Source organism: Mustela putorius, unplaced genomic scaffold (assembly GCF_011764305.1).
Source record: "Mustela putorius furo isolate JIRA1106 unplaced genomic scaffold, ASM1176430v1.1 tig00000868_pilon_pilon_pilon, whole genome shotgun sequence".
Classification (NCBI taxonomy): Eukaryota; Metazoa; Chordata; class Mammalia; order Carnivora; family Mustelidae; genus Mustela; species Mustela putorius.
In genome coordinates this window covers 1,456,488-1,600,666 of record NW_025421502.1, presented here as the reverse complement: position 1 = coordinate 1,600,666, position 144,179 = coordinate 1,456,488, and the positions used below count along the sequence as shown (strand labels likewise).

The window sequence follows — 144,179 nt, the reverse complement described above, 5'->3', positions numbered from 1 at the left end:
CCCTCTAGCCCTCCCCCTGCTTTCTCTCTTTTCAATAAATATATTGTGTCTTTTTTTTTTTAAGATTTTATTTATTTATTTGTCAGAGAGACAGAGAGAGAGAGAAAGAGAGAGTACAGGCAGAGGGAGAAGCACGCTCCCCACTGAACAGGAAACCCAGTGCAGGACTTGATCCCGGGACCCTGGGATCATGACTGGCAGACGCTTAACTGACTGAGCCACCCAGGCGTCCCTCAAATAAATTTATTTGAAATAAATAAGTCCTAAGAAAGAAAGGGAGGGAGGGAGGAAGGAAGGAAAAAACAAAGGAAAGGAAAGGAAAAAGAAAAGGAAGGGATAGGAAGATGTGGGAGAAGTATTAAAGAAAGCAACTTAGGAGACAACAAACCAAATACAAATTTAAATATATAGTCACTGACTCATTTCTGACTCTAATCTTCATTAGAGTTAATTTTCGTTGTCTTCTGAATGACATTGCAACTTTTTTTTTTTAAAGATTTTATTTATTTATTTGACAGAGAGATCACAAGTAGGCAGAGAGGCAGGCAGAGAGAGAGGGAAGCAGGCTCCCCGCTGAGCAGAGAGCCCGATGTGGGGCTTGATCCCAGGACACTGAGATCACAACCTGAGCTGAAGGCAGAGGCATAACCCACTGAACCACCCAGGTGCCCCAACATTCCAACTTTTCTAATAGGATGGACTTCTCATTTTTTTAAACATTCTTAAATATGGATTCTGATGGCTACTTCTGATTTAGAAAAGCATTAAGAGTAGTCATTCGTTTCCAGTGGTTATAAGTAGCCCATGATAACAAGAGGTTTATTCATTAATTAACTGGAAAATGTAGCTATACCTACATCTTAAAAAGGCAATATATATCAAATGTGTATATAATACAATATATATAAATAATAGGATAAGATATATATGATAATGAATAAATTATAGAGTAACAAAATGTAAAGCCTTTCCAGCTAAGCAAAATAAATAAACATAAATAGTGCTTTTATAGCCATCTTGATTAAAAAAGTATTGCTACTACTGGCCCACCCCAAACTCTAAGTTTACCTATCTTCTAGTCAGCTGTGTTTCAATGCATTTAAAAAGATTCAAGTGAGAATGTGTTTGGTATAGCAAAACCATTTCAATGATAGGAAAAACTAGCCAAATAAGCATCCTAGTGATGGCGTGTTGTCAAAAACCTAGTAAGTTAGGAAATCCAGCTGCTCAGTGGCAGTGGTAGAAGCATCATAGACAATGCGCAGCATTCAGAAGCAGTATGTTTTATTAGTAGGGAAATACCAGGAAATTACACGTTGCTGACTCTAAATGAGTTGGTAAAGACAGAAATAAGTCTATCTTCCTCTTCTCTGTGTTTTTCTCTCCTTCCCTCTTCAGACCAGAGGATGAATAAAAATTAGACAGCAATTGGACTAATTGCAGAAAGAGATGGAGGTAAGCCCCCAAACTCGCTGACTTTCAGACCTCTCCAGAAAGCTCCCATTCATTTTCAGAGTGCAAGAGCTGCTAATTTGGCAAATCAGATGAATCGCCCAGTTTTTGACTGTCCCTCAGCCTTTCTGAGTCTCTCGCCAACTTTTCCTTTGTGGCTTTACCTCCTTCTCTTCTTTCTCTTCAGATGGCGGAGGATCTAAAACCACAAAGACTGCATTTTACCCCTTTTTTCCAGCAAGCGAAATCACAACAAATTGTGGACACAGGGGTTATCAGTAAGGTCAAACTGATGAAAATTCACTGGAGGGTGTGATGGTCCATTTCTGCCATCCTACAGCTATATTATTTCTACTCATCTCATTCTATTTTTTCCTACATACCTAGTTAACAAGAGACAAAATCACCGTCCAAACCAAATAATTTCATTGCCTGATTTTCTCACTCTTGATAGTTGCAGAGGACTCTAAAAGCAATAAATGTGGTGGTGGTGGTGGTGGTATTTGTACAAAGACTAGGCACAATAAACTGGGAAATTTGAAATTTTGAAATTTATGACAGGGTGGTTAAATATGAATAGGGATTTTACTCTGCCAAGTTGAGCAATTGTGAATTCTGTTTTATAGCCATTTACTCTAAGCAACAGATAAAACCAAAAAATATGTCCGAGACATTGCATAAATGAAGGACCTCATTGTATTAAAGACATTTCACTATATTAAAGGGACCTCACTATAATAAAGCACAGATTGACTCTTATTCAAGATGCAAAAATAAAATTCTCCTATTCAAAGAAAGTAACAGATAGGTCTTGGGGTATCCATATTTTATATGGTATCGAGGTATCGATAATAAATGCTATCCAAAAGGAATTTCACAAAGAATTAATTTACATTTCATTTTTCTTCAATATGTAAAACAATGAAGAAATTTTCAGGACATAAAAATAGAAATCCATTTATTTCCTAATTTGCTTGTTTATTCATTGGAACATGATATTTATGAGTCCTATTATGTTATTGGTAGCACCTGGTAGTTTAGATAGCTTGAGGGCTCATCTGAAGCTACCTCCTCACCCTTTCACTATGGAAACTAGATTTCTCTGTGCAAATCAACATAATATGGGAATATATAAACTAATGTCAAAGAGAAAAGTTCTTCCTCAGGCTTGTTACATTTTTTTGAAAGTTTAACAAATTTAAAGATTTGGAGTGCCTATCAAAGGACAGTTGGTTGTAAGTCATGGCATTATAGAAGGACGTGGTCATGAAGGGAAACATCAGTCATTTACATCCAAAAACTGTCCAAAAAAATGGGTTCATGGTCTGAGAACTTGGGTTATCCAGTCTAGTAGTAGTAGATCTATCTTCTGTGGAAAAAGATGCACTGGCCCAATGCTTTTAAGCATTCATTTCAAATAACCAATTTCCCCAAATTTCAAATAACCAAAATTCCCAATCATAAAGAACAATTTGTGATTTTTCTTTCAACATGCAGAAATTCTGTTTGCAATGTCACTATTTCGGTAATTTGCTAACGGGGATGAAATCCACTGGTTGTTGAACTTGATTTTTGGCTTTTAGACTTATCATGGTACATTAATAAAATTGACATTCTGATTTCTCTGTATTTGTCTCATAGACTTACTTCAGTTATTCAGACTGTTTAAGTCTGATCAAGTCTGGAATACCTAAAGTGCCATTTTTAGACTGCTTTGGGGAACACAACTGTCCCAAGAATTGTAAAGAGGTATTTCTAAAATTTAGATTCCATCCTCAAATACATTTGGAACTGGATTCATATTCACAGTTTACTTACTCACTAGCTATATGACCTGCTACAAATTCTTAAACCTTTTATAATACGAAAAGAAATCCTTATTTTATATATTATATATATATATGGATAGAAATATATTATATATCTATATATATTTTGTATATGAATTGGAAAACTATATTTTAAAAAAGGAAAGTACTGAGCCAGTGCATAGCACTTAGTAAGTGTTTAGTAGGTGGTAAATAGTGAGCATAGCAGCAGTTACAGAAAATAGTCCTTAAATTTCTGTACTATTTATGTCATTATGTCATTATATCAGAAGTCATTGAAATTATCATCACATCAGCTTACGTAACATTTTATTCATTTGTACTTACAGTTCCTTATGTAAGCTGGAAACTAATATTAAACTAATTTCTAGAAAATTCTTCTAACAACAGGTTTAAATTCACCATCAAAAGACCTTCAGGCAATTCATCAGAGAAATGAATGATGGTGAATGTGATCTTACAAAGCATATTAATAAATATATGAAAGAAACATGACTCATCGAGAAGAGTAAACATAGCTCTATTGACTAAATTATAACAATCAACCAGATGATAATAAAACATTATGTGAATTCATATAATAGCTTTTATTGGAGCAACTGTACATTTAACCAGTGATGATAAAAGCAAAATATTTACAGAAAATATTGGCGATAGCAAGGATTATAGTTTCTTTTTTTCTTTCTTTCTTTTTTTGAGAATGAGGAGAGAGCACAAATGGGCAGGGCAGAGGGAGACTCTTTTATTTATTTATTTTTTTAAAGATTTTATTTATTTATTTGACAGAGAGAAATCACAAGTAGATGGAGAGGCAGGCAGAGAGAGGAAGGGAAGCAGGCTCCCTGCTGAGCAGAGAGCCTGATGCGGGGCTTGATCCCAGGACCCTGAGATCATGACCTGAGCCTAAGGCAGAGGTTTTAACCCACTGAGCCACCCAGGCGCCCCCAGAGGGAGACTCTTAAGCAGACTCTTCACTGAGAACAGAACCCAGCATGTGGGTCAATCTCCCAACTCTAAGGTCAAGATTCCAAGATTATGACCTGAGCCAAAAACCAAGAGCTGGTTGCACTTAGCCAATTGGGCCACCCAGGTGCTCCAGATTATAGATTCTATAAATTAGAGAAGTTCTAAAACATCCAATCAAAACATTTATTTTAAATTAAAATGCCCCGGGCGCCTGGGTGGCTCAGTGGGTTAAGCCGCTGCCTTCGGCTCAGGTCATGATCTCAGGGTCCTGGGATCGAGTCCCGCATCGGGCTCTCTGCTCAGCGGGGAGCCTGCTTCTCTCTCTCTCTCTGCCTGCCTCTCTGACTACTTGTGATTTCTCTCTGTCAAATAAAAAAAAAAAAAAAAAAAAAAAAAAAATTTTAAATTAAAATGCCCTAATAAAGAGCCCGTTTGGGTCCAAACGATGACTGATCACTCAAGATGTATCAATAGGCCCTATGACTTTTTACATGAATCATAAATACAGTTACACAGTTTAAACAAGAATGTTCAGCACAGAAGAAACTTCCTCACACCTTATGAGATTACCACTCATCTTATTTTTTTAATACCCTCCATTTTTTCACATCGATACGTATAAAGGTAGAGTGTAATGTGTTGAATTGATCTGAATTTTTAACTTTTGTAACTAAAGTTTAAAAACAACAATAAAATGTAACTTTACTTTAAACAAACTCTATAAAAAATGCTTTTTTTTTATCTTGATCTGTATATTCTACAAGTTAGTTAGAAACCGTCAAAACCACCATTTAGTTACAAATGACTGAAGTACCTGAACAAACAATTGTCACACGAAGAAATAAAATTAGCAATCAGGAAAAATTGACAACTGTATTCGATATCAAAAGAACTGAAAATAGAGGAGGCTGGGTGGCTCAGTTGTTAAGTGTCTGCCTTCAGTTTGGGTCATGATCCCCAGGTCCTGGGACTGAGCCCGGAATCAGGCTCCCTGCTCAGTGGGAAGCCTGTTTCTCCCTCTCCAACTCCTCCCCGCTTGTGTTCCCTTTCTTGTTGTTTCTCTCTCTGTCAAATAAATAAATAAAATCTTAAAAAAAAAAAAACAACACTGAAAATAAACATAATAAGATATTAACTTTGTTCATTAAATCAGCAAAAATAATAGAAACTCCTAGGGTAATAATATTCAATGCTGGTGAGGTAGACTAAAAAGAATATTGATTTTGGTGTCTGCCAGTTTGAATCCTAGATCGCTGGATCTTTCTATTGCTATGTGATCTTTAATACATTTTTTGCCTGTCTGAGCTTCTTTTTTCTTATCTTCAAATGTGGGGATAGAAATATTTTCTTCCTAGAGTTGTGGTAAGAAATTAAGAAGGATGATTTCTGTTCTTTTTCTCACGAGTGAATATCAATAGTATGTGCATATAATTGACACTCATTTGATATTTATTAAATGAGTAATTGGATAAACAAGCAAAGAAATAGGAATAGAAGCTATAAGCACAATAGGCAAAGAGATATCCTATAATTGTTTATTCCTTTTTTTTTTTTTTTTGCAGATGTTTCAACAAAACTTTTTATAATGCTGATGTCAACATAAACTGATTCAGTGCTTTTGGAAATTAACATGGAAACTTGTTATACATGACATACAATTTTTCAAATGCAACCATTTTTTTCTAGTAATTTATACTTCACATTTTTCCTAAATAAGATAAATGCTTTATGAAAAACATCTTCAAAATAGTGCTAAGTGTAATAGTGAAAAAATTTAAGCAACTTACAAGTTCATCAAATAAGAACTTGTTGACTAAAAGCTAAAACACACAATCACTAAAATATTTTATAGATCATTTAAAAGATATATGTGAAGATCCTATACCAAAATAGAGAATATATTTTATTGAGTTCTGTTTTCTTTTACCCTGGTAGCACCTTCATCATCTTTCTTCTAAGATTAATCCCTTTCAGGATCCTAGCATGGCTAACAGTTACAACTGAAGATACTTGGATATTTGTTCACAGCAAATGTAAAAGAGAGAGAGTACCTTCCAGAAGTTCTTCCAGAACAGTGAAGAAGAAGTTTCCCCCAAACTCCTTGCCAATCACTGTTAGCATCTCAATATCGTGAATGTTGCCATTGCCTATCTCTGGGCCAAAAACTAAAAATGGGAGTGTGACTAATATTAGAACTGCCAGGCCCACTCTTAGAGCTTTCTAGGAGGCACTTAAGCTTCAAGGCCAAGATGTAGTTAACTAAATAGTGGAAGTCACTTTGGAAGGAGATAGGAGATAATGGATTCTGACTCGTGAATAGCATGTCCACTATAACATCCCCAAAGGGAAAACATTTATATATTTTTAATGTCAGTGCACATATAAGAGAAAAAAGTATTAGCCAAAGAATACTTTCCAGTAACAATTTGTTTTCGGAAGTCATTGCTGCTGGATAGATAGGACTCAAGAAGTTCTAAGATATGCTTGTAAATGGGAATTTTCCTGCCTGGCACATCTCAGGGAGACCGTCAGGACCTCATTAGCTATCCTTCAAGCTGTGCTTTCTTTGCCCTCCTGTTCTGTAAGAGGTGGGTCCATTTTCTCTGAGCAGAGTTTTCTCTCTGATGGCATGGCCTGGACACTCTCAAGCTTTTAAGGGATGGAGTCTTTGAGCAGAAAGCTTACTAGATGATGTTCTTTCTTAAATTGAATTTGCTCCACCAAAAAATGTTCCCTGGCCTCATGTAGCAGCAGTACTGTGTGCTCTTCAAATTTTCAACACTCACCAAGCACGCAGGAGACAAGAACTTTCTCCAGCCTCCCATACATTCTGGCCATAATTAAGTGGACATTAGTTTCCAGGTCATTCAATAATTTTCATAAATCTATTTTAACTTTTTCATTAGTCTGTTCTATAATGGAATAGTTAAAAAACTAAGATCCCCCATTTTATCTAAAATTAAGTTTAAAACAATTGTTTTTAATAGGCAGAAAGGGTGTTAAGGTCTAGAGAATCTAAGAATAAAGTTTTTTGCCCTATATGTATTTCAGTTTTAGAGAAGTTTTACTCCTAGAATATAGGTATAAAGTTTAAATATCATTGATCAAGTCCAATTCAATTATAGTGCTTCTTACATATATCACTCTAAAATATTTTTACATTAAAGCAGAAAGTCCTCAAGTTATATAACTGTATTGTCTATACAACATTTTTTTTTCATGCTGATAGAATGTCTTGTCCTAATCTGTAATTCTGGATCTTGTTTATTCATAACCAATAGAATTAGCATAAACTAATAAATAAGTACCTGAAGTATAGGGCTCCCCCAACTTAATCACTTGAATGATATTCATTTCTAGTGATATAAAATGTCCTACTCTAGGGGTGCCTTGGTGGCTCAGTCATTGGGGGTCTGCCTTCGGCTTGGGTCATGATATCGGGTTCCTGGGACTGAGCCCTACATGGAGCTCCCTACTCAGAGGGAGGCCTGCTTCTCTCCCACTTCTCCTGCTTGTGCTCTCTCTTTCTGGCGGTCTCTCTCTCTGTGTCAAATAAATAAATAAAATCTTTAAAAAAATAAAATGAAAAAATAAAATGTCCTACTCTAGGGAAAAAAAAATGCCTCAAATGGATTTATACTAGGTTGCTATTTGTATCAGTTTATGGTGAAGACTATAGCAAAGTGGTAAAAAAAAAAAAAAAAAAAAAATTCAACAGCTCAGAGATAAATGTTTCCCTCTCACAGGTAGAAGTCCTGGGAGGGTCATTGGATCCCACTGCCTGACCTCACCCCAGAGACCCTGACAAGTGGGACTGCTCTCCTACCCTCCAGGGTATTGTCCTCATCTGCAGGTAAGTCTGGTTATCACCACAGTTTCCCCGAGGGGAAGGAGGAAGAGCAGAAAGGCCACCCAGGTAGTATGATAAGGTATGGCCTGGAGGTGGCACACGGGCTTTCTTTTTGCATTTAATCAGGAGCTTTGAGTCACATGTTTACTCAGGCTACTAGAGCCAGAGAGAAAGAGAAACTCTGCCTGAGGGATCTACTATGCTTTTAGTTCATTGTTCCTTTGAGACAACGGAATAGTAGCTGATACTATTTGTAAATATTGGTATTTCACATTCATTTTGTTATATATCTGAATATGAGGAATCAACCCAACTTGAACTTTGTAACTCTAAAAGAAAAAAAAAAATGAACACTGGATTATTATTTATTAATTTATTGATCTTTTTCTTAGCTGTGAGAGTTTCTTTGAAGAATAAAACTGAGTTCTGAGGAAGGAAAATAAAATTATTTATTAAGAAATAATTCAAAATTTCTTTAAGTTTAAAAATGGAATCCCCTGAGTTTCGTGTGTGTGTGTGTATGTTTTAAGATTTTATTTATTTATTTGACAGATCATAAGTAGGCAAAGAGAAAGGCAGAGAGGTGGGGGAAGTAGACTCCCTGCCGAACAGAAAGCCCAATGCGGGGCTCAATCTCAGGACCTTGAGATCATGACACAAGCCAAAGGTAGGGGTTTAACACACTGAACCACCCAGGCGCCTCAAATAAACTCCCGGGAGTTGTAAGCAGAGCTGAATGAGTAAGTTGTTGTATCGCTCAGATACCCACCACTACTCCTATGGGGACTGTGGATTCAGTCAGGTGCCCTGATAGCTTCAAGGCAAATACTTCGGACTCACAAAGCATTTCAGTTTTCCTGTTCTCCCAACTCATTGCTTTATAAGTCCCCATTCCTCAAATATAATTTAGTTGAGAAATTTAAATTACTGTGTCTGTGAAAAACACATTTTATTGAATTTATAATTCAACGTAAACTCTATCAGATGCTTTTGCTCACTAAAAGGCAAAACAGAAGGAATAAAAAAAGGAAAATATATTGAATGGAAAATTCTGAAGAAAAATTTCATTTGATTTTAAATTTGGTTGGGAAAGGGGATACATGCGTGCAGGAGAGTATTAGTAGAATCAGGGAGGGTGGCAACCACACCTCTGCAAGGTGAATATCTTTTTTTTTCTTTTTAAAGATTTTATTTGAGAGAGAGCGTGAATGAGCGCGCAGGCACGGGCTGGGGGAGGGGCAGAGCGAGAAACAGAGACCTGGAGCCCTACCTGAGCTGGAGCCCAGGACCCTGAAATCATGACCTGAGCCCAAGGCAAATGCTTAATTAACTGAGCCACCCAGGCACCCTGAAGAATTATCTTTTTAAGCAATAGCAAACCGAGATTCAAATACCACTATAGTTAGCTGAAACCTTTTTAAACTTAGAGGAAAACTGTATGTAAATTTAGGGGGAAGACTGATTAATCAGGATTCTCTTGGCATAGATTTTCCAGTTATATAGATAAAGAGATTATCTAAAGGTGTATTGGACCTCTATCAGCAACTCTATCCTTTTTTAATGTGGCCTAAAAGTGTGGAAAAACTAAACACATTATATTTTATTTCCATAGTCCTTCACCTCATTAAGCTTTGCTAACATCATTTCATTGACAAAATATGTTGTTTTATTACAAAATACTAGGAAACAGTTCTTACTTTTGTAGTTCAGAAGGTCAATCAGGATCAAGTTAGTGAACTACCCTTCCAGAGGAAAATTACTGTCCTTCTAAGTCATAAACATGATCAAATCATGAGGAAAGGAAGCTGTAGTCATTCTCTGCTACTAGTGAAATGTTACATTTCACACAGTTCCTATACTGTGAATCTATTTCTCTGTAACTACAATGTAGGTAATTATTTGCTGCTGGTTTTTACGTTTATGATACCATCAAGTCACCGAGCTACTGTTATTAGGCCGCCCAGCTTTCTTTAAGCCGATCAACCACCTTTCACTGTATGATGCTTTTATTGTCCAATTCATTCGGGTGCATTTGTGGCCATACATACAAGCTAGGGGAAGTATGTAAGAACCCACAGTATCTTTTTTTTTTTTTTTTAAGATTTTATTTATTTATTTGACAGAGATCATGAAATGCCAACTGAATATTACCCCCACCTTAAAAGACCACCAGAGACGTGAGTCAAAGCCAAGCAGCAAGGGTCGTTTATTGCAGGTTCGAACCTGGACCTCCGCCGCTCGCTGCCAATAACCCCGAGAGGTCCGGAGCTGGGTCGGTGCAGGGTTTTTATAGACAGATACAAACAAGTTTCGGGTGGGGCTGAGCTGATTGATTGACAGTTTGAACAGGCATACTTGGTGTCAGGTCAGTGGATTGGGTCAGGGGACCCCGCGTGAAAGCAGACAAAGCAATCTTACAGAAGCAGAACTGGCCGGTTAGCCCACGCAGGCGGAAAAAAGCACTATCAGGATATTGAAGGCCTGGTTACTATCAAGTAAAGACAATTGTGAGTCTCCTGGTGGAATGTTACATTCCTGCTATCAAGCATCCTTGTTAATGAGATTTAGGTTTAGAAGAAATTTAACTTTATTTACTTTTCCTTCTACCTCCGCCTCCTTCGGTTTTTCATGGAGGGGAGGGTGACATTAGGGCTATTGATAAAGTAACTTCTTTGTTGTAAATCTCAAGGACATTTGCAAACCAAGGGAGACTCCTACCTTGCTGGACTGTGATCTCTGCAAGTTAACTATCTTTTTATGGCAGTCAGGGGTGCCTGAGGAATGCTACACATATGGAGGGGAGCGGGTGAAGGGGGGGGTGCAAGGCGCCAGCTTTTGCTTTGTCCTCAGCCAGCCTCCTGCTCCTTCAATCACAAGTAGGCAGAGAGGCAGGCTGCAGAGAGAGGAGGAAACAGGCTCCCTGCTGAGCAGAGAGCCCAATGCGGGGCTCAATCCCAGGACCCTGGGATCATGACCTAACCCGAAGGCAGAGGCTTTAACCCACTGAGCCACCCAGGTGCCCCAAGAACCCACAGTATCTTAACTGACCTTCAAAGAGTACATACTCATTTTAACAATCTATTTGGAAAAAGGTATGGTGCAGTGCATTTCCTTTTCCATGGCAAAGGAAAAAGAGGGAAGTTGTTCCCAGTCTGGAATGGCTTCTGAGAATCCAGGGTCTTCCTGACTGTAGGCCACATCATATGTTGTAAGGCCAACTGTCAAGTTCTGCTCAGAACCCCCATATCTTGATTGTGCTCCAAGCTGTTCCCCTGGGAAACACAGATAGTCCTAAGCAAAGTTTCAAAGTAAAATTGGTATGGCATTTTTTTTTTCATTTGTCACTTCTCTCATTCTCTCTTTCATAATATTTTATACCCCAGAAACTAAAAGGAGTAACAAACAAAGGCAGCTAATTTTGATGACTGTGTCATTCACTAGGACATTCTAAAGGCAACTGTGATGAACACAAATCTATTGGTTAGCTCAAAGTAATCAAATTTAGAGGCTAGATTTTAGACAGAAGTACAAGCAGGTAAGGAAACATCCCAGAGAAGGAGTCCTTTTCCTGATCTCTCAAATCCAGCCAGGCGAACAGACCCTGACTTCATCTAGGCATGCATTTGACCTTGTTGGGAGAGTTACTGACTGACTTAAGGTGTGCCTGCTACCTCATATCATTGCTATGTTATCTAATTTAAGCAAGCTGCTGGGACAGAGAAACTCCATTAATCTCTGGAACATCTTCCTGAAGCGGTAGTCAGGGAAAGGATCCTGTTCTCCAAGAGAATTCTTTTGGTAAGTCTATTGAAATATTGACTTAGGGTCATGTTGAAATAGGCAATAGCCAAGGTGGCCAAAGCAATTGCCTGTTTATGGCTTTTATAATTAAGACATGTATTTAAGCAAGGGCTTGAATCTAAGGTGCACGTTTAGGCGCTGCGTACTTAACATCATTCTAAGATCATCACTTCTAAAAATACTGTTGATTAATAGAGCTCTTTTGGATCTTTTAAAGATAATGTTTATCAATGTAGTAGAGCTTAATGAGTAAGAGCTCAACTCTGATTTGGAGTCAGACTGCCTGGCCTCCAAGTTCACGTTCCCATTTACTTTGAGCAAGTTATTTCACTTTTCTATGTCTGTTTCCTAATTGGCGAAATGCTGATAAAAGTAATACGGACCTTGTAGGATGGTGGGATAAAAGGGAGTACTTACCAAGTGTCTATCAATAGAATAAATATTTATTAATCATGGTTGCTATTATTATACTTTATGTAAAACCAACTTTTTGTTAGATTTCTGTAACTAAAACCCCGGGTTTCTGAGGTAATATGTTTATAAAATATGAACTATATCATCATTCCTTTTTTTTTTAAATTTCCTTCCTGTATAGTCATAGTTAGTGCAGATGTACTATTTCAGAAATCTTTCAAGATTCTAATTGCTCTAGGGGCCATTCACCTTTGTGCTTGTCACTCAGTTTTCTGAAATTTTCCACTTTCTCTCTCACCAGCATTCTGCAAAGTTGTGAGATGGGTGAAGTCAGTAGACATCAACTCTAACCCCATTATCTCATATTCCAGCGGTAAGTGTTTCTCCTTGATGTCTTTGTTCTCTATTAAAGTATCCCACCCAAGAACCTTCTGGTTTTGTGTGGACTTTTCATTTTATTCTTTCAGTTATTATAAACATGTAGCTGGTAAGTATTTCTTAGAACCTGGAGCTGTCATGTTCAAAATTTCAACCCCTTTATATTCCAGAGGACCAGTTAAAGCTCCCAAAGAATTGAGACTGTCTCTTAAATTCTCAGATATTTTCTTGCTAGTACTATAATGAAATTAAACTTCAGATTCTGTGGTTTTGTTTGTTTCTCTTTTTAATGCACAACCTGTCTTTTGTTCCTGTCCTTGCAAAGAGTTCTTAGTGGCATTAACAAGTGAGAACTGACAGCATTCCTCTGTTATCTCTCCTAATAGATACAGTATTAGCCTAAAAGAATGCACATTAATTTCAACATCATGGTAGGCAAGAAAATGACAGGTTTGCACGCTAGAAGCATTTCAGGAGCATATATATTATTATATATAGGCACGACTTTTTCTGTCAATGTTGCTAAGCAAATTACTTATAAAGATAAAACATGTTCTTTTAGGTTAATTCTACCTGGCATGATATTTTACACACACTTTACAAAGACTCTGCTAAGACAGACTAGCTTTAACCTGCCATATTTTTTCGCTGTAATTAACTCTTATGAATGATGTTGCTAACAAATACTGTATGTTGAGAACAAATCATTTTATCATTTTAGAGTCACTTAACTTTTACATAAGCTTCTATAAAGACATAGTACCTAGATTCTTATTTCTCTTCACCTAACTTCCTGGCAACAGTAAACAATTACCTGAAAGGGGCAAAAAAAATGGAATGAGAAATATAATCACTTCTCCATTCTTCAGAAAGAACAAGGATTCCAATAAGCATGTATTGAGTGCCTATTTTTCTCTAACACCCATGGGTGGAACTAGTAATACACATTTTAATAAATCATTGATAAATTCTCCTTATTTTGAAGCAGTTTGTAACCTATTAAGAGAAACAGAAAAATCAAAAAGTACAGATAGCCATATGTGGAAAGTACTTTTGTAATCATATAAGAATAGCAGTACATCCAAGGTATCATAAGAATTCAAATGAGGGGTGTTTAATTCAGACCCTAGGTGTTAGAGAAGTTTTCGAGAATGGGTGACTTTCACTAAATTTTTGTGTATGTGTGTTAAAAATTAGCTAGGCAGGAAAAGTGGGATCTCATTCCGGGAGCAGGAAAACAGAACATGAGTAATTGTCCAAGGGGTGGGGGGAAGGGCCCAGTGATTCCAATATCCTTTAGATGCTCTGAAATGGGTTGGGAAATGGAGACAGTAGAATGGGGACCAAAGATTTATCAGGCTTTTGTAGATCCATGGGTTGACTGTATAATAGTGTTTTCACCCATTGCACAAGATGAGCTGAACTGTGGGTCCTTTACTCCGTAATCTGTTCCCACTTCTGCCTTACTAACCTCCGTATCCATGAGCCTGAGTCTCTCCACAGCTCTTCACTTTCTAAAATGCCATCTCTCGTAAAATGTCCTCCTTTGGCCCTATCAGTGGCATTTTGGAATTATCTCAAGCTACAAAAAAAACCATAATCAACTTAGGGGTGAGGTAAATCCCCAAGATTTTTATCATGTTTCTATTCTTTGCACTATGTGTATCTTTATAAATAACACTGTTCTTTCTTGTCATGTTGGAAATGTGAGCCCACTGTGACTAAAGTCATATTTACTACAGACCCCATATTTCGTTGGCTCTCCCTGGATGTTAAATATTAATGGAAGGAGATGAAGCAGTACAAGAACAAGAAAGTAATTCAAATAGATCCCAGCTGGTTCTAGCTGTGTTAGAAACATAAGGGAGAAAAGTGAACACTTCTTTTCAAAATACAAAACTGAAAATATTTCTAGGAGAGCATGGGCTATTTAAAATCATCAGATAGTGGGACGTGTGGGTGGCTCAGTGGGTTAAAGCCTCTGCCTTCAGCTCAGGTCATGATGTCAGGGTCCTGGGATTGAGCCCTACATCTGGCTCTCTGCTCAGCAGGGAGCCTGCTTCCTGGTCTTGCTCTGCCTGCCTCTCTGCCTACTTGTTTTTTTTTTTTTTTTTTAAAGATTTTATTTATTTATTTGTCAGAGAGAGCAAGCACAGGCAGACAGAGTGGCAGGCAGAGGCAGAGGGAGAAGCAGGCTCCCTGCTGAGCAAGGAGCCCGGTGCGGGACTCGATCTACGGACTCCAGGATCACGACCCGAGCCGAAGGCAGCTGTTCAACCAACTGAGCCACCCAGGCGTCCCATGCCTACTTGTGATCTCTGTCTGTCAAAAAATGAATAAAATCTTAAAAAAAAAAAAAGGAGAGAGAGAAACTCTCCCTCTCTGCCTGCCTCTCTGCCTACTTGTGATCTCCGTCTGTCAAATAAGTAAAATCTTTAAAAAAATAATAATAAAATAAAATCATCAGATAGTGGGACACGCCTGGGTGGCTCAGTCGTTAAGCATGTGCCTTAGGCTTGGGTCATGATCCCAGGGTCCTGGGATGGAGTCCCAGGTCCGGCTCCTTGCTCAGCAGACAGCCTGCATCTTCCTCTGCCTGCTCTTCTCCCTCCTTGTGCTCCCTCTCTTGTTCTCTCTCTCTCTGACAAATAAATAAAATCTTTAAAAAAATGATATAAAAAAATTAAGTTCCTTTAAAAATATACAACAAAAAAGTAGTTTCCAGATGTCCTTACATTCATAATTAAAATGTAAAATATGTTTACCATGTAATTTGGATTTTTAAACATTTCTTTATGATCACATTAAAATATGAAGTTTCACTCATTGTTTTAGATAATCATTTAGTCAGTTAATGAATATCATGGTACAGGAAAAAAATATATATATATACATTTTAATTTTAGCTTTTCTGAAGCCCCATTGTTCACTTTCGGCTGCCTTACTGAGAGTCCTTGCACTAAACGCCTCTGGTTGCATTCCGTACGAGACAAAGGCATATTTTAGGGATGTACCTCTTACAAAGAGGTATTGATGGACCAGGAATCAGAGTTTGGACAAATGAACATTTCATTATAACACAGCCTAATTGTTAAAGCTCTTCTTATTGAAAAGAATAAAAATTTCATTAGTCATCACAGTAGCTCAGCACAAACTCCTCCTCCTTTTCCCCACAATGCACAGAAAGAATTGCAAGTTCTAAGCTTAAACATTTGGAACCTTGGGCACTTCCTTACTTTTGCTCCAAATGTACTAAGAAGTATTTCAGTAACAGTGATGAAATAACTTGGTGATACTTGAAGCCAAATTTTATAGATGGAATTGTTTAAACAAGAAAGAAAGAGAAAAAGAAAGAAAGAAAGAAAGAAATCTCAGTGATCTCACACAAATGCAGTTCAAGTTAAGAGCTGCCTGGAGGGCCTGCTCTCCCGTGCTTAGGGCCCTGGGATGATTTTATGGGATTATGAAGAATCCTGAGACTTAAATAAGATAAAGATAAAAATGCTTTATAAATTACAATTTGTAGATACAAGGAAATAAATTTGCATTGGTAATCCTCATCTCCATACAGCTTTTGAGTTTAGTGTCTTTCCAGCTTCTCCAGGAGAGAGATGTGTTGATTATTGTCATAAATGTAAAAACTGACACAAGAGAGGACCAAGACACAGTGAAGACTCACTAATCTAGGAATCAGAAGTCCTGCCATTACTTCGACAGTAGTGTTGGATGTGAAAATGTGAAGGCTAGACTAGATGAGGACCACAAGCGCCTGACACCATTAGCCCCACATTTGAGCAGAAATTGCGAATTAATGATAGAAGGGTTTCTGGCTCAGAGTCTTTGCCAACATAGCACCTCAGTTGAAGTTGGTTCTTTGAGTTTAAGCCTGTGTGGCCCGGGGGGACTAGATAATCTTTTCTTTTTTTCCTTCTAGGTCTAAGAAGCTATAGTTGTCATCTGTGATTGTAGATAAATCAGATTCTCTGCTCAAAGTTTTCCAGTGACTCAAATTTTCATTAAGAGTAAAAGCTAAATTGCTTAAATGAATTACTATTCAATCTCAACCTTTATTGCCTCTCCTCCCTCCTTCCCACCTTTCTCTCTCTCCCCCAGTCAGCTTCAGTACACTGATTCACTGCTCCTTCCTCGAATATACCAGGCATTCCCTCCCCTCAGCAATTTTGCAGTGACTGTTCCATCTGCCTCCAGTACTCTCCTCCTACCTGTCTGTGGGCTCACTCCCTTATATCTTCCCCAAGTCTTTACTAATTTCAACCTTTCACTTGTTTACACAGGAGTTGGCAAACTACAACACACGGGCCAGATCTGGACTCGGGCTGTGTTTGCACAGTCTACAAGGTAAGAATGGAACTTACAGTTTTGGTTGAAAAATATATAAATTAGATTAAAAATTATACTCTGTGACACATGAAAATCACATGAAATTCAAATTTTGATGTTCATAAATAGTTTTATTGAAATGCAGGCACTTTTGTAATAAAATGGCAGAGTTAGTTATAGTAGGGACTTTATGGTCCACAAAGGCTAAAATATGTACCAGTTGGTCTTTTACACAAAAAGTTTGCTGGCCCCTAAGAAAGACATCAGTTTGTTAAAAATTTCTAAAAACACTTGTAATCCTGTTTCTCTCTCTTTCTCTCAACTTTTTTTTTTTTTTTTTAAGATTTTATTCATTTATATGACAGACAGAGATCACAAGTAGGCAGAGGCAGGCAGAGAGAGACCAGGAAGCAGGCTCCCTGCTGAGCAGAGAGCAGGATGCGGGGCTACATGCCAGGACCCTGGGATCATGACCTGAGCCAAAGGCAGAGGCTTTAATCCACTGAGCCGCCCAGGCACCCCTCTCTTTTTTAAAGTAACATTTTTAAAAGTAACATTTATTGGGGTGCCTGGGCGGCTCAGTGGATTAAAGCCTCTGCCTTTGGCTTAGGTCATGATCTCAGAGTCCTAGGATCAAGCCCTGCATCCGGCTCTGAGCAGGGAGGCTGCTTCCTCCTCTCTCTGCTTGCCTCTCTGCCTACCTGTGATCTCTGTCTGTCAAATAAATAAAATCTTAAAAAAAAAAAAGTAACATTTATCACATGATATCATAGTATGCAAATTCTTTGTATATTATGTCCATCCAGGAGAGCAGAAATTCCATAAAGTCCAAGAATTTTGTTCATTTTATTTCTTGATATATTCCCAGTACCCTGAAGAGTGTCTGTACATAGTAGGTATTCAATAAATATATTTTCAGAATGAATGAATTCTATGAAAGATACCTGCCTAAAGTAGAAATAAATTAGATGGGGCGATCAGAGAAAACTTCAGGGCAAGATAATATTTGAGTGTTAAAGGGTACTGTGGACTTAGAACAGAGAACAGTTTTTCCTAGAAATGGTACTAAACAAAGAAAATTTGTGTAGTCAGTGTATTGTAGAGCCCATGAAGTAGAGAAAAGTGGGTTGAGCCCATGTTGCAGATGGCCTGGAATTCTGATAAAGACACGTGAGTTTAATCCTATAAAAGTTGTTTATTTTAGAAAGATTTGGCTGACTATGATATGGCATACAGTATGGGGTAGAGGGGTAACATATATATAAGAAATGCAATATCCCAGGTTCAGATTTCTAAAGGTTTAGCATGATCCCATGACCTTGAGATCATGACCTTAGCCTAAATCAAGAGTCCACACTTAACCAACTGAGCCACTCAGGAGTCCCTGTCATTCCCATTTTAAAGATGAAGCAAGCAGCAAGTGATTATTTGGCATTGGATATAGATATCATTCCCAAAGCCATCGCTGTAATCTAACCGGTCACATTACCAGTTCTTATTGGACTAAAACAATTTTAAATGTACCTAACAGCTCATTTGAATACCATTATCTCCAGCTTTGCTAAATAATTACTAATTCTTCTCACAACAAATAACTAGTATGTAGCATGAATCCATTCTTAATATCAAAACAAATCAAGTTTTGCTGTACACTTAACCTACTATAATTTTTCTTATACTTTAATATGATGTAAAATAGCTTCATAGCTTTTGTGAGTATAAAAAATAGACATTGAAAAAAATAAAATACCCAAAATATGGAGAGGAAAGCACAGCTTAAAATCATATCTTAAATACTCGTAAAATTTTACATAAATGAAATCAAATTATGTATGATTTTTTTCTTTTATTAGACTTAAAGTTATTTTACCATGATTACAAAAAAAAAATTAGGCACTGTCATATATCATTGAGTTTATTATCTCTGTTCAATGTAAAAAATAAATAAGAAATTTTAAAAACATGTAAAAGTATAACAAATTATTTTAAAAATCTAACCGAGTTATGGGGCACCTGAGTTGCTCAGTTGGTTGAGCATCCCACTCTTAGGTTTGGCTCAGGTCCTGATCTCATGGGTGGTGAAATTGAGCCCGGCATCAGGCTCCATGTTCAGCATGGAGTCTGCTTAAAATGCCCACCTTCTTCCCCTCCCACTACTCATAAACACTCTCACTCTCTTAAATAAATAAATCTTTAAAAAAATAAAATGATAATGGCAATCCTTTTCAAAGAATTATTTAATGGAGTTTATATGATAAAATTAAGTACCTATCTAGTGAGTACCTATCATTCTAGGAATGATAGCTGTTATTGTTGAGAATTGGATAAATGCTAAGATAAAGAATCAAAGTTTGAGAATCAAGCTACACATATTTAATCCTTCACTTACTTTGTTCCATGTAAAGCTATGAACTGTGCTAGGTGCCTGGAAATACATGTACTGTCCAGGTCCTCCCCTGTTTTTATGGAGTTGCCAGTATGCTTCATCAGATGTCATAGATGGCATGGCTGAAGTTCCTACTAGGCAGAGAATTTAAACCAGGCCACCTCCTTGGTGACAGTTCAGCAAATAAAACCTTGTGCTTTTGGATACCCTGATGCTTCTCACTAAAAATATATGTAAAAGCAGCTATATTTGGAATTCATTCATTCATCCATCCATTCATTCATTCATTCCTTCATTCGACAGTTACCTCTTGAGCATTTTCGAACGTTCTTAAGATTTCTTCTCCCATAGATGTTCCAGTATCTTGAAGGGAGGAAAAGAAACCAAGAAACAAATAAATGGGCAATACAAATACATTTAGTAATAGGTACTAGAAATAAAATCAAATATAGTGTTATAAATGATGGGGATGCTTGAACTTAGGCAGTTGAGTAAGGCTTCTCTGTCAAGGGGTATCTGACCCAGAACCTGAATGATGAAACTCCAGCCATGTAGAGAGAGAGAAAATTCTAGGCTCGGGGAATAGCTACTACAAATCATCCAAGGCAGGAACAAACTTAGCTGGTTCAATAACTACAGCTGTTTAATTGTATGGGGGGAGAAATGGGACTAACGGGACAGCTGTGGTCAGAGAAATATTCACAACTATAAGCTTGAATATGAGCTCCTTAGTGCAACAGAAAGTTACAAAGAATGCTGACATTCCCAAATGCACAGGTTTAACTCAAAGTTCTAGAAAACTTGACGTCATCTACTCTACCAAATCATGTAGTTTTAATATTTATTCAGTCAACAAATATTTGAAAACACCTACCAAGTACAAAGCCTTCAAGAAGTGTAACTCATAGGAAAGCTCAGATGTATATATTTAGTGTCAGCAGTTAAGCTCTAATCAGACAGGGAAAGATCACTTTTAGCTGGGCAAATCTGAGATTTCATGGTCATATTGGCATTTGAGTTAGGATAGTAGCTAGAATTAAGATATATAAAACATGACACTGAAGGCATTCTAGGAAATAGCATGAATAAAGGCATAGAGATAAGTTGTTCAGGCAGTAAATAATACAGCATTTGGAGTTGGTATTATGTAACATCTTTGAATTCAAAGCTGAACTTGACCTTGTCATATTTTCTTATTTAAAGATTTTTTAAATAATTTTTATTTGAGAGAGAGAAAGTGTGTGTGTGAGCTGGGGGAGAGGAAATAAAGAGGGAAAGAATCTCAAGGAGAATCTGAGCTGAGCTAGAACCCCGGTGCAGGGCTCCAACCCACGACCATAAGATCATGACCTGAGCCAAAACTGAAGTGGATGCTTAATGGACTGAGCCACCCAAACACCCCTACCTTATCACATATTTTTTTTTTCTCACAATTCCCTTAGCAAGCATTGTATATGTATTGTCAGAACTCTGAGCTCCATCACAGGTCTTCTGTAGATTGAGCAGTAGGGTGAGATGAAATGGCGGGTCATTCTTCCTAACCTCATCATATAGCTGAGCTGGATCTTCTGCTCAGGAGAAAAAGCCAGAAGAGTGAGGGTCATCAGCTACATTGTTCCACAGTGGTCTGGGAGATTTCCAAGGCTACAGATCACCAGGCAACCCAGTGGCCACCAAGCCCAGTAAACCAAGAATTGATGTTAAAGGCATGAAAACTGGCTGATTTGTATGAATTTGTTTAATCTGTTCTCAATAGGTAACCTGATTTACATCAGGTGATCTATTTAAGACACACCTGGATTCAGAAATGAAGTCATTAGGTTATGAACTTTATTTTTCAAAGACTCAACCTCACCCATTAGTCCATTTATGATGTAGACTTCCTAAATATTACCACCTGTCTGTATTATGCCTCCTCAACAGTTTACAGATGATGTTTTGCAAAGTTGCCTTGTGTTTCCTGCCTAATATGTCAGGCTGTAGTGGATTTTTATTGGAACATTTCAGGTTGGTTAATGGGAGCTCAAGCAACTGATGAGGACAAACTGCTGATCCCTGATGGATCGGGTGAGGTTGAAGATAGCTGCTAGGAGATGAAAAGACCTGAAGACAGAACAAGACTCTACTGATAATAGAGTTACAGTTCCCAAGTACAAACTCCTTCAGATGCATCTGTTTAGGAGACTTGTAGTCTCCTACCCTCTTGAACTTGTCAGGCACCATATGTCAAATAACTAATACAAATGGGATTGATCTTTGGGTAAATTGGACAACAGAAATATTACAAGATTTAATCTTTGGGCGGCAGTAGTAATGGGCAGAATGTTTCATAAGCATTAGTTCCCTAGAATTTTCTTTGATTCTGTCAGTGGCAGCAGTGTTCTTCCATTTATTGATACAAGGAATATTTGTTGAAGACCCACTCTAATAGCCACTGTGCTCTAGAAGTTATGGATCCAAAGTGAACAAAGCAGAGTCCCTGTATCACTGAACTAGGAAAGCTGTACAACTATGATACAAATGATAAGAAAACTTCAGAGGACAGAGAAATACCAAACCCAGGCTTTGGGTCTCAGAGCCGGCTTCTTGGAGGAAGTGCTCTATATGCTGAGATACAGATTAGTAGGTGGCAGTGAATGAGCTGGTGGAGAAGGAAGAGTCCCACACGTGTGAAACCAGCTTTTTTTAGGAAAGCTATGGCTGGAGTACCAAGACTGGGGTCCCTGTAACCAATCTAAATGATGTCACTTTCTAATACCCTCTCAGGATGTCCTCTGTTTTTCTTACATAGGACTTAATAGAGTGTGTAATTCTATACTTACATGATTAAAAAATGTTCTATCTTTCCATTGCCCATTCTGTTCACCCAACTTTTGGGCATATATTAGGCAGTCAATCAATATTTCTTTAATCAAAAAATGTCTGGGTCTGAAGGAAGGAATAGCAGAAAAGACAGTAGATAGGTAGCCAGGAATCAAACTAAGCAAGACTTTCTTGACCATATATTTTTTAAAGATTTTATTTATTTATTTAACAGAAAGAGTGAGAGAGCACAAGCAAAGGGAGAAGAGGAGGGAAAGGGAGAAGCTCCCTGCTGAGCAGGGACCACCCCTTCCACCCCATGTGGGGCTCAGTCTCGGGACCCTGGGATCATGACCTGAGCCGAAGGCAGAAACTTAACTGACTGAGCCACCCAGGCGCCCCTTTCTTGACCATATTAAGGAGTTCTAAAATAGTACAAGACAGAGAAAGTGCTTTAAGCCTCAGTTTGCATTTTAGAAAGCTTGTTTTAACTACAGCGTAAAGAATAGATTGGAAGGGCACCCCGGGTGGCTCAGGTCATGATCCCAGGGTCCTTGGATTGAGCTCCACGTGGGGCTCCTTGCTTGGTGAGGAGCCTGCGTGCTTCTCCCTTTGCACCTCCATCCTCACTTGTTCTCTCTCTCTCTCTTAAATAAATAAATAAATAAACAAATAAACAAATCTTTTTTAAAAGAATAGAATAGAAAAGAGCAGAAGTCAGTCTCTGGGTTATCTGAGCCAACTGGAATTACGCCATTGGGGGTGGGCTTGAGGGATAGTTGGGGAGATAGATTGATAAGACTTGGCCTTTGGTTAGATAAGGAGCAGAAGAATAATGGAGTTCTCCAAGATGACTCTTCGGTTCTGCATTGGACAGCTAAGTGGAATGTGAAGAAAAGCAGTGTTTTTTCTTTGTTTTGGTGATGAAGGGGTAAGTGGTGGGTTCACTTCTGAGCATATGAAGTTTAAGATACCTGTGGTGTCATCTAATAGTTCTCTGGGAGGAAGTTGGATATATATATCTCTGATGCTCGGGAGAGAAATCTTGGTTGGATATAGGGACTTGTGAGCCATCAAAACATAGGTAGTTAAAGTTGTCTTTTGTTGATGTGGCTGAAAGAACTCTATAAAACCTGCTTCCAGTGACAAGCTCTGAAAGGTCTCTCTTCAAAGCTGACTCCAAGCAGTACATAAACTGGTAAATAAATCATGGAAGAAGGTTTATAACTTTGGGGGGAAATCACATGGTCTCTTCAGCTTTGTAAAGGCCAATATGATGGGAGAGCCAACAAAGAGACAGCCGTAGGTCTCTACACCCCGGTTCCAGCAACGTTCACACTGTCAGCTCCTTGTTGGGTAACAATTCTGAGTGACTAGTTTATTTTGAGCTTTTTGGAGTAAGAGACACAGTTAGCAGAGAATGGTCTAGGTATTGTTCTCCTAAAATACTGAATTAATCTCATTACACTGTTTATCCATATAATTGCCTTCCACCTGCAATTTAGATTGCTTTTCTTATTTGCTGCTTCTCGGTGCTGACCTGTCATTTCAGTTGTGCTGTGAACCCAGGTAGCAGAAGAGGATGATAGGTGCTTCCGACGTATTTTGTGTGATTCTTGTGTTATACCAGCAATGTTTTTAAAGGCGGTTTAATGAGTAGGTTTTGGACTTGGTTACAGCACAGCACCTGCGCATGCATCATCTTTCATCCTACCTATTTGCGGCATTTATATCACATGTACACCCTCTGCAGGTATTTAGTTAATAACTCTTACTTACCTTACTGCATTAACATCAACAACAAATCCTGTGCACGGTATAAACATGGAATAGTGGAGAAAAAGATGAACTAATGTGTGTTGGGCATAGGAAGGAGGGCTATTTTACAAAAACCTTCCTGAAGAAGTTTAAAAAAAAAATGTATTTGCTGTTTTACTAGGAATACTTGACAGAGGGAATCTGCCAATCAAAAACAAAACACAGGGGTGCCTGGGTGGCTCAATGGGTTAAGCCTCTGTCTTCTGCTCAGGTCATGGTCTCAGGGTCCTGGGATTGAGCCATGCATCGGGCTCTCTGCTCAGCAGAGAGCCTGCTTCCCCTTCTCTCTTTGCCTGCTTCTCTGCCTACTTGTGATCTCTCTTTCTGTGTCAAATAAATAAAAAAATCTTATTTTTAAAAAAGCAAAACACAATTAAAAAAAACACAATCAAAGGAAAATATGAATGAATGTTTTCATGGAGGTATGCAGGCGGCAGGGTGCTGATGGTATGTAATATTTCAGGCAGCAGTGGATCTCAAATGCCATGGTAAGGGTTTTGGAATTACTTTAGACAATGGGGAGTTAGGAAAGTGTTTAACACAGAGAAGTATGATCCAGCTTTCATTTAAAAAAGAATACCTTGACGGCATTTCTGATCATGGATTCGAGGTAAAGAATTGCTATGCCATTTTTCATGGCATTCATGTCTACAGAAATTCAGAATCCACGATACTGCTGAAGTCCTGATTTCTGAAATCTAAATACTCCAGTTCTCTTAAGTCTCCCAGTAAACACAACCCTCATTATTTTTCAGGACAATAGCCCCTTAATCTTTCTTCTTTGCCCAAGCCTATTCTTCCTTCTTGGCGTCACTCCTATATCCCTATTCAGCTTGCAATGCATGGATCAACATTTCAGTTGCACACTCACAAACACCTCAGATTCCCTTTGCCCTTGACCTTGAGCCCAGCCTTTCTGCCAATCCTTAGTTCAAGATCTATTCAACCAAATGCACTTGTCCTTTGGCTATGAATAATCTTTATGAAAGTTATGTGATTAGGTTATCTTCATGCTGCGTCTTCACTGTTATCTTCCAGTCCTTTTATTCCCAGTTAACTCCCTGTTTTCTAGTTGCTTATACTTGGAAGATTATAAAAATTTTAGAACCCCAACCCAGATAAGAGACACAGAATCACCAAGGAAATCTCTATTTTAAAACAATATTCTAGTTGATTCTTATCTGATAAATTTAAGAAACAGTGCATAATTAAATAGCATAATTAAATAACTCCATAATTAAATAGCAACTCCTCTGAATTTATTTCATAACCTTAAATCTGTAGCTGAACCCTCCTGACCAATTTGCCTAAGTGAAACACCAAAGAATAAAACAACTTCATTATTCTATATTCTCTAACATTCCTTTATTCATTTTCCCTTCCTGTCCATGTTTCTTTCAAAGCCTCACCCATCTGTTACACTCCAGTGCTGAAGCGTCTCTTCCCGACACTCCAGTGTTGAAGCCTAACCTCCCAATTTGACTGTATTTGGAGACAGGACCTTTACAGAATAATTAAGGTTTAATGAAGACTTTTACAAGTAAAGATAACAGAGCTGTCTCTCTTTCTCTCCTCTTCTCCCTCCTCTTTTTCTGTGACCTGATGTACTTTTCCCAACCCTGTCTCACATAGGAAAGAAACTTTCTAACCTACAAGACCAATCTGATAAATCACCCTTTTTGAGGAGCCTTATCTGTAACTCCCATAGCTCATTTCCTCTTGAGTCCCCCAAACACTGGGAATAAATGTAATGATACATGTATATGGTTGGTAGACAAGCAGTACTCCTGTCTTTAAATTCCCAATGTGGGAGCCTGGGTGACTCAGTTGATGAAGCATCTGCTTTCAGCTTGGCTCATCTCAAGGTTGGGGTCCCTGCTCAGTGGGAAGTCTGCTTCTTCCTCTCCCTCTTCCCCCCTTCCCTCTATCCCTCTCCCTTGGTCCCTCCCCCTGCTCATTTTCTCTATTTCACTCTGTCAAATAAATAAATAAAATCTTAAAAAAAATGTATAAATAAATGAATGAAAACAAACTACCTTTTTGATTCTGTCTTGTACCACATAATCCTGTGTCCCATTCAAATCAAACTAGCATGAACATTTGTTTCTTAATCCTTCTCTTTATGCTCATTCCTCAACCTGAATCATATTGACTATCTCTAGCCTATCTCCAAAGGTGACACCTTCTTTACTCTTTAAATTAAATCAAATACAGATATCTTTGCCCTGGAAGATAATGAAAAGATATGTTTTAATTAACCTAAATCACTAATGTTGGCTTTATGGTAGAAATGATAGAAAGTAAAGTATGTGCTATGGTGAGTGTTGTGAATATTGTGTAAGACTGATGAATCACAGGGGCGCCTGGGTGGCTCAGTGGGTTAAGCCGCTGCCTTCGGCTCAGGTCATGATCTCAGAGTCCTGGGATCGAGTCCCGCATCGGGCTCTCTGCTCAGCAGGGAGCCTGCTTCCTCCTCCTGTCTCTCTCTGCCTGCCTCTCTGCCTACTTGTGATCTGTCTGTCAAATAAATAAATAATATCTTTTTAAAAAAAAAAAAAAAAAAAAAAGAAAGACTGATGAATCACAGACCTGTACCCCGGACACAAATAGTACATTATATGTTAATTTTAAAAAAGAGAAAGATGGGCGCCTGGGTGGCTCAGTGGGTTAAGCTGCTGCCTTCAGCTCAGGTCACGATCTCAGGGTCCTGGGATCGAGTCCCGCATCGGGCTCTCTGCTCGGCAGGGAGCCTGCTTCCTTCTCTCTCTCTCTGCCTGCCTCTCAGTGTACTTGTAATTTCTCTCTGTCAAATAAATAAATAAAATCTTTAAAAAAAAAAAAAAGAGAAAGAAATGGTAGAAAGATGTAAAATCAGTTTTAAATGTTTTGATACTTTAATACTACTACCACCACCACAGTTTTTGAGCATTAATATGCACCAAACACTATTCTAAGTGTTTTTCATGTGTCAATAATTTAATCTGCGCAGCAACCCTATGAAGTAGACATTTTGTTACCGTCATTTTACAGATCAGGAAATTAAGAGCTACATGGTCAATAACTTGTCTGGTAAAATGATTCAGACTCTAAAGAACTAAGATTTAGATCGAGGAATCTTAATTCTAGAGCTTGAACTTTTGACTGGGTCTGTATAATCCTGTCTCATACTCAATCAAACCTCAAGCGATATACGGATGATAACTGAATGAGATATCATTTGATAACTTTATAGGACTCTTACTCATTTAAAGATAAGTATCATGACAATTATAAAATCTATTGGAATAAAATATCTTATCCAATGATTGATGGAAAAGGGAACAAAAAATTACTTTTTGGCCTTTTTACTACTTCACTTACAGGTGAAGTAATTCTGTAAGACGATTGCATAACATGATAGAGGAAAATTTTAGGTAAGATTTCTTGAAATGAATGATTGTGTTAATAATTACACTATTTTAAATTGTTCTGTGCAAAGAAGTAGATGAAAACAACATAATACCCAATTTTAGTGTAAATGCCGTCTGACTGCCATGGACTCTGTCCTGCCATGTGCTCTACAATTAATCACGTAGCTCTGTTTTTCTTACTTGAACTACTTACTGCAAAACTTTTCTTGCTATAGCATCCTGTGTTGTTATTTGGCCTTCAATTCATGAGAACACACCTATGAACACAGCCATGAATGTTGGTACTAGGATAAAAGTTTGTCTTGCAAAAGATACAGAATGCACTAAAATTAATTTTAATTTCCCATAGAGAATTCTAGGATACCAAAGAATATGTACCAGTTGGAATATTCTTGGCTAGATTGAAAAACAGGCCATTCTCACAAACACGAACTCTGTTCACGAGGTCCATATGTCAGAGAAGCTACAGTGGAAGTCAGATTAGCAGGAATAAGGAAACAGGGTCCAAAAGAAAGGGAAATGTCTTTTTTTTTTTTTAAAATGTAATTCTAGTGTAGTTATCATACACTGTTATGTGAAATCTCTTTATTAAAGGCTAGAACACAGCTTAATAAGTTGCTCATTTTTCTTTCTGACTCAGGCCCTGCGTTTACCACTAAAAGACTCAAGGGAATGGAAAGATAGAAAAGCTCTTCAAAGGACACAAAAGGAAGACTTTAAATTTTATTTTTTCAGTATAAGGAAGACTTTTTAAACTCTTCTGAATCACGACAAAAGCCTCATCCACTTAGCCCAGTATTATGTCTGAGTTTTTACTTCTCAGAGGTGAATGAGGAAGGATGTCAGATCCCCTAAACTACTACAGTTCAGAGTCTTCCAAACAAGTAGCCTAAAGATGAATGGGATGGAAGAGAAAACCGCCACTGTGGGGGGTTTAGGAATCCTGGGCTGAGAGTCCAGAAATCGGGGATTAACTCTCTGTGAGTCTTGAGGCAAACCAGTGCATTTATTTGTTTGTTAGTTGCCTTTTCTTTCAAACAGGAGAGTTGGGCTAGGACAGAGGTCTCTACTGGTCAGTTCAGCTGTAAGGTCTTAAGATTCATTGAGGTGATTGCAGAACATGATGGAGGCACTGGTAGGTAAGATTTCCTGGAATCGAGCAACAGTGCTGTACTGGTGTCTGCATTGTAGGATATCACTGAAATATTTTAGCAAGTAATGGTCCGCCTTCTTGGATGGGGTTTAAGACACAACCTCTCAGTTCTGCTGTGCTCAGTGGAACATACAATGTGTTCCTGTTTATGGAAGGTGGGGTGGAACGTTTTCTCCTTAAGAACAAGTTACTCTGCTTTGACTTTTAAAGGTCTTGATGAAGATGAATAGGAAATTTAAATCAGGGAAAGTAATTTTAACACCACACCCTAAAAATCACCCATCAGGGAAGTAATATTTCATTACATTAGTGAAGTAGCAGTAAATCTTTAAAGTAATGACTTGTCATCTGTGTGTTTAGTCCTTATTTCACAATATAAGAGTAGAAATTTAGAGTGTATGTGTATGTGTGTGTATGTTCACTGTAGTTGTTGGTGACACAAGTAAGCAGTCTGAGCTAAAAAATACAGGAATCCTCAGTTCCAAATAAAGAGAAACCAACCTTTTCATCACTGGTTGGTCAAATGTGGATAGTTCTTTTTTTAAATAACTCCAGCTAACTCCTTGTAGATCAAATTTAATAACTTCCAAACTTTGTGTTTATAAGAATTACCTGGAGTTGTTGCTAAAAATTCTGATTCTTGGGGGTGCCTGGGTGGCTCAGTGGGTTAAAAAGCCTCTGCCTTTGGCTCAAGTCATGATCCCAGGGTCCTGGGATCCAGCCCCGCAACGGGCTCTCTGCTTGGCCAGGAGCCCGCTTCCATTCCTCTCTCTCTCTCTCTATCTCTCTGCCTGTCTCTCTGCTTACTTGTGATCTCTGTCTGTCAAATAAATAAAATTAAAAAATAAAAAATTCTGGGGCGCCTGGGTGGCTCAGTGGGTTAAGCCGCTGCCTTCAGCTCAGGTCATGATCTCAGGGTCCTGGGATCGAGTCCCGCATCGGGCTCTCTGCTCAGCAGGGAGCCTGCTTCCTCCTCTCTCTCTCTCTCTCTGCCTGCCTCTCTGCCTGCTTGTGATCTCTCTCTGTCAAATAAATAAAATCATTAAAAAATAAATAAATAAATAAAATTAAAAAAAAAATAAAAAAAAATAAAAAATTCTGATTCTTGGTCACTACCAGAATCAGTCTCTAGCATAGTCACTCAAACATTGGTTATATGCTGAAATCACAGGGGAGCTTTAAAAAATACTTATGGCCATGAACTAAGACAGGGGGAAAAAAAAATATATACACACACACACACACACACATATATATATATATATATATATGCCTTCATAAACATGTAGAATCTAAAAAACGAAACAAAACAACAACTCCCCAAAACAAAAAACATAGAATGGATTGGTGGTTGTCAGAAGGGTGTGGGGGAGGGTGGAAGAGATAGGTAGGAGGTGGTGGGCAATATGAGTGAAGGTAGTCAAAAGTTCTTCCTGTTACAAAGTAAATATGTCATGGGGAGGTATTGTGATGTATGATATGATGACTGTAGTTAGTAACTCTGCCCTGTGTATTTCAGAGTTGCTAAGCAAATAAATCATAAAAGTTTTTGGGGTGCCTGGATGGCTCAGTCAGTTGGCATCTGCCTTCAACTCAGGTCAGGATCCTAGGGTCCTGAGATTGAGCCCTGCATCAGGCTCCCTGCTCAATGGGGATGCTGCTTCTCCCTCTCCCTACCCTCCCCATGGTGCGTTCTCTCTCTTTCTCAAATAAATAGATCAATCTTTTTAAAAAGTTTCTATCACAAGAAGAAAAAAATTGTACTATGTGCGGAGATGAATGTTAATGAGACATTGTGATAATTATTTTGCAATATATACAATTATTGAATCATGCTGTAAACTTGAGGCTAATATAATATTATGTATCAGTTATATCTCAAGAAAAAATTAAAACAAACTCATGCCTCACTTGAGTCCTAGAGATTTTGATTCAGTCTATGGTAGGGCCTGGGTATCTGAATTTTTTGATGTTCCCTAGGTGATTTTTTGGGGACCACTAATCTGGGAGACAAAGCCAGGGATGAACTGCTTTACAAAGGTTCCCCCAGAGGATTTCAATCACCAGGCAAGTTCAGACAACAGTGATCAGATGATCATCTCCAGTGACAATGTTCACCTTTTCAAGATATCTTCAAACCCCTGTGGACTTAATTTACATTGTTTTAGATCCCTGTCAAATAAATAAGTAAAATCTTAGAAACACACAGACACACACACACACACACACACACACACACACACACCAGCTAACAAGACAGACTATGCAGTTCCAGCACTGCCCTATAATCTAGCAGGTTAGACCCCATATCACACCTATCTTCTGATTCACTCTCACTCTGGAGCACCTAGCTAATCTTCAAAGCACGGATTCTGTTGCATTCGAGTTTCTCAACCAAATTGAAAACGCAAATTCTTGAGCCCAACCCTAGACCTGAAGGTGGAGTTCAGAAATGTGTCATTCTAACAAGCTTTCTGAGGGATTCCTGGGACTGCAGAGTTGCAGTCTATGGTATTAAAACTTGCCTGGAATGAAGTACAAGAGAGGACAATAAATGGTAAGCGCTCAAGAGCAGCTATTAATCCTGCTCTCATTTCCTCCCAGTTATAGCACCTTTCACAGAGTGGGATTAAGCCATTCTGTAGTAATACTGAAGAAAGCTTTTGAAAGTACTTAATTTGTGGATTGAGAGAGCTTTACTTACAAAAGGTGGATATGACTTATGAGTCAGTGAACACTGTGTTACTCCCAAAATACAGCTGGTTATTTGTTGACATTTAGATTTGGGAGCATAGCCTAAAATCAGGGAAAGTAAGGTTATCAGTGCATAAATCTCTGTAGCTCTCAATCTTACTGAGTTTTCCATGTAATTCATCAATTTGAGATAATAAATTCATTTTTAAAAAATTCTTAAAATTTTGATTACTATCATCCAGTTATGTATTAAAGGTATTATCTTATTTTCACCAGGACCCCCCAAACAACTCAGGAATAAATGGCCTAAAATTAAATATAAAATACTTTTTATGAAATACCTATTTGTTTCACATATATTTAACCTGCTAGATTATAGGGCAGTGCTGGAACTGCATAGTCTGTCTTGTTAGCTGGTGTGTGTGTGTGTGTGTGTGTGTGTTTCTAAGATTTATTTATTTGACAGGGATAGACACAGCGGGAGAGGGAACACAGGGAGAGAGACATGCAGAGGGACAGAAGCAGGCTTCCTGCCAAGCAGGGAGCCTGATGAGGAGCCTGATTCTGAGCCTGATGCAGGGCTCCATCCCAGGACTCCAGGATCATGACCTGAGCTGAAGGCAGATGCTAAACGGCTGATCCACCCAGGCACCCACAGTTAGCCATTGTATAACTAGAACTTAATTCTGTACCTAGCATATAGGGGATTAAAATATTTGATGATCAAATTGAGGCCATATATATTGTTAAGTATTTTCCAAATATGAGAACTTGAAGAAAAATTCACTTAAACTTAGAGTTAGAATCATGTGGAGAACAGTAACAGCAGCATCGGCAACAGTATGGTAACTTCAAACATGGATATATCAGATATACTCAATGCTTTCCCTACGGCATTTATCCTGTATAGGAAAAATACAGACAGTCTGATTCTCCCATTTTAGATGTGACAAGTCATGATTCTTGACACTGTCAAATACCTAAAAGCTCAAATCAGGAGCTGGACTAGTAGTTAGTGTTTTCTAGCTTTATGTTAGCTATATAATTAAGATTAGCTATATAACACAGCTCTCTATCTAGATGGATAGATGGTAATCCAGCTAGCAGAATACATACCTATCTATGATATAATTAGAAGAAAAGATTATTTAAGGAAGTCCCTGTGTTTGCATGACTAATAGATTCCAATTTGACAGTTTGTAAGCTTAGAACTTAATTTGTTTGTTGTTGTTAATTTATTTCTTTACTCTTCTTTCATTATTATTATTTAGAAAATGCTGACAAGTCAATAAATTTCATTTGGCTAGCATGGTGCTAAGAGTATTATTTCACAGTTGGGAAGAGCAGTGGCTGGTAGATTGGCCCAACTCTAGTTCTTGATTATCATGTAATAGCTATATGTATGACCTTAAGGGTTAAGATTCAGTCAGAAGAGAGAACACCAGTAACTTGAATGTTACCAAAGTATAAAGTTGTTCTTTAGGTACAAGAAGGAGAATTCTTGTTTTCTCAAGATTGCAAGTGCAGGAAGCAGCCATCATCTCCAGTACTGGGGGAACAGAGATACAGTTACTGAAATTTAGAAGGGGAAGGGCCCCGTGGACAGGGACCTACACACCCTGAGGAGAGGAGTTTAATGAAGCTGGTTCTGCAAGTGTTGGACTACTGCAAACTTGATTCTTCTGCATCTAGAGAAAGGACTTCTGCGGCTGGAGTGAGGAAGCAGGCAAGGCTAATGCCCATGGCACACATAAGCAGAGGAGAAGCCTCCTGGGAGCTCGCAGGAAGCAGCCGGAAAGAGCCTCCCTCCCTATTCTTCTACCTCCAGCCCTGTCGTGCCCTGTCTTGGCAAAACCTAACGTAGATCCAGCTAGAGAAACTGAAATGTGGCTTCTCAGCTTCAGAATCACAACTCATTGGAAAGAAAGACTGTTTGAAGCTTGGAGATAAGGTAATACCTTGGGCAGGTAGCATAGTGATTAAGTATTATATGGTGGGTAAAACCTGGGCCTGTAGATTGCCCTAATTTAGTTCCTGACCCCATCACTTACCAGCTATGTGATCTTTGGTTACTTATCCTTGGTAAAATTAATTTGCTGTAGGTATAAAATGGGAACAGTGTTGACATCTTGGACTTGTGGGTAGTAAATTCAATATGAAGTAAACTTCACATATAACCTCAGATAAATGTGTGAACAAATGTTAGGTATTAAATTTTTAATTTGTATTATATAGGAAGATAGTACCCTGATTTCTTTTCAGTAAAATTTCTGACTATGTTATAGATCAGTGGTTTTCAACTTATTTGCCTCCAGTACAGGGAAAGACTTGTGCTTATAGTTACATAACTGTAATTTAATAGGCACATTTCAAGCAACAGAATTCTGAAAGTCTATGTACTGTTATTCATTAACTCACAGTTTTCCCATTATGTGGGAAATGACATGTCTATAATGACATGTCCCTGTCATTATAGAACTTACAGTTCAGCAGAGGATAGAGGTAACTAAATAATTACAGCATAGTAGTATAACGACTAGGATAGGGGGCATGTAGGAATGTAACAGTGATGGGCAACTAAACTCAACAAGATCTCAGAGGATATTTTCCAAGAAATAGAAACCTGACACCTGAGTAGGCTAGCCAGGCAAAGTTTGCAGGGAAGATAGGCGCTCAACACACTTTATAAAATTAAAATTAAAAAAATTATAAGCAGGGGCCACCTGGGTGGCTCAGTTGGTTAAGCATGTGACTCTTGATTTTGGCTTAGGTCATGATGTCAGGGTCCTGGGTTCAAGCCACATGTAGGGCTCCCCACTAAGCAAGGAGTCTGCTTGAGGATTCTCTCTTCCCCTCTGCCCCTACTTCCACTCACTCGTACTCTTTCTTTCTCTCTCAAATAAATAAACCTTAAAAACATTTACAAGCAAAAGGTTTGGCACCTTTTAGTGACAATGTAAAGCTAGCATTCAAAGAACATATTAGATCTTCAGAGCCCACAGTGAAAATGTTTAGTCCTATTTCTTGAAAGGGTTAAGAGAATGTCATCTGTGTGTGTTGTTTTTTTTTTTTTTTAATTTTTAATTTTTAATTTTTTATCCCCAGGGGTACAGGTCTGTGAATCGCCAGGTTTACACACTTCACAGCACTCACCAAAGCACATACTCTCCCCAATGTCCATAACCCCATCCCCCTTCTCCCAACCCCCCTCCCCCCTGTCATCTGTGGTTTTTGTTGTTGTTTTCAGTCCTGGAGAACTCTGGAGTGCTGAGTAGGTCATCAAAGCTCCATATATACTTGTTGGAAAGTACAATTATATAGTTTTATACTATTACAGCTCAGGGTATATCTGAATAAGATTAGTATCTATCATATATTGAGGCCTTGAAGAATCAGCTGAGCAACATGACATATGGAACAGAGATTGGGAAAGGAAATGAAATATGTCTATTAATCCAGTTTAATAATAATCAAGTTATATTATATATCTGTATCTATCTCTACATATTTGTACTGTCAGAATCCTGTATGTGAATAGCTGTGTGCTCCAGTGCTCCAGCACACAGCAGTTATGGGGTGATGTTTTAAAAGTTTTTGCATCATATGTTTTTTCCTTCTTGGTCCTTGTTTTTGACTGCTAGAGAGATCAAAGAACTATTGCTATGAATGTTTTGACAGAGTTATTGATGTAGTGTGAAATGACTCTAAACATTCCTGACTTCTTTTTCCAGTTGAGATAACAATTATAAAATATAAATTTCATTTGTGTATGTAGTTTTCACACATGATATATTTGTTGTACAAAATATCATTGGCCAGGATACCTAGATCTCTTAGTTCAATTCCAGATCTGTTTTTAATGGTCTCTTATTCTCTGACCTATTAAATCCTACTTTGTCCTAGTCCATTATTACTTTATAAAATACATGTGCTTTTTTTTTTAAAGATTTTATTTTTTTATTTATTTGACAGAGAGAGATCACAAGTAGGCAGAGAGGCAAGCAGAGAGAGAGAGGAGGAAGCAGGTTCCCTGCTGAGCAGAGAGCCCGATGCGGGACTCGATCCCAGGACTCTGAGATCATGACCTGAGCCGAAGGCAGCGGCTTAACCCACTGAGCCACCCAGGCGCCCTAAAATACATGTGCTTTTAACAATCACAAAACAACTAACAAAATGGCCATAAATACACATTTATCAGTAATTACTTGGAATGTAAATGAACTAAGTGTTCCAATCAAAGGACACAGGATGACAGAATAAAAAAATAAGACCCACCTATATGCCACCTACAAGAGACTCACTTCAGACCTAAAGACATCTGCAGATTGAGAGTGAAGAGATGGAGAAATATTTATCAGGTAAAATGGATGTCAAAAAAAAACCTGAAGTAGCAATACTTATGTCGGACAAAAAAGACTTCAAACAAGTACTGTAACAAGAGACAAAGAAGGATATTACATAATAATAAAGGGAACAATCTAAGAAGATACAAAAATTGTAACTATTTATGCCCACTAAAGGGGAGGACCTAAATATATAACAGTTAATAACAAACATAAAAGAAATAATCGATAGTAATACAATAATATTAGGGGATTTTTATCATCCCACTTACATCAACAGATAGATCATCCACACAGAAAACTAATAAGGAACAGCAACTTTGAATGACACACCAGACCAGATGGGTTTGATAGATTCAGAACATTCATCCTAAAACAGCAGAATACACTTTTCTTTTCAAGTGCACACAGAACATTCTTCAGAATAGATCACATATTGGGCCACAAAACAAATCCCAACAAATTAAAAAAGTTGAAGTTATACCATGCATCTTTTCTGATCACAACACTTTGAAACTAGAAATTAACAACAAGAAAAAAATCTAGAAAGAACACAAATACATGGAGGTTAAATTCCGTGTTCCTGAACAATGAATGGGTCCAAGAAATCACAGAAGAGATCAAACAGTACATGGAAACATGAAAATGAAAACACAATGATTTAAGAACTTTGAGATGCAGCAAAAGCAGTTCCCAAGGGGTAAGTTTATAGCATCACATGCCTACCTCAAGAAGCAAGAAAAATCTGAAATAAACAAGCTAAGCTTCCCCCTAAGGATGGGAACAAGACAAGAGTGTCTGTTTTTGCCACTTTTAATCAGCATAGTACTGGACGTCCTAGCCAGAGCAATCAACAACAGGAAGAAATAAAAGGCATCCAACTTGTTAAGGAAGAAGTAAACCTTCACTATTTGCAGATGACATTATACTCTGTAGAAAACCTGAAGGACTTAACCAAAAAACTACTAGAACTAATAGATGATTTAGTTAAGTTGCAGGATACAAAATCAACCTACAGACATTTGCTGCATTGCTATACACTAATCTTAAACTGCAGAAAGAGAAACTAAGAGAACAATCCTACTTCCAATTGCACAAAAATAATACAATACCTAGGAATAAACCTAATCAAAGAGGTGAAAGACCTGTTCTCTGGAAACAATAAAGCACTGATTAAAGAAATTGAAGGGATTCCTGGGTGGCTCAGTCAGTTAACAATCTGCCTTCGTCTCAGGTCCTGATCCCAAGATCCTGGGATCCAGCCCTGCCTTGGGCTCCCTGCTCAGTGGGGAGCTTGCTTCTCCTTCTCCCTCTGCCTGCCACTGCCTCTGCTTGTGCTCTTTCTCTGTCAAATAAACAAATAAAGTCTTTAAAAAGAAGGAGAAGAAAAGAAAAATTAAAGATAACACAAAGAAATAGAAAGACGTTCTATGCTCACGGATTAGAAAAACAAATATTGTTAAAATGTCTGTACTACTTAAGGCAATCTACAGATTTAGTGCATTCTCTATCAGAATACCAATAGCATTTTTCACAGAACTAGAACAGACAATCCTAAAGTTTGTATGGAACCACAGAAGACCCCAAATAGCCAAAGCAATCTTGAAAAGGAAAAGCACTTGGCATATCACTTCAATATATATTAAAGAACAGTGGTAATCAAAATGGTATGGTACTGACATGAAAGTAGATAAACAGATCAATGGAACAGAATGGAAAATCTAGAACTAAACCCACAATTTTATGCTCAATTAATCTTTCACAAACAGGATAGGATATCCGATGGGAAAGAGTCTCTTCAATAAATGGTGTTGGGATAACTAGACAGCTACATGCAAAAGAGTGAAACTAGACCACTTTCTTACACAATATACAAAAATAAAATCAAAATGGATTAAAGACCTACATGCAAGACCTGAAACCATAAAAAGAACATAAGTAATCAAAATGGATTAAAGACCTACATGTAAGACCTGAAACCATAAAAAGAACATAAGAAGTAATGATTCTGACCTCAGCTGTTGCAATATTTTTCTAGGTATGCCTTTTTAGACAAGGGAAATAAAAGCAAAAATAAACTATTAGGAACACCTCAAAATAAAAAGCGTCTGCACAGTAAAGAAAACAATAAAACGAAATGGTAACCTATAGAATGGGAGACGATATTTGCAAATGACATACCTCCTAAAGGGTTAGTCTCTAGAATACATGAAGAACTTGTACAGTCCCACACCCAGCAAAAAAATTATGAGATTAAAAATGGGCAGAACACATGAACAGATAGGTCTCCAATAAAGACAAAGATGGCCAAGACACAGGAAAAGATGCCCAGTATCACTTATCATCAGGGAAATGCAAATCAAAGCTACAGTGAGATGACATCTCACACCTGTCAGAATGACTAAAATCCAAAACACAAGAAACATGTGTTGGCAAGGATGTAAAGAGAAAGGAACTGTCATACACTCTCATGGGAATACAAACTGGTACAGCCACTGTAGAAAATAGTATGGAGTTTCCTCAAAAAGTTATGAATAGAACTACCCGATGATCCAGTAATTGCACTACTACCAAAGTGTATGAAAACACTGATTTGAAAGGATATTTGTACCTCTGTGTTTATAGTAGCATTATTTACATAAACCAAACGGTGGAAGCAACCAAAGTGTCCACCAATAGATGAATGGATAAAGATATCTGTATCTATCTATAAATCTATAGCTACACCTGTATCTATATAATAGAACATAGATAATATTTATAAAATTATATATTTAATGTATATAAAATATTTAATAGAATATTATTCAGCCACAAAAAAAGAACAAAATCTTATCATTTGCCATGACATAGATGGAGCTGGAGAGTATAATGCTAAGCAAAATAAGTCAGTTAGAGAAAGACAAATACTGTATGATTTCACTCATACATATGTATCTCCATACATTATTTCACTACATTTTAAAAATTTTTTTAACAATTTTACTGAAGCACAGTGCAATTTTTATCTAATACTGTACAATGTTGTTGTGCACTATATATAAACATGTCCATCAGGGAGTTCGCTGAGAGTTAAAGATTAGGTTTTTAAGGCTTTATGACACAAAAATCCTTGACAGATACTAAATGGATTTTTAAGCATTTGAGTAATTGGTTCAGGTTTTTAGATAAGGTGGAATTTAAGAAAAAAGTGAGCAAAGAAAAAAAAAAAGAGAGACAAACCAAGGCACAGACTCTTAACTATAGAGAATGAACTGATGGTTGCCAGAGGGGAGGTGGGTGGGGGGATGGGTGAAACAGGTGATGGGGATTAAGGAGGGCCCTTGTCATGATGAGCACTGGGTGATGTATGAAAGTAGTGAATCGCTAGATTGTATGTTACAGTTATCTATATGCTATAGTTATCTACGTTAAATATAGTGCAATAAAAATAAAAATAATACAGGTAGTCTTTATCACCAGGCTACCTCCTAGGATTCTACACATGATTAGGGAGGCAATGATTTCAAAGCTGCCTGGTGTACTCTGGGGAACAATACATTGCATAAGATTAACATAAAATTAATTAGCATTAAATAAATGCATTCATATACAAATAAATATGAACAACAATATTTTACACTTTGTGCAGTCTTAAACTTCATTAAGAAGGCAACAGAGGAGTTTTAAAATATTCTCTGTCAAGGGGGGCCTGGGTGGCTCAGTGGGTTAAGCTGCTGCCTTCGGCTCAGGTCATGATCTCAGGGTCCTGAGCCGAAGGCAGAGGCATAACTTACTGAGCCACCCATGCATCCTGGATTATAATTTAGAAGTTACCATTTCCAAATGAGTATTCTTCATCCTATTATTTATTTGAGATTGACTGACTCACTCAGCTCTCCAACAGCATGCATGCCTATTATGTCCTAAGCACTTAGAATAAATGTCTTTAATAATTGAGAATCTCACTTCTAAGATATATTTTCAAGAATATACATTTTATATTGAGCCATATGTTTGAGATTAATATTATTAAAATTGGTTTGATTTCAAGATGACTATACTTTTTTTTTTAAGCAATAATTTTCAGTTTACTAGATGAAACAGACTTGCAACATAGTCTGCATGAATGCAAAATAAGCCATTTACAGCAAGTGAAAAGGAAACGGGGCAAAAAGGAAAAAAAAGCATACATTGCAAAAAAGATTCTCTCGAAATAAAAAAATCAAACCATTATTATAAAGGACTTTACCAAAAACTGCTATATTTCCCCATCCCATTTGCTGGAAGTCAATAAGAGCATCTAGCACTTTGTGTTCATGTCAATTGTCAGATCAGAGCATCGTAATACAAAGCAAAAAGGAAAAAGGGGGGGGAAAGGAAAAAACTGATTTTTAAAATATTTTCAAAAGTAACTACCTGAAAAATGTCATTTTACTATGTTTGTGGATGTACTTCAGCTCTTCCCATTTCTTAGAGTAGATTTGGAATATCCCATTTGGAATTGTTTCTAGAGCATGTTAACAAGCCACATAAAACATATCAAATGTTTCTTAGTCATATTATTTTTTGACCAAGAGATGACTATTCCGGTTCACCCAGACGTGGCTCAGAATGGCATTTACTTCCAACAAGCAAATTCATTTGCTTGATTTCGTATTATGGAAAATACTCCTAAGAATTGTGTCACAGGACCTGATAGCAACTCTGCAAGATTAGCTCTAGCTTTCTTTGACCAGTAGCTACTTTAGAAATGTACAGTTTCCCAAGAAAAGTACTTTGTAAGAAAACATTCATTTTTTATGTCTTAGTTCTGGTATCTTTGTTAAGGTGATCTCTTTTTAACTTATGTTACTTGATTAGGTGTTGTAAATTAAAATATGATTCTCTCTCCTATTTAAAGTTATTTACAGAACCTGTAAATTAACATGGCTCTACTGCCACTTCACCCAAGTTTTTGAAAAGATCAGTTGAAACTAAATACTAAAGCAGTACAGAATTTTCAGGTATTTTTTTAATTAATTAATAAAATAAATCAATAAAAACCAAGGCTGGCAGATTTCTGGTATGACACAAAAATTGTAGGGGCTATCTTGTGTTGTTACAAACACTGGTGGCTTCCTTTTCAGGAATTATTGGTCTTCAGTCTTGGTAAACAGAATCCCAATTTGGCTAAAGCAGTGATGCACCTGTTCTACTGGGTGATTATTACCCATGTAAGCACATCATAATAACACCTCTCCTCTTTGTTCATGATTGATCTTGGCCAACTGAAAAGGGAAATATGCCGAGAAACATCTTCTAAGAAAGATATTCCTTATAAAAGAGGGGTACTCAAGGAGAAAGCCTTTGTTTCTGTCAGCTTTTTGCTTTCTTCCTTGGATGTGCAGCTCTGGCTTCCGTATTGCAACCACGAAAGCAGAAAGATCGAAAGAGCCCCAATCCTGTTGGCACCATTGAGTCACTGCACCAAACTTGGGACCACCAACCTCCAGACTTCTTATAGGAGATAAAGATCATATTGTTTAGGCCACTCCAGATGTGATGTCCTGTTACTAGATGAAAGCATTTTAACTGATACAAGGGATGAAGAACAGCTCTTGGATGATCATTAAAAGGCATTTTGATGATGTGTAAATGCTACTGATTCCAAGCTTTCAGAAACAAAATATCTAACATAAACTTCCTAATTTTGATAAAATATATGTCTATCAGTATCAGCGAGTATTCTTAATATGAATTTTACATGACAAATTTTTGATTCATTTTCTATTTATTGTCCATAGTTGTTTTTATATCTTGCATTGCCATCCGTGAAGCCTGTATCAGGATTTTCTTTTATTTTCGAAAATTCAAGTACCACTGACTTTTGAACAAGACAGGTTTGAACTGCATAGGTCCATTTAGGAGGATGTTTCCATAAGTACAGTATAATACTATAAAAGTATTTTCTCTTATTATTTTCTTAACATTTTTTCTCTAGATTACTTTGTATATTGTATAAGAATATAGTATGTAATACATATACAAAATATGTGTGTGTTGTCCCTTTATGTTATTGGTAACTCTTCTAGTCAACAGTAGGCAATTTGTGTTTGGGGTTTCAATGTTTCTAACCCCTGCCCTCTTCAGGGGTCAGCTGTAATAGGTCAGGTTTTAGTGTTCTTTCAGCACTCACCAAAGGTTTATGTTTATTTGTGTATGTAAGGAGAAGTTAGAAAATGTGGGGTCAGATACAAGAATGAAAAGATAATAGTTTATGTGCACAAGGATCTCACATTCTAATAGGAATTTGACAGGTATGTAAAAAATTACAGACCATATTGTCAAGGTAGAAATCTGACCAAAGAGCTATTGGTATTTGAAAGGAGAGATGATTTCAAGAATGCTTCACAATGGGGTTTAAATTTCATGATTGTGAAGAATTTTTAAAAGTGGAAGTGGGGAAGAGTGTGTTCCATAACTCTCTATATTTTTAATATAATTTCTCCCACACAGCGCATGTCCATTGTTGGGGACTGGTGTTGCTGGAGTGATGATTTTATAATGTGATGTAGTCAGTTTGGGCTGTATCTTAAAGGGATAATTGAACATCTGCAGTCAGTTTCCTCTTTATGCTGTTTCTGTTCAGTTGATTCAAGAAGTTGTTTTGTGTGGATTTTTATCATATCATAGATCCTTTGTTGAATTTTGGTCCAGCCCAACAGACCATGTAAATGTATGTGTTTATGGGGGGTGGGAATTTTAACAGAAGAAGAAGGCCAATTTTTCTCTTTCTTAACTTCGGACTATTTCTTGGAAGTTTGTTCTTATTATCAAAGCCTTTCTGTTACATAAACTTCTTCACGCCCTCCCTGGAAACTTGAAATCCAAGACTGGAGTCACATATTTAATCAGTTTGACTCTCGCTGTATTTGAAATGATGTGAACACCAGTGGTATCAGGAGCTGTCATATATTTTGGTTCAGTTCAACTGTCGAGGGAGCAAATATTTTCATGCAAGGAATTCTGTGCTATGCAGCCATTCATTTATTCATTTAATACAAGAGTTTTAGCACACCTGAACCAGGTGGTGTTCTAGGCCCTGATGATGTAACAGTGAGTACTTAAAAAAAAAAAAAAAGTCTCTCTTCTCATGGAGATTAAATTCTAATGATAGCTGTCATTAGCTTGACGGTAAACTAGCTATCAAATTCTGCTCAAATGTCATTTTCTCAAGAGAGCCTTCTCAGACATTTTTCAGGCTGTGTTCCCACATTACTCTGTTGGTTCTATTGTTTTTTTCCTCCCTCTGTAGCAGTGAGTTACTCCCCTTGTTGTCTGTCCGGACTTCTCCCCAATCCCCTGAGTAAGCTGTGAGCTAGAGGGCAAAGATCTATATTTTATCATCTTTGTATTAAAAGAGAATATATTGGGTAGATCTTTATAAGTGAATGAGTGAATGTAGCTAAATATTTCATAACCACTATGTGTGTGAAAACTTTAGGGGCCTCCTCACCAAGATTTCTCTCAGTGTGTCACAAAAACTCCGTGTGTATGGATTTCTAAGCGTATGAACCAAATTTGATATTCGTAACAGCATCGAGGTTGGATGGTCCATGTTTAATTGACAATCAGCAGTTTAAAAAATACCTTATCTTGAACTTCTGGACTATAAAACATGCATCTTTGAAATACCATTGTAGGGAAATACCAGATGTTTCAGAAGGCCAGCTCACTAAGCCGAGAATTTCCAGAACTTGATGTTAACACAGTAGGGTAATGCTCTGCATTAGCTAACGGCAGCACTTGAGTGACAACATAGAGTCTGCAGAAGTGCATACAAGGATGTTGTTTCCCAGAAATGACAGTAAAATTGAGTTTGTAAAGAAGAGTGGTTGTTGAGCAGTCTACTCACTTCCATCGTGCCTAAGTAACTGTTTGAATTTCAGTAGCAACAACCTATAAGGCCAGTACTGGCTTCAGTTAGAGTCAGCCAGATCCGAGTTCACCGTCAAGGGTTATTAGCCAGTCTAGGAAAAATGGATGGAAACGGATGTTTCCCCCTATGTAGTGTAGCTAGGACTTTCTTAGGAAGTGGAAAGTTTTCCCAAAGATCTGATGACTTATAAAGTGCCAGAGACTTCAGAAAGTTTCTTTTATATATTATCTCATTTAATCTTTACAACTCTGAAAAGTAGGTCTTTTATTGACACTTTCCAAGTTGGGAAATGAGGCATTGATAAGTTATGCGATATACTTCAGTTCACACGCCCCTAGGAAGTGGCAGTACCAGAGTGAAATTCCAAAGTTCCAAGGTTGCTTCATGAGCCTGTTCACATAAAGGGAGGCATTTTAGCAGAGCAAATAGCAGAATCAGTTCTGACCACACACTATGCTGATACAAGTGCCAGTGGAAGATTGTAGCTTTTCTGTGCAGAGGGGATTTTCCTCTGTGAAACTACCAGAAAGTGGGTGTGAAGACAGGTGGAATGCTTCAACGAAATAGTTGAGAGGAAGGGATTAATGAGAAAAGAGGAAGCAAGAAAGCATATTCTATGAGTGTAAGCCTCTCATTAACTTTATGTACACTGTGTTAGTGCTGACATGGTGCAGAAAAAATATTTCAGCAACACATTTTAAAAAAATTTTTATTTATTTATTTTCGACACACAGAGCAAGCACAAGATTGGGGAGCTGTAGGTAGAGGAGAGGGAGAAGCAGGCCCCTGCCAAGCAGGGAGCCTGATGTGGGGCTTGATCCTAAGACCCTGGAATTGTGACCTAAGCTGAAGGCAGCCACTTAACCAACTGAACCACCTGCTGCCCCCTGAGCAATAAATTTTAATACTATCTAATATTCATGGGGGCAATCCACTCCATATCTCATTACCTTTTCAAGGGTCTTAAAAATAAATATTTGTTGTAAGTAAGCTACAATTACTATATTGCTGTTGTTCAGCTATAAGTACAGAATTCAAGTCAGGATTAATGCTAATATTTTAAAATTTTAGGTATTTATATATGTATCTATGTATTTATTTATGAGAGAGTGCGATCTCATGCCCAGGAGCTGAGCAGGGGAGAGGTAGAGGGGGAAGGAGAGGGAGAGAATCCCAAGCAGACTTAGCCCTGAGTGGGCAGCCCACCTGGGGATCGATCCCACAACCCTTGAGATCAAGACCTGATCTGAAACCAAGAGTCTGACACTCAACCAACAGAGCCATTCAGGCCCCCCTAATTCTAAGATATTTTACAGAAATGCGTATTCACAATTTATAGCAACCATAATTCAATAAGTTATTTCTATTTTCTCTAAAAATGATCACAACTAGACAAATGCTTACAATTGAAGTGCCTCAGTTTTTTCATCTATAATATGAGGGAGTGAAAAATAATTCTGAAATCTGGCTGATGAAAATAAACTGGGAGCTTTTATTTTTAGTAAGAAAAAATTTTGACTAGTTTTAGATTTACAGAAAACTTGATAATATAGTAGAGTAAGGCCCCACATTCATTTCTGCTTACTAACATCTCACATTAATATGGTGCATTTGTTATAATTAATGAACCAATACTAATACATGATTATTAGCTATCCATATTTTATTCAGGATTTCTTACTTTTTATCAAATATTCTTTTTCTCTCCAGAATCCCACTCAGAATACATCATATTTGGTCATCATGTCCTTAGGCTCTTTTCTCCTGTCATAAGATTTTTAGACTTTATCTTTCATGACTTTCATAGCTTCAAGAAATAGTGGCCGGATATTTTGTAATGTCCCCCTACTGGAGGTTATTAGCTGATGCTTTTTTCGTAATTAGACTGGAGTTATGAGTTTAGGGGAGAAAGACTGGGGGTTTTCTAAAATATACATTTTTGTATTTGTTTTTAATTTGGTAGATATGGGGTGGGACCTGAGAATTTAAAATTTTACAAAATCTCAGGGTTCAGTCATTGATTGCATTGTCTCTTCTGATGGTGCTATTTGCTTTGTCTACTAACAACCTGACAATGAGTTAAGGATTAAGATTTGAGGATCTAGTCTTAAATCTGGAAATTTCTTACTTACTATTTTTTGTTTCTTTTGATATTCCCTCCTTCTCTTCTGAAACTCCAGTTACATGTACTACTGAGTAAATATATTTTTCAGGTCTCTTAACTTTCGTGAGAGAGAGAGAGAGAGAATGTGTGTGTGTGTGTGTGTGTGTTTCTCTCCTAAATCCTGAGGTAATTTCTCAGAACAGTCTTAAGATTTACTAAAATATGTATTTATTCCATAGAATGGATTTTTTTTTAGATTTTATTTATTTATTTGAGAGAGAGAGAGACAGTGAGAGAGAGCATGGGCAAGGAGAAGGTCAAACAGAGAGAGAAGCAGACTCCCCGTGGAGCTGGGAGCCCGATGTGGGACTCGATCCCGGGACTCCGGGATCATGACCTGAGCCGAAGGCAGTTGTCCAACCAACTGAGCCACCCAGGAATCCCCATAGAATGGATTTTTAAGGTTTCCATTTTCTTCATGTTTCAGATTTTCTTGAGATAGGTGTTTGCTTTACTAATTTGAGGGAATTTTTTATTTTGACTTCAATAGATTTATGCCTTCATTAAGTACATTTTAAGCCTTTGTCAAATAATTCCATAAGATTTTAATTTTATTTACAAAGAATTCAGGGTTGGAGCCCTATGATTTTTGTTTGTTTGCTTTCCTTAACATAAGAGTTCTTCATGTGTCTGAACTTGAGTATACACTTTAACTGGAAAGGGATTTTTTTCTCTTGGTCTGCCTCTCCTGCCTAGATTTTGGTATCTGTAATTGCTTTCACCTGGCACTCTTGGGCCACCAATCCAGAACCAAGTTTAAAAACAGCATTTTCAAGCTCCTGTGGTGGGTAGATACTGGGGATATCAAAGGTCCAGCCACTGCTGTCAGCTAGCAAATTGATTTGATTCCTAGTTTTGAGTTTTCAAACATCCATATAGCCACTATTTTCTGTATAGCAAGGTTTCCAGCCTTTTTATTCAGACTGCGTTGACATGTGTGGGAGTGTGGGAGTCTTGGCCCAGCCCCTGGTTTCAAGGCATGAACCCGGCTTTATCCTCTTCCTGTACAGAGTACTGAATTAGTTACCTATTGCTGTATAACATATTGTCACAAACTTGGTAGGTTAAAACAATACACACTTAATCTCACCGTTTTGTGGGTAAGAAATCGGAGCAGGGGTTGGCTGGGTTCTGTGACTAGGGGTTTCTCAAGGCTACAGTCAAGGTGTTGGCCTCGGACTGGCAAGAACATACTTTAAAGCTCATTCAGTTGCTGGCAGAATTCATTCCCTGCAGCTATATGACTGAGGTCCTCAAATCCTGGAGGGCTTTTGGTTTGAAGCCACTCTAGGTCCTAGAAGGAGCCCATAGTTCTTTGCCATAAGCACTTCCCCATCATGGCTGCTTATCTATCTCATCAAGCCTGCAAGGAGAGGCTCTCTCTTTAGGAAGGGTCCAGTTCCTGTTTTAAGGGCTTGCACACGATACCTTTAAGAGTACTACCTATTCAGGATAATCTCCCTTTCGATTAACTCAACATCACCAGATTTGGGGCCTTCACATAGGAAATATCCCTTTATCTTTGCCATATTTTGTTGACTAGAAGTGAGACAAAATCCTACCCCACACAAAGGGAGGAAATTACAGAAAGCATGATGCCAGGAGGTGAGACTCATGGGGTTACCTTGGGGTCTGTCTGCTTCAAGCACTTTTAATCCCCAAACCACCATCTGTGTCTGGTCCCAGAAGTGACGGCCCTTACCCCCAGCTTGGCTGCCTGCTTTGCGTTTCTGTTCTCTTTCTAGTTCAGGAGGATGATTATCTTGTTTCTTTCTTTTTTTCTTTTTTTTTTTTTAAAGATTTTATTTATTTATTTGACAGAGAGAGATCACAAGTAGATGGAGAGGCAGGTAGAGAGAGAGAGAGGGAAGCAAGCTCCCTGCTCAGCAGAGAGCCCGATGCGGGACTCGATCCCAGGACCCTGAGATCATGACCTGAGCCGAAGGCAGCGGCTTAACCCACTGAGCCACCCAGGCGCCCAAATACTTTTTTTTTTTTTAAAGATTTTATTCATTTATCTGACAGAGATCACAAGTAGGCAGAGAGGCAGGCAGAGAGAGAGGAGGAAGCAGGCTCCCTGCTGAGCAGAGAGCCTGATGCTGGGCTCGATCCCAGAACCCTGGGATCATGACCTGAGCTGAAGGCAGAGGCCCAACCCACTGAGCCACCCAGGTGCCCCTGATTATCTTGTTTCTTAATTCCATATTTTATGAGGCATTAAGTTTTATTTGAAATTGAGAGGTTATGTAAAAGCATAAACTTAGAAAAGCCATTTTACTCTGTCCACGTTTTATAAAAACTTCTACTTGATCAGGGTCAGAACAGGTATCTGAAGTTCTAGATAACGTTAAAATTGTTTTATAAACAATTTTAAAAGTAGTTTGTGTCTGTTTTACATTAAGAACCTTAACTTCTAGTAATACCCTGGAAAGAGCCACACAATCTTGATTATCTTCACATTATAGAAATATGCTCGCACTGAAGTAGGATTTTTCCCTACCGGGGTGCCCTTTTTATGGGATATTCCTTCAGAGAGTTTCTTTACTACATCATAGTTCTTTGATACACAAAGGGAAGGGAAGCAATGAATGGAAAACAAGACAGGAATAGAGATACTCAAAATGGAATTCCAACTATAAAGTAAAACACACACAGGTAACATAAGTCTGAACACCAGGACCAAAGTCCTTGTATTTATTGTTTTACATTGATACAGAAATCTACTTTCTTGGCAGACCTCGGTACAGTCAGGCTTAGAGCTAGCACTTACGGACAAGCATATATACTTAACAGTGTTACCTGCCAGCTGGTGTGTGGCCTGAGAAAGTGAGTTTTGAAGTACTATGATTCCAAGATAACCACATGAAATGAGTCATACATAACTGCTTATACCAATCTGCCAAAGCAAGTCCCTTATTTCTTGTTTGAAAATAATACAATTCATTCTTTATGTTAAAAGGCAGAGGGTTTAGTTCTAAAAAAATTAAAAAAAAATATGGTTTCTGGGTGTCCTCTTTAACCTTCCCAGTAAATGCAAGTTGACAATGCAGATAACTTATGTTTACTTCGGGAAGCACATAGACCGTGATACCAGGGTGATGTAATATTAGTTAGGAAGTTTTGATATTTTAGAATTATATTCAATGGCTTTGAGTACTGCTATAGAAGAGTGATAATAAAAAGATATGGATGGGACGCCTGGGTGGCTCAGTTGGTTGGACGACTGCCTTCGGCTCAGGTCATGATCCTGGAGTCCCGGGATCAAGTCCCGCATCGGACTCCCAGCTCCATGGGGAGTCTGCTTCTCTCTCTGACCTTCTCCTTGTTCATGCTCTCTCTCACTGTCTCTCTCTCAAGTAAATAAATAAAATCTTTAAAAAAAAAAAAAGATATGGATGTAGATTAGCATCTATAAAAGTGTGAAGCAGATATGGTAAACATGACCACATTCACCTAGTGCTAGAATTATATATAACTGGTTGGTACTGCTTGGAGCTTGCAGTGTATTTAGGTCAAATAAATTATGGTGCTATAATTGCAATATATAATAAAACTCTTCATTACAAGGAAGCATTACAGACTAAATATAGAAAGGCTGCAATAAGAAACACCTGCAAAATGGGTGGGAAAGGAAATGGTCGTGGACACAGCCTTAATTACCTTTAATGTTATGTAGGACTACCTTCCTCCCCTTTAAAATCTTGGCTGGTGTCACTGAAACTCAATATAGAGCTACATAGGAATCCAGTATAGCAAACTTTCCAATTCTGAAAGGCTAAAGGCCATAAGATTTGCTACTCCCATAAGTTTCCTACAACTAACTTGGAACAGGGTTCATCATGAAGATTTGGAAATTATTTTAAAAGATTTAACTTACAGGGTACTAGATTAGAGAGCAAAGTTTCATTGAGGACATTATCTAAGCATGAAAATAAATATTGCTTTAAAGGAACATATAGAATAAGCTAGTATCTGCTATCATATAATCAAAATTATTAAGAGTATAAGCTTTTTTGGCTTGCCTTTTAAATGAGATCTTCTTTTATACAGTTACAGAAAATCTTTTGATGAGAATCTGGAAGTTGTCAGGTGCTCTAGCTATCTCCATCATTTTCACAGTTCCAGAAATCCCTCTTCATTCCTCTGATCCTTCTTTTCTGTTACAATTGGATCCATAGATTAATTTTCTAACATTGTCTATGATGCATAGTAAAACTGAATTAGGAAAAAATTACTTTGCACATTTTAAAAATTAAGAAAAAAATGAAATATATCTGTGCATATAAAAACATGGGGTATGGCACATTTGTATATAGTGTATAATTGAAACTGAATGCAAGATGTTTGGAAGATAATAAGAGATGAAGAAAAAGGAAAAAGGAAGGAACAAAAAGGGAAAGGTGAAGATGCGACGGTGTGACTGTTTTTATCTTAGGGACTTTGTGCATGATCTTCATACTGTTTTTTTTTTTTTAAGATTTTTTTTATTTGTCAGAGAGAGAGCGAGAGAGCGCACAGGCAGACAAAGTGGCAGGCAGAGGCAGAGGGAGAAGCAGACTCCCTGCGGAGCAAGAAGCCCGATGTGGGACTCGATCCCAGGAGGCCGGGATCATGACCTGAGCCGAAGGCAGCTGCTTAATCAACTGAGCCACCCAGGAGTCCCAGATCTTCATACTGTTTGCTCTCAGGTTTAGTGTTCTTATAAATACACCAAGTCAGAGTCCACAGGAAACAGGAATTAAAATAATGGCAAAGATTTAAGAATTAGATACACAGAAAATCACACCCCTTTATCATGAAGCATCTTTGTCCTATGGCATGCATATTGAGGAGTTGTTTGGGGTATAAGACGAGACAGAGCAAGATAGGCTGGGTTCATTATGTGCTTCTTGAATTTCGAGGGTTGTCCAAACGGCCAGGTTGCATTTATGTACTTCAACTTTTTCTCTGACCAAAATTTATACTGTACTATGAGATCTAATCTGAATATTCTAGTAATTTAGGGCATCATCTTTGACTCAGACTTCACTTCCCAGTTTTGTTACTTTTCACCTTGATCTTGAATAAGTTTCATTCTCCAACTCTCTGCTACTTCACCTTCAAAAGGGAAAATAATAATAGTACCTACCTCCAGATTTTTTATGAGGACTAAATGAGATCATTCTTGTTAATTACTTAGCACTGTACCTGAAATACACTTTAAAAACTCAAGTAGAAGGAATAAGAATCATTATTGTTATTATGGGGGAGGGGCAGCATCAAATTAGAGCTAATGAGTCTTTGTATATACACAGCTCCAAAAAAACCACAATCCTATTTTAAGGGGTCTTAGCAGAATTCAAAGTCTTGTTTGTGAAGTCAGTGATGTTTTAAGTCATATGGTACTCCACTGGAATATATTAGAATATTTGGGAATGTTAGCAAACGGGTATTAGAATGTACACCCACCCATATTTCTTCCGTGATTGAATCTAAATCCATTCTGCTGTACTTTACATTATATGGTCTACATTACAGGATCAACTGATAACAAAATCGTGTCATTTATAACTGATTGAAGTTCAACTCTAGAAAGTTTGGTTCCAGAGCTTATGGTTAATAATCACCAGGCTAAGCTAGTATCTCTCATAGGTTACTATTTATTTAAAAAAAAAAATCATATAGGCCCAACTGGCTAAAGATCTAGAACAAGCTTTTTTTTAAAAAATTAACAGTTGAGTATACTGATACACATGCTTATAGAAATAATGAGGAATTTTACTATCATACTTCACATTGGCTAGAAGTTTCTTACTATAGATAATGCTGTCCAATTCAACATTTTATATACAAAAATGATAGGGAGAGCTTTGGATCTGAATGGAAACTTGGAGGATGAATTAAATACGGGAAATACGCGTTAAAGAGAAGTAGCAAATACTTTCATTATTTATCTGTTCATTCTGCCAATAATATTAAGTGCCAGGTGCAGGTAGATTTTTTTTAAAAAGGAGATTCTCACCATTTTTTTTTTATAACTATAAGCTCCAAAAATGCAATTCAGCTATTTATACAATGATTGAATTAACTTGTTTTAAGCTATAGAATGTCCTGTGAGTGCAGACCTGTGAGAAATTCAATAATCATTAGATAAAGACTATAAAAGGCACTACAGAGACCCCAGAAACAATACACAGGGTCGTATCCACATACAGTATAATAATACATTTTCCTTCCAAAAGTCTGACAGAAATCTCACATTATGGTCAGTTTACATATTTTTATTAAGCAAAGGAATGTGACACAAATTTTAAAAAGGTTTTTCATAAAAGGTAAAGTTTCTGCTTTTTTTTTTTTTTAAGATTTTATTTACTTATTTGACAGAGGGAGAGAGATCACAAGTAGGCAGAGAGGGAGGTAGGGGGGGGGACAGGCTCCCCGCTGAGCAGAGAGCCCTATGTGGGGCTTGATCCCAGGACCCTGAGATCATGACCTGAGCCAAAGGCAGAGGCTTAACCCACTGAGCCATGGAGGCGCCCCTCTGCTTGATTTCTAATGATTTTTTTTTTAACAAAGAGTTTATATGTGTTATCAAAAAACAGTAGCTTGCAATTGCAAGAACAGTTGCTTGAAGCTTGACCCTTGAGAGAAAAGAGTTTTTAAGTTCTCTTGGGTCAGATCATTCATTATCTGTTATGTTTAATGTTTATTATCTTTACATTTTCTTTTAATGCAAGTTAAATGAAAAGTAAATATACGGGATGGTAATCTTTTGCCAGGTACAAAGACCGAGAACATACTCCTAGTGTTTTTCACAATATTTCAAATTTCTAATCTGCAAAGAAGGAAAGTGTGTTCCTTTTTGAATTCGGCATTTGAAACTCAACTACATCAATGAACATTCTTTAGCACATGGACTTTATTTAGATCCTAGACTTATTAAATATAGGAGCGTTAATGAGAACAATGGTGTACATTAGTGTTTTTTCCCATTTATCATTAAGTTATAACATATACAAGAAAACATAATTTCCAGTTTCTTATCTAAGTGCAGTGGCCCCAACCTATTCCTGAAATTCAGTTCGGAGCAATTAAAGAATTGCCTGACTTGGCATTTTTTTGTATTTCCAGTGTTTCAGCGTATCATGTTTGTGCGCACTGGAAACATTTTAGCTTCTGGAGTTTTATGTCCTACAAGATTTCGCTCTTCTGAAAGTCGTAACAAACAATTCTGGTCACCTCATCTATGCATTTATTGAATACAATGCCTATGGGGGCTTAGAGAAAATCCAAACAACACTATTAGGTTTTCCTGGTTCCCAGGAAGCTCACAATCTACCCTCAGACTCTTAAAGGCGCTTGGCCTCTCAGGTCGGAGGCGCCACAAGAAGGCTGCTCCAGCAGGCCTGGGTAGGCAAAGTTGCTTCCTGGCCGGAACGCCAACTTGGCAAGGATCTGCTGCTGGCAGACACAGATTAGTAAGGATAAAGTCGCCACAGACTCAACCAGGCAAAGCATAAATGGCCCTTTCAGCATGAGCCCGCCGAGAAGGGATGTTACGGAGCCCAGCAACCCAAATTACTTTTTCTGGGATCGCCAAACTCGAGTTTTTGTGGTTGGTTGTTTTGTTTTAACGCTTTCGGATTCCTGAGGCAGGTGCCTCACCACCTAACCCTCCTACCTCGTTTTTTTTTCGCGTAACTCCTCTACCTCCTTGCCCAAGTTCAACTTTTTAATGGGCTTTAGAGGAGCGCAGTAGGCGCTGAGGCTGGGAAGGTGCGAGAAAGCGCGCTACCACCACATCGACTTCCACTGCAATAGCGTGACGGCGGGGGAAAAAAAAAACAAAAAAAGGCGGGCACGGGGACCAAAGGGGTGGTGGCAGAAAGGGCACAGGGCACGCCTCGCAGGGGGAGCAGGGGGCGGGGCCATGTGCCAGTCCCAGGGTTCCCAGCTCGGGTGCGACCGGCGGGCTCCTGAGCGTCCCAGCCTGCTCGCCGACCGCCGCTCCCCGGGCGAGCATCCTTGTCCCAGGACCTGCCCCTCGACCAGCCCGCGAGCGCGTCGCACGAAGGCGCGTCCGCATCCATGCCCCAGACTGGGGAGCAGAAGGCGTTCACAGACCCGGACGTGTGATGTGAGGCTGAGCGCGTGGCATCCGCGTCTTGCCCGGCTGAGCCGGACGCGGGAGGAGAGGGGCGCGCTCCAGCTCTTCTAGCGGTGCGCTGGGCGGGGCGCGGCTTGCGGGGGGCCGGCCACCCGCGGGAAGCAGCGGACGAGCAGGCGCGCTGCGGACCCGAGGGAGGGCACGGTTAAAGCTTTGCCATCAATTGCGAGCCCAGTGAGGCCGTCCTAAGCTAACACACTAACTCTACAGCTTCCCTCACGCCCCCAAACCACCGAAGGCGGCGACACCTGATCCAGCGCACAAGCACGGGTCCCTTCTGTCCCCGGATACAATTACGCGGCAGAGACACATTCAAACTCACGCGCAGCAGCCCAGAGCCGAGGTAAGTGGAGGGACCGCGCCGTTCCAGTGGGCGGAAGGGGGGCGGGCTGGGAGGAGGAGATGGGCGTTGTTTGCTCCCGAAGGTGAGCGCTGGGCGAATGGCTGCGATCCAGGGGCGGGGGGCTGGGATCGGAAAGGACCGATGGGGTTGGGCTGAGAGCGACCGAGGGAGTGGGGGTGGGGGTTAAGGAGAAAGGTTAATAAGGTTGAGGGGCCGTGAAAGAGGTCTTTCCTAGCTGCCCCCGGTAGCTCCCGTACTTTCTTCTCCCATATGGCACCCTTTTGAGGGTCTGCTTGAGTTCATGCGGGTTGAACTCGAGAGGGGAGGGGATAGCCTGGCGCGGATCTGGCGGAGGACCTTGCACTTGACCCTGGAGGGATGGGCATCGGGGAGCTCCAAGGCCCGTGCCCGCTGCCTGCAGGGATGGGGGACCAGGAAGTTTCGGACCTCTCTTAACAGTCTTCTACTTCGTCCTCTCTAAAGGGGAACTGGGTGTGTTGGGGGTGGGGAATGTCTCGGGGCTGCGCGCGCGCGCGCGTGCACACACACACACACACACACACACACAAACACGCACACTCTGTCTCTGTCTCTCTCTTGCACTCTCTTGGGACCCTCGAGCATCTCCCGGAGCCCATATGCCCGCGTGACACCCCCCCCCCCAGGAATGTATAGTGGTGGCGGGGTCGCTCGCGGGTTCACACGCGGTTGAGAGAATCATGCGGCGTGCCCTTGCCTTAGAGAAGCTCCTACGGGCTGCCGAGGTTAGAGGGGAGTTGCGAGAAGGACGTGCTGCAGGAAGTAGGGCGCCTTCCACGGGTTGGAGGAGCGGCGAGGGAGCCTGGGATGCGTGATTCGGGGTTGTAGGAGGCGAACCGCATCGGAAGGCGCAAGTATGTGCAGTGCGTCGGGGCAAAAGAACAGGCAGAGGTGGGGAGGGGTGTACCCAAACGTACGCGGAAGCTCGCTGGTTCAATTTTGCGTTGATAAAGTTGAGTGCGGTGAATGTACTAGTCTGCAGCACTTCCTTAGGGAAGGAACCGCTTCTGTACCTGTACTGCTGGTTGCCGTCACCAGCATCACGGGGCGCTGGGGTGGGAAGAAGGTGGGCCAACTTCTGAGAGTCCCGCAGACTAACTCACTGGAACGCTAGATCGTGTTAAGTAGCGATTCTTAAGGAGAGGGCGTATCACTAGAGGACGGGTGGTGGGCGGTGTTCTCAAGCGGGAGTGACCCGGAGTCACTTCTATTATGAGTCAGTATCAGTACCAGTGCCAGGTGGGTTCCACGCAGGAACAAACAAAGGAACACACACACACACACACTACTCTAGAAATAATCCCCTCAGGCTGTCACCTTGGATATTGAGTTTTTCAAGATTAATATCCTAAAGGTGTGGTTCTTTGGCTATATATGCCAGGTGTGCTGCGGGTTCTTCTGATAATTTCATGTTTCAAAAAAGTTCTCCACTCAGAATTTCTGTGCTTTTATATCTCTGGGGGGAAGAAATGACAGTCATTTGAAAGAAGGATAGAAAGTCCTTTTTAATTGGTATTCTGCTCATACTAGGATTAATCACACTTTATTCTCTGGAGATTCTTAAATTAATTGAAGAGTTATGCACTTCAGTGTTATATGATAAGGGATTCCAGAATTTGTTAACTAAGCTAAATCATAAATCACTATTTTTTTTTTTTTTTAGTGCCAGAGGGGGAAACTGTGGATTTAGTTTTCTTCTGTAAAAACTATCTCTTGATGGTTAGTTTGAGGTTTTGCTTTAAGAATGTAACTCGGTTCATCAAATATTCTAGATAATTCCAAAGGGAAATAACTCTAGTATTATTTGATTTGCCTGCCACCCAGAAGATAAAGGTGACATCTAGTGTGTGATTTAGTGCGGTAGGACTGTTCTAAAACTACAGTGAAGCGTGATGCCTTGACATTTGGTAAAAGCTTAATAGCGTTTTAGTAGCTGGGCATAACTTAGGAGAAACAATACTTCTGTTTTTTTCTGGGTAATACTACTATAGAGATTGAAACTCTTTAAATTTCCAGAACTTTGTGCATGTTGTATTAATACTTGGTGCACTTATTAGGATAAATAAACCAGTAAAATAGATAAAGATATTTATAACAAAATCTATTTCTTGTAAAATCTTTTTGTGGAAAGAGTTTGACAGTTAACATTGAATTTAAATTACTTAAAACATTCATGATACCTTATCAGCTTAATTACCACTTCAATATGGATGACAAAGGAAGAAAATAACCGCATTCCAGATTTGCAGACTCCTTTTCAAAGTTATTTATATATTTATTTATCAAATAATACTGAGTTGGTGCTGTTTATTTCAACTAGATTTTCAGAATATACCCGGAGAATAAGAACTCTTGATTGTTTTTGTAATATATATTAATACTACAGCTACTGATACTGATACTCTCTGGGTTGTTGCTTATATACATAAGTGCATTCTCCTTAGCTGACCCCTCCCATGATCAACTAATTATTGAAACTTAGAAATTCAGCTATTAAATAATTTCTAAATCTTACACTCTTACTTGCTCCCCTGGATTTAAATTAAATTTTTTTATTGGCTTGTCTTTATGAGCATGAATTCATAAAGAATTGAATAGTGCTATTTGTTGAGGTGTATAGAGCTGTTTTTGTTTATAGTAAATGGTCTCAGTCTGCCCTGTTGAAATACTAGATTGAAGACAGAGTACTATTCTTTTTATGGTTTTTCTGGGTCCTCTTTCTGTTATCAGCTATCTCTGCTGCTGTCAGGCTGTGAGCGAGTCCTGCTGCTATGTTGCTGCTATGTTGTCTGTTGTCTTTTCTTTCTGTGAAATGATGTGGGCAATTGCTTGAGTTTAAAGCCTGTGGGCTTTGTGTCAGGTACTTGGTGTTCTCATGCTTTATTTCTGGGCTGGATTGTAAGCTGTATGGCTGAGGTTCCCAATGGGACTAGTAGGATGGCCTCTGTATGTATGGTTTTAATGTCATTGTTTTACAGAATATTTTACAGAATATGAGATTATTACAGAATAATAATTACAGAAAAATATTAATATTACAGAATATGAGATCTTTAGAAGGGTGTCTTAATTTCAGACAGTTCAGTCTTATGAGAAATCTTTGCTTTTCTGAGAAATTGCAGTAGCCCTTTAAAAAAAGTTTACTTTTCTTAGAGTAGGCCCAGATTGTCTTTGTTTAGGAATATGTGTCCAGTGATGTTTTCTGTACCACTTTCTGCCTTTGAAACTAGCTAGCTAGATGGAATGTTGGTAATATTTTCCTACTCTGGTGTAAAAGGTGTGATTTGATAATCTCGATCACCTATTGAAGTGAGGTTAATCATTTCAATACTATTTTGCAAACTCCCTGTGGAGGAGTTACATAATCAAATTAGTTTGAATAAATTAGTTTAATTTAGTTTTGGAGGACAGTAGTAGTAATCAACATCTTCCTAAACTAAAACATTTCATAAGCATTCCTTCTTTTATTCAGCAAATATTTATTAAAAGCATACTATGTTCTTGTGCTTTGGGGATGTACAGACACAGAAGACCATGGAAGGGCTCTGGGTTTAAGAGGTTAGATAGATTGAAAACACACTAGTTTCAATAAGTGCACTCACAGAACCTACAACATTATATTGCAGTTACTGAAACTAGTGTATTTTCAATCTATCTAACCTCTTAAACCCGGAGCCTCATAGTGCATATAGGCACGGGCAGTGTCATGTGGGGCTGTTTGCCATCATAAGGAATATGGACCATTTTCTGTTCAGGTTTGTCTCTAAAAAGGAATAATAGGATGCAAAGATAGCTCTTAAAGCCATCTAGAAGGATGGATCTGAGGAATGTGAGACAGGAACGGCAGTTTAGAAGGTACCAGAGTGATCTCAGTTAGAAGGTAGCAGAGTGAGATCCAGTGATCTCAGGACTTTGTACCGTAGTGGTAGCCGTGAGAAGAAAAGGTTTTGGTCACAGATGTTAAGGTAGGGGAATCTCTAGGATCAGCGGTGTGACATACGAGGAGAGGCAGGTCAGAGGAGCAAGGGTGTTTCAGTTCAGTTTTGAAAGAGTATGGAGTACCTACAGAATGTCCCAACTGGAGAGGAGTGTCCAATGGATCATTGCACAGAAGTTCTGAGTAGAGGAATCTTGGCTGGATAAATAAGGTAGATAAATGGACAGATGGATAGGTAGGTATGGAAGTGGATGGATGGATGGATGGATGATTGGATGGATTGACAGCAGTTTTGAGTACATGGGTGGTTGGAGGTGGGGAAAAGAAGTTGATATGCCTTCCAGGGCAAGTACAACGAGTAAGAGAGAAATAGAAGCCTAGGGAAATCCTAAAATCCTAACAATCCTAAAATCCTAAAAATCCTAACAGTTTGGTGAGAAATAGGGAACAGTAAAGCATGGGAAGTACAGAATGAAAGGTGGGAGGAGAATGAGGATAGAACAACTTTTGAGTAGCTGAAGAAGGAAAGAAGTTCAAGAAGTGAGATCAAGTACTAAACTGAGGGGTATCAGACTGTCCTGATTCTGCTCCTGCATAAACTCTGTGACCTTGAACTTAGGGTACTGTTGTCATCTACAAAGAGGATCAAAGTTCCTACACCAAGTGGCTACTTTGAGGATCAAGTGAGATAAAGTCTGGCATGCTCTGTGCCTGGAAGGTCATTGGTTTGTGCTCCCTAAACGCTAGCTGTCTTTTGTGAAAAGCAGAACTTCGATTTGGTGATTAGTTGGTCTGTGGAGACTATTGCTTTTTGCAGTACTTGCTGTCAGGATTCAAGGAGGGTGATTAAAGTTATATTTAAGATGAAAACTTGATCAGATTTATAGCATTTGGGGAGGAAGCCAGTAGAAGAGAGGCAATTGGAAAATTTGAAGGGAGCAGAGAGAGCATTGGAAGGCATTCCTTGAGGAGAGGGTGGAAATTGCAAGAGCTCTGGGACTTTGTTGGGATCCTCAGGACAAGCCTCACTTTTCTACCAGCCTGGAGGGTTCTTAGTCTTACCCCTTATTCTAAAGCAGGCAGGTTGCTTTTTAAAAGCATCTGGTAATCAAATCAAATCATAGACGTTTTAAATGTTAAATTGTTTATGGTATTAAAAGCGAATTCTAGTTTCTTAGATAATCTAATAAGGGCATAGGTTAATCATTTTAAAAGAGTTGGAACACAAACAGCAAAAAACAAGACAAACGATATTAAAGCTGAACAAAATATTTAATAATTGATGATTCAGAAGGCACCTCCATATCATATGGGGTCTTAAAAGACAACACTGTGGGAAGCAATTATTAACTTGTGTAATAAGAGAAGGACTGATTCATTAAGTGTTTTTAAAAAATTAAGTGTACCGTGGCACAATTTAAAAATACCTACCTTTTTTTCCTTAGGATTTTCTCTATTTGGAGGAGGTAATGCTTTATATTAGAGATAAACATCTAAAATTAGATTTCTATTTTAATACGTGTCTACATTTCTCACCCTGTAATACATGAGCATTTTGAAAAAAATGTTTGCATGTAGGAACTGGTTTGGGAACCAATCAATAGCTGAACATAATGCGTATTATTTACTAATTGGTTACAAGCCATATTAATGATTAATTGGTTATAAATGATACTGATTTTTCTTTTTTAGTGCAAATTAATATGGATCTTTCAATACATAACTTTATTCGCCACATGTCATTTGTTTATATAGCACTTAGAGTATATGTAGTTTTTAGAATTTCTAATACAGTTTTTTTGAAATAAAATGAAATTAAATGTTCATATTTTTAAGGTGAATCGTTATATCTGTAGTTTTTACGTGTTCAGTGTGCGTGGATTTTCATCTCCGTGATGATGTTCTTTACTTGAACTTCTCTAGACACACTTTTTGTTACTAGGACCTCTCTATTTTGAGGTTGAATTTTGGTACTTTTTGTCCACTTGGCGCTAATTCCCTCCCAGTGTCTCATCTCATTCTTGCAAAGCGGGGTGGTCTGTGCATTTCCATATTGTATATTCACCAACTCGGTTTTAGACTAGATACTGTCCTGCTCAGCACTGCCTGTGGAGATGACAAATGCCAAGTTGAAATTGACTTGGATGTGTGTGCCATCCTCAGGTCAGCATTTGGGGGTGTGGAGCCAAACAAAAACAGAACATTTGGATTTATGAATGGTGGGGCATCTAGGACAGCATAGGTCAGTTCCTACTTCTTGGCTGGAAATTTACATAAGTATTAAAGCATTTGGAAAGAACGTGTGATTAGGAACATTTCGGAGAGACTGTGTATTTTGCTCTTAGTTTTGTGCTGTTTACCTGTATTGTTAATAATCAAAACAATCACTATATTGATTATATTTGCCCTGGCTTGGTTGAGATAACAGAAACACATCTGTAGGTATTCCAGTTCATTAAAAAAATTTACATTATAACCAATTTGGTAAATATTTGCTTGATTTTGGAATATTATTAATACAAACTTTGTGTAAAATTACTTTGAACTTTCCAATTCTGTTTTTTTAATTAATCCTCGAAATATTTTCAAGACAATGAGTCATGTTTTTTTAGCTATAACATTGGCTATAACTAGATTTATTAAATAATAACTGTGGTGCTGATTTTCTTTCAAGTGAGACGTTTCAGTTTAATACTGTGTCTCTGTGAATTAAAAAGAAAATTAAAAGGAAGTAGGATCAAGTGTTACAAATATGCTCTATTTTTTGTATGTTCCTGAAAAGTTGTATAAAAAATCAGGTTTATAAATCAGATAATATTTATAGAATGTAAATAAAGGTGATGGGTATACAGATGTTTGTTAATCTTTATAATACTTTTTCTGTATGTTTGAAATATTTTACAGTAAAAAAAATATGGACAACTGTACACACTACACCTATCAGTGTACCCAGAGACTTTGCTATTTAAAGCAATATGAAAGTAAATCTTTCCATAAAAAGAATCCCCTTTCGATTAATCTGTTTGACAAATTCAAATTTTCCTAATCTACTTAAGCAAATACATGCCACCCCCACACCAGCCGCAACTTTGGCACACCTCTGTACCATACTTTGAACGTAGTTGCAGCCACCAGAATTTCCTAAACTTCTGAATTGAAGATAAAGGTTTAATGTGAGCCTCATCATAATATTCCTTACTCTAAAGAGGAGGCATCCAAAGAAGGATTTGTGTTTCTGTTTTCTGGTTTTGAACCAGGAGTGGAGTGAATGGTTCGAGAGCGTTGCCTTTCAGCTTTGAGAGTGTTGCTCTAAGACTGAAGGGTCAGGGCGCAACCTGCAGGCCCTTCCCCGTGGGCTCTTGGGAAGAAAGGCCATTGTGCTTTACATAGCTTTTGCATTTGTGCTTCTGTACCTGGTGTTCATTTGTACTCACCAGCCAATCAGGGAGAGCGGGGCTTAGAGGAAAACTAGTCAGACAGGTTTGCCCGTCTATTTTAATGGAGGGGGGGAGCACAGTGAAATTTGTGGATAAGGTCAAGGGTGAAACTATTTTAAGGAATATTAATGCTGATCACTAACTCTTATTTTCTCCAGGGTTTTGAAAATACTCTGGGGGCATTGGTGAGAATATATCTTCATGGAGCTTAGAGTGAGAGTAAAAGGAACTGAAAGAAGTGAATAAAACATAGGGAATTAGAACAACATGAACAGAGGGTAAGGAAAAACAATAGCGGAGGGGGAGTAAAAATAAGAACAACAACAACAAAAACGATGGGAAGAGGACCAGTGTTTCAGTGCCCCTTGTAGGCTTTGTGTAAGCTTTGATCTGAGAATGAGTTTAATTAAAACAAGTGAATACCTGTGGTCTTCAGTATCCAATATCGAGAACGCTCTACTGGGCCAGGGCTGAGGCTTCCGAGGAATATTCCTGGGAAAATGTTGTAGATAACCATCTCTTAACACTGACTTTATCTTGGAAGTACATCGTTCCCTTGAACAACAGTAAAATGTTATATTCGTGCAGCCTTTTTGTGGCTTGTAAATCTCTTACTCATGCACTCTTACCGTGTGATTCTCATCCCACCCCTGCGCGCTGTCCAGTAGGGACTTCAGTAACTTCTGGAGGTCTCTAGCACGGTCTGTGAGGATTTGGTGTTGGAACACAGCCTTCTTTCCTAGATGGGGCCCTGGCGCTACAGCTCACCACCTGCTGAGACCTGGGCCTCCTTGAAATGACCATTGTTGAGTAAGTCTTTCTTCAGTTCTCACCAGAGACGCTTTACCCACTCATTGAAGATTTTTTTCCCCTTGACCCTCTGGGCTGGTTAGCTATTTGTGCGCAGGCATTGAGGTTTTATTTATAAAGAGATGATGCAGATTTGCAAGGCTAACTCTGGTCTTTCTCTCTTTGTAGAGTCTTAACAGATAATTACGTGTATTTAGTTTTTTTATTTTGTATTTTATCACCTCATGTCATAAAACAGCAGTTGGAGAAACAAACGATGACACACTTTAGGAAGATCTGACTTAGGAGGCATTTGAATTGCTCCCTTCCTCCTCACCCCCAGATAAGACATTTTATACCAGTTAATTCAAAGCACCCATCCAGGCAGAGCCCTTTTCTCCCTCCTCTGTGCTTATCTCCTCCTTTGGTAGTTGGCAAAATTCTCTGGTTGCAAATGTCTCCTCTTCTGTCTCCTTCTGGGCAGGGCAGTAGGAGTGGGCATAGGAAGAAGAGCACATTTTGAGGAATCTCTTCAGCCAGACTGAAAAGAAAATAAGCAGTTTGGTAAGGCTATTTATAAGAAATGATGCCTGACTCTTCCCACTTGCCTGTTTAAATTTTTTAAAAAATATTTTATTTATGTATTTGACGCAGAGAGAGAGAGGTCACTGCTTGTGATTGGCAGAGAAGCAGGCAGAGGGTGAGGAGGGAGAAGACTCCCTGCTGAGCAGAGAACCCCATGTGGGGCTTGATCCCAGGACCCCGGGATCATGACCCAAGCCGAAGGCAGAGGCTCAACCCACTGAGCCACCCAGGTGCCCTTAAATTTTTTTTTTTTTAATTCTTGAGAGCACTGGGAGGTAACTATGTTATTTTGATCCGTTAGACTTTAGCATATGCTTAGGAATATCATTTTGTTAAAATTTCATAACTATGCAAAATACACAAACACGTTCCTCTGGCTGTCCTGCTCCTTCCTTTTGCTGGTCCACTCTCTTTCCTTCTACATCTGGTGGCCTTTCTGAAGATCAAGTCCCTGCCTTTTGTGGGGAATTTAGGAGAGGGATCCTAGTGATTGGGTTAAAATTGGTGGGAGGGATGCAGGGGAATGTGTAAGGGGGTGGTCCAGCAGGTGTCACCAACAAACGAGCTGGTCATTTTATCCAAATCACCCTGCATAGTACTTGTTCAGCCTGTATAAAGACCTTAATTGCTTTATGCTTTCTCATCATTATTTTTACTAGTAAAAATACTTCAGCTTACAGTTTTGATACTCCTTAAATGCATTCCTCTTCCTACTTACACTTCTCTGCCCTAAAGTTCATGTCAGGGGAGACATTTTGAACCAGACATGTTGATTCCTGGAGTTCTGTATAGTGAGCGTCTGTAACGTTACACGAATTAATTCAGCCATTCATTGAACAAGCAGCCTATTAAATGACAGAACTCTTCTGCCTTAGAGCCACAAATACATGGCGATTCTTAAAAATCTAATAAAAAACGTACACGTTGCATGTATAAAGGTTTAAGAAGGTCATTTTTAAGGCTTTTCAGAAACTGCTTTTGATTTGCATATCTCAGAATTTAAGAAGAAGTTGATCTGTTATCTGACACAGGGCAGTGGCCACTTTGGAGAGTCTATATGGTAGAGGTACGAGAGAGAGTGGATTGGGACCCCGGAAACCCAAGTGCTGTGTCCCACTCTGCCAGCAAGTACTACAGACTTAGCCAGGTGATGCCAGGCAACAGCCCCCCTGGGGAGCTTGTACCTTTCTTTACAAATGAGAGGATTTGGACTCTGTCAGCTCTAGTCTTGAAATTGGGCCTTTGACATTTTTTAAATGAAAAACATATTTTAACAATATTTGGTATCGTTTCATAATAAATGTATTAAGTACCAGTATCAAGTATATTTATGTTTCCAAGACTAATAGCAATGGCAGTGCTATACAAAAGACTTCTCTGACTTGCTTCATTATGCTGAATACCATTTGTAATTCCAGATAAATTATATTTTCAGGTAAAATTATATTTTCACCTTTAGTAGGGAAACATCAGAGCAATGCATTCAGTCTTTCTACGGGACCTACCAAAATCTTCCTTTTCTGGGGAAAATACAACTTTGCTCCTTCATCTAATACCCCGTAATAACCTTCTCTTAGTGGTTATTCATGTATTTTAGAAGACAGCATTGGGAAAGTTTGTGGTTTGTTCATGTGAATAGGGAAACGTCCAGAAGTTTGTTTTTTGTTTTGCTTTGTTTTTGGTTATGTTTACGCAGATGTCTTCTGTTCTAAAACGTGTTTAAGACCTCACTTGGCAATTTTTTTTTTTGCGACTCTTAATAATGTTAATGTAGATTAATTGTTAAAAATCCATTTAAACTAAGGATAGTAGCGAAAGGATTGTTTTATTAATATAAGAGAAACAATCCTGTGATATTTTGGGGTCCTTGTACATTTCTGCAACCTTAAAAATGTCATGTAATGATATTTTGAAAAGCTGTTTCCTGGGGCATCCGTTTGGCTCCGTCTGTAGAACATGTGACTCTTGATCTCAGGGTTGTGAGTTTGAGCCCCACTTTGTGGATGTAGAGATTACTTCAAAAAATTATAATGAAACCTTAAAAAGAAAGCTGTTTCCCCACATGTGAATTTGTCTTGTTTTGGGAGAAGGTGAAAATTTGATCTGGATCTCCTCCACATTCACTGTGGTATTCCATGATTTAGAATCCTAATAAAAGAGAACTATAAAAAGTCCTCATGAAACATTTTAAAACATTAACTGAACATCAGTTTTCTTTTAAGAAAGCATATACCTATAAGACCTTAAAGTCTCAAGCAGTCTCATTTATGAAACTTTTTTCATTTGCTTAAAGATGAGATCAGAATAAAAACAAAGAATTTCCTTATTGTTTGTTGAATGTGATCACATGATACAGTTGCATGGAGATAACTGTACCAGGCTGGTCTTGAGATGAAAAGAAACCCACACTTATTCCTGTGTGATGTGATGATATATATATATATATATATATATATATATATATTCAATCTCATATGTATTTTAAAACTGGGTATGTGATAGGGGTGACTGGGTGGCTCAGTCAGTTAAGCATCTGCCTTGGACTCAGGGCCTGATCCCAGGGTCCTGGGATTGAGCCCCATATCCAGCTCAGTGGGGAGCCTGCTTCACCCTCTCCTCCCCTCCCCACTTATACTTTCAAATAAATAAACAAGTAAATAAAATCTTTTTAAAAAAACCCTGGGTATGTGATAAAGATAATGCCACTGTTTTCTTTATTAAAAAAAGACAATTGCATTTTTTAAAATTGCAAGCTTTTATCTCTATGTGTGATTCTGGAAATGGGGCCTGAATCAGCAGCATCAGCATCACCTGGAAGTTTGTTAAAAATGAAGATTTTGGGGCCCAGCCAGATCTCTAGAATTTGAAATTGGGAGGACACCGCCGAAAGTCTTTGTTTTAACTAGCTCTCCGGATGGTTTTGATGCAAGCTGAAGTTGTAAAACCTCTGATCTCTGATACTAAATGAAATCAGTTCAGTTTTTCCATGTGATGAAAACATTTCTGATCATTTTAGGGACAAAGAAATATTAGGTTTCGATTTCAAAATGCTCTCCTGTTAATACTTTCCTACATACACACTCTGCTCCTTCCTTTATTAAATGAAGCATTTTGTTTAAATAATGGGTTGGATTAGTCGTTTACTTTTGTGTGCTTTGCTATGATTTTGTGTAAATGCAGCCCAGTGGTTCTCAGTACTGTAATTACTTGGAGGGCATTATAAAAAAGCAAAAGAAAAAAAGTGCTAAGACCAAAGTCTTATCCCCAGAAATTCTGATATAATTGATAAGCTAGGGGCTGGTAGGTTTCTCAGGCATCTCTGGTTCTTAGAAGCATCCAGGTGATTGATTATAAGGTATCATCAGAGTTGAGAGCCACTGGAATGTAGCCATATGTTCAAAGATTGGCTCACCTACCATGTAACAGTCCCTTAAAAAATGATATAAGTAAATTAGGTCCTTCCATTATTTTAAGCAAATTATCTTTTGTGTATGTGCAATTAGAAAATAATTTATTTTCCAGTAGGTTATGGTATTGTTGACTGGGTGACCATGTTATTAAGTAGGTTTTAATTGTTCTTCATTCTATTTCTTGGCTTTACTCTGGATCCTCACTTACCAAAGGGCAGTCCGTGTCTCTGCACCCTCCCATTTCACCAGAGAGCTTAGAAGGAAATGATCCCGGGCCACACACTAGCTGTACTGAGTTAGAATTCGCATTTTAATAGTATCCCTATGAAATTTGCCTTCACATTAAAAATTCTTGATAACATAAAAATTGGTGAGTTTCCTTTTTCTCCATTTTTTTTTCCTTAGTGTCTATTTATCTGGTCTTGACTACTTTTATGAACCAAATCATATCAGTCTCATTAAACCCATTTTTAAATCCATTTTTTTCAGTAAGTTTTTTAATTGTAAGGCATCTCTAAGACCATCTAATGTCATAGCTTACCTGGCAGGAGAAGGAAATGAGGCACGGAAAAATTAAACGACTTGGCCCAAATTACAAAAGCTGTTGATAGGGGAATCCATAGATGCATGCCATATATATTTTTATTTTTTCTTGCATTATGGAGACTTCATTATAGGGTCACTTAAAATGATACTATTTTCATAATGTAAACAACTTGAAATGTGAGCTGCCTGAAATGACAGTCTTAGGTTAACCAAGTATGACATATACCCCCCAAAAACAAAACTTTAAATACACAATGACATTTATTTAGATTACCTGTCTTAATGTGACACTGGTTAATACCTACTAATACACTGATATTTCAAATTACATTATAATTTGTGGGGTTAAGTAGTAATGAGAAAGTTGGATGTGTAATATACTGAAAATTGAAAGGTACCATCATGTCCTTATAAATCACTCAGACTGTACTCATGTGTTCCCGAGATGGTATAGGTACTTCATAACAGAATATTAAAAACATATACTTTGGGATTGCTTGCTTGTTTATTCTGAGTTGCTCTGGATCTTGAGTGGGTCTTATGCTTTCTGAGTACCCAGCACAAATGAGCTTTAATTCTGGTCTTTCTATTTCAGATGCACATGCCCTTTGAATCACTTGTGTTTCTCTTGATGCACATAGAATTGAATATTAGATCCTTGTCTTTCTGTCTGGTGGTTGAATTGCATCAATATCTCCAGATGCTTATTAGAAATGCAGATTTTGGGGTTCCCCCCCAGACTTCCTAATAGCTTGTGTGATGAAGAAACCCCAGAATCCACATTTTTTGGTAAGCACTACAGGTGATTTTTCTGGACACGAATATTTGAGGACTATTTCATTAGATAATTAAATTTGTGTGTTTAATATAGCCATGTTTAATCACTAGTATTGAGTAGTAATTTGATACCTATTCACTGCAAGGTACTGAGTGGCATTGTCTGTTGGTGTCCATATCATCTGTTGTTCCTTCCTCTCTTTTGCTTGTTTGTATCTTCCCTTCCGACCTGATGATGCCGGAGAAGTGCCCAGGAGGGCCTGGGCCAGCTTCCACTGATAAGGGAATAGCATTGGGTTTCTCACGACAGCTTTACCATCTGTACTAGATGCCCGACAAGATACTGGCCGTGTAGAAAAGTGGTTGAGTGCAGCTAACTTGGAATGCTGTAAGAACAACAAAGGACAGCAGAAGCATTCTTTATAATCTCTCCTTCACAAGGAGGTTTTTCGTGTGCCCCTTGGCACACGTATAAGTCCCAAGTGCAGAATTAACATTTTTGAATGGTATTGCTACTGGTTTATTCCTTTCAGTGTTTCGTGTGTATAAAGAAAAATCTGCCTGTGTGGTACCTTTAGAAATTTCTGTTGGTCTCATTTTTTCTTTAAGGTGACATGGCAGTGTCGGGAATGTGGTATTAATAGTAGAATATTTTCTGTTGTGCCTTTTGATTTTGTTATTAGACACAAAAGCAATATTAAAAAAAAAGCAAAAATGACTGTGCTAGAAATTTTGACTGAAAGCTTTTGACAAGTAGCTTTGGATGAATTTATTGACTAATTTTTTAAGTCTGTGAAATGGAACCCAGGTTTTTCCTTTGCATTTAGCATATAGTGGTTGTACTTCTGTAGTTACATCGTACACTTCCATACAGATAGGTAGTTAACTGTGAGTTCCCGTGAGTGACCCGAAACCATGAATGTGGGGAAGTGGTTGACCTTGCCAGCCTCCCATCTCCAGTCAGGGTGTTCCCATTTCACAGCGTGATTTTAGGGTACTCCTTCCTCTCTATAGTTTAGTTGCAAGAAGACAGCCGTGGTTAAATTCAGAGCACGAGCTATTATTGCCTGCCTATGAAACTATTGACCTATTCTCTAGCAATAAAGCAGAGTTTCCTCCCAGTTTATCCATAGTTACAACTTTTTTTTTTCAGCTTGGTTTTCTTCTTCGCGTTGTGGGATAAAAGTGGGTTATGTGGTTGAGGATGTGAACCTCTGCAGTATACAAATGCTGGATCTCGCTCAGGTTCTCAGTCTTCCTGTCTGTGAAATGGGAACAACTCTTTTTCCTTGGTGTAGGGTCTTTATAACATGAGGTCATGCTCATTAAGCCTGTAGGGCAGGGAAGGCACACAGTGCATAGTACAGCTCTTTTTAAGATCTGCTGTTTATTGATAGTTTTATGTGAGGATGCAAGGCCCCAGCTCGAGGGTGACCAGCTTGTTCCGGTTTGCCCAGATAAGAACCCTGGAAGGTCCACATCCTGGAAATCCCCTCGGGTCTGGGCAAGGCAGGATGGTGACTCACGCCATCGCTGGACACAGAGACTCAAGATAGCAGTGGCTTTGAAAAAAATAGTAGGGAGAAGGGTCCTCATGGGTCTGAGCAAGGCAGGGCTCATACTGGCTTCTCTCTTGTCACGCCAGTATCTTTGTTGTTCCAACTTTATACTTCTGCCTGTGTGGTCCAGGATGTTAATCATTACCATGTTCTTCTTCCAGCCGCCAGAAAGGTGGAAGGTAAAAAGTGAAACCTCTGGGGGCGCCTGGGTGGCTCAGTGGGTTGGAGCCTCTGCCTTCGGCTCGGGTCATGATCCCAGCATCCTGGGATCGAGCCCCACATCGGGTTCTCTGCTCGGCAGGGAGCCTGCTTCCTCCTCTCTCTCTGCCTGCCTCTCTGCTTACTTGTGGTCTCTGTCTGTCAAATAAATAAATAAAATCTTTAAAAAAAAAAAAAAAGTGAAACCTCTGAAGGCATAAATTAGAGATGGCCGGTATCACTTCTGCTTCTGTTCCATGTCCATTCACTAGAACTTACTTAGAGGGCTCAAACTAGCTCTTAGCGAGGCAGGGAAGTGGCTTTGGTCTTCTGGCGGTGAGTCAAGGGAAAGCAGAGGATTCCCTTACTAGAAAAGAGGAGAAAAATATATGCTGCTGCTGTCTCTCCTGGGCCTATAATGGCATCCAACAAACTCCAGCTGCTTCTCCCATTCTTTTGTTACTTAATGTAATGGTCATTTAGACAGCGAATGTGTAAGAAGTTAAAAATAAGATGCAATCCCTAAATTTAGGAAGGGCTGAAATGCAGTCTATACTCTGCTACTTTCTTCCTCCAACTGCAATACCCATTACCTTAGAAATTTTTTCTGTAACTGAGATGTGTAACTGACTTTAGTGCCTCAGGCAAAAGCTTTTGATTTAGAATTTTGTTGAGAAGTAAGGCAGTTGATAAAATTGCATTTCATTCATTGAAGATTAAAGAAAACAATGGGTCTGTGGTAATGCCTGTGGTCCAGCTACATATCCTGGTTCAAAATCACAATTATAGTTAATTCATTCAGTAAATATTTATTGAGCACTTACTACAAGGTTAGCAAAGGGAATGAAATAGTTACCTACTTTGGCTAAAATCTCCAACCTTTGGAGCTTAAATTGTGCTAGAGGATACAGAAATCAGATTTGTTTTGTTTTGTGTTTGCAAATGAAGTAAAATTAACATTCAGTGTGGTATTAGTTTTAGGTATATAATAGTGATTGGATAATTCTACACATTCCTCAGTGTGCGCAATGTTATTACGGTATTATTGACTGTACTCCGTGTGTCCTACATTTCAGCTCCGTGACTTAATTATTTATACCTAGAAGTTTGTCCCTCTTAAACCCTTTTATCTATTTCATCCCTCGCTTTGACCACCACCAGTTCTATTTAAAGTTTGTTTTTTGTTTGTTCATTTGTTTTGTTTTTTAAATTCCTTAAATAAGTGAAATTCCATGGTGTATGTCTTTCTCTGACTTGTTTCACTTAAGCATAATACCTCTAGGTCCATCCATGTTGTTGCAGATGGCAAGATCTCATTCCTTTCTATGGCTGAGTAGGACCTCATGCATATACAACATTTCTTTATCTGGTTGTCTATCGAGGGACACTTTGGTGGCTTCCATAACTTGGCTTTTGTAGATAATGCTGGCAGTAAACATAGGGGTGCATATGTCTTTTCAAATTTGTGTTTTCATTTTCTCTGGATAAATACCCAGTCATGAAATAATTGGATCCTATAATATTTCTATTTTTAATTTTTTGAGGAATCTGTACTGTTTCCCACTGATTTACATTTCCATCAACAGGGCATAAAGTTCCCTTTTTGTCCAGATCCTCACCAACACTTCTTATCTCTTTGTCTTTTTGCTACTACATTCTTACTGGTGTGAGGGAATATCCTGCTGTGATTTTAATTTGCATTTCCTTGATGAGTCCTGATGTGGAGCATCTTTTTGTGGGTCTGTTGGTCATTTTTGTATCTTTTTTTTTTTTAATTTGACAGAGAGAGATGACAAGCAGGCAGGGAGGCAGGCAGAGAGAGGGGAGGAAGCAGGCTCCCTGCTGAGCAGAGAGCCCCGCGGGGCTCCATCCCAGGACCCTGGGATCATGACCTGAGCCGAAGGCAGCGGCTTAACCCACTGAGCCACCAAGGCACCCCTCATCTTTGTATCTTTATGTCTTCTTTGGAAAAATGTCTATTCAGGTCCTTTGCCTATTTTTTAATCAGATTTTTTTTTTTTTTTTGGTGTGAGTTGTAGAAGTTCTTTGGATATTTTGGATACTAACCCCTTATTGGACATATCATTTGCAAATATTTTCTCAGATTCCCTGGGTTGCCTTCTCATTTTGTTGATGGTTTTCTTTGCTATGCAAAAGCTTTTCACTTTTGTGTAGTTCTCGTAGTTCATTTTTTGCTTTTGTTTCCCTTGCCTGAGGAGACGTAGCTAGAAAAATGTTGCTAAGGCTGATTTCCAAGGGATTACTGTCCATATCTTCTTTTAGGAGTTTTATGGTTTCAGGTCTCACATTTGGGTCTTCAGTTCATTTTGAGTTTATTTTTGTGGTTGGTGTAAGAAAGTGTTACGGAACCTGGACTGGATCCTGATGGAAGAACCAAGTGGCAGTGGGAGACTTTGGAGGATGGAAGGTTTATTTAACATGGGTGGGCTCAGAGGAGGTTGTTCTGCAAAGGTCTGAGCCCCGAGCACAAGCAGGGAGGGGGATTTATACCCTTCTTCTTCTGCATACTTGGTACTTCTGCCACGTGCGGAAAACAGGGTAGGAAAGGAGAACCCGGGAAGGCTTCAAGACAGGGACTGGAATTCCCTTGCTGGTTTGGTCAGCCATCTTTGAGTACAGTTTTTCCCTATCATTCCCCTCTTTGATGCCCCTTTAAATACCTAGTTTAGAGGGCATCATTATCATCTATTATGATGGCCCTGAAAGGCTAGTATCTGGGGCGCAGCTCACGTGGTAACAGTGTTTTCTATGAAGTTAGCAATCCATCTTAATGTTCCTAAGGCTGTCCAACAAGCAGTAACAATAACAAGTTTCTGGGAGAAAGTCCAGTCAGAAGGGGCAGTATGTTAAGTCCAACAACTGAGGTGAGGGATATTGTGCCAACAATAGTCTGGGACCATGGTGAACAGATGTCCATGAGTCGGTGGGGTCTCATTGAAGGTGGAGCTGGAACTGGTCCATAGGATCTGGTTGGGCTTTCCACTGGAGTGATTCATCCAACTGGTGACAGCTGCCTTTACTTTAAAGCAGTGAATCCATTGGGTGACACCCAAGACCTTGAGAGCGGTAGGGGTGGTTAGAACAGCAGGGTGGGGGGGCCCTGTCCACCATGGTTTGAGGGGGTCCTTTCTAATGCTTTTCAGGAGATGTGCCTTAGAGTTTTTCCCAGGGCTTGGAGATTTTGGAACACTTCTAAGTTTCCAATCTGTTCGAGGTCTCCTCGAACAGTAGTAGTAAGCCTACTTACTACGGGGGGTGGCCTACCATAGAGCTTTTGAGGTGAATTATATCTGTGGCAATCCTTTAAAACCAGTTGACTAGAATAAACAGGATCAATGACATCCAACAGTTATGTTCTACAAAAGTATGACATTCAGGCATAAGGATAGTTGGATTTAAAGTTTGACAGGTTTTAGGTATTATTTCAGGCATATCTACCAGTGTACCTGGTATTATATAAGTTGGCCTCAATCAACCATTGGTGGCATTTGGTTTCTAAGACACTCTGGACCTGATGTGAAGTCATTATAGTCAGGGACTGTCCCCTAGGGAGCTTTGAGGCTCCTTTTACCAAGAACATTATTGTATGCTTAGCTAAAGCCTAAATTATTTGCAATTGCACCTCAGTAGAGGTGACTTCTAGGATAAATATAACTGAAAAATACCACTAAGAAGACCTCTTTGTTTGAGGTAAAGAGTTAACATACTAATTACAAAGGATCACTGGCAAGTGGGAGAAAACATTTCTCAGGAGATGCCAAGTGCATAACCCAATCCAGTCATAAAGAAAGTGGCGTCATTCATTATCTCCACAAGTCCATAGTCACTCCACACAGTCTGCCGTCTGGAGTGGGGTATGCTTTGGCTTTTAGGGAATGATTTCGTTATCCTAGCCACATAGGACTGGTCAAGGTGATAAGTTATACAGTTGTTGGAGAATCAGTCCCATTTTCCAGTTGTTTAATCGTGTGCCATGGGGTCCTGTTGTTATTAGCCCCACAGAATAAAAACAAGAAGATTGTCTAAACAAGCTATTGCACAGCATCTCTGAAGTTTAAGTTGTCTAGCTTAGGTAAACAAAAAACACTTAAAGACAATCAAATCTAGAATTTACATCCACAAAGGTGGATTATTTAAACGTATTTTTTCTCTCTAAAATAACCCTCATTTCCAGAGATAGCCAAATCAGGACTAACTTACTTGAGAAACAAGTCCAGTTCGAACAAACCTGGCCTAATTATTTACATAAACTCAGCAAGAACAGTAAGTGATCATATAGATCTTTTAGAATCTGCTTTGCTGGAGCTTAATAAGGAATCTCTGGTTTGAACTTCTGGTAGCCTCTCCAGGCCAGAAGCCAGGCCATGCACTTGCCATCAGACATACTGCAAAACCCCTAAGATTTGGGCAGATTCCTCTTCATGAGGTGCCCAGAGTATCCTGAGGTTCCTGCCCTTGCCGAGAAGTGACATTCTTTTCTCACCTGGTGAGGTTCCTGGGACCTCTGTAAGCAAGGTATCAGGCCAACAGTTTCAAGGATCTTTATGGCTCTAAGTTTCATAAAGTCAACCTTAGCTCCTTAAAGCTGTCTGGTCATATCTGAGTCTATGCATGTCTTCCTCAAATAATGATATCCCAGTCAAACAAAGCCTTGGTAAAATAACCAATGTTTCCCATGGTGTTCTGTTACAAGGAGAGCCGATTCTTACTGAACTTATACAAATGACTAGGATTGCCATAGAAGAAGGTATACTTAATGAGGCCTTTTGGGTTTCAGAGGGTTCAGATAGAGAGAAAAGTTGAGTGCTTTAATTTGCTTACAAATGATTATTTTTTTTAAAGATTTTATTTATTTATTTGACAGACAGAGATCACAAATAGGCAGAGAGGCGGGCAGAGAGAGAGAGAGGGAAGGAGGCTCCCTGCTGAGCAGAGAGCCTGATGCGGGGCTCAATCCCAGGACCCTGGGATCATGACCTGAGTCGAAGGCAGAGGCTTTAACCTACTGAGCCACCCAGGCGTACCACAAATGATTATTTTATCATGTTTCTGTATGTCATAGAAATCTTAGTTTCCTTAATTAGGAAGAGTGAACATTAAGGGACCAACAATGTTTTTCAAACAAGGATCACAAAACTATAATCATGTTTTTAGTTCATTTAGTCCCATGTTACTGATTCTTGTTCAGTCTGAATGCAGCTTCTTACTTCTGGAAGTTCTTACTCATTTCAGTTTTAGGCTTTTTAACATACTGAATATCTGTATCTGTCCTTTATATGAATCTCTTTGAAGAACTAAGTCACTTTACAAGAGAATTAGGACACTTATAAATGACAAAAACTCAGGATAGACATGGTTAATGATCTGATAGGAGAGTTCACTATGATACGATTGACGAGGAAACTCAGTTATTCTGTGATACATAACACATCAATAGCCAGAACCAGATTGTTACATACCAAACAAGCAAGCCTAATTAGTCAGCAAGAGTTTGTTCCTGATTTAAATCTTGGGGATGTTTGTTAAAACCTTAAAAAGTTTTAAAACACATGCCTACATAGGATTGGGGATGTTGAAGACCTGATAAAGGCAAGACATAGAAACTGGTTTTTTTAAGCAGGCAGAGAGAAAACAACTATTTGCATTTTCTTATTAAGAGGAGACCAACAATTGAGAATACTGTCTTTTTGAACAGAGAGAAAACCAACTTTCTATACCAGTGTCTTTTAAAAATTCATTTCAATCTTAGTCCATCCTGACCACACCTAAAATTTATTTCCAAAGATTTCCCATCAGAAACCTTCTACAACTTCCCTTTGCATTTAAGTTTTGTCCCAAGCCATTTCTTTCCAAACAACTGTCTCATTTAAGACAAAATTACCTTCTTTTACCTTCAGCAAAATGCGTTGCCATTCTTTATCTTTCTACATATCTCCTACTTTTCCACATACAGAGTTGATTCCCTTATTTCCATCAGTCTTATAGTTAGCAGAATTTTGCACTCTTTAGAAGCCTTAATCTCCAGTGACGACTAAGGAGTAGCCAATTGTGAACTGTTACAGCAGAATTCTTAAATGGCAAATTTGTGAAATCAGTTAAGCACAAAAACATGTTTACCAACAGATTTAAATATTCTTAGTTCTTTGCGGTAAGTCAAAAGCACAGACCTGTGTCCTGTAATCAGTGCTTTAGCACTTGATCCCATTTGGAAAGGACCTAGATGTCCAACAAATTTAATTCCATCTGTCATCCAACCAAAACTTGATAAAGTTTCAGGTTACCAAAGACTTTGAAAGCTACTTTAACAATTACCCATGAAAACTTTGATGAGATAATTAACCATTTTAGTCATCTTTTTACAAACAACTCAACAGAGATAACATGAGGTTATTTGACCTTTGGTAAACCTTGATAGAATAAAAGTTTCCTGTTTACCACCGATAACTTAAAAGACACATCTTTCTTAACTAAACAACAAACTTAGTTTAAATGCTGAATTATGATCCACTTGGATCTTCCCCATGGTCAATTTTTACCTGAGACACATGGAGAAATCTGGAGTGGATGGTGGTTAGGCCTTGGGGGTGCTTTTCTTGCTCCTTGACAGTGAAGAGAGGGACCATGGTGCCTGAGGCACTGAGGATGGTCCGGAAACCAGTAATGCAGGCCACACCCCAAATGCTGCAGAAACAGGAATAGGGGGATGGGGAGACAGAAGAGAGAGTGCTTCCAGAAGGCAGAGAAAAGGTTCCAGTTTAGGAGATCATCATCAGCTCCAGACAAGCAGATGCCATGTTTTCCAGCCGACAAGCAGGGATAGGTAGTGCATGTCAGGCCAGATAAGACAGGGAATTTCCCGGAAACAAAGGGAGTTTCAGTAGCTGCTTGGGAATATTCCTTAAAGTCCTTGCCCTGAAGGACACCAGGGATCGTGACCTGAGCGGAAGGCAGATGCTTAACCGACTGAGCCACCCAGGCACCTCCCCCACTTTCTCTTAAAGGTAGATATGAGAGCTCTTGTTATTTTCCATCCTGTTTCTGTCTGGATCAAGTTTCCTATGGGCTGTCAGAGCTGCTAAATCGAGTATCTCCCCACACATGCCACTTAAAAGAAGCAGGAGCACTGTCTCCTGCAGCTCAGCTTTAGGCCCTGGGTCAGAGGACTGTGGTCCCCACACTTTCTGATAGTTTCATCCTTGTCTAGAGCTCATCTGCATTGCTGCCCCTGATGCTCCCCAGGCAAGGCCTCCCTGATAGGCTTTGCTTCCTTAGCCTTTGGGCTCTTTTACTTCGGTTACAAATGTCCTACTTTGGTCCTTCCTATTAGCACAGAATCAGACCCATGGGGGCAGAGTTTGGGCTACCTGAAGGGAGGAATCAATATATGGGAATTGAATCAGGGTGTCTGGGAGTCCCAACTATAATTTTGTAAGTGACCTGGACAGTGGGTAGGTCTTAGGGCCAGTCGACCCCGAAGGTGGCCCATTCCATTTCACATAATGTGCCTAATTTTCCAGATGTTTTGATCCCATAGTCTCCCGAGAATCCCTTCTTAAAATTTTGAGCATACAATCTAAAGACTGTAGGTTTCTTAAAATTTTGAGCATACAGTCTAAGGACTGTAGGAAGCTAAAGAGCTTCCTCCTATGAGGAGCAGGGGGGCTCTCTTGGCCACCCTATGTGTTCCCTCCCTGTGCCGTTGGTGTGCTGTTGGTGTAAAGACAAAGGTGGTTGTCCCTCCAAAGGAGAGCCCAGTCAGATGCCCACCTATCCGCCCTCTGGAGGAGAACTGAGTGCCTCTTAGCCTTAGTGAATTTGTATAAATCCCAGACTGGCACCCCAAAGACCCTATGAGGTCACCATGGAAGCAGTTAGGGCCCGCTCGGACTCTGCAGGCTTCTGGGACCCTAAGGGTGTTCACCCATGGAGAACAGAATCAGTCCGCCTGACAAGCCAGGTCAAACAGCACATTCCCTCACGCATTCACACTGAAGTTATTATAGTCCCCCCCCCCCCAACTCCAGGAGGCCCTGACCTGTAGAATTCCTTTAGGAAATTCCTTCCTGTCCCCTCTTCTGGGGGTTCCTGACCTGAGTGACCTCCTCCTCTCCCCTGGGGGCCCTCTCCCCATTTGAGACCTCTAAGAGGTCTCTGGGAAATGATCAATTTCCCCTTCCACCCTCATGGGTGGACCTGACTGGGTCCTGGGGCCTCAGGCCTTACCGGAATCTGACATTGGGACCACGTTCTCCTTTGAGTCTGGGACAGCAGGGTGGGCTGGCCTGAGGCGACCAGGTGGGAGACTGCCTAAAATTAGGCAGGGCGCGCCTTCTCCCTTAGGATCCCTCATTCCGTCACTGCCCCACCATTGCCCCAAATCGGTGGCAACAGTGGGTCAGCACGGTTGGGTTTCCCTGTCAGGGAACCAAATGTTACAGAACCTGGACTGGATCCTGACGGAAGAACCAAGTGGCACTGGGAGATTTTCCAGGATCGGAGGTTTATATAACACTGGTGGGCTCAGAGGAGGTTGTTCTCTAAAGGTCTGAGCACCACCACCACCCCCCAACCCCGAGCACAATCAGGGAGGGTAATTTATACCCTTCTACTTCCGCATACTTGGTACAATTGGCACGTGTGGGAAATGAGGTAGGAAAGAAGAACCCGGGAGGGCTTTGAGACAGCGACTGGAATCCCTTGCTGGTTTGGCTGGCCAGCTTAGAGTACAGTTTCTCCCTGTCAAAAGGTCTAGTTTTTCCCTGTCAAAAGGTCCAGTTTCATTCTTTTGCATGTGTCTGTTAAGTTTTCCCAGTACCACTTATTTAAAGACTGTCTTTTTCCCATTGTGTGTTCTTGCCTCCTTTGTCGTAGGTTAATGGACCATGTAGGTGTAGCTAGCTTTATTTCCGGACTCTCTGTCCTGTTCTGTTGATTTATGTGTCTGTTTTTGTGCCGGTATCATAGTGTTTTGATTACTATGGCTTTGTAGTATATCTTGAAATCTGGATTGTGATACCTTCAGCTCTGTTCTTCTTTCTCAAGATTGCTTTGACTCTTTGGGTCTTTTGTGGTTCCATACAAATTTTGGGATTATTTGTTCTAGTTCTGTGAAAAATGCTGTTGGCACTTACTTAAAAGCACTAGTAATGATAACTAATTAGTCTTTACTTTGATTAATTTGATTTTTTGTTTATTTTTTATTTTACTGGATGGTATTTTCTTAGGCTTACTTATAAAAGGTGCTTTGAAGAGAGATGAAATTATAATAAACAGTATTTCATGTAGTACCAAGGCTGACCTCTGGTTGTCGTTATGATTGATATATTTTTTCATGTTGATACTCAATGCCAGGGAAACTTAAAAGTACTGAGCATTCTAGCTGTTCAGTTTACCAGACTACATAATCTGCTTTGAGAACTAAATTATTCACTTCATTTTTCTAAATAGCTCAATTCACCACGTACAGACATGATTTTAAATTTCCCATTAGCCTTTATTTTATTTTTCCTTTAACACAAAAACACTTTGATCAATTATTGTTTAAAATGATAGCCTTTTTTTTTTTTTAAGTTTTTACTCAATACCAGTTAGTTAACATACAGTGTAAGACTAGTTTCAGGTACACAATACAGTGATTCAGCACTTCCATACATCACCCTGTGCTCATTGACAAATGCCCTCCTTAATCCCCATCCCCTAGGTCACCTCTCCTCACTCACCCACCTCCCCTTAGGCAGCCATCAGTTAGCTCTATAGAGAACAGCTGAGTCTGTTTCTTGGTTGGTCTCCCTCCGCACCCCTGCCCCCACTTTGCTCCGGAATTGTTCAGCTGCTGGGCTGGTAGACTGTCAAAACTTACATTGTTTCCTGTAGTTTAGGCGCCTGCCATTTTTTGCTTATATAGTTCATCCTCACCTATGCGTCACAGCTCAGCATTATTCATGATCTAACCTCAAACAGCAAGAACCAGGGAAATGATTCTTTCATGTGGTGATTCTCTACTTTCTCTTTTAATAAGTAGATGGAAATAGCATTTTAAAAAGTGAGATTGCTAGAGATCTAGTAAGGTAGGGGTTAGACTCTGGTATTTTAGACTCCTGTTTGAGAAAATAGGAAAATAAGGGGTTCATGAAATTTATTTTTTTATCTTTGAAAAATTGTAGGATAGGGGCCCCTGAGTGGCTAAGTCTGATAAGCTTCTCATCTCCTGCCTGTGGCTTCATATTAAGCACAGAGTCTACTTAAGTCTTTCTCCTGCTCCCTCTGCCTCTCCCCCCTAGCTCTCTCTCTCTCTCTAAAATAAAAAAATAAATCTTAAAAAAAAATCTCAGTAGTATAGTGGGGTGTTCTGTTGTTGAATTTCAGCTGGAGTGAACCATTGAGGTTTAGGATCAGGAACAATATTATAGCTAATCTGTTTTTTTCTGGTATTGCAAATGATTGTTTTGGATAGGCAGCAGTCAAGTAAAATGCTGCTCTGATATCCTTGCTGAACTAATTTGCACTCAAATGTTGACTGGCTTCCTTGTGGTGAGAGGTGCGCACTCTTATTAAAATTGGCACTGTTTCTTATCTTGCATGCAAGCAAAGAATTAGTTTTTTTTTTTTTTAAAGATTTTATTTATTTATTTGACAGACAGAGATCACAAGTAGGCAGAGAGGCAGGCAGAGAGAGAGAGAGAGAGAGGAGGAAGCAGGCTCCCTGCTGAGCAGAGAGCCTGATGGGGGCTCCATTCCAGAACCCTGGGATCATGACCTGAGCTGATAGCAGAGGCTTTAACCCACTGAGCCACCCAGGCGCCCCGACAGTTTTTAATATAAAGAAGAAAGGGTGGGCTGATATGCAAAATGAAATTTTTTAAAAATATATTTTATTCATTTATCAGAGAGAGAGAGGGTGGAGGGAAGGGTAGAAGGAGAAGCATACTCCCTGCTGAGCAGGGAGCCTGAGGTGGGACATGATCCCAGGACCCCAGATCATCACCTGAGCCAAAGGCAGATGCTTCAAGACTGTACCACCCAGGCACCCCCAAAGTGAAATTTGTTCAGAGTCTTTGAATTCTGAATTTTCTTCATTCTTTGGGTGGTGGAATACAGTCAAGTAGCAGTAGCATCTCAACTAAGAGAGAGTTTGGAGGAGAAAAGGGAGCATTCGTGTATAGTGTTAGAAGTCCATGGAGATAAGTGTTGGGGAAAAGGGCATTTGTGTGACTATTATGAGGTATTTAGTGCTCTTAACAATGAGTGTTTGGGCACAGTAGTAGTGGAAACAGTGCCTGGTTGTAACCATTTGGGGAGTAAGTGGATCCCAGCAAATAGCATTGATATTTTAAGACATTTGACTCCAAGAAGAGAGTGGGAGTAAAGCTCCAGCTAAAGGGGCATGGGAATGGAATGAGTAGTGTTAATAAATATTCAAGACTTTTGGTAGAAAACTTCAAAAACCTGGAAATACAGAAGTAGGAAGAGAAAACATACTTCACAACTTGAAAATCCAAATGTATTACTGATAACAGTTTCTTACTTAGTTTGTGAGTCAATACAATCCTTTTACGTATATAGGTGATATATATATATAGACATATATATATAATTTTGTTTATGTTATGAGAATTTTTTCATGTTAAAAATGTTTAAAACATAGTTTTGATAGTTCTGTAATGCTCCATTGTAAAATATACCATGATGCCATTAATCCTCAATTGCTGGATTCCTAGTGGTGTCCAGCTGTTTGCTGTTTGAAGCAAATACAGGAACATCTTTGTACGTGTGTTGGTATTTCTGATTTAGAGTAGTTAACATTTGTACCGATGGACATTTTCACCGCCTGCCTAAAACTGTTACCATTAAAAATAACGTCCTTGCTAATTTTCTAAAAGAAAAATCTAGTTTGTTTTGCTCATTCAGCGAACTTGAGCTCCTTGCCTGGACCTTGGAGGTTGGGTTCTAACTGTGCGGACGGAGCCCCGCTTTCGCTAGGACGCACCCGGGAGGAGCCGGCATCACCTCCCGCAAGCCAGCATTAGGAGGCTTTCACTCCGCGAGTTCTCAGGTCCGATCGCTCTACGGCACCTCACCTCTTTCTCTAGAGACCTGATGTGCGTTTTTACTTTGGGGAGCGAAAGCAACTGGGAGTGAAGGGAAGATCTAACGGATGGGGACTCGACTCTGCTCTGGCGCCTCCTTCCCTTTGATTTCTTGCTCCTCGCACTACTCCTGCTTCCCGGGCTGGTCCACTTCAGTTCTCGGCCATTCTGGAGGCACTTTTCACCTCGGCTCCAGGAGCCTCTCTGTGTTTTGGGTCATGACTTCCTCCACGCACTTTTATTCCTCAATAAGCTATTCTTCGCATTTGTTTTCTAGAGATTTGTCAAAAATCCATTGCACTGACTCTAGTCCAGCTCACACCTTGTTTCCTCAATACCAGTTCTCAGAGAGGTAAGGTGTTCCTTTTATTCTGCGTTCCTGTCATTTCTGAAGAAGCTTTAGGAAGAAAGGAGTAGAAACATTTGGGCTCAGTCAGTTATCTTGGACTGGAAACCTCTGCCTGAGATGTTTTAAACATTCCAAAAATATTTTACAATTATGTAGTCTAATAGTATCTGTAATAAGGTATTCTTTCTTTGCTTTATGCTCAGGTTGTTTTTGTTTTGTTCTGTTTTGTTTTCTCTTTCCAGAGATCATTTAAAGTTCAACACTTTTTGGCTCTATTTAAAAAAAAAATTAACACTATTCTGATTTGCTTTGGGGAAAGTTTAAGGTAAAAAATTCAAAGGTTTTTGTTTCTCAGATATAAAGCTAGATTTTAACACTCCATTTCAAAGAAGTTACTTCTCCCTTACCTACTTGTGCTCCCTTCATCTCGTGTTATGTTCCTATTTATTCAAGGAATTGTTGTAGGCTACCTACTCTTTTTTTTTTTTTTAAAGATTTTTATTTATTTATTTGAGAGAGACAGTGAGAGAGACATGAACGAGGAGAAGGTCAGAGGGAGAAGCAGACTCCCCATGGAGCTGGGAGCCTGATGCGGGACTCGATCCCAGGACTCCAGGATCGTGACCTGAGCTGAAGGCAGTCGTCCAACCAACTGAGCCACCCAGGTGTCCCTGTAGGCTACCTACTCTTAACAAATAATAGAGTATTTCTCTACACTTAGTATTATTTCTATGTATATGTCTTTAGGGAAAGCCTTGCCATGCTTAGTATAGTAAACAAACATCCTGTTTACTATTTTAAAGGTATTTAAAAATACCCATTTTAAAGGTATTTTATGTACTTTTTTGTTACTGTAAATGAGGCACTTTCATCACGTATTATTAAAAACAATACTTATTCTTTTTATTAAGAGAAGAGTAATGCATGCCCATTGTAGAAAATGTTAAATTAAAATCCCTTCTAATTTATACTACTATATGCATCTTATAAGTAATATGCATTTAATTTTCTTCCCTGTCTTTTAGTGGATTTGATAGTTCATTTTCTTTTTAGCACTAATATTCCACTCCAGCTTATCTATCCATTTACCTCCTAGAGAACATGTTGGTTGCTTCTCAGTTTTGGCAGTTATGATAAAGCTGCTGTGCACATTCACCTGTGTTGTGTGTACAGGTTTTTGTGTGCACAGAAGTTTCAGCTCTTTGTGGTAAATACCAAGGAGCACAATTGCTGGCTCATATGTTAAGAGTATATTTAGTTTGTAAGAAACCGCCAAGCTGTCTTCCAGAGTGGCTGTACCATTTTACATTCTCAACAGCAATGAATGAGAGTTCCTGTTGCTCCATATTCTCTCTAGTGTTTGACATTGTCAGTGTTCTGGATTTTGGCCATTCTGACAGGTGTAAAGTGGTCTCTCAATAGAGGTTTTAATTTGCATTTCCCTTATGACACATGACGTGAAGCATCTTCTCACTTGCTCTTTTGCCATCTGTATATTTTCTTTATGAGTTGTCTATTAAAGTCTTTGGCCATTTTTAAAATCAGCTTGGTTACTTTCTTATTGTTTAATTTTAAGAGTTCTTTGTATATTTTAGATGACAGTCCTTTAGCAGGTGTGTCTTTTCTAAATATTTTCTCCCAGTCTGCAGCTTGTCTTCTCATTCTCTTAACATTATCTTTCTCAGAGCAGAAGTTTTTAATATTCATGAACTCCAGCTTGTCAGTAGACACACTCTGATAAGTCTGGACTAGCAAGAACCTCACCATTTGTTGGTAGTTGTGTTAGTCATTCTGTTTTCCACCACAGTGGTGTTTGTGAGATTAAAGTGCTGTTGTAGTCCTTCATAATTAATTTTGAATTGAACAACAGAGTAACACACTTGTACAAATGATGCTTCTTTATTGGTAATCACTATTTTTTCATGAAGCTCTAGTAGACGTTCTTTTAGAAGATATTTTGTCACACAGATATTGGTATGTTTGTATAGTTACTTTTAGAATCCATATATACAGAATATATGCACTTTTTCTAACCTTACATTAGTATTGTATAGCCACTAGTACTAAATTAATTTAGCCATATGTTAAAATGTAAAATTCAGTTCCTCGATCACACTAACTACACTTCAGCTGCTCAATGCTGGATGGTGGGGATCTAGAACATTTTCATATTTGCAGAAAGCTCTATTGAACAATGGTGTTCTTGAACACAAGTAGTTGTATGTTAAAAAAAAAAAATTCCTGTAAATTTTTTTACTTTGTAGTAATTACTGAATTAAAATATTAAAATGAAAAAGGAAGAATAGAATAAAAAGCTCATTGAAAGGATTTGTTTCCCTACTGTTATTTTTGGTTTTGTGTCTTTGTCATTTATGATAGATAAAGTAATGGTTTTAACTGTAGCTGAATGAACTGTGTGTTCATTGCTCAGTCAGATGCAAAACCCAGTGGGAGAAGCAGTTCAACGGACTGGTCCATGAACCAGTCTGTCTTCGTGGACATGCAAACAGTGACAGGTAGTATTAATCACAGCCCCAGACTCTAGCTTCTGCAATAACCGTGTTTGCATAAATCTCATTCCTAGAACTAAGAACAAGTTTACTGAGAATTCCTGATTTTTAATTCCTTGGAATTGGAAGGCTGCACCAGAGACACAATAGACACACAGTACAATAGAATAAAGGCCTGGAAAATTTCCTCCAAGAATGGCTATTTTTTCTTTATTGATCTTGTAATTATTGAATAAACTTACTTGATTGTTACAGGAATAGTGTTTTCTCCAAATTTATTTTTTAAAGCCCTCATTTAATTCAAGCAACATTTAACATAGGCTGTTACATGCTTACAATGTGCTTTACTTCTGTTTGTTCTTATTGGTATAGTGTCAGCTCATCTAGAAATAGTTTGAAAATTTCCTTGGAGTGAGAGAGGTAAAAGGCACCTGGAAATAGAACACATTTCGTAGTTTTATCTTGATATTGGAAGAATTTATCATTTGTCTGCTATTGATGTCCTTTTTTGTTTTTTTAAGGTTGCAGTGTTTGAAAGTTCGGAAGGTATAGTTGCTAAAGCTGCATTTAGATGGTGGGAATTTGTACTAGGAGGGTGGTTAATACGTGATAATGAATAACAATAGATACTGGTTTGGTGATGTGCATATAAATCTATTTTAACTGTTCTTTTGAGTAAAAAGATCCAGTTTGCATGGGTAACTGTTGTTTAGATCTTTGCTGTTCTTGGAGGCTGATTTAGAGCGTAAGTAAAAACTATCCTGGGTTAGGTAGAGGGAGGTGGCACACTGTAGAGGCCCCATAGGTAGGACATGTATTTCTAAAAAACGACGGGATAACTAACTATTGTACCTAGTCTGCTATCATGAAAGGGTAGGAAAAGTGATAGGTGCCATCATCTGTCTTGCCCTCTGCACCTGAGTTTGAGATAGAACACAAAGGAAGTGTGGTTCTGGGATACATTCGTTCATCATCACTTCTTCCATAAGCATTTACAGAGATCCGGTTAAGTGTCTTGAATTTTTCTATTGAAAGTTTCTCATTTAATGCCCTGAAATGAATTGGCACATTAATAGAGGTTACATAAATAGAAACTGCCAGGGTACATAAGCACATTAAGGTAAAGGGGAAATTCACATTAAAGATAATTTTTCCTGTAGAAAAATGTCTTTTCTATAGAACTGTTACTTGAAAGGACTAATTTTTCAAACATAATCTTCCTTTGGTATGCTTTGGTGGTAATTGGGGATGTAACTTCTGTGATAAGATGATTTAAAAAGAGATATACATGCTAATGCACCCAGATATCAAAAATCTTGTCTCTTCTGGAATTAACGTTGACATTCAATTAAAAGATAAACAGATGTTTCATAGATAGAGGGATTACTCAAAGAAAAAAGATCTTTGGACATTCAGTCTTAACAGAAATTTTTTTTTTCAAATTTTCAAAACTGTAGTTCTCAAAAAAACCATCTAGTTCTCTGTTGTTGCTGCAGTGGTGTGCTCAGGAATGGATACGCTTTAAACATATTTTGGTTTCTGCCAGTTTTGCTGTCAGTTCTCTACTTTAAAAAATTATCTTTCAAAAACGGATAATTAGAACAAAATCAGGATGCTTTTGCACAGATGAAGTATTGAATCACGAGCTACTTAAAAAAAAAAAGCCTCTGTGATTGTTTTGAATGGTAAGGATTGCACCTTGTTTTAAGTCGTTTTCTGGTTTTTGTTTCAGCGATGAAGTCTTACACTCCGTATTTCATGCTCCTGTGGAGTGCTGTGGGGATAGCGAAGGCTGCCAAAATCATCATCGTGCCGCCAATTATGTTTGAAAGCCATATGTACATTTTCAAGACACTAGCCTCAGCCTTGCACGAGAGAGGACACCGCACAGTGTTTCTTCTCTCCGAAGGCAGAGACATCGCGCCATCTAATCATTACAGCCTCCAGCGATACCCAGGGATTTTTAACAGTACCACCTCGGATGCTTTCCTGCAGTCCAAAATGCGGAATATCTTCTCTGGGAGATTGACAGCAATCGAACTATTTGACATACTGGATCACTATACCAAGAACTGTGATATGATGGTTGGCAACCGTGCCTTAATTCAGGGTCTGAAGAAGGAGAAGTTTGACCTGCTGCTGGTGGACCCCAATGACATGTGTGGGTTTGTGATAGCTCATCTTTTAGGGGTTAAATATGCTGTATTTTCAACTGGCCTTTGGTACCCAGCGGAAGTGGGTGCTCCCGCCCCATTAGCTTACGTCCCAGAGTTTAACTCACTCCTCACAGACCACATGAACTTGCTGCAAAGGATGAAAAATACCGGCGTTTACCTCATTTCCAGATTAGGGGTCAGCTTTCTGGTTCTTCCCAAATACGAAAGGATAATGCAGAAGTACAACCTGCTGCCGGAGAAGTCCATGTACGACTTGGTCCATGGGTCCAGTCTGTGGATGCTGTGTACAGATGTAGCGCTGGAGTTTCCAAGACCCACTCTGCCTAATGTTGTGTACGTAGGAGGAATCCTCACCAAACCGGCCAGCCCACTACCAGAAGTAAGGTTTGCTGAACTCCTTGGTAATCTTTTCTAAACTGGAAGGTCAATTTGTTAGCTTTTGATTTTTGGAGAGATGGGATTGGTTATTGTTGGCTAATAAGTGCTGCTCCCCAAAGCAGCCAAAGTGGTGGCTAGAGCCTCCTGAGGTGGCTCCCTTGTGGAGGTGGCTCCCTTGTGGAGGTGGCTCCCTTGTGGAGGTGGCTCCCTTGTGGAGGTGGCTCCCTTGTGGATGCACCATGCCTGTGCAGCACGTTTCTGCTTTGGTGGAGCGTTTCTATGATGCTGAGAGGCCTTTCTGCCATATGGTCAGTAGACGGGCTGGGAAATAGGCTTTTGATTAAGTACTAACTGTAGTATGTGAGGAGAATGAGTTAGATAGTTAGCTTTAATGAGCATAAGTGGTTTTGCTTTTAATTAAACATGGAGTTCACTCTCTTTATTCTCCCCCAGATAGCACAGTCTCCGGTCTCCAGGTCTAGATCAGGTTTGGTGAAGTCAAACAGAAGCCATGTGAAGAAAGCCATAGCCACTAGAAAGCTTATGTCCAACAATGAAAATGAGGCAGTCCCTTCTGTCAGACTCGGGAGCCAACTAATTTTTAGCAAACAGCTGTAACTATTTTAAAGAAATCCTGCCCCATTGCGATTTCATTTCAAAGATGGAATTGACTGCCCTTTAACAAAACGCTGTCTCCTATCTAAGTCAAACCTAAATTCTTCTTCTGGTTGAGCTGTCAGCGAGTCTCTTGTATTCTCTTCTCCATCCTAGTTTGTTTTGTGTTAAGTAACTCAGACTCACAGGAGCCAAACTTGCGTATCTGTTGTTCTAGGATTTTCTGACCTCAGGCTGGCTCTCTGGGTTTAATCTCAACATCTGATGGCATTTACCTGGAAGCAACAAGTTGTACTGTGATTTTGCTCATTATCGAAACTATTTCTACTCTTGAAAATCTGAAAAGACACACAACACCTCTGCAAAATCTCTGGTCACTACATACCAAAAGATTTGTCAGGGCCTTGTTGAAGAACAAATCCAGATTTCTTCATAGAGGCCTCAAATAAGGACAGTCACAGGGCAGAATGGAGAATTAATGTGATTGAAATATACAGCCTGTAGATTTTTCTCATCCTTTTGAAGTAAATTTAATAAAAAACACCTTTATTTTTTATTATAAAAAATACCTTTACATCACATGAGAAAAATAGAGCTTGCCGGATGTGGGGCTTTTCCCCCCACCCCCTATCTCCCAGCATTTCAAACTGCTGCAGTTAGCGGAGTCTGGAAGGGCTCCTCTCTCTGACGTCAACTGTAAAGAATAGGTACTCATCTCAGTGTCTCTTAGCCATTCATGAATTTATCCAAGCCTATTTCAAATCCTTAACTGTTCTCTGCCAGAGTCCCCATGTGATGTAGTAACTCCCCTTCCTAAAGTGAGCGAAAATCAGATTGAGAAGGAACTTCAACTCTAGCTGAACTTACTCTGAGTCATTCATAATGTTACACAGATCAGCCCCGTTCCCTCCAGGTCTTCCATTTTTTCCTCAACCAGCACCCTGCCCTTCTGTGTTGCTCCTTTTGGTTTCTGTTTGGAGGCTGTCTCCCTTCTTTAAGTGCTGGAATTGACGATGGAATGGATGATGAAAAGGAACGTTCTGACAAATTTTCATTCCTTGTCCATTTGTCTTGAGATGCAGTAACTTGACCTGCATAGCCTAAGTACAGAATAATACATTTTTTTCTATCCTCTAGCCTTCATTAAGATGCATAGCATGTGAGAATGCTTCTTTTTTTCCTATAACCCAAGCTTATCTTTTCCCCTGTAGATCCCTCTGCCAATTAGTTTCACTATTTTATTTTACCCTTAAAGCATCTTTTTTTTTTTTTAAGATTTATTTTACTTATTAGAGAGAGAGAGTAAGAGAGAGGATGACAGAGGAGAAGGTCAGAAGGAGAAACAGACTCCCCGCGGAGCTGGGAGCCGGATGTGGGACTCCATTCCAGTACTCCAGGATCATGACCTGAGCGGAAGGCAGTTGCTTAACTAACTGAGCCACCCAGGTGCCCTTAAAATATCTTTTGAGTGGTTTTAGAGCCTTATGTAAGGTTATTACTCAAAATGTTTTCTGAATTGTGTAATTCTAGTTTGATACTGGCTTGACTTACTTTTTGGGCTCCTTGTTCTTTTTTCCTCCATGGGCTTTTTGTAATGATTCTCTTGAAAATGTGCTTTTTATTTATGGTGACCACTTTCGTTCTGCAGGTGAGGTCACACTCACAGACACATACAAATATGGCATGTGCACGTGTTTGATGTGTAGATCTAGATACGTCTGTTGTTACCATTGAAAACATCTTAGGCCATAAGTGTGAAGGACCATTTTCATTTCAGTATGCCATTTCCAAAGTTTTTCACCTGGGAATGTTTTGAAAGAGAGGTGTCCTACCCTTTCAGATATTTCCTACTGTGCTGAGGCTTTATATGCTTAGGAACACATGTGTTCCTACTGGGATTTCTCTAGTAGTTTTGTATGATATGATAAACTGTACCTCAGCATTATACAAGTTAATGAGTTTCTCAAATACCTGTATTATTTACAGGTCATGGTTGTGACACTAAAATAATAGGGCCTAGCAAGTGACGGTTGAGAACACATGAATCACTAATAACAGCTTAATTGTTAACTGCCTTGGTATCTTACACTGGGAATGGATTAGGTTTTCCAGATGTCTGGAAATGATTTCACAGTGGGATTTCATTTCAAAACCTGGGATGAAAGGGTACAGAAAATTTCTAAAAGACACTTTTTAGTAGCTTTCATAATGTTTGAGCCCAGAGAAACTCTAGAGAGCATCTAGTTCAGTTCCATTAATTTAGTTTACCCCCCCCCAACATAAATAGTCCATTCATTTGTCACATAGGAGATTCAGAGACTTTGGATGTCTCATCCAAGGCCATTAAGCTAGTTTGTGACATAGCCAAGTAAAATGTGGATTATTTTGCTATGAATGGATATTTTGTCAAGATGCCTACATCTCTCGTTACTCATATCACCCATTTACACATTTATAGTGTATACAAAACTGTGCAGAGACAAATATTTTTCAGTTCTTTCTTTGATATCTCAAAGATTATGAGGACTTAATGCGAGAGTCAGACTTTAAATCATGCATATTCTCACTTATGCTTTAGAAATTTAATAATAGCAATCACCAGAATCCAAATGCTTTTGATTACCAGGTATTGTCTTGTCATAAAGTGAAGCAGTTGTGTGCCTTAATAATACAGTCATTTTAAAATGCGTGTTAGCAGTGTGCCTAATTTATCATACTATTTACTACCTGAGTGCCTAGAGTGTGAGTCCTTAAAATGTGTCAGTGGTGAAGAGGTCTGGGTTGGATCATGTGTACTTTATCATTGCGGGGTGGCAGAGAACATGAATACACATTTCTTTAAAAAAGAACTTTGCCTCGGCCAGGAAGGAGGTCTGTAAACAGATCCCATTTGACTAGGTCCTTTAAATGTTGAATGTGAATGAAATAATATCTAATAGAGAGCCATTGTAGCTTTTAGCAGTTTTATTGGGGGGGGGGGATAATAACACAACTAAAGAGTAGTACATTTACTTAAGGTGTCTATTAATTTTTAAAAATAATGTTTTCTGGTGATAATTTTTAAATGATTTCTCATTGACCGAAATGGCATAACCCTGCCAGGCAGCTGATCTCTCCCACTTCCCTGCCAGGCAGCTGATCTCTCCCACTTCCTGCTTCTACAGCCCCAAATTATTTTTGCACTTAATAGATTGTACTTTAACTATCAGTTTTTCACATGGCTCTCTCCCTAACTAGAGTGTGGATGCCTCAAAGGGGATCCTCTATTTATTCATCTTTGTACCCTGAGTATCTGGAAAATGGAAGGAATTCAGTGAATGTTTAAGATTAAATGAACTGCATCAAGTAGATATAGTTGCCCAAAAAATAGGTTTCAGCTAGTACAGCAATGTTAATATTATGGCCATTATCTGCTTATTTCAAATTTATGTCCACATACCATCCCAGCCACTAAGCAATTAAACATTCCAGGCTAAGTTATTTTAATGAATTAGAATTGCTACATAATATTATTGATGTTGGCAGAAGGTCATCATACATTACTCAGCTGGTGATCTAAATGGTCCCTTCTGTATTCCGGATGTGCATATACCGGGGTCAGTAGTATAAATCAGTCCGGCTGTTGCTGTCTGGAAAGATGTTTTGGGGTGATGAGGTACTCATTTGGTACACCTACTTCCCAGGTGCTTTATTGCCGGGCTGGTAGTATAAAGGGCAGCTTCATTTCATCCCCGCTGCAGACATTTTTAATTGAGGGAAAACATCCTGGGGAGAGAGACAGATAAGAGATAAACAGATAAGAAAGAGCACGAGGCCAAGGACGGGGTCATGAAATCCTCACTGTTCCTCATTTTATTACTGCCACAACTCCCTCACAGAGAAAGGTTTTAGGGAGATTGAGACATTGAACAGCGGATTCATTAACTTCTTGTGAGCGGATCAGGTTATGAGAAGAATAACAGGGGAGCTAAACAATGGCTTTCTATGTTCAGTTTTTATTGATTCGCCTGGAAGCCATTACTTACTGGTACATATGGTAGTGGAAAGCGGACTTCCACAATAATGAATGAAGTGTCTAGGCTGAGAAATAGGACCAGAGTCGCTGGGGCTGACAGACTTGATCCAGGATTACAGCAGATGTGGAAAATTAAGGCCGTTTTAATATTGTATAACATACAGATTTTGTTATCGTGAAATGTAAAGCTAGAGATAGGATTATAACCATTGTAACATACTGATTAAACTGTCCACTTTTAAATAAGTGTCATTTAATTAAAATATTTATCTTTCATATCTGGTTCCTTATTTTGAATACCATCACTCACAAAGAACTTTGTAAAATGTTTTCATCTATAAGAGTACTGCTGTGCTGTTGGTAGCTATGTGAGAAATCAGAAAATTGATAACACTAATGTTTGGATGAGACTAATGATTTCATTCCCATGACTAACTCTGAGCTTAAATATTCACTACAACGTGGTAGCACTGGGCAGAAATGATTGATTCAGTGGGATTCAGTGGGAGCTCATTAATGTAAGATTTTGTTGCAGATATTTCTTGCAGAAGTTTTATAGGTTGATCATATATTTTGTCTTTATTTTCAGGCGAGAAACCAGATTACCCTGCTAAATGAATATGTCCAGGAAGTAACTTGGACACTGTCAGAACCATCAGTAACTTACTGTTCAGCTCACTGATAGGATAATTTCCTGAGCAGCCCTGGAGTGTTAAGTAGCTTATCAGTTGCTTCTGTAAGCATTATGGGTTTACAGAGGTTCCCTGATATGACAGGAGACCCAAACATAATTGAAGTTGCAGAGTCTGATAGGATTTTTAAACACCTTCCTCCCTCTGCTCTTAGGTATTTAAGCTTTAGGGTACCCTATAGAACTGTTCATTTAGATATTAACTCAAACACTGGCCAGGTCAAGGGAAATATTTTTAACTGCTCACCTTTACAATTATAATTTTCATCATTAAATGGCTGTTGGTACTTAGGTTTTTGGTATGATATTTATCGTGAATGCTCTCATTCTAAACCAAACAGTTCTGTTTTTGAAATTAAAATCTCCGCTGTCAATTGAGTTTGCCAGACCAACTCCTGAGTGCAGATTTTGGCAGAGCGCACAGAGCTTCTCAAGAGTCAGTGTCACTGGAGACAAACTACCTAATTCATAGTTTTGTTGATGGAATTTTTTTTTTAAAGATTTTATTTATTTATTTGACAGAGAGAGATCACAAGTAGGCAGAGAGGCAGGCAGAGAGAGAGAGAGAGAGAGAGGAGGAAGCAGGCTCTCCACTGAGCAGAGAGCCCGATGTGGGACTCGATCCCAGGACCCTGAGATCATGACCTGAGCTGAAGGCAGAGGCTTAACCCACTGAGCCACCCAGGCGCCCCTGTTGATGGAATTTTTTAATACCAACTTTCCAGGAGCTTGTGGCAGAAGTAGCAAAGTAGAAAAACATGGGCTTTTTCAGCCAAATGGTCTTGACCCTTAATCTTGGCCTTAATAGGACTCTTGGATGAGGGAGTCGGCCTCCTTAAAGGGAGGATGGCAGTGCTTACCTCGGAGGGGTTGGTAGACGAAAGCTGAGAGCCGGGGCAGTAGCTGGTGGTGGTGCTTGTTGCTTTTGTTATTGTTCCAGTAACTCTTATCAGTTAAGATGAGCTCTCATTACTGAATCACTCTCGCTTGCTGTTTTCCACATGGCAAATAGCATGGTTTCAGGGGCGAGGGAGGGTTGCGGAGGAAGTCTCTGTGGCTTTTCCTCTACTTATTTTACGGATTGGCTCTTGGTCCTTCTACTTCCTCTCTTGGGGATGTTTATTTCTCTTTTCTTCATTGTCTCTTTCATCCTCTTTCCCACAGAAATAGAAGGAAGAGAACATGACCAGTGAGATGCGTAGACATTAGTCCATCTGACTTGGAAGAAATTAGCAGAAGCAGACAGGTGTCTTTCTCAAGGGTGAGAGAATTTTGGGAATAGCTTCATGGTACTTGGGAATGCTGGCTTCTTCAGACTCAGTGATACTGTCTCTGGTTTTTCAGTCCTTTACATGGAGGATCTGGGACTCAAGCCCCTGTTCGGCCAGCTCTACCCCTGTCCGTTTTCCTATTTCTGAGCTTTCCATTCCTGAAGGTGCTTAGGGCAGATAAATAACTGCCTGCCTTCTAGCCAGAGACTCTCCTCACATTCTCCTCCACAGTCAGACCCTGTAAACTACGTTGTTAGATTAGATAACTTAGAAACCTACACAAGTATATAAATAAATAAATTTACGTTTTTTTCCCCAAGATCTATAATGCAGACTCAGCAACCAACCCCAATCTTTATCTGGACTTCTTTCTATGTCTCTGTATCTTGCCCCACTTGTATTTACTCTTTTCAGGATTGTTCATCTGAGAGGGCCATGACATTCTTGGTAAAACAGGGGTTGTAGGGCCAGTTAGTGGGTCTGGGGTGGGCATTCTAATTTATGACGAGTTCCCCAGTGATGCTGATGCTGCTGGTCTGGGGCCAACCATACTTTGTAGACAAGCTGTGTGATCTCTAAATTTTAATTATATTATGTAACGCACTTTGCTTGAGAATCTTCTTGTTTTCTGATCATTATAGTTTTCTCTCTTCTAGACAATTATGTTCAGTGAAAATTGTGTGCGCATGTGTATTTCAATAACTAGAAAATCCCTGGATTCCAGTGTACATTTGGCGAGCTTATTATTTTACTCCTCTGTGTTGTGAAATTACAGTGCTGCTGTTGAATTATCAGTCACTGCTTTAAGATACAGTCCTAAATAGAATGTCCCTGTGCAGCCATGTTAATAATAGGTAAGGTTTTCAGAACTAATACCCTCAGCTCTTTTCCCTGTTTTCATTCATCTCCACTATTTTTTTTATTTTACAACATTCTAAAAATATTCTATCTCAATGATATACAGAACTTGACCAAAGCAGGTTGTAGTTTTGTTTCGTTTTGTTTTATTTTATTTTATCTAATTTCTTTATTTTTAAGATTTTATTTATTTATTTGACAGACAGATCTCAAGTAGGCAGAGAGGCAAAGAGAGAGGAGGAAGCAGGCTCCCTGCTGAGCAGTGAGCCCAATGCGGGGCTCCATCCCAGGACCCCTGGGATAATGACCTGAGCCGAAGGCAGAGACTTTAACCCACTGAGCCACCCAGGTGCCCCTTTATCTAATTTTTAATTAGGCTTTATGCTTAGTGTGAAGACCAGCATGGGGCTTGAACTCACAACCCTGATCAAGAGTAGTTAAGAGCAAGAGTCAGATGTTCAACTGACTGAGCCACCAGGCCCCCTAAGCAAGATATGATTTTAAAGTCATAAGATATAAATGCCTGTTTTTAAAAGTCTAAGGAGTTATATGCCAAAATAATATTTTTTCTTACCTGTGATCTTATATCCAAAATTTAGTAGCCAGCAGAATGCCATGTACTCTATACAGCATTCTATAAATATTCACTACCCATTGTTGACATACTATAAATACAAAGTATGAGAAAGGATTTATTTTTTAGTGTCCAGTTTTTGTATCTGCTTGCTTACTCGGGAAATGTTTTTATGCTGTGAGAACCACTTTGTCTTTTTACTTTGAGGGCATCTCATGAATTACAAATCCTGAACATGTACTTAACACAAAATACTGGTCCCTGTCTGATATGCCCAGAGTTGACCTGGGACAGAGAGTCGCTTTGTGATGGGTATTTTTGTAGCAAGAAAACAGGATTAACAGCCAAAGAGAAATAGGCACTGAAGTCATGGGACAGATTTCAGGCACTTCTTAATCCAGGGTGGGCTCTGATTCTGTCTGAAATCAAAGTGGTACAGGAAACTCCTCCTTACATAGTGCCAGTGAAAGATCACTTCACAGGGGAGATCACAGGGGAGCGGGCTGCAGGGCGCTCATAATCCCTGCTCTCCCTCTATCGCCTGTTCTCAGTCATGGGAACTGGGCACCAAAATAAAAATGACGGAACTCTGCAGACCAGAACCCTGGGTATTTGTGGAAGAAGGCCTGTTTTGTTAAACCTTGGATGCAAAGCCGTGATAGCCCCTGAGACCCTCTGTACAGTCAGACACAATTGTGCTACCAGCAAGGGATACACGTACCTCCACCATTTTTTCTTTTGGATTTCTGTCAAGGTGTATTTTTGTAAAGCAACATTATAGAGACCACTTTTAGTAGAAGGTGCAAGAATTCTGAATCTGTCAGTATAAATATAATAGTCTGTTAACAGAGCGTGCATTCCCATGAGTGCGTATGAGGTGAAGGTGCTATGAGGAATGAAAGAGAGAGAAAAAGAAAGAGGAGCACACAGAGAGGCATGTCTTCCTTTTTCCTAAAAAGTTTACTTAAGAGAAGAGAACCTGTTGAAAGGGATATTTACATATAATTAGATTTTTCATATGGTGGCTTTTTGACCGGGTAGCTTTTCAGGACGGTTACAGTTTTCAGATGCAGGAGGAGAAACTATATGCCATTTTGAAGATATTATTTGTTTCCCCTTGATTTTCTTCTGCTTTTTTCCCTAAATATATGATAGCGTAAAAATAAACTTATCAAAGTAAGCTGACCTGATTTTATACTTCTTTGACTATAATAATTAATGTCATTTGAATTGTTTTATACTTAATTAGAGTAGAGGAGTTCTTTTAAAAGCAGTTGAAAATACTTATTTGCATAGATCTTTAAGAAGAACACTAGGTTCTAAAAAACCGAAAACCTTTCAGAAAGAGTAATGGAAGAAGCAAAACATAAGAGCAGGGATCCTAGCGTATCTGTTGTTTTCTTTTTCTTTTTTTTTTGAGAAAGAGCATGTGTAAGAGAGCATGAGTCCCGGGGAGGGGAGAAAGAATCTCAGGCAGACATCCTGCTGAGCACAAAGCTTGATGCAGGGCTCATCTCTGGGCTCGAATGTTCCCTGAGATCATGACCTGAGCAGAAATCGAGAGTCAGATACTTAACCGACTGAGCCACTCCAGGGGCATTTTTTTTTTTTTTAGATTTTTATTTATTTATTTGACAGAGCACAAGCAGGCAAAGTAGCAGGCAGAGGGAGAGAGAGAGAAGCAGGCTCCCTGCCGAGCAAAGAGCCCGATGTGGGGCTTGATTCCAGAACCCTGGGATCATGACCTGAGCCCAAGACAGCCACTTAACCGACTGAGCCACCCAGGCATCCCAGGCTCATCTTTTACATCCCACCCACTAACATAGCTAGTGCACAGCACTCCGCACGTATAGGCCTTAATATATGTATATAAAATGTATATTTTTGAATTAATGTAATTTCTAGTTGTAAAAGCCAGTGTATTTGCCCAATTTATTTTGCAAAAATTGTTTTTATCCTATAGATTCCCAGAGCTTGTATCAGTGAAAAACAGCTCAAGTGACCAGATAAATATTACTAAAACTTTGAGGCTAACCAGATAACTTTACCATTTTCAGGCCGTCATGAGGGCAAAGCCAGTTTGACATTGTAGAACTTTTTCATGGGTGGGGCAGTGAGAAGCCTTTGCATATGGCAGAGGGATGGCCATTCGTGAAAGGGATAGATAGCTGTTTTGTTACACAGCCAGTGCATATTTCTTTTTTCTTTTAAGATTTTATTTACGTATTTGACAGACAGAGATCACAAGTAGGCAGAGAGAGTGGGAGGAGGAAGCAGGCTCCCCACCAAGCCGAGAGCCCCATGTGGGGCTCGATCCCAGGACCCTGAGATAATGACCTGAGCCGAAGGCAGAGGCTTTAACCCACTGAGCCACCCAGGCGCCCCTGCATATTTCTTGAGAGCCTGAAGTGTACCAGGCACTGGGCTAGCAATATTAAGTGCAAGTCCCAGTTTCTCTGTTTGTGCCACTTAGACTGTAAGTGATTAAAAAGATGTAAATAGGGCGCCTGGGTGGCTCAGTGGGTTAAGCCACTGCCTTCGGCTTGGGTCATGATCTCAGGGTCCTGGGATCGAGTCCCGCATCGGGCTCTCTGCTCGGCAGGGAGCCTGCTTCCTCCTCTCTCTCTCTCTGCCTGCCTCTCTGCCTACTTGTGATCTCTCTCTGTCAAATAAATAAATAAAATCTTAGGAAAAAAAAAAAGATGTAAATAAATGAATAAGATCCATAATTGCATCACTAACATGTTGTGAAGGAAACCCACCCTGAGATCATGCATTGATAGAGAATGCATTGATAGGGTGCATTGATAGAGAAGAAGGAGTCTTCTCAGGAGATAAAGTAGGGTCTTTTGAGACGTTGGAGCCAGCCATGCAAGGAGAATATTCCTGACAGTGAACACAGGATCCCAAGGTACCTTTTGAAACCCCAAGAAAGTTCCATGAGGCTGGGCTGAAGGCAAGGGACTAGGGCAGGGTGACTCAGGGAAGTATTGACTTTTGAGCAGAGACCATCTCACAGAAAGCCTTAGGGGCTCTAAGGGATTTGGGTTTTATTCAGTGAGTTTAACTATGACTGGATTTGCTTTTAGAAAGAATTGCTCTGGTTTCTTTGTGGAGAAATACTGTTACAAGGGGAGAGAGAAGACAGAAGACCAGAAGACCAGTTGAGTGAATGTTGCCTTCACGGGGGAGAGAGGTGGGCTGGTGAAAGGAGGGATGGTTCCAAGTATATTTGGGAGGTAGAATTAACTGGAATGGAATTGGGTGAAGGAAATTTTAAGAGAATAGCAGGTTTCCTGCTTGAGTAACTGGTAGAGGGCATTTCCTTAATGGTAAAGACTGACGGATGAGTGGGGTTTTGAAAGAAAAGGCTCCATTCAGTTCGGACATACTGAATTTGAGAAACCGGGGATCTATGAGTACAAATACCAAATTTTGCAGATATGAGCACAGAGCTGATAGGAAAGGTCAGGGCTGGGTATTAAGATATGGGGGTTATCTTCCAAGAGACTGAACTAAGGCAGTGGGAACTAATGAAATTACTTAGAGAGGTACAGAAAGAAAGGAGGACTTTTGTTCGAGCCAGCCACACTCAACCATGTAGAGGCTTTGTGAAGGAAGACAAGTCTTCAAGAGCAGTGGGAAGGCATGACCTAAGAAGTGGAGTATCCAGGAAGAAGTGGTGTTTTAGAATCTAAGAAAAAAGTGTTTCAAGAAGGAGCAGCCCACTAGTTATCACTGTTGCTGAATTAGGTTTCCTTGGTGTTAGTTGGGAACATAATACAGGTGGTCCTAGGTCACTGGACAATATTGGCGGTTTGCTGAGTAGATAAGTAGCAACAAAACATTAGATTTAGGCTCTCCTTTAACATCCTTTTACATCTACGTCAGTCCATTGGTAAAGTTGAAAGAGTGCTCACTAGGAACCGGGAGAGTATATATAGCCAAGGTCTCCAGTGGGGTTCTTGGAAAGATCACTTTATCTTTCTGGGCCCCAGTTTCTTTATTAGTAAATTGTGGTCAGGTCAGTGGGTGGGGATTGGATTAGTTTTTTTTTTTTTTCTTCTTCCACTTCAGTGATGGTGTGAAATAGAACATTTTGAGCGCCATGCATTAAAATACATACATTAAAACAGTTTATATTCTTAAAACATTTTTATTTCTGGTGTAGTTCTATTGACAGAACCAAAGTCAAGCAGACCTCTCTGTGTAGGTGTGATCTTAGTATTAGCTTAATGAAGGTGGAGGCTCATAGAGGATGGACAGGGTTAGTTATAGAAAAGGATTTTTACACTTTATATGTAGTGAAACTTTGATTTTCTAGTAAATCATAGCAGTCATTAGAAATAGTATTAAGATAAGTAGTTCTTGACTTATAAACAATTTATGATTAAAAATGCAAACCATCATTTGGTTTTATTTTATACAATACAGAAAGTATATCTTTTTCAGAGAATATAGTTGAATCACCACTTTTATTGAACAGTTTTTTTTTTTCTTGAACTGTAATCTTAAGGAGAATTTTAAGACACGTCAAGCCATATACATAATTTGGTTTCTTCTCACTTGAAAAATTATTTCAGCTTTTTATGATAGGTAATCTGTGAGTACATTTTGCAAAGTGTGTTTCTTCTGAAAGGCAAAAATTGAAATAGGAAATGCTTAAAGCCTTTGGAAATTGGATTTCATTTTGGTAAAGTTCATACTTATTTGAATTTTATATAGAGTAGTAAAAAAGAAGAGAACTCGCTCCCTGTGCTGCCAAAGCTCAGAGGTGTAAAAACTTGGCTTGGTTAGAAATACATAAGATTGAGAATAACCAGTCATCTGAGGCATGTAATACTAACGTGTTTATTACTGTGCCTACCAAACAATGCATTTTTTTGTTTGTTTTTTTAAACTTAGCATTATTTTGGTTAAGCCTTAGGTAATTTGCTTCATAAATAAAACTTGAAATGAGATCTATTTATACGATTTTTACCATTTAAAGGGTAGAAATTTATACTGACACATGTAATTTGCATCACTTTTCTATTATGAAGATAGAAAAATCTCCATCATTTTTAGCTATTTAGAAGTGTTAGGTGTTTTCAGGAAGAAAGCAAAGTAGAGAGGGAAATCATTTATATACTAGACAATGCACAACTTTTTTTCAGGTGAACGCAGAAAAGTTCATTTTTTTCAAAAAGTATATGGGTTTCTTAGAATAATGTTTGAATGCAGATAGTTAAGTTTATCTCTCTAGACTTACTTAGTAAAAGTTAAAGTCTTTTTTTTTTTAATTAAGATGATTTAATGGAGCTCCGTACATAATACGTAATAATGTGAGGTCGACCAGTCAATGACTTAGGCTAGGCTTACTTTCTTTTATTGACGAATACTAGATAGCTATTAGCTTTATTAACATGTTATGTATAATTGCTGTTTATATTGATAACTTTCCTTCTTTCAGCTGAATAGGGCCTCAAAAGTTTTTTATCCAGTATTTGAGTACTTTTGTTTTTCTCCTTTAAAAAGTCAGTATTAGGCACTACTGGTTACTACCAGCTGAAGCCTCACACAGCTGTGTATTTAGCATTTAATCATGCTAAGAATTGCTAATTAGAACATCAAACTGGACAAAGCGTACCCAGTGGAGTTGATACAATACCATTTTTGTTCGAAAAACATAAATAAATAATCTTTACACATTACTGGTTTCATTAATAAGCATTTGTGTCGAGTATGTAAAGCAGGCAATCTTTAACAAAATGTTTTAACCTGCTAGGAATAATTTAGCAATATCATCCTTTCATCAGGATACATAATCTCTCTAAAATAATGGCCAGCTTAGTAAAAAAATGTCCAGTTTACATGTGGCCTTTCGATTTCTCTTTCTGTTCTTCCCTTTTCTCTTTCTGCTCCCATTCAGCAACTGCCCCCAACCAGCCTGACTGCCCCCACCCCGCGAGCCCCCCAACACACAGAAACTTTGTTCTGCTCTCCTCTGCTCTGCTTTGTTTTATGCCTGATCTAAACCCTGGTGCCAGGAACCCTTCTGTAACACCTCAGTCCCTTACCGTGGCTCTGACAGCCTTATATTCCAAAAGCCCCATCTCCTTTTCTTTTATTAAACTACCTTGTTCCTAAATAATCAGATGCAGTGAGCTGAAGCAAAGGTCAGGTCTAAGAAATTTGTTTAGTGCTGTGTTAATGGCCGATAGCAATGTAACGTATTACCTTTCTAGGAGTAGTGAATATTTTATACTGCAATCGGAGGTCCAGTGACAGTACGACGTAAGTGAGAAGAATCAATACCAGTAGCGTAATTAGTCTGGTTAGTAAAAGGCAGAGGCGAACAGGCCCAGGGGATGGGGACCACACTCTGGGTATCTTTCCTATCAGCTCCTGTTGCTCACTCATACGGGGGATTATGCTCTGAAGGGTTCAGACTGTTTCCTGGGAGGAGAAAATGCAGCATTTTTAGTTTGCCACCTTTCGGTCTCACAGTCATTGTGAGTTCAGCGGTAACAGGACTGTTAGCAAACCTGACATGGTGCTGGGATTAGGCATGCTTAACCTGACTTCCCCCTTCTCTGGTTTGGGGATTAAATAGGCCAGACAAGGAATAATACTACACTGAGAAGCTAAGGTGTGCAGAAAATCTTCAAATACTTTTTGAGTGTTTAAATGGCACAGATTTTGTTGAAAATGTTTCTTCATTTCATCATTCTCCAACACGCGTTTGCGGAAGTACTGAGGTTGTGATCACCTGAAATTCCATAAGCGCACACACTTCTGCTCGTGTTGCTGTTGTTTGTGACCTTCGTAGACTACCTCTGCTCCACTGACTCACGTGATCACACCTGTGTCCCTGCATAGCACGAGTGTCCTGGGATTCCAGAGACCCGAGTGTGAGTCCCATGTCTGCCCCTTGCTAGCTTTGTCATCACGACGACTGCCCACAAGAATTTCTCAGGGGCTGTTTTCTTATTTGTAAAAGGAGAAGATCTTTGCTTATATAAAAAATGTTCACTAAAGGTCAGTTTAAATAATATTTGTAAGGACCTATGAATTACAGAGTATTACATTAGAGGATATTGAAGTATGTGGGGACTATATGTTATGAATTTTAAAAGATGCGTCGTTGACCTAAAGTGAGCTGCATTTTTAAGAGAACATTTAGTGGAGATCTGAGTTTAGGTGCCGTTTTTTCTGCTAACTCCAGTTACAAACAGGCTTTTTTTCTGGCAGTCTCATTTATCTGGATGCCAACCAAGGGCTAGAAAAGCAAGTCAAAAAGACATTTGAGAAGCCAAAATAAATGACCAGATGTCCAGGAACTCAAGTTTGTATACTTGACTCACAGTAAATACCTTTAAGTTTTGTCCATCCCAAGTTCATTTACTCTAATTATGTACCTATGAAACAGCTTGGTTAAAGGTCACCAGTGTTCTGGCAAAGCTGGCGGCTGCCCAACACGAGGCCAGGCTCCAGGATTCCTCTCCTCTTGGGCCACTTTTTTTTTTTTTTAATAAAATTAAGTTTACAAATTTTTTTTTTTTTTTTTTGCTTTGCAAAGTAATTTCAGAATGTTGAGAAATAACAAGCTCTGCTTACACATTTAAAATACAGTTTTTAAACTAATCTCTGTGACCAATGTGGGGCTTGTACTCACCACCCCAAGATCTAGGGTAGCAAGTTCTACCAACTGAATCAGTCAGATGCCCCTAGATTTATTTTTAATTCATGCTTTCAGGAAAAGTAACTTTGTAAAGCTCAGTACTAGCTTTTAAATGACAGATGTATAAATGATACAAAATCACACTATTTGGGAATGTTCTAGACCTTGGAAAATTTTGACCTGATGTCCTTATTTTATGAAATCGGGGGCTAAAGTTCATCTGCTAAAGATCTTAAAAGGTGAGAAACCAAGATGAAGAGTTGCCTGGGGGGGCCTGCCTGGCTCAGTCATGTGACTTGTGATGTCTTTCTGGGTTGTGGGTTCAAGCCCCATATTGGGTATAGAGATTACTAAAAAACGAACAAATTAAAAAAAAAGAAACTCCTTGGTTACTTTATTCTCAAGCCTGCTGAAGATTAAAAGAGCAAACAAATTTCTGAGATAGGCATGCTTAAAACAGTGAAAAGTGACAGTTTAAGAGTCTCATGCTCTACCGACTGAGCTAGCCGGGCGCCTGAAAAGTGACAGTTTAATAACATGACAGAAAAAGGAGTCCCTTCCGAAATAACCATAGGAAGAGTATAGCATAGCCCTCTGGGGCCGTTAGTGTAGACACTGAGGACGTCTCTCTGTTACGACACAAAATATAATTGGAACCATGTGTTGTATATTCTTTGTGTAATCAAGGACAGACATGCATAGAGCCTTTTATAAGTAACAATAGGCCTTAGATATCATGTAAACCGAAGGACCCAGAACGATGCAGTTCACAACAGGCTTCAGATGTATTTGTACTTAGGTTAAGGGATTCAGAAACACTTCATGGAGATAGGCCCAGTTTATACATTTGCAAAACGAAGAGTGTGGACTAAAATAACAGTTGGAGTTACAGGCCAAAATATGTAACCTTATATACCCTTTCTATCAGATTAATACTACATCTTAAAACTCTGTCAGATTTCTTAAAACCAATTTTCCCATAGAATACAAACAATATAGATCTAGAATGACACGTGGTACTTGCTTTATTCACTTAAAAACATCAAAAATGCTTTTGTCATTATGATCTGACCATAAAATAAGACTTAGAAATTTTTAGGTCATATTCATTTATTTAACAAATATGCATTGAGCACTTGCCTAAATCCAGAGACTGCATTAGCTCCTGGGAACACAGGATTTAGCAGAACAGTCTTGTGTCCTTAAGGAACTTAAATCTGGTAGGAAAGACAGATACTAACTTCTAATCACATTGAATGACATTTGGAAGAACTATGGAAATGACGGGTGCCTGGAGAGTTTGGCATTAGAATGTAGGGATAAGGAGCAGGGTCCACTAAGAGCTTTTTCCCTGCGGGTCCTAAGAATGTTCCGCTGTAGTTTTTCTGGATCTGTGCTATGGAAATGCTTCCTGAGTAAGACCACTTTGCCTTTTATAGCAAGATCCTTTGGAGCAGCCAGAACTAAAACTCCTTGAAAGGAATAGTAAAGGGAAAGGGCTAGGCCAATTTTGAGGGGCAGTTACCTGTTTTTCTCTCCCGTTCTGCTGCCTTCCATTGCTCTTTTCCTGTCTTTTGTTGTCATTTCCATAATTTATTGATGAACATCATGTATGAGGCAGTAGGCATTCTCCCATTTTAAAATTCATCTCTCTGGACAGGGAGCAAGAACCTCCTTCGGCTACTACCGAGGTTAACATTTTAGATCATTTGGATGTTTGGTTCATGTGAAATGTTCTTTACTTACTGGAAAGTTATTCCCTCCCACAAGCTGCTTGCTTGAGTAATGAATTCTCTTTTTCAATTTGCAGCTTTACCCAGGTTCAACTGCCATTCTTAGGTCGCTCTTAAAGCACAGAGGAGTTTTGTAGCTTGCGTCCAACAGGCACTGAGGATTTCTAGGTCTCTCAGATCTTTTCTAATCTTACGGGAATCTTGGCTGAGAACATTTCTTTATCCTTATAAAAGAAAATGCCCAGTCCTCTTCATACCGATATCTTTGATTCATCATCCATCCATCCATCCATCCATCCATTCATTATCGAGTAATACCTGTTGAGTGCTCCTGTGTGCAAGGTACTCCAGTAGGTGCTGGGAATGCAGAATAAAACCTCACACTCCCTAAAACTCCAAAGGATCTTACATGCAGTCTGTGAAGTTCTATAGCCGCTGGGCATCTAGTGCTAGTTCCAGTTGTGGAAGAAAACCCCAAGTGGACATGAAGGATAGCAATCTCTGGAGCTCTGCTGCCCTCTTTATCAGACTCCCTTCACTCCTTTCATCCATCCATCAATTCTGTCACCAAATATTTATTGAGAGCTAGGTGTAGTTCTAAATGCCATGGTCAAATAGTATATTAACCATGCCTTCCATTCAAGGGACTAGAAGAGCTTACCATCCCGAAATCTGATGTTAGGGGCATTCTGGTTCCCTGGCTCTTTTGTTTAACAAGGGCTTTCATATCCCTGTTAGGCCTAGACACCCAGTTGAGGCCAAGAGTCAGAAAGTGGTGCGGGAAAGGCAGCCTTGCTGGTCTGTAGGTAATTTGTAACGATGAATCTGCACCCTCTGATGTTTCCCATTTCTTCCCTTTACCTTTTCTTCTTTTATGGTTCCTTGACTTTTACTTTTGGAAACCATCAGTGTTGGAACTGACTTATGGAGGCCTCCTGGTACCAGACTGGGCAGAGACTTTAACACAAGGCAAACCTGTGTTAATTGTCATTTACTGGTTTTAGGTTATCGGGCAAGTTACTTAATTTCTCTGAACCTCAACTTCTTTATCCATGAAATAAGAAAGATAATTTTGTTGTAAAAATACACAAGGTAAATTGTAAGTACCTGGCACAGGTAGACTTAGTTTCCTTTGGTTGCCTAGTGTTGTCTCCCAGAAACGAACAGTTGGTGAGAGGAAAAGTGGATCACAGGTAAACACTGAACTGGAATGGAGATAATGGATGCTTTATTGGAGGCATAAAACACAAATTGTTGACTTTTGTGTGACCTTTGGTGCATTTTCCCTTTCACTATTATGATCTCATAGATTGACAGTTTTCATGGAAAGAGATATTAGAAGAAAAAAAATTCTGAAGAATTTTTCTTAGAAACATTCCTCAGGTTCCCACTTATGTAATATTTTTCAAGAATAAAGTTATAGTTGTTTGCTTCAGTAGATATTAGCTGCCATCCAAAGTAAATAGAATATTTTTAAAAATACTGTTCAAGTAAAATAAATGTATGGGTCATGTATTGCTAGATGATTTTTTAAGTAATCTCTAGCTCCAGCATGGGGCTCAAGCTCCTGACTGGGAGATCAAGAGTCACATGCTCCATGGACTGAGCCAGACAGGGACGCCTGCATTGCTGGATTTTATTCAGTTCAAAGACCCATCCTAGAAAATACCACCGAAAAAGTGAAGCCTTGGTTTTGGGACACTTTAATTCCTGTTGTCAATCTTAGAGTAATTTCTGTGGAGAAATTCTGCTAAGCTTTTGATGTTGCTATGTTGAAAAACCTGACAGGCAAAATCCAAATTTAATACCTAAAATTAATAGCCTTTTAAAAGGCTAAGGATGAAATTCGAATTCATAATTTGTAAAGAATCTTTGTCAACTGATAATTGATATCGAAGAACCACATAAGGCTTACTTTGGTGGCATTGCTATCTTCAGAGATAATAATGTTATCTTAAAATACAGTTTCATTGTTAATTTATTCTTCCTCATTCCTCCAACCATCTGAGTGAGAGATCTGTCTCTTTCTTTTCTCAGTCTCACTTTGTGTGGTAATAAAAACAGATACTTGAATTGGACTTTATAAAATTTTGGTCTGTTAACTGGTCCTATATGACATAATCCTAGGGGCTAATTCATATAAGTGGTGAGAAAATTATTTTAGTCATTTCTAAAATATTAGGTCTGTTAATATCCCATAATAATGTTAATTAGGAAGAAAAGAAAGAAAGAATGTTTGGTGTCTACAAATTTTGACCGTTGCTAGACAGAGGCTTATTCATACACCTTTGTATGAGTGGAGTTACAGTGAGATAAGACCCATGTATATTGATTATTCAGTGATTCATAAAATAAGGGATTACCATTGAAGTAAACTGATAGAAAAATGAGAGAGAAGGGCAGAGAAAAAAAAATCATTAAATTGTTTAATTCTTTTCAAGCTGTTTTATATTCATTGCAAAATTGAGAAGATACAGAGATTTCCCATAGATGCCCTCCCTGCACCTACGTTATATAACCTCTTCCCCTGTCAGCATCCCCACCAGACTGGTATGTTTGTTACAATTGATGAACCTGCATTGATACATTATAATTAAACAAAATCTGTAATTTAAAGAAGAGTTCATTCTTGGTGTTGCACAGTCTTTGGGTATGGACAAGTGTATTATGGTACGTATTCATCATGATAGTATCATGCAGAGCATTTCAGTGGCCTAAAAATTCTGTGTGCTCCACCTGTTCGTCCCTCCTCACCCAACCTCTGGCAATGACTGAGCTGTTTGACCATCTATAGTTCTGTTTTTCCCAGAATGTCTTCTAGTTGAAATCATACCATATGTAGCCTTTTCAGATTGATGTCTTTGACTTCATACTATGCATTTAAAGTTCCTTTACATCTTTTCATAGCTCAGCAGCTCATTTCATTTTAGTGCTGAAAAATACTTCATTGTCTGTAGGTACCACAGTTTATGTACCTATTTACTTACTTACTGAAGGTCATCTTGATTGCTTCCAAGTTTAGCAATTATGAATAAAACCACAGTAAACATCCCATATGCTGGTTTTTGTGTGGACGTAAGTTTTCATTCTCTTGGATAATTACTAAGGAGTGTGATTGCTGGATCATATGCTAAGAATATATTTAGTTTTATAAGAAACCATGGGTTGTTTGTGTGCCTGTATAATTTTGCTGTCCCACCAGCATTGAATATGAGTTCCCTGTTGTTCCACATCCTTGCCAACATTTGATGTTGTCATTGTTCCAGATTTTGGCCATTCTGATAGGTGTATAGTAGTACATCCTTGTTTTTTTAATTTACGTTTCCCTGGTGACATATGATGTGGAACATTTTTTCATATGCTTATTTGTCATCTCTGTATCTTAAATGTTGAGGTATTAGGTCAGGTCTTTGGCCCATTTTTAAGTCAGGTTATTTGTTTTCTTATTGTTGAGTTTTAAGAGTTCTTTGTATATTTTGGATAACAGTCCATTATCAGATGTGTGTTTTGCAAATATTTTCTCCTACACTATAGCTTGGCTTTTCATTCTCTTGAAAGTATCTTCATGAACCTGATTTTAATTAGGTTCAGTTTATTCATTCTTTCTTTCATGGATACTGTCATTGTCACTGTATCTAAAAAGTCATCACCATACCCAAGGTCTTCTAGGTTTTCTCCTATATTATCTCCTAGGAGTTTAGTAGTTTTGTATTTTATGTTCAGATCTATGATTCATTTTGAGTTAATTCTTCTGAATGAATGGTGTAATACTGTGTCTCGATTTTTTTTTTTTTTTTTTTTGCATGTGGATGTCCAGATGGTCCATTTGTTGAAAAACCATCTTTGCTCCATTGTATTGCCTTTGCTACTTTGTCGAGAATTAATTGACTGTATATGGATCTATTTGGGGGGCTCTCTTTTCTCTTTTGTTGACCTATTTGTCTGTTCTTTTGTCAGTCCCAAACTGTCTTAATTACTATAGCTTTATAGTAAGTTTTGAAGCCAAGTAGCATCCTCCAACTTTGTTCTTCTTCTTCAGTATTATGTTGGCTATTCTGGGTCTTCTGATACTCCATATAAACTTTAAAATCATTTGTTGATATCCGCAACTTGCTGGGATTTTGATTGGGATTACACTGATTCTATAGATAAAGATGGGAAGAACTGATATCTTGACAGTTTTGATTCTTCCTGCCCATGAACATGGAATATTATTTATTTAGTATCTCTTTGATTTTTTTTCATTGAGAGTTGTGTGGTTGTCCTTATATAGATCTTCCATGTGTTTTGTTAGGTTTATACCTAGGTACTTCAGTTTTGGTGATACTCATTTAAATGGTACTGTGTTTTTAATTTCAAATTCCACTTGTTCATTGGTGGTATCTAGGAAAGTAATTGACTTTTGTGTATTAACCTCATATCCTAAAACCTTGATATAATCACTTATTAGTTGTAGGAGTTATTTTGTTGGTTGATTATGTCATCTGTGAACAAAGGCAGTTTTATTTCTTCCTTCTAAATCTATATTTTTTAATTCACTTTTTTTTTTCTTTTTTGCCTTACTGCATTAGCTAGGACTTGCAGTTTGGTGTTGAAAAGGGTAGTGAGAGGGGACATCCTTGCCTTGTACCTGATTTAAGTTGGAAAGCTTCTAGTTTCTCACCATTAGGTTTGAGATAAGCTGGAGGTTATTAAGTTGAGGAAATATATCTTTATTCCTAGTTTACTAAGAGTTTTTAATCATGAATGTGCGTTAGATTTTGTTAGATATTTTTTCTGCATCTCTGATACGGTCATGTGATTTTTCTATTTTAGCTTATTGATGTGATAGCTCATAATAATGTATTTTTGCATGTTAAACCAGCCTTACGTGCCTGGGATTTTATTAGACCTTTTGAACCTAAAACAGATGCAGTTAAACTTGAAGGAATTATAGGGTCTAAATTTCTCCATTGCCAGAATTAGTCTTTCATCTTCATGTGCAGTTTGATAGAAAAGCAAAAATTAGTAATCATTATATTTCCCATTCACCTGTTTACTGAAAGATAGTGCTACATAACTGATAATTTAAAATTAATGATAATGAGAGGAAATTTCATATCTTTTAAGTATATTGAAATTCCCGTTAAAGAAAAATAAATAAACATCAGTAAGAGGAGGAGGAAATGGGCTCATTATGCTTCGTAACGTAGTGGCTCTGAGAGTTAGTGCTCTCTACACGCTAATAGTCTGCTCCTGCTAAAGTTGTGAACATGACCCTCACATATTTAATACAATTGTAATGTCAGATGCAACATTGACTGGCTGAAAGATAATGAGGTTTTTCAACGTGCATTAACCTTAGTGGAGTTTTTGTTTGTTTGTTTGTTTCAGCCATTTATATCTTTGAAATATTGGGATTTTGAGCCTACAGTTTTGTCACCTATATACGGAAAACTTTCTACCTTATAGTGGTGTTTTGCCATCTAAATAGGACAGCAGAGTGAGTAAAGCACATTGTTTAATGCCAGGACGGGCTTATTTTAGATGCCCAGTAATTGGTAGCTATTAATTTATAGCAGGATGAACATTATGTTAGAGTTTTTTTAGTAGAATTTTATTGCTGTGTTCTTTGCAGTATGAGATTCTTTAGCTATTCTTTTTACCAACTGGAAAAGCTATGACTCTTTTGCTTCCCAAATTCCACTGCTGTGTTTTCACTTGAATGAGCAGCTGTATGATAAAACTCCCAGCCTAGACAGCTGGATAAGCTAACACTCAACAATTCAGTAAATAAAACTCCATTTTATTTATTTCACCTTTCTCTTTCATAGCTATTTTAGTTTGTAAGCAATGGGATTTAAGTTTGATGTTTGACTTTAGGTTGGCTTAGGAGAAAAATGTATTTATTTCAAAAAAAAGGTTGTTTTAAAGGCCTGCGAAAGGATAAGTCATAGAGAAATTAATAGGGTGGAATTACCTGTTTAAAGACACTCTCCTCTTGGACATAGAGAATTTTTTTTTTTAAATGCAGAATATGGTGCTTTTCTTTTGTGAATTATTATCTATAAGCCTCTGAGGTATGTGGTGTCTGTTGAGTATCATATGTCAATCAGAACAAAATTAGAAACAGTTGTCCCTTTAAAGGATTCTTTTTCTCCAAAATGGGCAATCACCCTTGGGGGTTTTGAAAGAAAAACAAAAAGACCTTTTTGGTTCTTGTTATTTTAATGGTGTTTTAGTTTGTATAATTTGGCTTAAGGTCCAGGGTAAAAACTGTGGAAGGGCAGGGCCCAGTACTTAAGATGCACGGTCACACGGTCACACTCTCTCTGATTGTTTTATTTATATTAAGTTCTAAAAACAATGTCTGGACGCAGGATAATGGCAGTGACCTCAATTGCAGCTCTTAGCTGATTAGGCCCTCATGTTCAGAGAAAAATATTGTCGATGTAAATTTAAATTTTTTTAACAAGATTATTTATTTATTTATTTGTCAGAGAGGAGAGGGAGAGCGAGAGAACACCAGCCAGGGAAGCAGCAGGCAGAGGGAGGAGGAGAAGCAGGCTTCCCGCTGAGCAAGAAGCCTGATGTTGGACTAGATTCCAGGACCCTGGGATCATGACCTGAGCCGAAGGTGGATGCCTAACCAACTAAGCCACCCAGGCACCCCAAATTTAATAGTTACATAGTATTGGTGAATGATAAAGCAAGCACCTAAGTAAGCCTTTTGAATTATATTTAGGACTGTTGGGTCCCCCAAAATTGGGTACCCCAATAATGAGTCCGTGATTAAAGGAGTGAGATTGATACAGAGCAAAGGTCAAGCAAAGCTTTATTTCAAGCCAAGCATCAGGAATCATACTGACCATCAAACAGACCGGTCAGGGCAGCCCCTCCAGAGAGGACAACCCCTCCCTGCTTTCCAGACTAACTTTTATAGAGCAAAGGCCATGTGGTTGGACCTGGCCACACACAGGTGTCCAATCGTAACACACACAGGAAACCCCACAGTGATGCTAGGTGACCAACTGAATTACAATTTACTCTAGTAGACATTTGAACCAGCCTATCACACCTTGGTTAAGATTGGCGCCAAAAGGCTCCCAAAGGGCAGGGCCCATACTCCTTGGCAGCTAGGAGACAGAATGTGCCCACTGACTGAATACCTCTGGCCTGACCCACCCTTGGACTTGGACTTTGTTACCTGGGACTGGTTTCCCTGACTTGCTTTTAAATAAGTTCCCCGGGAGGGGGGTGGCAAGGTCAATTTCAACCCTGGTTCAACTGGTTCGACTGGGATGGGGCTGCTCTGGCTGAATAGGCCCTTACAGGACAATTAGGAAAATCCTTGGAAAAAAAAGTAGTGGTAAGTCATATGGTATCAAGGAGAAGTACGTGTGTTTTATGGTTTATAACATTTGGTGCTTGTGAAAAGGCACTTGTGGGGCTTAGGAAAAAATGTTTACGTATTTTCCTGAGTGAGTTAATAATACTTAGTCCTTAAATAGCTTCTTCAGGGCATTATTTTAGAGTCAGATTTCTATTCTATTCTAGTCAGATTACTATTTCACAAATCAAAAAAAAAAAAAATAAACCAGTCAAGCTTTAATTTTTTTCTGGTGGTGCTGAGCTTGTTATTTGGCATATATGCGTGGTAGGTACTCTGTGATCTCCGTGGGATGCATGAACACATTTATAATTTTTATATTAGTTTCTCAGATGGAAACTCAGCCTTCAAGCATAATACATAGCAGAGTTTAGAGAGGGAATCTCTTTGGTGAATGTAGGCATTCTTTCTTAATGTTGTACTGAAAACTCTTGGAAGCCGTGGAACATCAAAAATGAAATACATCTTTCTTAAACTCCTTCCATGTTTCTTTCTGGTTTCAGCAAATACTGGTGCTTCTTCCTTGGAAATGATATCTGTCCTTTTCTGTTTTATTTTCTGTCCACTCCCAGTTTTTGTAAATTACAATAACCTCACATATGAACAATTACAGAGCCTGCTGACCTGCTTCCCTGGCTTCCCTCTGTAGGCGCGGTGTCCTTTTCCCTGATGCTAATCTACCCTAAAAACGACGACAGATTAATCTTCAGGTACTACAGCACTCTGCAGTTACTTCTCTAACGATAAATTCTCTTTCCCTTACATAAATGATCAAGGTCAAAAACCTGAAACTTGTAGTCAGGCCTACATGTTTACGTGTATCTATTGTTATTTCTCGCCGTTGACTCACGACCAGTCTTATCGATTTTAACTATAACTCCATTTGAAAGACTTTGTGGACCCTTTTTAAAATTACGTAATGGATTTCAGCACATCACTTTGAATTGTAATTATTTTCTCCTCTTCCCAGCCTCTTGAGGTAGGCACTTTATTTCATCTCTTAGGTGTCCCTGGACTTGTAATGTTGTAGGCTCATGCAACTTACAGTTGGTGGTCTATACATTTTTAAGTCTTTACCTGTGTAAAATGTCCTATCATTGTATTAAGGGACTTTATCTACTCTTTTTTTTTTTTGGTTCAGTTAAAGTTTATTGAGTATTAAGTGAAAGACCCGCGGATCCCCTTACCCAAGTATCCAACACTGCCACTGGATGCAATCAGCAAGAGGTTCTTTATTGTTACGCAGGCGCCTGCGGGTGGTCAGCAGCTCCTGCTAGCTGAGCACACCCGGCTGGGGTGGTGCCGGGTTTTTATAGACAGGTACAAACAAGTTTTGGGTGGGGCGCAACTGATTGGTTGACAGAACTTTTGAAAAAGGCATACGTGGAGTTTGCTGATTGGCTTTGGGGACCCGCGCGCACGTGCACGCGCAGAGAGGCGGGAAGGGGGAACAAGCTGATTGGTTCTGAGGGCCGGTGTGCGGGAGGAGAGAGGCAGAGAGGGGGAACAAGAAGGGGGAAGGTAGGAATGCCATCATGGCGTCTTCTATTATTTCTAAAGGCCAAGCAGTTACAGAAGGGCAAAAGAGCAATTAATAAGCAATTAATAACCTAATTTACGCCTAAAAGCCAGCGGTTCACAGAAAAGCAAACAAGCGGTTAGTTATCCTATCTATCTTCTAGGGGAGGGGTCTTTCATTAAGTATCTACAAGACATGGTATTGGGTGCTTATATGTAGTGCTGAGTCTGCTTCTCTGTGCAGTCTGTCCATAGCTGACAGTGGCGTGCTCGCCTTTGATCATACTGATGCACTGATTTGCTGGGAATCATCGTATTGCTAGCTCTTCATTCAGGTATTTATGTATTAATGTTCCTAACCTGGTTATTAGTTCGTTAAAGTCATGTTCAGTTTCTGCTGTAATTAAATATGTGGAAAACACCCACTGCATACTCTGCCCAGAGACAGAGGTGTCCTAACCATCTTCAAGATGGAAAGTAAGGAAACTTTGTAGGAGGAATTCAGAGTCTATGACAGAGGAGAGAATTTAATGAGTGAAATTGTTGGGAAAGGCAATGTAGAATTTCTTGAACGATAATAAGCACTAAGAGGTCCTTGAAAATTAATACGAGTGGATGTTGTTTGGTGCGGACTCCCCGTGAAGAGGCATGGTGTTGAGTGCTTCCCAGGCATCCTTCCATTTCTTGTTCAGGCTTGTTAATTGACGGAATGGCGGAAGACGTGTGAACACAAGCAGATGTTCTGGCCTCTGCATAATACGGTGTCCTTGCTTATTGTTAATGTATGCCAGTTCAGTGTCTTTTGTTTGCCAGTTGGGGCGGTTTTCTACCCGGAAGACTCTCAAATCTAATGAATTCAGCCTTTTCTTCTAAAGAGCTTTGCCTATTCTTTACCTGGAGTATATAATGAAAGATTCCTTGTTTTGATCCGCTTTATTCATCTTCATTGTGTAAGACGGAATGCCATGGCAGCATATTGAGCATAGTCTGAGCAGGTCACTATGTGGCACAGTTTCTGAGCGTTACTAATAACTGAACAGTGTATTAGCAAAAAAGAGTATGCACTTCTTGCCTGTGATGGCAAAGGAGGGTTAGGTCATGAATATGCTGAGTAGTCTCATTTATATGTAACCTCAGTCAGACAGATAGTCTGTTTTTTTATTTATTATTATTATTATTGTTTTTTTTTTTTTTTTTTTTTTTTTAGTCAAATCCAGATACTTAATGACTGATATTAGGCTGTCTGTAACAGATTGGGAGAAAAGCATTATTATTATTATTATTATTTTAATCTTGGCCTATGATACCAGAACGAGGTTTGAGTTATATGTACTATTCATCCAATTTTGTCATGAATCATAATGAAATAAGAAAACACTTCTAAGGAAGAAGCAGTCAGCAAGTTTTTAAAAAATTCTATTAGCAGTGCTTTGGGTGGATTAGTACCTATATGCTAAAGCAAAAAAACAAAAACAAACAACAACAACAACAACAACAAAAAAGGAATAAAAGGAAATAAAATAATTAAATAAGAAAAAAAACCACAAAATATTTAGCAGTTGCAGAATTGGTTAAGATTTGGTTAAGATCTTTGTGCATGTCATTGTTTTTCTCTTCCTTCCAGTGGGCTGCCAAGAGAAAGGTAAAATGTAGTCTTTGAGGATGGAACAAAACATGGTATCTTTTCACTGACCAAGTTAAAAAAAAACAAAAAACACTTTTTATGAGCTGCTTGGATATTAATAACTTCAGTTTACATAACATGATCCTTCTGAGGAACTTCAAGTAATTTTTGCATTACCACCTGTCAGTTAATGTCTTGCTTCAGTTTCCTCAGCTGTGAAATAAATTAGGGGGATAACATGAATTTTAGCTTGTCTTCAGACTTTGTGATGCTGGGATGATGTTGGATTTTCAGGGACAGCCTCTGGTCCCTGAGGTACTGGATTGATAATATAGTACAGGTAGAGTATTCCAGTTTCAAAGCAACCCAAATGATCTAAAAATTAGTATTATATTCATACTTCGCAGTTACCGTACTTCTCAGACCTGCACGCCACACGATAAGGAATGCAGTCCCCTGTGTGATACTGGGAATGCAGTATCCAGTCAAGCAGAAGTAATGGACATTTATTTGAAACCTCCTGTTTTGCATTTTTCATGATTTCATTATCTAGGATTAGGAATGCGAATAAAAGAAAACAACTAAGGAGCCATACACAATGGTGGTTATTTTTGTGTCACATAAAGAAAGTACTGAGGTGGGCCGTTCAAGGTAGTATGGCAGTTGTGACCAGTCAGCAGGGGCCAGCCCTCTGTCCTACTGTCCCAGACGGCTGTTCTTATCCTCATGGTCAAGATGACTACTGTGTTTCAGCCATTGGAAGGCCCACTCTGCTTATGTGTCATTGTCCGGAATGTGGCCTAGTCACATGTTCATGCTCAGCTTCTTCAAAAGGCTGAAAAATGTTCTTTACTTGGGTGGCAGTAATGCCCAGTTAATGCTTGGGAAATGGAACTCAGGAAGTAGAGAAAGTGGATTTTGCGAGGCAGCGAGTTTCTCCTCTACGATGATATACCTTTATTTATTATAAAAGAGGATTTAAATGCTATTTATCGGTGAAAATGAACATTCCAGGGTAATGTATTTATTTTATGGCTGTATGGTGTGTATTCCTCGTACACTTGGGTGTTTTCCCCACCAAGAAATACAGACTTACATGTGATTGCTTTAAATTTAGTAAACACACAGCAGGGAGCCTGCTTCCCCCTCTCTCTCTGCCTGCCTCTCTGCCTGCTTATGATCTCTCTCTGTCAAATAAATAAATAAAATCTTGAAAAAAATAAAAAATAAATAAATTTAGTAAACACGGATTTAAACGGTATGTGAGCTGTTGATTAAAAGCAACGTTTTGGACCAGTGTTTTTGTTTGTCTTTTGTTTTGTTTTGTTTTTTACCAGCATTGGATTGGTATGCAGAGATTTTTCCTGACTGAGCTCACTTGTAGATTCTGCATTTGCCCTGAGGACCTGATATTTGCTAGGATCACTGAGTCCCTCTCCCCAGGTGTTAAGTTCTTTGCTGTGATTCCAGCCATTTGTTGCCCTCAGAGTTGTATTATTTCAGAATGACTGGCAATTGGCCAGGCCTGGAGCCCTGCTTACCTGTGTCTTCTCTTCCTGGAGCATATTACAGTATTACAAATAGCACATGTTGGGTAATTTTCCCACATTCTCACATTCCTTTTCTGTATGAGCTATTTTTTAAAGGTTCGTAGGCTTTGATGCAGTATATATACTACTACTCCATACAATATATTAATTTGTCTGTTTTTACTTTAAAATGATACACATGCATTCCTATATTTTTATGAAATATTTTGTCCGTGACCGTGGTTTCTAGTTCCATTAAAAGATTGATTTCTTGGTGGTGTTTATGATGCTTGATTGTTGGTTTTTAATGTTTTAAGTGTTAATTTATTGGAATTTGTTGGAATCATCTGCTAGGTAAGAGGAGTCCAGGATGATCTCATAAACTCCAGAGTTTTTGTTAATCTGGGCTCTCTTTAACTGATCATGCTCATTTCTTTCCTCTCATAGAAATGATTTTTTCTTCTGTAAGTGCAGAAGTTCTCTTTCTATTCTGCAACATCTTTTTTCTTTTTTCCCTTGATATGACCTTCCCTTTGCCCAAAAAGTTCTTTTTCACTCTACCATTTCCTGTCTCTACTATAAACTTTTCTACCTGAAACTCAGTTCTTTAAAAACTCCTTACCTTTTTATTGTTCCTGACAAGTGTTCCTTCTCTACTTTTGTTCTCATTTTGCCAGGTCTTAGATTTTTGGAGCTAGGTGAGATGCTTGAGATCTTTGCCAGCAAACATTTTAGTTACAACTGTTAAGGGGAGGGAGTGTTTTTTTTATCTAGTTTTCTTGTTTTTCATTCTAGTGGATGATTGTCATACAAATTTTCCTTTGGAGTCCTAGAATAAAATAAATCCCATGTATCAAGAAAATATGTCAACAATTTGACTTGGCAAGTCTTTATTCTTTTCATTTTTCCTCATCTGAGAATATTTGAAGAAGAATCTTCCTAGAGTATTAAGGTTTTTATCTTTATATATGTCTCCTTGTTACGATATAAAATTCTCCATGTTTTAATTTTATGAGAAATTCAGGACAGTTTTAAGGTTTAAAACAATACTGGTTGGTTTTCAATATATGCGTCATTTTTTTGTTTTGTTTTGTTTTCTTTCATTGCTCTCATACATACTCTGATAGGGGTTTCCTTCATGCTCTCTCTGCTACAAACATAGCTCAGTTTCATAAACTCATTAAGTGCTTACTACTAAACCTATACAGAGCAGTGGTTTTTTGGAACACGCATAGCATGTCTGGTAGTCAGTGGTGTCCAGGAATGAGAATAGAGAATATGAATTTGTTGTCCGAAAGTTTCCTTTGGAACAGTGTCATTATGCATCACAACTAGATTCTTAAGACGTCTTCCAGATGTCTCTTAAAGTAATAATTGATCTATGATATACTGAAGTCCTAAAATACAACTTCAAATATCCTAAATACCATGTAGAGTAATAACACTTGTGAAAATGTGTGTATATTTCAGAAAAAGATTTACAAATGAACCTTTGGATTCAATCCATTTATATGTTGATGGGTGTTTGCATGGGTTTGATTTAGCAAAACAATGAAAATTTCATGTAAGATCAGATATGTATTTAATGGATGTTTGAGTATACCTGATTTAGGGTCAGTACAATGTTTTGGGTGCTTTGATATTCAAGGAATTTATAGTCTGCTAAAGGAGATGACATATGTATACAAATAATTTTATAATAAGTCCATATATGAAAAATACCATAAGAGAGATATAAAGTACTATCAAAAGAAAGACACAAATAATAATTTCCTAAAATTGGCAAACTCAAGGGTTGGTGTAGAAGGTGGTATTTGATCTTTCCTTGAAGCTCCTGTTCAGTATGGATAGATGAAAGTACATGATGCAGGGTAACCGGAGTGAACGAGTGTGGGTAGCAATGGGACAGGCTATGAGAATGTAGAATGATCTAAGGTGGTTCGCTGTAGAAAATGAGAAGCAGATCGGCCTTGGATTGTCCATGAAAATCTGAAGATTTTTTTTTCACAGATTAAGTTTGAAAATTGCAGTTAACAACTTGAGCATTGGGGCGCCTGGGTGGCTCAGTGGGTTAAGCCTCTGCCATCGGCTCAGGTCATGATCCCAGAGTCCTGGGATCGAGCCCTGCATCAGGCTCTCTGCTCAGTGGGGAGCCTGCTTTCCCCCTCTCTGTCTCTGCCTGCCTCTCTGCCTACTCGTGGTCTCTGTCTGTCAAATAAATAATTTAAAAAAAAAAAAAGAACTTGAGCATTGAGTAGAGAATACTTGAATAAGACTTTTTAGTATACTGGTTTGGATTATATAGCCAACTTTTATGAGAGAACTTAGGGTTTAGGATAGAAAGAACTTGTCAAGAAAGAAATTTTGGGCTGCTCATTCAGAAGTAGACTTTGACTACAGACTTCTTTGGGAGCATAGTGTGGTTAATTGTATTAATGGAAGGAAGTCATGATATTGGCAAATTAGAAAAGCAAATGAATCCAAATTTTAGTTCCACAGAGTTGACTTGAGACTGTGAATAATTTGGTGGAGTGCACCTGTAAGAGAAGTACCAGGAGAGGGACTGAGAGACGTGACAACCCCATGCAGCCTTATGGTGTTTGTCCTTCATTTATACAGCCTTTGCTGAGACCAGCTAGGAGTTTTACCTTTTTCTGATCTTCCTGTTCTTTCTCCAAGCAGTGGTGAGATTTGTTTGTAAATTGTCTTTATATAGGTTAGTCTGTGAAATATTACACCACCTAGCAGGCACTGTTACCATGGCTCTGCTTATTTCTACCCCAAGCAGAAGTGCTTTCCCTGAGATGACACAACTACTTATGCCAGGATCAGTGTACCATTGCCCAGACCCTTCTGGGTCATTGACTTTGTTGCATAGAAGGCGTTGCACTTCCTGAATAGATGTGGAAATAGATTATCTAAAAGGGGAGTGAGGTTGAGGGTCAGGGGGAGATCGGTTCCTAGTTTTCTAGTCTGTATCATTACTCCCCCAAGCAACTACAGAAGTAAACCAAACACCTCTCCTGCCTTCTTCCTGTCCATGTGCAGTATTCGTGCTCAGCATGGAAAGACCCTAGAGCTAATGGAAATATCTATGAGGTGATAGGGTGTGATCTTATCACACATTTGGTCTTTGTCTAGCTTCATAAACATTTTTTTAGATATTTGGGAGAAACTGACTCAGGTGCACTCTGATGCTATTATTGATGTGGAAGGATCTTACTGAGTGATTTACCCAGGAAATGTTAGGAATCTGACTGATTTTAACCAATTTCTGCATTTACTATTCTTCTCTTTATAGGTTTATAATCTAGAAACACCAAACGTCAGTATTACAGTATCAGAAAAAAGATTTTCTTTGATTTATGAAGGGATTCTTTAGTTGTCAAAGAATTTTTGACATTTTATTTCATTGAACTATTAATGTGTTTCTAATTGGTTTTGGAACCATTTACATACAACTTTTAATTGCTGGTTGCCACATATTCCATTCCATTCTGAATTCACCTCAGAAATTAAGAGAAAACTGAACTACAGTTTACAGAAACTTAAGGTAAATGTTGTTTGAAATTATATTATTTATTTGCAGGGTGTCCATTTCCCCAGCATAGAGGGAACAAATAGGACAAAGGTAGCATTCATGTGCTGCTGATAGTGAAGCCTGACCTGGACTCTGAACTTCTGGGTGGGAAACCATAATCTTGCTCTTTTTTATTCCTGGTACCTAGTGCCTGGCACTTAGGAATTGACCAATAAAAGTTTAACTGTTATTAAATTCTTGGATAAATGAATATGCCTGCAGGTTAACTAAGGGCAGTGCACTCAGTCCTTGGTAATACCAGTATACTTGAAAAGGGAACAGGCTATAAGAATTCTTATGGAAAAATACCAGGTGGATATTCTATTTTTCTCTGTTGATCTTGATGTAGACTGTAGGTCTACTGCTCAGAATTAGGTTCTTTGGGCCTCAAGTTTGTTATCTTATTTTCTTAAATAAGCAGTTGAGGTGGGTTTAAAGCACAAACTAGGCTTTCAGTGCCCACAGTTACTTCCCCTTCTCTCAGTCTTTTCTGAGAAAGAGATTCTACGACTTCATATTGGATCTCTTAGCATTTTTTAAAATTAACATATGATGTATTATTTGTTTCCAGGGTCTGGATTCATCAGTCTTACACACACAATTGACAGCACTCACCATAGCACATACCCTCCCCAGTGTCCATCCCCCAGTTTGTTTCCTGAGATTGAGTCTCTTACAGCTTGTCTCCTTCTCTGGTTCCATCCTGTTTCATTTTTCCCTCCATTTTATGATCTCTGTCTTGTTTCTCAAGTTCTTCATATTAGTGACATCATATGATAATTATCTTTCTCTGACTTCCTTTGCTTCACGTAGTAGCCTCTAGGTCCATCCATGTCATTGCAAATGGCAAGATTTCATCCTTTTTGATGGCTACATAGTATTCGTTTGTGTGTATGTGTGTGTGTGTGTGTGTGTGTGTGTGTGTGCATGTGTACACCACATCTTCTTTATCATTCATCTGCTGATGGACATCTGGGCTCTTTCCATGATTTGTTAGCCTTGTTTTTAAGATCCATCTGTGACTTTTGAGAAAGTAACCAGGTAAAATTCTTTGAGATGTTTCGATTCCTAGAGCTGTAAGAGCAATCTTAGTAACATTTAAACAACCATTTTTTAAAAAAAGATTTTAATTTATTTGACAGAGATAGAGAGAGAGAGCACACAAGCAGGAGGAGTGGCAGGTGGATGGAGAGGGAGAAGCAGGCTCCCTGCTGAGCAAGGAGCTGATGCAGGACTCCATCCCAGGACCCTGGAATCGTGACCTGAGCTGAAGATGCCGTTTAACAGACTGAGCCACCCAGGCACCCTTAACAACAATTTTTTCAATTCTTGTAGAATCTGTAGGCAAGGGATTGAGGTAGGGCCCAACAGGAATGAATGCCTGTGCTTTACCTTCTCTACGGTTTCGACTGGAAGACTTGAGAAGGAGAAGCTGGAATCATCCCTAGGCTCATTCAGTCAGATGTTGGGCTGTTGAGAGTGGCTGTGGCTGTCCACTGCGACCTTAAGGGGGCTCTTTCCTAGAACTCCTATTTGCGGCTTCTCCACGTGGTCTGGATTTGCTTGTAGCTCATATCATAGTTTGGGCATCAAGGATGCATGTTCCCAGAGAGAGAAGCAGGTGGCATCTGTATCCTTTCTGATGACCTAGCTTTTCATGTCACATAAGCATTCCTTCTACCATATTGATCAGAGCAGTCACAAGCTGGCCCAGCTTTGAGGGGTAGACACAGAGAGCTTCACTGGACTGGGGAATGGCAAGCTTCTGAAAGCACACGTGGGACTGCAGCCATTGTTTTATTGCTGGGAAAGTCCCAATCTACCACACGATGTAACTCCCATGTGTGTTGCTAAAATGTTCACATATGATTAATAATTTTTATAGCCCCCTAGAGTGAGTGCTTTTACCAAATAGACTATTTACCAATTCCTTGTATCCATTTAAAAAACAACCTGAGTTAAATGTCTTAAACAGATGCTGAAATCAATGGAGGAAAGTTTAAATTTAAAAGAAAAAATAGCTTTATTTGTATTCCTCAGTGTGGTGATTACAGGTTTGTTAATATTTTGGAGAGCGAATTGTTAGAACTTCTAATAACATGAGATTGTACAAGTAGTAAAATGATTGCATTTCTTCTCTGACAGAAGTAAATAATGAATACTCAGCTTCTAGGTAATTTTTTCCAGTTCTTTTTGCTTTATGCTATTTAACTTTTCCCATACCTTAATTTTAATCGAAGGCAACTTAGTTCAGACATATAATAAAGGCATACTTTATATAGTTCTAAGCTCTATTGTATGATTGAATAGGGAGTTACAGAGAGATTTTATACAGGAATTACCAAATTCTAAGAAATACCAAAATCGGTAAGATCCTCAGACTTCCTTTTTTAATTTGTTTTATTTGTTCTGTTTTGTTTTTTATTCTCTCCCTTTGGGCAAGTGGCTGACTTTGCTAGTCAGAGTTCTTTTCTTTTCTGCCTGGCCACTTCTCTTTAGGGTGAAGGTGGTCTGGAGAGGCCCAGCAGGGGACTGCCATGACCAGATTAAGTTGGACTCATTCTGGAATGAGAGTCTTGGTCATTATGAGACTGTGATCTGGTTTGGAGTCCTCTCAAAGGAACCAGATTGAGTAGAGGATGAAATTGATCTTTTGTGGGATGGCCTGGACAAGGACTGTAGGCACGTAACATCAACTCTTACGTTCTAACTTATTGAACTAGTGGACTGTGGTTTAAATAGTGCTGTGAACAGAAGTGTTACTAATTTATCTTGCTGGGTATTCTAGACCCAGAGTCTCTTTTTCTCACTCTTCCTCAAGAATTGCAGTAATTTGGGGGCAACTGGGTGGCTGGGTTGGTTAAGCGTCTGTTTTCAGCTCAGGTAATGATCTCAGAGTCCTAGAATTGAGCCCCCTGTCCATGGGGGGGGGCGGTCCCTGCTCAGTAGGAGCTCTACTTCTCCCTCTCCATCTGCCCTTCTTCTTCTTTCTCTGTCTCAAATAAATAAATGAAATAAAAAAATAATAATTACAGTAATTTCTTCATCATATTCTCTTTGGGAGAAATATATATTGAGGACACCACTGGTCCTAATGTCCATAACACTCATGTGTTTCCCCTTGAGGTACAAAGCTATATCCGCAGCTGATTTTTTCCTCCCAGGTTTCAAATTTTCCACTCCTTTCTAGATTGTTCCACTTGGAACAGAAGTGGCACAGAAATCTCAAATTCATTATGTTCAGATGTAAGCACATCTCCCCCCACCCCAACAGATCTGCTTTCCTTTTATGTTTCTTCCCTTGGTTAATTCCACAGCGATTCCAGACCAGAAACCTGAAAATCATGCTAACCCCGCCTTCTCCCAAGCTCTTACTTAAGTCTTTGGTTCTAATACACACTCAGACACATTTATTCCTTACACTTCTCACCAGCCCAGCCCTGGTTTAGATCCTCATCTGGTCCTCCCCATCTCCCCATCTCTTCTAAACACCCCATGATAATCTCTTCTTGTATGCATTTCGCTTTATTACAGCTGTTTCACTCATCTGCCTCCATCCTAGACATGGATTTTGCCCTGTTCATTCTGTCTCTCTGGCATAACAGTGTGATTATCACGAAAAAAGTTTCGGTTTTTTTCTTGGAAGGAAAGCAGACAGACAGCTAGATTGGCTGGCATACCTACCTTTATTTTCTCTAGGCAAGCCACATAGTTTAGTAGCCAAAGTTGAATTTTAAAAAATGAGACCTTTCTTTAAAATGCTGAACATTCTCTTTGTTGACTCAAATTCTAGCGAAAAGATAATCTTGTTTATCTATCTGAAAGAAAAAAAAATGAAACAATGCATTTGTTCATCTGTTTAAGGATGTAGATTACTCTGAGCTTTCTTGATTTCTTAAGGTAAGTAGTGAGCACCAAGAAGAGAGAAAGTCTTGTGTGTAAATTCACATACAAGTGAGGTGGAAAGTATCCAGGAGAGAGAACACCTCTTTCAAAGGAGATCAACAGAGAGGACATATCGTTTGTCAGGACTTTGGTCAATTACCGTGGTGTGAGGAGGAAATCTCAGGCACCAGAGGGCAGGCTGTATCTGGAGGAATGAAAAGCCGATAAGGTGTCCAAACCTGATGGGAGATAAGGATGGAAAATTAGGTTATGGCCATGTCGTTAAGAATGTAAACTCCGAGGATAGGAATTTTTGTTCATTTGCTTTTTGCTATGTCTCAAGTGCCTAAACTAAAAGAATGTCAGGTGTGGTACATAGCAGGTGCCCAGTAGTATTAACTGAATTAATAAATGGACTTTGAAACCCACCTAATTTATTGGGACACTATTTGATAGCCATGACATTTGTTTTTCTCCCCCCCAGCAAAACTTAGAACACTTAGCTGACAGCAGATTGTGAAGGAAAGAGTGTTGGGGAACTCACATCTGTACACTGTACACTCAGATGTACACAGAAAACACTTGCATCCTCTGTCTGCATCTTCATCCTTCCCCTTCATTCTTACTCTGTTGCAAACAAGCATATTCAAATATCTTTTATTCTCCCGAAATCTCTAGATTTTTAACTTCCTTTTGTAACAAAGAAAGATTTAGATGTTTTTTTGGGGGGGACTGATTTCTTTTTTTCTTTTTCTGGTGAGATTTTCATTATTATATACCCAGTGACTACTTTCCATCATACCTCAGTACCTGGCCATGATCGTAACCCTGGGACGTCCCAACTGTGTGCAATTTCTGGAGGTTCTTCAGAACCTTGAGAACTTGACTCTTTAAAGTCAAATCAGTGTTTCTGGGGTCTGCGTTGGTGGTATAGTGGTGAGCATAGCTGCCTTCCAAATCAGTGTTTCAAATTTTGCCTACTTTTCATTGTAACTGTAATAGCAAAACTAAAAGCCTTATGAGAAAGAAAGAAGATACTACAGAATCCCAGTGCAAAGGAACACACGCTTTTAGGTACTTAATGTCATTCTCCTGAATGCTTAGTGTGTTAATAAAAAAATCATCTTCTGAGATTTTTAAAAAGTAGAACCATCACCTTGACATTCATCACTATATTGCTTCTTTAGATTAGTTGTGGCTTAAGCCTTTTGGATCATCTTGGAAATCCTTGAATGTTCTGAAAAAACGAACAACTAGATTTGATCCTACGTGTAAAACGTTTTTTTTGGGTACTACTTCTCATTTGTTTGAACGAGATTTTTTCAGAAGAATCTCAACTGTGGTGAACTGAGAGAAAATATCTTGGTACAGAATGACTCCCCCCCACCCCATTGTCAATGTGGCTATCATTTCAGTCCCTGTTCAGTCTGTTGCTTATCAGACATCCTATCTAGGGAAAAATAACAGGGTAAATTTTTACTTAACATGGCACTTTTATATATTTGGTCTCATTTAATCTTCGCAATGACCTTGTGAATATCATCAGCACTTTTAATGATGAGAAATCTGGGCTTGAGAGAGAATAGACTTGAGTGAGATCACACAGCAAATGGTGGAACTGAGGTTTGAACAAAATCCTTTTCTAATCAGATCAGTGCAAATGATGGTTGGTACATTTCATTTTGAATGGTAACTTTCATATTTTATCTTCAATGGCATTTTTTGCTGTTGTTTAATAAGTCTTGGTTAACTGTCTTAGCAGTAGCCAAAGATAAGTTTGTTGTCCCCTGGTATTTTTAAATAAATTTATATCAAGATGTTCATTATTATCTTACCTACCGAGTTTTGCAGATGAATATTCCAATTCTCTGCAGCCCACCTGACCAAAGTGGAACGTTCTTTATGTCGGGCACTTTAAAATGGGAAAAGAGGCCTATTGATGTGGGTGTTGGAAACAAGAAAAAAGGTCCCTCTTCTCCCATCGTCATCTCTGTGTAGGATTCTCTCACAGTCCAGGCATTCTTTGTCTCGGAATGGACGCGGTTGACAAAGGAAGCAGTGTTGCTGCTTTCTCAACTGTGCTGGTCTCTGCTCAAGGCTCCTATTTTGTGGGGAGAGAAGAGAGTAGGTTTGGGTCACAGGCTGCCATCAGGACAGATTTGATAGTAACTAACTCAGGCGACCCAGTCTGGCCCCAGGTCTCAGGGAGCAGTGAAAGATCTCTCTAGGGAATCTCTCCCGATTTCCTCAGCCCTCAGAGTGAAGCCTAGACAGGCCAGAGCTGGGCCTCTACACAGCCAACTTTTAATTCGTTCTTCTTTCATGGGTTCTGAAGTGATTATCTTTTTAAAATTGTTTTTACATTTCTGGACTTGGGAGGTTTTCACATTGACCACAGCTAACAGTAGGCTTCTGTTTGTTTTTGGACAGGTGGCTAGGTATATAAAAAGGAGTTACCTAATGATTGTCTTCTCTAAGTTTCTCAAGATCTTGCTTTCTCCTCCTCTTTTTTTTTTTTTTTTTTTTTTTTTAATTTTGTTCACTTGAGAGAGAGAGAGAGAGACCTAGAGAGAGAGAGAACAAGCAAAGTGGGGGGAAGAGGGAGAGGAGGAAACATGCTCCGTGCTGAGGAGGGAGCCCAATGTGGGACTCTATCCCGGATCTCCAGGATCACGATCTGAGCCAAAGGCAGATGCTTAACTGACTGAGCCATCCAGGCATCCCTCTACTCCTTTTAATATTTTTCACATCCTTCATTTCTTGATATCCATCATGTCAAAACATGATGTAAAATTATTAAAAATTTTACACTTTGGGAGCGACTTGCTCCCTGCCGGTTACCTCTGTGTATCTCTTGGCTCCTGTTCCAGCCCTTGTCCCGTCTCACAGAGCCTAGTTACTTCCTCCTGGCTTGTCCTGAACTGCTCTCCACGTTAGGAACAGGGTAGAGTGCCTTATTCTCTATTTGGTGAAAAGAAATCTGGCAGTACTAGAAACCAAATCATTGCATATCCAGGTCATGATTATAACGAGTCAAGAAAGCAAATACATTAACATACAGTAATATTTATGATAAATATGTTATCCACATGTCCTTATTCTACTTTCTCCCATTAAGGACCAAGACAACTTAACTGTGCAAGAAGATAAAGTGATAATTTTTATTGCGAGGTTCTCTTTTCAAAAGCCTTATTTTATTTATATATATATATATATCATATGAACGATGTCCAGTTCATATATATATATATATCAATATAAGCTGTTTTTATATATAGATATATAGATATTGATATATATAATACAGCTTTTGAAAAAAGACCTCAATAAAAATAATCATTATATCTATAAAATTATGGAATTACATTTTTATAATTATTATGTTAAATTATAAAATAAAAATTATCTGTATACCTATATCCTACATAAGTATCTAAGTCAATTATTTTAATTGTATAAGAATGGAAATTTTCATAGTAATATAGTGAAGGAAGCACCTGCCTACTGCTGATTTCCTTCTTACTATTTGATTCATTATTGTGATAACTTCGGTCTCCTTTGGATTTGGAAAATGACCGAGTTCTTCCCCTCCACAAGGAGCCCGAAATACCGTAGAGATAGGCTCTGGGTCGGCCCGGGTCCTGACGGTCCGAAGCCCTGGGGGCGGCCGCAGACGCCAGACGCTCGTGCTCCGTGCTTGCTGCGCCATCTAGTGGAGGAGCGTGCCGCACGTGCCCCCGCCAGTTGAGCAGAAAGGACTGAGTGCGCTGTTGGAAGGGTGCGGTGTGTGAAATGAAGTGTTTGTCCGTGTCTGCGCAAGTCCTCCTCCCCTGTGTAAGGAGTGGTGCTGCTGGAAAATGGCGGTTGGGGTATGCAAAAAGAAGATTTGGGGCTTGTCGGTTGTCCGCTTCCACACATGCAGTTACTTGTAACCTTGAAGCTATTTTTGAGCTCAGGCAACACAGCAGAGAGCAGATAGGAGGAGAATGATCGATGTCCAGTTCATATTAAATTCCTTGTGTTCGCCAAGTTTCCCCTTGATATTTATAAATTTCACAAACTTAGCAATGATAGAATAATCAAAGTCATTGATATAATACTGCAGTATTTACTACTTTGGGGGCTGCAGTAGTGTGTCCTCGATGTATTTATAGCAACTGTAACCAAAGCTCTTGTGATTTTTAAAACTTAACATAATACACTGTTTTCTAATTAAAGGAAAAAAAAAGTTCTTAAAGAAGATGCTAACTACGGAAATAACTAATAAAATCCCCAGGATGAAAATTGAGAGAAATCTAACACTGCAAATATTAAAATCTGTTATAACAGTCAATAAAAGTCTCTGGCCCAGGCACAGGAATAACCGGATACATAGATCAATGGAACAGAATGGAACTCAGAAATCCGCTGTGAGGGTGGAATTTTGCATTAAGGAGGACAAGAGGAAATATTCAATAGTGTTGAGAAGATTATCCATAGGTTTAAAAATAAGAATGGATCCCAGACTCATTCTTTCCCCCCAAAAGAGATTCTGGATGATGAAAGGATTAAAAAAAATAATAAAACTATACAATTACTAGAGAAACTATGGATATTTGAAAGGTAATCTTAATGTAGGAAAAGTGCTAAGTCAATAGACCCAGAAGCCATTTAGGAAAAGACATTTTATCCTTATAGCAAAACAAAAAAGTTGGTAGACAATTACAAAGCATTAATCCTTAAGGGTAAATTCTGCATTTTTTTTTTTTAAACTTAAAATGGATTAAATTTTATGTTGCCACCACTAACAGAGGACTGTGGAGACTACAGAGAATAAGAGATGAAAACAGTTTGAATTTGTGTTTCTCTGGCTAGCGTGTGAAGCTAAGCATCTTTCCATGTGAATGCCATTTGCTTTCCGTCTGTGAAATGGGTGTTTCCTGAGGTTGTTTGTGAAAATTCTTTTCTCATTATTTTGTTTTGGATATAAATCTTTTACTATGTATATTGAAAATATTTCTGCATCTATTATTACTATTATTATTATTATTATTATTATTTTACTTTTAAAAATTATCTTTTATACTCTAGAAGTTTTATTGTTTTGTAGTCAGATCTCTCAGTGTTTTCTTTATGACTTCTGGAATTTGTGACTGGACCAGGAAGGCCTTCCACACCCAGAAACAGTAAAAGTACCTTTTGGGGGAGTTTCTTCAAATACTTCATATATTCTAATTCATTTTGACTTTCTAATGCTCCTGCAACTCTTATATTAATGGGGGGATCTAGCCTCCTTTTTTTTTGATTGGTGGTGGGTGACTTGTGCTCACTGATGTGAATGCTCAGTTCCTGTTGTGTAGTTGTGTAGACAGCAGTCTCCTTGCAGTCTCTTCTAAAACAACATTTCATAGGGAGGACTCTAAATTCTGGAGTGCATTCTGATATCTAGAAGGAAAACTCTCTTTCCCTGTACTTTTTCAAAATCTTCCTAGCTTTTCTTGTATATTTTCTTTCCCAGATGAATTTTAGACTCTGCTCTAGATCCATAGCAGTCCTCTTGGAATACAGGTGGGGAATGCATTGAACTTAATTTTATTTTAAAAAAACCCATCTTCAGGACATTGATGTTTCTTCCTTCCTGTCACATGTTACATCTCTCCACTTCTTAGTTTTTCTTTTTTGTTCTTCAGTAAATTTTTCTTCATGTACATCTTGTGTATTTTGTTAGGCATACTCTACTCTTAGATATATGTGGTTTTTGTTGATATTATAAATGAGGTGGGGTTTTTTTGTTGTTGTTTTTTGTTTTAACACTCTATATTTTTACCTGGTGTTTGTCAGGGAGCAAGGACACTCTAAAATACCTTTGACAGTGTTAAATATCCAGGATTGGGTTGTTTTTGTTTTGTTTTACATTGAACACTTTTATTATGAAGGTTATTTTTTTTAAGAGTGGTTATTAAATCAGTTTCACTTTATAATTGCAGAATCTTAAATTCCAGAAAATACTGCCTCTGTATATTGAGACAAAATGCCACCTGGGGCCTCTCTGCTCTTCGGAGAGCCAGGCATACTTCCGGTTCCCAAATCCTCACCCTGAGTTCAGCAAATTCGGGATCCCTTTAGCCTCTGCCTGGGGCCGCTGTTCTGCTGCCTGTCTCCCTTGTCAGCCAGACCCCAAACCCAGACCCTCTGTGTTTCCATAAAACATCAAAATGTTTCACGAACATTTTGTGAATTTAGGCTGAAGATGAGAGATCATGGGGAAGGGTTTCCGTCCAAGACCCCAGTCAGGACGGAAAACAGTCAGGACTGTTTTCTTCTCTGACCTTTCGCGTCCCCTCTTTCTCCAGCCCAGGGAGTAACAGTTTGGAAATCCCCGTGCCTCATTCTAAGCCAATTGGAGTGTTATCTTCTAAAAATGCTGAGTGCTTTTCCTGAAGGGAGGTATAATGAGTAAGATTTTCTCTACTCCCTTTCATATCAATAAATGGTCAATGGGCATGGCTGGAAAAAATCTAGAAAAATAGGTTAATGGATTTTATTTTGTTTCATGCAGAACAAAGAACAAACAACTTAAGTATTTATTGCATAGATTCAGTTCAAACTCAAAGACCTTTTAAGTCCTTGGGAAGCAAATTTAAATAACATTATGACTGTAAGGGGTGGTATATCTGAATGGAAGCTTTTTAAAAATGGCATTGACCCTGAAATTTTAATCTTTAGAGAACTGGACAGTAGGTGATAAATTAATTACTTGAAGACAAACCGTAGGGATAAAGCATAGTATTACAGTCATTCTACTGTGCAACGTTCATATCGTTTTAAGTACATCTGGCTTAGGACCGTCTCAAAAATGAAAATTTTAAATCCGTTTGCTCTCGTTTCTTATTTTGAATCCACAGATAACACTGTTACATTTTCAGTACTTGCGATATTGTTGGTCAGTGCAGTAGACTGTAAATTGAGAGCTTTAGCAATAAGCACAACCTGTTTTGCCCACTCAGTAGCCGGAAGGGAGTGCCTCCTCCCATCACCATCCCAGTCATCCAGTGGCACTACTTACTCACTCATTTTGGACATGAAACGGGTGGCCCCCTCTTTCCTGCTAAGAATGAGTACAATAGAGTTGTTAATACAGATCTCATTAAGGGATAAAAGAAAAGAGAAAAACAAAGGAAAGGAAGACGTCGGTGGGGTGGGGGCTAATATGCATATAAATACTTGGTATGGAGGTAGGTGGGGATACCCTTGTACCGACAGTGCTTACTGTGCAGTTCCCATCCCCCTCCCCGGGCAATAAATCAGGGTGTGTCAGAAAGGGGTGTGCAATGCAAAGAACACGGTGACACCCTAGAAGCTCCTTCATCTTGAAAGACAGACCCGCAGGGTCCGTGAGACAGCTCACTCTTCACGTCGTGAATACAGAGTGAGCCTGTCCCCTGTTGTCGTGCCTACATTACGGCAAAGGTGTGGTCCACAGACAGCGCATTTGTTTTCCTTGCAGTGAAATTCTGTGTTCCTCAAAGTGCTGTGGCTCTGTTAGTTTTTATATGGGAACCTGAAGCTCAGTGTCTTTGACAAAAGACTTATTCAAGGGGATGATGCAAGTTTGTGCCTACAGAATGAAACAAAGCAAGGATAGTATCCCTTAAAACTAACTGCTTTCATTTTCAGTATAAGTCAACCACACTGGCAAAAATCTGTGAATGTGTCTTCCTCTAAAAGGGGAATGATTCCTGCAGTGTTAAGAGTGGGCCGGCATCTGTTGGCTATCTAAGGATGGGTTTGGAATTTAGCATTTTCCCGCACTGTGAGGGAGAGTAACCACTCCGAGATTTCCAGAAACCCTGGATGCCTCACTATAGAGCATGTGTGCTTTGTGTTCTCCGTGAGTCGGAGGAATATTTAGAGAAAGAGTACAGCTCACTAGGCCTATGGATTTGTGGACCTGTTAGCTAACTCCTTCTCTTTCTTATCATATTACACAGTATGACTCTTAGAGATGAAAACGATGGAGCTTAGACCGAGATAAAGCCAGCCCACTCCTAAAAACAAAAATCTTCCTGGGTAGGAGTGAGGGTGAGAGTTCATGTTTTTGTTTTATGTCCAGTCCACATCTTTCGCTTGTATCCTCATACAATTTTTTTAAAAAAGATTTTATTTATTTATTTGAGAGAGAGAGAGAGAGTACACACAGGCAAGGGAGGGTAGGGTGGTAGGCAGGGGCAGAGGGACAAGTAGACTCCCCGCTGAGCCCAGTGGGGACTCAGGACTGGATCCAGTCTTCACCTGAGCCAAATGAAAGCAGGCACTCCACTGACTGAACCACCCCAGCGCCCTCCTCATACAAATTTATCCCTGACGGTGTTTTAAGCATCAGTTTCAGTTTTCTGACCGTGATCTTAGGCCATTAGACACTGATTTTTTTGTTGCTACTTGTTGATCTTACCAAATTAGCCATTCCCCCTCCTTATTTCAGTTAGTGTTGTCAGATGAACTGTTTTAAACAGAAGCAGATGTTTAGAGAAAAATTTTATATCCGCTACTCCCTAATTGTTTAAGAAAATTACCCGAATACTTTTTAAAAACTGGGCTCTTGATGACGCTGATTATGAACTGTGTTGGCCTTTCATCAAATTAATTGCTGCGTTTTGATTGATAGGATCTCCAGAGGTGGGTAAATGGTGCTAACGAACATGGCTTTGTCCTGGTATCTTTCGGAGCTGGTGTCAAGTACCTGTCCGAAGACATTGCTAACAAGCTGGCTGGAGCTCTGGGGAGACTGCCCCAGAAAGTGATCTGGAGGTAAGGTAATCATGCCGGTGGTTTCTTCACTGCTGATTTTCGGGATCTCCTTGCTTAACCGGCAGGTCCCAGTCCACACAGCGCACTGGCTCCCTGGCAAGATGAGCAGGATGCCCCCGACTTCTCGTTCTGTTTCTTAGCCTGTTGAAATCTAGGGATGAATTTATGAGACTCTGTGATGGATAAAGAGAGAGATATCAAGCCTATATAGCCTGCAAAGAAAATAGGATGCAGAGTGATTTATCCTTGTCACGGGTGCATTTTTATGTTACCTTCAGCTTTATATCCTGTTTCTCCTTCTCTTGTTATTGTCATTTTAAAAAAATTATTGTTATTAAAGCATTTCTAGATACCTTCTGTATACCTTCACATCAGTGTTGGAATGAGGTAAAGAATGATGGGTGAATGAATAAACAGGTAAAATGTTTCATGGAACTGTTCGTCCTTTATACATGCTTTTTTATTTCATTTATCCAAGAGACTGGGTTTTTAAAAACGCAGTAACTTGCCGGTTAATGCTGGTTAAACAGATCCATAGATTGCCCCAACTTCCTTTGGGAGACCCTGCCAACAAGTGTCCGTCTCCGGACTTCCCAGACCACCATGGAAACATCAGACCTGAACACCACGTACCATGGATCTCTTTAGTGCCTGCCACTGCCCTTGGGCTCAGGGATCCTGCAGTGATCCACATCGGCCCCAGAGGTTCAAGCCATTACTAGTAGGATCTGAATACTACAGGTTTTTCCTTTATAACAATTGTGTAAAGACTAGGTCCCGCTTTTCCTGTCTGAGCTATGAAATGGACATATATTTTTATTCCCACCGTTTAGGACTTTTTCTCTGGATGCCAGTTAGATTCGATTTCTCTATTAGGAAAACCAGAAAGCACCCTACTGCTTTGCTGAGGACAGGTTGTGTCTGCTCAGTTCAGACCCTTGCCACTCCCTCAGTCATTAAGCATGTTCACGGTTTATCTTGGAAAGATCTTGATCTTTAAGAAACCACTGAATTGTATCCTTTGCCCCACAGAGCTCCTGTCTCTGGGGCCAAGCTAGAGGAGGTACTTCCTGCTTTCTTCCAATTCTCACACCTTTCCTTAGGCTCTATCCACTGCCCAGTGGGGCCTCCTTGCTTCCTGTGGTTCTCCTTCTGGGTCCTGCTGGAGAGTGACTTTCTAGAACAGGTTAATTTGGATCCTTCCCACCCCACCCCCTCACCCACTGTAGTCAGGTGAGAACTGAAGGAAAATCTCAATATAAGCCAAGGGCCTTTGTTCATTTGTTTGTTTTTAATCTCAATCAGTGAAAATGTGAAAAAGAATATCAAAATTTTCTTGTTGCTAAAGCATGGTTTCCTTCTTAAAATATCAACAAAAGATCATGTAACGTTTATTTTAAACCTGATAATTTAACCACAGAGTCTGTACCAGGAGTTAAGTTGGATTTTTGAAAGATTCATTGTCTGATGATGTACATTTTAGGTTTTCTGGAACCAAACCAAAGAATCTAGGAAACAACACTAAGCTCATAGAATGGTTACCACAAAATGATCTGCTTGGTAAGTCAGCTGCATGTAGGTACTTACTTGGCTTTTGGATCTGAATTGTATAAATGTGATTTTTGCATGTGAACATCTTCTCTGATACGTGTGTAGTTTACGAAAGAGTCGCCGTGTCATCCAGTGTCTCATCTTAGATTTCAAGCCAACAAATCAAATCTATCTTATTGGAAAATAATTTGTCAAATATAATCCTTTGGTCTATAAATTAATATTTTTTGGCCAGTCACTAGTTTTAATTTTCTGGAAAATATACTTAGTAAGCTATATAAACTGGCAGTGACTACAGTTCTACCTGATTAGACTAATCAGCTAAAGGTAGTAAAATTAAAACAATGAAAATACAGATTCGTGTTCGAGTTTTATTACAGACTTACCTGAGAACTCAGAAAACTCGAAGTTATTCATTTATTTGAAACCAAAGAGAAGCAAAAGGCCAAGGAAACATCTTTAGGCCAATAAACATCCTATCTGTGTTTGGTTCATCTGTTTAGATTTCTCCTGAAGTCACCAGACATTTTTGAAACATTTTATTAAATAAACACATGATTTATTTATTGAGATTCTGACCCTCAGATGAAAACTAAAATAATAATTACGTGCATTTATTTTAAGATATTTGAAATATGTAATTTTAACTGTTGAATAAGTGTAGATAGTAAAACTGTAATTTCATTAAATTTCTAGGAAAACATGATGCCATATTATTCTTTAAGATATTAAGAAAGTTATAAAATGGTACTGAATTTTGGCAGTATTGGCCATCATCTGTTCAATAATACTAAATATACAAGATTATGTAAGTGTCTTTAAACACTAGTCTTAAAAATAAGCTTTTGAAAAGTATTTTTTAGAAGCTACAATGACCTGTCCTAAAAACGAGCAAATCGAATTTTGTAACTGAAAAAGTGAGGTATGTAAGTGGCTCTATATAATATTCTTAAAAATAGGCTTTTGAAAAGCATTTTTTAGATGCAATAAAGTGACCCATCCTAAAAACCTAAAAATCGAATTTTATAACTGAAAAACAGCAAGGAATTTTCCTTATATAATTTTTTTCATCTAGTTCATTATATATATTATTCTGTAAATGACAAAATTGAAGAAGAAACAGGGCAATGTACTTTTCTTAATACTTGTATTTTATTTTCATTTTTTAAAAAATGTCTTTACTATTATGACTTCAGATTCCATAGAAGGTAGAAAGAAGGAAGAAATTTAAGTCAGAGAATCTTGACTCCCTGTTCTTTCGGTGCCACAGTGTTATACCATGATCTGAGAACATCTGAGCTGTTCTCAGGGGTTTTTTTGGAGAGGCTGTACAGCGAGGTCTGGCTACACAGTGGTTCACATCCAGTGGCCCTCCTCAAATTCATAGCTCTTCCGGGTTCCTCAGAATCGTAGTTCTCTACCTTTGCCAAGATTAGTGTTCTTTTCATCACCCGGTATGACTTTATGGGCCCTCTTTTGGCTCCTCACCATGATAAGAAGATTTCTCCGGGATGAGGAGTCGGACCCAAACCACTGTCTTTCCCCTTCCTTCCTTCCATACTCCTCCCTGCCCTCCACCCACCAGCACTGTCTCCTTTGTCACTTCAGGACTTGGTAGTAAGGTTTTGTTCAAAGAGAAAGTTTTGCTGCTAAAAAGAAAGTTTGAAATGCACTGAGAGGGCAGGTCCATTAGATGGGCTGAGTTGAGAAGCCATCTGTAGGCGGAGGTGACACTGAGTGACTAACCCTGCTAGCTACAGTGTCCCAGTGCCCAGCTGAGATGGAGGTTCAACACCAGGAGTCCGTACTGTACCTGGTGTGTGAATATTGAAAAGATTTGTTTCTGTGAGCTTTAGTTCCTTTCTGACCGTGGCACGCACTAAATGCAGTGTTTCTTTGTCCTACACTTCTTACACAAGGCGTTTGGTCCCTTTTTGAAATATAGGCTGCTCAGGAGGAGATCTGGGTTTGGAAATACCTCATTAATTTTGATAAATTATCTTCTTTTATCCCCGTGACAACTAGATGTTACATGATGTTCCATCGCTTACAACTAATTTTTATATGTGTCAGCCCCTACTTGTTTATGTCCCCAGACTGTGAAATTGGACCCTAAAATTGTGAAGCACAGAAGCTGACATGACTTGAATATTGTAAATACTTTGTACTGCACAGTTTTCCTCCTTGGATAAGCACATAAACTCTTCATGGTCTTTAGGAGTCCAGCCCCACATCGTAACTTTTTTTTTTTTTTTTTTAAACAAAGTGTGTTCTGCTGTTAATACAGATAAATGCCAAGGCACCTGGGTGGCTCAGTTGGTTAAGCATCTGCCTTCAGCTTAGGTCATGATCTCAGGGTCCTGGGATGGAGCCCCACAAGGGGCTCCCTGCTCAGTGAGGAGTCTGCTTCTCTCTCTCTTTGCTGCTCCCCCTGCTGGTGCTCTCTTGCACACTCTCTCTCTCGCTCAGATAAATAAAATCTTTAAAAAATATATATAAAGAGAGGGATAAATGCTTGGGTATCCAGAGGTGGCTGTCTGTTTTTAGTAGAATGTGGTTGCACCCTGGTATTCTTGGCATTTCTTGCTTTCATTGACTTCCTATTTATTATTGGCCACTTAAATAGATGTGGCTAGTCAGTTGGTACTTGCTTTTGAGGGAAAGTTAAAGCCATAATTTTTAGCTACTTAAAAATGGCTTTTAACTAATATACACAAATCAGTTCATTATTTTTTATAATAAGCATTTTAATTGATGTAGAAGAGGAATCAAGTGAAATTATGCCTTTAAAACCTATATTTAAAATGTACATTTATTATAGGGTGGATTTTTTTTTTTAATTTTTTATTTTTTATAAACATATATTTTTATCCCCAGGGGTACAGGTCTGTGAATCACCAGGTTTACACACTTCACAGCACTCACCAAAGCACATACCCTCCCCAGTGTCCATAATCCCACCCCCTTCTCCCAAACCCCCTCCCCCCAGCAACCCTCAGTTTGTTTTCTGAGATTAAGAGTCACTTATGGTTTGTCTCCCTCCCAATCCCATCTTGTTTCATTGATTCTTCTTCTACCCACTTAAGCCCCCATGTTGCATCACCACTTCCTCATATCAGGGATATCATATGATAGTTGTCTTTCTCTGCTTGACTTATTTCGCTAAGCATGATACGCTCTAGTTCCATCCATGTTGTCGCAAATGGCAAGATTTCATTTCTTTTGATGGCTGCATAGTATTCCATTGTGTATATATACCACATCTTCTTGATCCATTCATCTGTTGATGGACATCTAGGTTCTTTCCATAGTTTGGCTATTGTGGACATTGCTGCTATAAACATTAGGGTGCATGTGCCCCTTAGGATCACTACGTTTGTATCTTTAGGGTAAATACCCAATAGTGCAATTGCTGGGTCATGGGGCAGTTCTATTTTCAACATTTTGAGGAACCTCCATGCTGTTTTCCAGAGTGGCTGCACCAGCTTGCATTATTATAGGGTGGATTTTTAAGAGATTCCTGGAAGATCTCTTAGAATAATATACAGTACTGTAAGTTGTTTTCTTTTTTAATCCTTCTTTAGGGCATTCAAATATTAAAGCCTTCCTGAGCCATGGTGGTTTGAATAGTATTTTTGAAACTATGTATCACGGTGTACCTGTCGTGGGAATCCCACTCTTTGGAGACCACTATGATACTATGACTCGGGTCCAGGCAAAAGGCATGGGGATATTGCTAGAATGGAAGACTGTTACTGAAGGAGAGCTGTATGAAGCATTGGTGAAAGTTATCAATAATCCCAGGTAAGTTTTCCGTTAATATGAAAGCAAATGAAAGATAAATAAATAGCACAGCATATTGTCAGTAACCAGTTCTTACCAAGAAGTTGTCAATAAACCGGTTACAGAAATACCCTTTAGATTCCTGTGTCTGATGCTTTCTGTACATCTTCTGTAATTTGAAAAATAAAGACAGCAATCATACGGCCAGCCAGGTATGACCTTGAATAATATTCTACCAGGATTTGCCAAATTGAGGGAGAAATTCCAGTGGGAATAATCATAAGGTTCCTAAAATGTGTTAAATTTTGTGTTCTGTGTCTCATTTTAATACTCATAATATCTGTATACCACTGTTTTCATTAATGACATTATAAAGATGAGGCGCTTGAAACTCAGAGAGCTTAAGTAATTTGCCCATAGTTGCACAGCTATTAGAGTAGAAATTTGAACCAGGACTGTCTGATTCCAAAGTTGGTGCCCTTTGTCTTGACTGGTGCTGGGTTTCCCTAGGACGAGTATCACCAAAACACAGAGATTTATTGACTCAGGTGCATGACTAATCAGAATATTTATTTATTTGATGTGGTTAAATATTTGATTTCTTGTGTTAACCCAGTTAGCCACTGAGTCTCAAAGGGTCTGGAGAGATGACTCATGTAGTTTTAAAACAACGCAGCAGTATTCCCCATTTTTATATGACATTCAGTTAATCTTGCATTTCATATGACAGTAGAATTTATCTGTTTATACCTGCACAGTATGGGTAAACATTGGATTGAAAAACATTGTCATCGTCTAAGAAACAACTGACAATAAGAAAAATTCTTTCATAGAAAATGATGGAGCTTCCATATAAAAGGCTGGATTCAGGTCCACTGAGGTTCATTATGCTGCCTTAAGTGGGCTCAGAGGCAGCCTTCCTGCTCTGACCTCTTAAAGGATCCAGTGTCTTGATCCCAGCTCTGGCCCTGGGAGCGCCGGGTGCCTTAGTTTGGGGATCCCTCTGTGTTCTGTAGCTCTTCTTTCAAAGTCGAGTGTTTTTCAAGACATGATTTTATGAAAAATGATAAGTATTTTACAGGCTTTTAAAGAAAGGTTTGTAAAATAGAGCCCCAAAGTGAAGTTTGTTGGGTGTGGGGGGAAGATATTGCAGAGCTTCAAGGATTGGATTTGGTCTACAGAAAAAAGCAAAAGGTTGGATTATCCACATACAGTCCCTCTGTCAGTGTTCTTTGAGATATAAACAGGGCCTGATCACAGGCCACGCTATAGGCATACATCACACTGCAATTAAACCCCAGTTGTGCAGTCTTCAAGTATACAGAGGTACTCTGGAGTTCCAATTAACCATTTAAGAGGGTATTTTCACTACATATATACATATATATATGTATATATATGTATATATATGAAATATATGTATATATTTTACTTATATATTTAATATATTAAATGATATATTTATTAATTATATTAATTATATTATATTAATATATTTATTAATATATTTACTATATTTTGTATTATATATGTATATATTTTATTTATATTTTATATATTAAATGAAAAAAATGTATAAAATGAAAAACTATATATATGTATATATATATGCACCGTATGACAGTTATCTGTAGATGGCTTCATAGTGGTGTTTCTCAACTCCTTTTCCTCTGTTGAAACGTATAAAAACCTCACACCTTCACTTTATGTTATTTTAAATCAGAGCAAAGTTAAATTTCATTGCTTAAAAAAGGTGTTGGGACAAAATTCTGCATTTTTCCTCATCTCCACCTTTCAGAATCTAATAAATACACACCTCTTCTGGTTGAGACTCATTGGCTAATAGTATTTAAAAGCATAGGGAGAGAAGGAGTATGTATGGGTAAGAGGTATGGTGTAGCAAAAACAAACCAAAGAAAACTGGGGTATAGAGTCAGAAACACTTGAATCTGAATCTCAACTTTGTAATCCTAATCAGGTCACTCGCTTGTGCTGTGAAGTGTGTAAACCTGGTGATTCACAGATCTGTACACCTGGGGATAAAAATATATGTTTATAAAAAATAAAAAATTAATTTAAAAAAATTTATTTTATTGTCTTAACACAAGATACTATGTACTTAATAAAGAATAGTTGCTTTTATTACTTTCCTCATTTTTAGAATGAGAAAGTCCTAATACTAAACCTTATAGCGACATGATATTCTGTGTTCTGCCTCTCTGCTCAATAGCTACCGTCAGAGGGCCCAGAAGCTTTCAGAAATCCACAAGGATCAGCCTGGTCACCCTGTCAATCGGACTGTCTATTGGATAGATTACATTCTTCGTCACAACGGAGCCCATCACCTACGTGCCGCTGTCCATCAAATCTCTTTCTGTCAGTATTTTTTACTGGATATAGCCTTTGTGCTTTTGCTTGGTGCTGCCTTGTTCTACTTTTTTTTGTCCTGGGTGACAAAATTTATCTACAGAAAAATCAAAAGTTTGTGGTCTAGAAATAAGCATAGCACAGTTAATGGACATTACCATAATGGAATCCTCAATGGCAAGTACAAAAGAAATGGCCATATTAAACATGAAAAGAAGGTGAAATGAGCCAACAGCCCACAGGATAGTAACAGATCTGTTCAGTCATTCACCTTTTATCACTATAATTTAGTCTAACAACTACTAAAAGTTAAATGTCAGTAAACAATTCTAACACTCCATTACCTGATCTTACTAACAAAATTCTGTGGAATTAAGATGGCTGTAAAAAGCACAAACCTAAAATGCAAAAATGTATCTTATTTGAATACTGATACAGAGAGTTTTGGCACTGAACCTTTTAGAAGCCTTAATTATTTAAATCAATTAAGTGACCATGTCAGACCTTAGTTTTGAATCTTGATACGTGTGTGTCCCAGATGAGGAATGGTTTCTTTTCTTTGAAGAAGATTTGTTTGTTTGCGTGTATGTGTGTATGTATGTGTGTTTCCTAATTAAGAGAATTTTTAGGTGGCTGCTTGGCATATTTGTTGAAGGTATAACACATTCAAGAATGAATTTGAAAGGCTCCAAATGTTTCTTTTCTAGAATTTAATATATGTGAACTTAGAACACTTGACAGTGAAAGAACACTATTCCCTCAAAACTGAATGCAGTGGAAGAAAATGAAAAGATACATGGCACCATTTTTATACTTTTTTGGGGTTTTTTGTTTGTGTTAGTTTTTTTGTTTTGTTTTGCCTTTTTGTTTTTGTTTTCTTTTTCTTATAGGCTGTGGACCCTTCTGGGGGAAAAATACATGCAATTAAGTAAATTTATAAATCGGTTGTCACATTTTACTTTTGTTTTCCCCCTACCAATAATTTGCCTCTGAAAGAATTTTGTAGTTTTTTTTCTATTTCATTTTAATGAATAACTTTGTGTTAAATTCATAATTAAGACAAAGCTACAAAACTCTGACTTCCGTTCAAAGTACTGAAGATTATTGCTTATGTGGCATCTTTAAACAGGGCCGTTATTTGAATGTTTTTGTAACTGATGGATTTTTTATAATGTAATTTTTGAATGTTCAGGTGTTATCTTTCCAAAGTTTTACCTTTAAAAAACATGTTCTTCATCCTTTTTTGTTGTCTGGGCCACACAATCCATATTACGTAGGTGCCAACATTTAATTAAATGGGACATTTACAGTTCTCCCTCTTGGTACCACCTTTGAGAGGTTTGAGATTCTGTTAACAGACTTTACCGGTTTCACAGAAGTGATAGAGAAATTGTATCTCTTGCTTGTGAAAATGAGTTTCTTCTTGCCTCTTCACTTCTTCACGCCCCACCTCAGTAGAATTTTCAAGTCACTGTGGCTGACATGGAACAGTGACAGTGCTCACTGGAGAAGAAGGACGCATGTCACGGACATCATAAAATCAGGACCTCCCGGCTGAACCATTCACTAGTTGGCCACTATGAGTTTATTCCATGTCATTCTGTTTACTTAGCATTTGCACTACACGTGTTGAGTGTATGCTTATTTATTTGTAGTTGGAGATCCCATGTCTGACAGCTGAGAGTAGAAACATACATTCACCTAAGGACATTCACTAACATGGGAAGAGTTGTGAAAATTCTAGAATGCTGTAAATCCTTGTCATACACTATGACATACAACTTCATTACACTCCCACCAGGAGCCACTCTCCTCTACTTAGAAATAATGTCACAAATAGTTTTCTAATGTACAATGCAGACAGACGTACTACTCTCTGAATACTTGAAGAAATGGTATTATACATATACGTCTGTTAGTTATACCTTTTCACAATCTTACTGTTATGTTGCCGTTAAAAGGGGAAAAAGGCACAGGCAATGAATGGTGGGATGGAAACAGGCTTAGAGTGTATGAATGAGTTGACTTGACTTTTTTGGAATTGGATGAAGCTGACAGTAGGCACTCAATGGATGATTAAGCATAAATTAATCTCCACTGTGATGAAAACTTAAACAATAAACATGATTTAAAATAGAGAAATGTTGTTGGAATAAAATTTTTACTCAGATTATATTTCACAAGAGTATGTATATCCATTATAAACAGGTTTCTGAGACATGTTTCCCAACTTTTATATGTGTATATGAGTGTAAAAAACAAAATGTTATGTGGGAATTTTTTTTATTACTATTAAATAGAGGGATTTACCTTATAAGTACATCAACATGGATCTTAAAATTATCCCAGAAGAATGTTAAGTGTAGGCATTTACTGATCATTGTTGTTCTCTCTCTCTGTCTTTTTTCTTTTTTCCTAGTAAGCTTATTGTTAGCCAGTTTTGGTAAATAGAGTGATTTTAAATTTTCCACATTGGGGCTAGATTCTCTAATAAAGTAAAGTTTTCAAGAAGGTATATTTATTCATTTTATTTTTAAAAAGAGCCTCTGCAAATATTTTCATAGCTGGTCATCATCATATCAAATGCAAATGAGAATTAACACATCAACCCATTTTTCTTTAAGAACCATAACTTTTAATATCCCTTCACATAGATCTAGGGGCAGAATTTGGATGATCAGGATTGAAGGAAAGTAATATTTGGGTGAAAGTCATGGTTAGTGATTAAAGTTGAACGTTCAGGATTCTTCTTGAGACCATAGAAACTTTGTATTAAAATGTGAGGACAATCTCAGACTAGCAGGTACTACATTGATCATTTTCTGATAAGGTCTTTGTAGGCTCGGGGATACTGTCCTCAAAGAACCACGGGTGTGCCTTACCCGACCATATATTTACCATCCACCTCTACGTTGTGATACACAGCACCCGCTCCTTCTGGGCGAGAATCCACCACACTGGATCCTCAGAGGACTGTCCTACTCTGTGATCTGCCATCTGCCCCTGTCTGCCTCCTTCCCTGCTAGGGACTGGTAGTGGTGAGACACTCCAGCGTCAAGATGTAGCATCCTGGTTTTTATTCCCCATACATTTCCTGCTTCGAGCAAGACTATAAGAATATCCATGCTCAAGTGGTCTGATAGATTCTGATATCCCACCTCAGTAGCCTGCTTCCAGCTTTGCGCCCTAATTAAGGATATTAGACATTGTAATTGGATGTTACGGGGTGTGATACATGCACTGAAATTGACGGAAGTTCATTCTATTGGGAGAACATTTTGTGGACTGTTACTATTTATAAATGGTAAGCACCTTCTCTGAAATACACAACTGAAGTGAGTTCAATAAAAAATAACCCTATTTATCCTAGAATTTAGGAACTGCCAGGGCAGAGTGGCCTCCTTTCAACATTCAGGGGATGCCTGTCGCACACCAGACACTATGCCAGATACCAGGGGAACTTACAAATGACAAGGTCCATCTCTCTCTCAAGGAGCTCATGATCTTCTGGGAGATACGGATACATAAGTAATTATAATGTAAAGTGCTGATGGCTATAGCAGAAATACATGGGGCTGTTGTAGAAGCACTGAGTAGCCAACAAGACCCATCACAGTAAACCCCACACTCATACCGACTCGCTTGGTGGTGGTTGGTAATACAACTCCTGTGGCATGTCTTGCTTAATCAGGAACGTCCTCATCATTTTTTCTTTTTCCAGAGAATTGTCTATTGAACCCAAGTTCTGGTTGTCCCAGGGTCCTGATGTTGGAAGCTA

The 144,179-nt window shown here is 38.8% G+C and overlaps 1 protein-coding gene and 1 long non-coding RNA gene across 3 annotated transcripts; one reads left to right on the top strand and one right to left on the bottom strand.

Annotated features, from left to right (window-relative positions):
- The first annotated feature begins 53,611 nt into the window (after positions 1–53,611).
- UGT8 (UDP glycosyltransferase 8) lies at positions 53,612–142,916 on the top strand. Of its 2 annotated transcripts, none has more exons than XM_004748023.3 (6): positions 53,612–54,190; positions 86,166–86,989; positions 132,558–132,700; positions 134,184–134,260; positions 137,836–138,055; positions 140,265–142,916. In XM_004748023.3, exons 2-6 carry the CDS (start codon positions 86,168–86,170, stop codon positions 140,626–140,628), a joined length of 1,626 nt encoding a protein of 541 aa, XP_004748080.1. In that variant the 5' UTR covers positions 53,612–54,190; positions 86,166–86,167; the 3' UTR covers positions 140,629–142,916. The 2 variants fall into 2 exon arrangements, with proteins under 2 accessions (XP_004748080.1, XP_004748081.1); XM_004748024.3 differs by lacking the exon at positions 53,612–54,190 and adding an exon at positions 54,774–55,083.
- On the bottom strand, positions 124,075–127,611 carry LOC123393479. Its single transcript, XR_006608259.1, has 3 exons — positions 127,524–127,611; positions 125,753–126,014; positions 124,075–124,152 (listed from the first exon to the last, which is right to left on the bottom strand). It is a non-coding gene; the product is annotated as an uncharacterized LOC123393479 (long non-coding RNA).
- Positions 142,917–144,179: the final 1,263 nt, after the last annotated feature.

What these genes read in the sequence shown, in the direction of transcription:
- UGT8 (XM_004748023.3), top strand. Translation starts at nt 86,168, where the DNA reads ATGAAGTCTTACACTCCGTATTTCATGCTCCTGTGGAGTGCTGTGGGG. An exon ending in CGGCCAGCCCACTACCAGAA is followed by an intron (nt 86,990 to 132,557) that starts GTAAGGTTTGCT and finishes TTTGATTGATAG; the next exon opens with GATCTCCAGAGGTGGGTAAA. An exon ending in ACCACAAAATGATCTGCTTG is followed by an intron (nt 134,261 to 137,835) that starts GTAAGTCAGCTG and finishes ATCCTTCTTTAG; the next exon opens with GGCATTCAAATATTAAAGCC.